This window comes from Amphiura filiformis, chromosome 12, assembly GCF_039555335.1.
Source record: "Amphiura filiformis chromosome 12, Afil_fr2py, whole genome shotgun sequence".
NCBI classification, from domain to species: Eukaryota; Metazoa; Echinodermata; class Ophiuroidea; order Amphilepidida; family Amphiuridae; genus Amphiura; species Amphiura filiformis.
In genome coordinates, this window is record NC_092639.1 from 41,543,324 (window position 1) to 41,668,888 (window position 125,565).

General features: G+C 37.5%; 5 protein-coding genes, 4 long non-coding RNA genes and 1 pseudogene across 9 annotated transcripts in view; 7 read left to right on the plus strand and 3 right to left on the minus strand.

Annotated features, from left to right (window-relative positions):
* Positions 1 to 3,660, minus strand: part of LOC140166205 (putative GTP-binding protein 6) — a 15,780-nt gene extending 12,120 nt beyond the window's left edge. The window contains exon 1 of the mRNA XM_072189611.1: positions 3,601 to 3,660. The gene's annotated coding sequence lies outside the window, so the exon portion shown is untranslated. The remainder of the gene's footprint in view (positions 1 to 3,600) is intronic.
* Positions 3,661 to 21,598: 17,938 nt separating this feature from the next.
* On the minus strand, positions 21,599 to 23,533 carry LOC140165374 (uncharacterized). The gene has a single exon (XM_072188696.1). The coding sequence runs from the start codon at positions 23,441 to 23,443 to the stop codon at positions 21,872 to 21,874; it is 1,572 nt and encodes a 523-aa protein (XP_072044797.1). The 5' UTR covers positions 23,444 to 23,533; the 3' UTR covers positions 21,599 to 21,871.
* Positions 23,534 to 45,853: 22,320 nt separating this feature from the next.
* Positions 45,854 to 71,395, plus strand: LOC140166207 (cytochrome P450 2J4-like; annotated as a pseudogene).
* A 1,900-nt stretch (positions 71,396 to 73,295) lies between these two features.
* Positions 73,296 to 74,878, minus strand: LOC140166816 (uncharacterized). The gene is made up of 2 exons (XM_072190305.1): positions 74,420 to 74,878; positions 73,296 to 74,189 (listed from the first exon to the last, which is right to left on the minus strand). The coding sequence occupies exons 1-2, from the start codon at positions 74,876 to 74,878 to the stop codon at positions 73,296 to 73,298; spliced, it is 1,353 nt and encodes a 450-aa protein (XP_072046406.1).
* A 5,910-nt stretch (positions 74,879 to 80,788) lies between these two features.
* On the plus strand, positions 80,789 to 85,501 carry LOC140166209 (uncharacterized). The gene is made up of 3 exons (XR_011860828.1): positions 80,789 to 80,974; positions 82,773 to 82,908; positions 84,015 to 85,501. It is a non-coding gene; the product is annotated as an uncharacterized lncRNA (long non-coding RNA).
* A 1,880-nt stretch (positions 85,502 to 87,381) lies between these two features.
* On the plus strand, positions 87,382 to 88,449 carry LOC140166817 (adenosine receptor A3-like). The gene has a single exon (XM_072190306.1). The coding sequence runs from the start codon at positions 87,382 to 87,384 to the stop codon at positions 88,447 to 88,449; it is 1,068 nt and encodes a 355-aa protein (XP_072046407.1).
* An 858-nt stretch (positions 88,450 to 89,307) lies between these two features.
* LOC140166210 (uncharacterized) lies at positions 89,308 to 92,692 on the plus strand. The gene is made up of 3 exons (XR_011860829.1): positions 89,308 to 89,419; positions 91,037 to 91,172; positions 92,288 to 92,692. It is a non-coding gene; the product is annotated as an uncharacterized lncRNA (long non-coding RNA).
* Positions 92,693 to 100,977: 8,285 nt separating this feature from the next.
* On the plus strand, positions 100,978 to 104,473 carry LOC140166208 (uncharacterized). The gene is made up of 3 exons (XR_011860827.1): positions 100,978 to 101,127; positions 103,014 to 103,149; positions 104,350 to 104,473. It is a non-coding gene; the product is annotated as an uncharacterized lncRNA (long non-coding RNA).
* A 12-nt stretch (positions 104,474 to 104,485) lies between these two features.
* On the plus strand, positions 104,486 to 106,654 carry LOC140166211 (uncharacterized). The gene is made up of 2 exons (XR_011860830.1): positions 104,486 to 106,385; positions 106,487 to 106,654. It is a non-coding gene; the product is annotated as an uncharacterized lncRNA (long non-coding RNA).
* A 1,838-nt stretch (positions 106,655 to 108,492) lies between these two features.
* LOC140166818 (beta-2 adrenergic receptor-like) lies at positions 108,493 to 109,560 on the plus strand. Its single transcript, XM_072190307.1, has one exon. It carries the CDS (start codon positions 108,493 to 108,495, stop codon positions 109,558 to 109,560), a length of 1,068 nt encoding a protein of 355 aa, XP_072046408.1.
* The last annotated feature ends 16,005 nt before the right edge of the window (positions 109,561 to 125,565 follow it).

Below are 125,565 nucleotides of genomic sequence, written 5' to 3' on the forward strand. Positions count from 1 at the left end.
TACTTAATATTATATTTCATCACTTTAAGAACTCTTATGTCTTGAAAATTTCTTTTCCTTTGGTGTCTTTTAACTTACCGAATTTTATGGTAAATTCCGGTATTTTAAACCAAAAATTACCAGAGGTTTATTTACTTACCGATTTAGAACACTGGACCATGGCAATACAAATACCGGGCTATATATCATAGACCTTGGATAATATATCCAGAGAACTGCTAAACCCAGTGACCCCCCCCCCCCCCAAAAAAAAGGTGGAGCAGTCTCTGGGATTTAGTGGTTCTCGGGGTATACTGTGTTTAAAAGGCCATATAGCAGGGCTGAGAAATGTAATGTGTGCCAAAATTGTTTGCCCCAACCAAAAATTGCTTGCCCCATCCTTTTGGCTTGCCAATTAATTCTTGCCAACTCAATTTTACCTTCTCTGGCACAGGGCTCATAATTATTGCACAGTTCCTTATCATTTTAAATACCTCTTGATCATTTCCAAAACACAATTTGCTGTTCTGCTCAGCACAGTAAATGGCTGCTTTAAGTGATGTGTAATATTTAAAGCGATACCAGCATTACAAATTCCTTATGCAGCTGAACAGACTTAGGACCTGTAGTACCGTAGTGTATTTTGTGCTTCCTATAAAGGCTAGGGCCGGCATCGGCAGTTTTCGGCACCATTTTTTGATGTCAACATAATTTTGTATCTCAATGTCGACACATTTGTATTCCAAAGCTTACCAGGACTCTTTTTCCATGATTTAGGAATATTGTAAAAAAATTCCTAAATATCTATATAGAAACACCATCAGCAAAATTCAAGATGGCCGTCTTCATAGCGATCGCATAGCGATCAAGTGTACACCTACACCAGAAAACAAGACAAAATACTGCAAAAAGCATGACCCCTGAAGGGAAATAGATAAGTTGGCAAAATATTAGGTAAAAAGATAAGATTTGGCACTGCATTTTGTTGAAAATACATTGGAAATCACCTATTTTGAGTGCAGATGAGCTTGCCTGACAAGTTTTAATGGGCTATTTCCTGAGCAGTGAGCACTGAACTTTTATGTCGCCATGGTAGAAGTTCTGTCGACATATTGACATAATTCACTTTGTCGACAGGATCCCGACAAAAAAGATGTGTCAACGCTGGCCTTAGTGCTTCAAAAAATATTGTTTTACATGTACCGTACTATAAAATTCAAAAAACAAATATATTCAAAATATCTCATGAAGAATATCTTTCATGATCATGAATATTCCAAAAAGTTAATCACTGAAATCTTTACAAGATACATTACATGGGCACCGGTTGGTCATCGATGAATAGGGGATCCCTTGCCTAGGCACTTCTACACGACTACTAATCTAACAGCATTCGATTCATCTGGTGTAGCAGAGCAAAGCAGTTTTTGACCATGCAAATTTTTTATATTATAAATATATCATCACCTAAAATGTTTTCACTAAAAATTGCTAGATTAAATTCTTATATCGGACCGGACCCTGACCGCGCGCCACGTCCATGCATACCCAGACCAAGGAAGTCCGGGAAGTAAGTATTACAAAATTGACATGAACTAGCTCAGTTCCTGTCTGTAGCCCTTTACTGAACGATAGCCCCAATAATGAGTTATCAGTCCGAGCATCCTCGGACTAGATTATATGTACACTCATGGTAGCCTTATTATAGAAGGAGGTTCCACAGAAAAATCCTAATCCACTCAATGGGGTTAAGCCGATTACGCTATTCAACGCGAGTCATCACTTGAATGGATTTAATCAGTGCAGTCTCTCAAACACGGCCTTTGATGTTTATGATCGTTATGCGACAATATCGATCATCTATTTTAAAATTTAATTTAAACAGACCCCCCCAGGTGACCCTTACCGGAAATGGATGGTATTAGTGCCCTTTTGCATTGGTCACATGATCTTTGATTGCGTCATTGTGTTTCCGAGTTCAAGTTGATTTACTAGCGAAAACCTGATTGAATTCCCTCATTTCCTTCCAAAGTTACGGTGAATTTATGTATTTTTTCTGATCATGATTAGTAATACTGGCGGGTGACTGCGGGACTTTTAAACCAGTAGAAATGATTTGGAAAGGTTTTCCAAGACTGGCAATGTTGTTTCTATGATCCGCCAAGCTTGGCCATAAGAAATATTGGCGTTATAAAATTACCGGAAGTAAATTGTTTTCCTTTGTTTATGGTCACGACCACAATGTAGGTATGCTAGAGGTGAATTCAAATTTGCCATCAAACTGCATCATTTTACATATCAAATTAAAGCCCTTGAGTAAAGAAAGCCAAAACTGAAAACATTTTTGTCATAGCACTTTCCGTAACAAAGTTACATCTTGTCAAAGATTGACTTTCATCAAAAAGATTCTGCTAGCAAAATTCCCCAAAAGCGGCATTTAGGGGTGTTTCTAGATCTTAGTCTCATGGCGATAGCAGCTTTTTTAATGGAACTGCTATCAAAATCCCTCTAAAATTCATGTGCGACTTGATTATCACCATAAAAAATCATATATTTGGGTCAAGTGAAGTATAGAAAACATATTTATGTAGGTTTCCTTTACCGACCTGTTCTCGAAAAAAATTCAAATTTCTATGTAAATATGCATTGTGTTTGGGCCCCGGTCTCGGCGAATTTCGCTGACTAGCAAATGTGTTAACTAAGGTTTGCCTGGGATACCTACACAATGCTTTGTGGGTAAAAATGACGTCATTCTGCTTAGAAGTCGCGATAACGGTGGTTCATAACCGCCAAGCTCAATAGATAAGAAGCTTAGCAAATCGATAGTGCACCATTCATACCTGATTGCTCAGTATCGACTCATAACGATCATAGTACAAAGGGAACTGGGTTCGTGAATTATCCTTCTATAATACCTACCATGGTACACTGTACATGATGTAGGTATGCTAGGTGAATTCAAATTTGCCATCAAATTGCATCGTTTTATATACCAAATTAAAGCCCTTGAGTAAACTAAGCCAAAACTGAAAACCTTTTTTCATAGCACTTTCCGTAGCAAAGTTACATCTTGTCAAAGATTGACTTTCATCAAAAGATTCAGCTAGCAAAATTCCCCAAAGCGGCATATCGGGGTGTTTCTAGATCTTAGTCTCATGGCGATAGCAGCTTTTTTAATGGAACTGCTATCAAAATCCTCTAAAATTCCATGTGCGACTTGATTATCACCATAAAAATCATATATTTGGGTCAAGTGAAGTATAGAAAACATATTTATGTAGGTTTCCTTCACCCACCTATTCTCGAAAAAAATTCAAATTTCTACGTAAATATGCATTGTGTTGGGGCCCCGGCCCCGGAATTCGCTGACTAGTAAATGTGTTAACTAAGGTTTGCCTAGGTTACCTACATGATGAAGTCAAGCAAGTCAATGAAGTAAGCTTAAAATTTGTAACCTAGGCTGATGCGCAAACTACACACATTTCTAGCCTTGTTCGACTAATTTGACAATTTTAAAAGTCACATCTTACAAATACTTTCTACTTGTTTAATATTTTTTACCGCCTACAATGTTTAATTAGATGCTAAAATCATGAAAACTAGGACGGTTTGTCAACTTACCTGGTTGTTGTTTTTTGGACTTTGGTTTTGTGACTAAACACAGCTTGTCTCCTAAAAGTACGCCACCACCGTGACCAGGACCGCGACACTCCGGAGGACAGCAGAGGACAGAAAAATGTGACTCTCCTGCTAGTCTCCTACACAACCAGTTAATTATGTTTTTGTTCATACCGCATACAGTCTGGCCCGCGCCCGAGACTAGCAGGAGAGTCACATTTTCTGTCCTCACATCGGTATAGGCCGTCTGCACGTTAATTGTACGGAGTGTCGCTTCTCTACCTTTATTTTCTCTGCCGTGACAGGTACCAAAAAGCAAAATCCTGTAACAAAAGTTACGCAGTTTTGGGCCTGTTTGGGCTGTGTTTGGGAAGATTTTTTCAAAAATGAGAGGGATAATGGAGAAATTGAGTGAGAGTAAATTCATATACAAAACTTCACAGGCACGATTGAGTCTCAACTTCGAACATTTTATTTAAAAAAATTTCACCGTGCCATTGCATTCCAGTTTCTTTATAAGCTTTTATAGGAAGGAAATATTCTTGATTTTGACCTGTATGGGATCATACACTGATACTTTCTTAAAGTTTCTTTGTATTTCAAATTCTTTGATTTGCCACACATGTAGGCTTATACATCATTATAAGGATGTTTATCTGTCTTGTAAGAAATCACCCTTTTTTAAAAATTAATTTGGGTTGATGGGGGTGCACTGTGCACGTGTGGGTGTGTGTTTGTCCCCCGGGGGGGGGGGGGCACTCAACTTTGGCAGTGACGGTATGTGCCTGTCAATAGGCCCCCTCTTTTGAAGTCGACTATACCCAATGACCCCCTTTTTTTTAAAAGTCATACCCGATGACCCCCCTTTTTTTTAGTTGCGGCTACCCAATGACCCCCCTTTTTTCGGTTGCGGCTACCCAATGACTCAATGCTTTTATTTTGTTTTGTTTTTTCAACAATAGAACAATTAAGAAGAATCACAAAAAATCATTAAAAATCACAAAGAATTACAAACGCAGCATTAATAACAAAGTGTTAGTACATTTTAAACTTAAACAAGTTACAAGAGTATTACTCAAAGAATCATGTTATCTGAAAACCAGTCTTTAAAGATCAAATAAGATACAGTACATGCATGTACATGTACATATGGTACCAAAAGAAAAATTAAAAATCAAACCTCCACTTTTTGAAATGGGCAGAGAGTTTTCCCCTTTTTTTGGCAATAAAATACTCGGTATCTCTGTTGTTTTTAATAAAAGCCTTACAACTCAAAAAATTAAGCTTCTTTTTTTGAAATTTGCAAACATAAATATAGTATTTTATACATAAAATTAAGTATGTAATGAAATTATCTTTACTAATCCCAAAGATAATATCAAAATTTGATATGGAAAAATCAATATCGTGTTTATCTTGAATAACTTGAACAAAGTTATCCCAAATAGGTTTAACATGTTCACATTCACAAAAGATGTGAATGATTGATTCAGGAAATTTATCACAAAAATTACAAAGTGGGGAATCTTTCCGCTTTTGAATAAGAAATCATTAAAAGCAATTGCCTTATGGAAAACTTTGAAATCTCATTTCTTAGCCAAAAACACCGTGTTTTAGACACAAATAGGGTAAAATTGCAAAGTGTTGCGCGCTTCGGGTGCACTGCCACAAAACATACCTTGATTAATGGGGCTATTAAAATAATTTGAAATTGAAATTTTGATAAATGTCCCAGACCAGTAAATCGACAAAATATGCTCTGATAGCACTATGGATTATATAGAACTACCCCTGATAGCACTGTGGAACTACCACCGTAGATGAAGTAGAACTACCTCTGATAGCACTGTGGATGACGTTGAACTACCTCTAATAGCACTGTGGATGAAATAGAACTACCTCTGATAGCACTGTGGGTGAAGTAGAACTACCTTTGATAGCACTGTGGATGAGATAGAAGTACCTGAAGTAGAACTACCTCTGATAGCACTGTGGATGAAGTTGCACTACCCTGATTGCATGAATTAAGTAGAACACCAATGATAGCAATGAATGTCATGAATGTGGATGAACTAGAACTACCCCTGATGACACTGTGAATGAAGTAGAACTACATCGGATAGCACTGCGGATGAAGTATAACTACGTCTGATAGCACTGTTGATGAAGTAGAACTACCTCTGATAGCACTGTGGATGAAGAAATACTATCTTTGATAGCACTGTGGGTGAAGTAGCACTACCCCTGATTACATGAATTAAATAGAACACCTCTGATCAATGAATGTGGATGAACTTTACTCCTGATTACACTGTAAATGAGGTAGAACTACCTCTGATAGCACTGTAAATGAAATATAACTAAATCAGGTAGAACTACCTCTGATAGCACTGTGGATGAAGTAGAACTACCTCTGATAGCACTGTGAATGATATAGAACTACCTCTGATAGCACTGCGAATGAAGTAAAACTACCGCTGATAGCACTGTAGGTGAAGTTGAACTACCACTGACAGCACTGTGAGTGAAATATAACTACTCCTGATAGCACTGTGGATGAATTATGCCTATCTCTGACATGGATGAAGTAGAACTACCTCTGTGAATGAAATAGCACTACCCCTGATTACATGAATTAAGTAGAACACCTCTGATAGCAATGAATGTGGATGCCTTTGATAGCACTGTAAATGAAATATAACTACTCCTGATAGCACTGTGGATGAATTATGCCTATCTCTAATATTGGTGAAGTAGAACTACCTCTGATAGCACTGTGGATGAAGTAGAACTACCTTTGATATCACTGTGGATGAAGTAGAACTACCCCTGATTACATGAATTAAATAGAACACCTCTGATAGCAATGAATGTGGATGAACTTTACCACTGATTACACTGTAAATGAGGTAGAACTACCTCTGATAGCACTGTGGATGAGGTAGAACTACTTTTGATAGCACTGTAAATGAAATATAACTACTCCTGATAGCACTGTGGATGAATTATGCCTATATCTGATATGGGTGAAGTAGAACTACCTCTGATAGCACTGTGGATGAAGTAGAACAATCTTTGATATCCCTGTGGATGAAGTAGAACTACCTCTGATAGCGCTGTGCATGAAGTAGAACTACCTCTGATAGCACTGTGGGTGAAGTTGAACTACCTCTGATAGCACTGTGGGTGAAGTAGAACTACCTCTGATAGCTCAGTGGATGAAGTTGAACTACCTCTGATAGCACTGTGAGTGAAATTTAACTACTCCTGATAGCACTGTGGATGAATTATGCCTATCTCTGACATGGATGAAGTAGAACTACCTCTGTGAATGAAATAGCACTACCCTTGATTGCATGAATTAAGTAGAACACCTCTGATAGCAATAAATGTGGATGAACTTAACTACCTCTAATTACACGGTAAATGAGGTAGAACTACCTATGATAACACTGTGGATGAAGTAGAACTACCTCTGGTAGCTCTGTGGATGAAGTAGAACTATCCAATGATAGCACTGTGGATGAAGTAGAACTCATGATGCAGTCATGTCTACAGTAGAATTCAATTCGACCTTTGCAGGACTTAAACCCCATTAAAAGCTATTAACCAAGATAACACTCATTGAAAGCAGCTCAACTGATTAAATCATATCTTCTCTGGTTAAATACACACATCATATGTTTCTGCTTTTACACGTACAATGGAGCAATGGCTGGGATTATAGTTTCAGTTGGGTGAACGATTATAAAGCGAGCGCTAGAGAACAATTATGTGTGGGCTTTTGTTTACGAAATGAGACAAAACTCTGCTTATTGTTAACCAGCGTTCTTGAAAATGAGAAACATGGTGGTTTGCAGACTTAACACGGTTTGGAAATAATTTCTTCATATTTTTTGGTGTTATCTGTCGTTTACATATCATTCCTAAAACACCAAAGTACGAATATTTCCAAACATCTAAATTAGCTAAAAATTTAGGACATGTTACAAAACTATATTGTCTAGAATTTTAGAAGAGTACTTTTAATATTGGCCGGTTATTTTTCACACAGCGACGTTAACTAGGCAATGTACTATTACCTATAACATTAACTAAAACACCAAAGTACGAATATTTCCAAACATCTAAATTAGCTAAAAATTTAGGACATGTTACAAAACTATATTTTCTAGAACTTTAGAAGAGTACTTTTAATATTGGCCGGTTATTTTTCACACAGCGACGTTAGCTAGGCATATCCCCATTCTTTTAACGTAGGCTATTTGTAGAGGTCACGCGTCAATGGGAAAGAGCACTGTGTATTATGTATAGGAAAACGGACAGTAACTGCAGTATGTACCTCTGATAGCGCTTTGGATGAAGTAGAACTACATCTGATAGCATTGTTGATGAAGTTGAACTATCCCTAATAGCACTGTGGATGAAGTAGAATTACCTCTGATAGCTCAGTAGATGAAGTTGAACTACTTCTGATAGCACTGTGGATGATGAAGAACTACCGCTGATAGCGCATAGCACTGCGGATGAAGTAGCACTACCCCTGACGACACTGTGAATAAGGTAGAATTACATCTGATTGCACTGCGAATGAAGTAGAACTACCTCTGATAACACTGTGGGTGAAGAACTATATACCTATGATAGCACTGTTGATGAAGTAGCACTACCTCTTATTGCATGAATTAAGTAGAACAACTCTGATAGCAATGAATGTGGATGAACTTAACTACCCTGACTACACTGTAAATGACGTAAAACTACCTCTGATAGCACTCTGGATGAAGTCGAACTACTTGTGATAGCACTGTTGATGAAGTAGCACTACCCCTTTAATATTGCATGAATTAAGTAGAACACCTCTGATAGCAATGAATGTGGATGAACTTAACTACCCCTGATTACACTGTAAATGAGGTAGAACTACCTCTGATAGCACTCTGGGTGAAGTCGAACTACTTGTGATAGCACTGTTGATGAAGTAGCACTACCCCTTATTGCATGAATTAAGTAGAACACCTCTGATAGCAATGAATGTGGATGAACTTAACTACCCCTGACTACACTGTAAATGAGGTAGAACTACCTCTGATAGCACTCTGGATGAAGTAGAACTACCTCTGATAGCACTGTGGATGAAGTATACTACTTGTGATAACATTGTGGATGAAATAGAACTATCTGTGATATCATTATGGATGAAGTAGAACTACCTCTGATAGCACTCTGAATAAAATATAATTACTCCTGATAGCACTGTGGATGAAATATACCTATCTCTGATATGGATAAAGTAGAACTACCTCTGATAGCATTGTGGATGAAGACAAACTACCTCTGATAGCGATGTGGATGAAGTAGAACTACCTCTGATAGCACTGTGGATGAAGTTGAACTACCTCTGATAGCACTGTGGGTGAAGAAATAGTATCTTTGATAGCACTGTGGATGACGTTGAACTACCTCTGATAGCACTGTGGGTGAAGAAATACTATCTTTGATAGCACTGTGGATGAAGTTCAACTACCTCTGATAGCACTGTGAATGAAATATAATGTACTCCTGATAGCACTGTGGATGAAATAAAATTTTCTCTGATATGAAGTATAACCATCTCTGATTGCACTGTGGATGTGTAACTCCGGGGTTTGAAAAAAATATACAGTACCAAACATTATAGTTTGTTCATGATTTACTGAAAAAATTAAAATTATTGTTCATTTCAACACAAAATTCGATCGTTTGTATTGCCTCATTAAATGACTGAGTGAGCCTCGTATAACAATAGCCATCGATTCACTAGCGTTCTGAGTGAATAAATCAAGAAAGTTTTCAAAGTATATGATTTGTAAGGCTGAACTTCTACAAAACATCAAGGTGCTATTTTTCCACAATAGGCCTACAAAATTATATATTTTATTTAGGAAATGAAAATCGATCTTTTTGGCTGTCTCGAACAACAATTATTCAACCCTTAATCCTGTATCTGCCTTTGAATATGCATGGAGTCTTGGTGGATGTATCAACTCAAGACTCAAGAACAAACTTTGGTAACTCACTATTTGTGATGCGATCAAGCAAAATCAGTCGGAACTAGGAAATATTGATTTTGAGATATAGCCAAACAAAGGCAATATTTCCTTTTGTTTCCTCTTGTTTTGGAATTATTTGTTCATATCTTTGGAACTGGTTGTTCAATTTCAATGGGGTTTTCTGCAAAAGGCAGCCTTTCAAATGCTTTTTACTATTCTATAAGAAACTGAAAATTTAATATTTCCGAGTTCCGACTGATTTTGCTTGATCGCATCACATTTTTGAATTCAGTTGGGGGGGCGGCGCTGTGAATTCAAAGATTCCTCTGAATTCACAGACCGTTTGTGAATTCAAATAGGCTACTCTTGCCAACTTCTTATTCCATTTTTAGCTAGTTTTATGTCAAGGTGCTTACAAGCTGTTGTTTATATTTGTGTACATTTCTTATGTGCTACAATAACATAACATCTTTAAAAAACGTAAAAAAACAGCAGACAACGTTCTGCTGCAAGTGTTTTGGATGTTTCTGCTTTATTCCCGGCTTTATTGCACAGATCGAATTTAATTTGCACAGATGAATTTAAAGCAAGAAACTCATTAACTATCCAATGTACCAAACAGACTGCCTACGTGCTTTATTTGCTGCCAAAATTGAAATAAGTGTAAAGTATGTGAAATGACAGACCCGGTATGAGTTCACAGACCGGGTCTCTGAATTCAGAAGAGTCTGCGAATTCACAGCGCCCGAACTGTTATTAACAACATTTTTTAAACAAATTTACAATTTTTTCTTTTAATACAGCATCAGTTGTCAGGTTTTCCCGCGTGTATTCATATAGCCTATATATTATTATACCATAACATCAGACACGTCTAACACCAGACTCGCCTCGTCTATAGCATCAGCTCGTCTAACATCGGGACATCAGTCTTGTCTATAAATACCAGCCTCGTCTATATAGCACCAGCCTCGTCTTACATCAGCCTCGTCTAATGTGACACGTTGAACATCAGCCTCGTCTAACACCAGGCACGTCTAACATCAGCCTCGCCTAACATCAGGCTCGTCACACTCGTTTTAAGCAGAATGCAAGATCTCCAAAAAATAACGGCACTGAACATTATTACAGTCGGCCACGTGACTGATGATGAGAACGAAGTGGCTACGACTTCATCTGAAGAAAAGGTCAGTTATCGAGTATTTGTCCCCCCCCCCTCCACGAAACTATAGTTTCGTATTAGCCTATATATGTGACGTCATCGCCCTCTTGGAGTGTTCCCTGACAGGCCTGGATCTGCATCTACCCGGGGTGTGCATAGGTGTGACGTGGGGCTTACCCCAACCCCCAAAAAATCGGCAAAAGATTTCACTTTTCAAGGGGAATGTTAAATGTAGGGCCTACACAAGACGGCCAAATTTGAAATAAATTAACAGAAGGACCACTGTTTCATGAATATTTCACTGTACAGTTCAAAATAGCCGCCCCCTCCAAAAAAAAACGGATTTAAGGGGTTAAAGCTAGGCCTATATATATTTTATACGATCTTATAATATGAATTTTTGGCATAATTTGTAATGTCATTTCCCAACTTTCATTTAAATGGAATCAACCAAATTCACAGTCACATACCCGGATTTACAATGGCCCCAGGGCACGGCAAAACAACGATTGGCCCCTGGCAATTTGGATCATTGTATCCTAGGTGTTTTTTTGTTGAAGAATTCTTGTTTTGCTCGCTATCGCTTTATCGGGACAAATACGCGCGAAGCGCCCTAAAATTACCATTTTAATGCTAAAAGTGGGCAAAATTAGGACAATTTTTGTGGCCTAAAACTGGGCAAAGGAAGATATGTCTTATTCCAACTTCCTCTTCCCTTTTTTACATGTATTAAAAAAATGTAATTATTATTTTTCCTCTCAAAATGTGATATGTCTTTAAGACAGTCCCCGTGATACAATTCCCCATTAAACGCCCAACTAGTGAGATTTCTTTCACTTTACTTTGTTATTTTGGCTTAAAATGGAAACCTATTAATATTATTCAGCGTTTTGAGTAAAGAATATCAAAATTAAAATTTGATGGAAATCGTACATTATGGCTTTTTGTAGGCATATGTATTAAGCAAATTAATTTTGGAAACACGTCCACATTTTAAAAAAAAAAAAAAATAAATAAATAACGTGACAAATAAATAAATAACTAGGTAAATAAATAAAGAAAGAAAAAAAAAAAATAAAAAATAAAATAAAATATACAAATATGCATCTTTAGTATAACTTTCAATAATTAAAACTGATTCTGTTTTACACACACAGGAGAATTAAATTAGGAGAACTAAGATGTTTCCAACACCGTGCTGTGTCGATCATGTGGGCCGTGATACTGCGGTACTGACGACTATGGCGCGTTTCAGCAATTAATTAACCACTTCTACATACTTATAAGGACTGTGCAATAATTATAATAAGGGGGGGGTAAAGATTTTTGGCAGGCCGGGCGGGGGGGGGGCAATATTTGGCAGGCCGGGGGGGCAAGCAATTTTGGTACACATTTACGGGGCACCTTTAAAAAATGCTCTAAAAGGGTAAACAACAAGCAATTTTTGACACGCCATTTGAATCCCCCGGCTCATAATTGTTCCACAGCCCCTTAAATGTGTTCGAAAACAGTCTTACACAGAATGGTATTTTATTTCTTTCAACAATATAATATGCCTTATCATGGGCGTCAAATCCATTTCATCTTGTTGCTCTGTGTGTTCTTTGAGAAAAGTTTACAAGCATCAATGGTAAAGGGTCGGATTCCAAAAGTCGCACTAGCCCTATAAGGGAGTGGTCATTATTTACGCCGGGGGGACGGAGGATTTCAATAAATGATTCCCCCATGATTTTACCAACAAATTAAGGTTCCCCATGTTTATCAAATAAAATGTTTACACTCCCCCTTCTTAATTATTTATTGAAATATTGCAGAAAATCAAAATTATGCATATATGTGCACTTGAAGGTGATGATGGGTCTGTTGTTTTATGGTTCTGCATACTGTCTTGATTGACCATGATTGAAATAAGGCAAAAAGAAGGAGTTACAAACAATCAAATAGCCTATAATACAAATGGTCACACGAAACTTGAAACTTCAAAGCAAGTATGCTAGACATTTAGGTTTTCAATATGAGCTGTGTATGAGGATATCATCACTTTCTCAATTAAAAACCTTAAAAAAATAAAAATAAAATCATGTTGCATAACTTTTAAACGTGTCATAAAAAAGTAACAATAAATTATACTCTTGTACTCTTTTTACTTCAGCCTTAATACAATGTAATATGTAACTAAAACACATGGGTTTTCAAACGGTGTGCACTTTATCTTTAACACTATAGTCACTGTATCTTGGTGTAGATTATTCATCAAGTAGTTCAAAACATTATTTTGTAAATTAAATCAAATACTGGAACTAAAATGGGCAACTCACTTACGTTGCGTCCGAAAGCATCTGACTTCGTCAGGCATCTGATTGAACGTCTGACGTCACAACATCTGACGTCATCACAACATCTTCAATCAGATGCCTGACGAAGTCCGATGATTTCGGACGCATTGTAGCAAAGTGAGTTGCAAATTTTAGTTCCAGTATTTGATTTAATTTACAAAATAATAATACTATAGTCACTGGTAGTGGTAGTTAACAATGAGCATCAATATCTGTACTGATAATATTCATGTTTTTAAAACAGTTCATGTTTGAAATATTGATGCAGAGTAAATGAGTTTACTGTTAAATAACATGACCATGTACAATGTGTACCATGACTGCAAAAACAAGTGTTAATAGATTAACACTATTTGAGTAACACCTTTTAAACATCCACACGGAGCGACCGTTTAAACAAACAAACAAACCGTTACATGATGCAGTCATGTCTACGGTAGAATTCACCACGACCTTTGCAGGACTTAAACCCCATTAAAAGCTATTAAACCAAGATAACACTAATTGAAAACAGCTCAACTGATTAAATCAGATCTTCTCTGGTTAAATCCACACTACACCTATTTCTGTTTTACCTGTGCAATGAGCAATGAGCTGGTATTATAGTTTCAGTTGGGTGAACGATTATAAAGCGAACGCAAGGTAACAATACTGTGTGAGCTTTTGTTTACGAAATGAGACAATAGTCTGCTTATTGTTAACCAGCGTTCTTGAAAATGAGAAGCATAATGGTTGCAGACTTAACACGGTTTGGAAATAATTTCTTCATATTTTTTGTGTTATCTGTCGTTTACATATCCTTCCTAAAACACAAAAGTGCGAATATTTCCAAACACCTTAATTAGCTAAAAATTTAGGACATGTTACAAAACTATATTTTCTAGAATTTCAGAGAATACTTTAAATATTGGCCGGTTATTTTTCACACAGTGACGTTATAGGCAATGTCCTATTACCTATAACATACACTAAAACACCAAAGTGCGAATATTTCCAAACACCTAAATTAGCTAAAAATTTTGGACATGTTATTTTCTAGAATTTCAGAGAATACTTTAAATATTGGCCGGTTATTTTTCACACAGTGACGTTAACTAGGCAATTGCCTATACTTCTAACATACACTACTTGTAGAGGTCACGCGTCAATTGTGAGAGCTCTGTGTATTGTGTATAGGAAAACGGACATTAACTGCAGTATGAATGCATTTTGTCGTAATATTAACAATTGTGTGTTAAAATATAAACACAAATGTTAACGGTTAACGTGTTTAAAAAGTGTTACTCAAATAGTCATAATGAGCTGGTATTATAGTTTCAGTTGGGTGAACGATTATGATTCGAACGCAAGGTAAAAATACTGTGTGGAGAGTGTTGTTAACGTGTTAAAGCGTTTAAACGTGTTAAAGCGTTTAAACGTGTTAAAGCGTTTAAACGTGTTAAAGCGTTTAAACGTGTTAAAGCATTTAAACGTGATAAAGCGTTTAAAAATTAACATCCTCATTTAATTAATATCCTCATTTAATCATAGCGTTAATGTGCTAATAAAAGTGTGAAAGTGTTAATATTTTAACACACAATAATATTCTTTGAATAAGTTCATCAGGACTGATATAATTAAATTAAATATCAGATTATGTTGTTCAAGTCAAAGATTTACTCACGTTTCGAGACGTAAACAAACGCGGTGGATCGGAGAGATTTGGATCAGATAAGCGGGGGACAACGTCATCAATCGCGATCTGGAACTCCTACTCTCATCCCCAGGGTCATGTATTGATTTACTGCAAACAACTGATCACACCCTGGGGATGAGAGTAGGAGGACCAGAGGCGATTGATGCGGTTGTATCGGCGCATTTCTGATGAAATCTCTCTGCACGGAAGATTTGTTAAAACGTGAGTAAATCTTTGGACTTGAACAACATAATCTGATATTTAACACAATAATATTGTTAATATTTTAACACAAATGTTAATATTTTAACACTAAACAGTTTAACGTTTTTGCAGTATGCTAGCTTTATTTCTGCAGTGCTTGCGGTGATACATGAACATGTATGTTTCATATTTTGGATTTTACCAGAAATTATGCGTATGTTTTGTTTTTTTGTCCATTATTTATAGTAAATAAAAGTAATATTTGATATTGTGTTTTCTCAATAAGATTTTCCTCTCTTACAAGTAACTCATATACATGTACAATTATAATATAATTGTAAATGTTAACATTCATGATAGGCCCACAGTAAATATGAACATAGAAGTTTATCATGTCATGATGTATCATGTAAAAAAAAAAATGTGCATACAATGTATGACTTTTTTCATGATGGAACCCAATGCATTTTTCATAGGGAAAATATGAAGTTTGTGTAATCGTTTTGTGAAAATATACTGGTAGTATACGAGTGGATATTTATACGTAGTGGTAATAAAATGGATATTGAAAATATTAAAGGGATTTGTAGCAATTGGAGTTTGCAGTTTTGTTAATTTACCTAATTTTGAGAGATTTTACCTTTTTTGTATATTCCTTCAATATAGTGCCGTACCATTCTATAATAGAATATCTTATACATAAATTAAGAGTGTAGGCCTATCTCAAAATAACGTGTAGGCCTACATGTATTGTGTATGGCATAATTATGCCCTGCTGAGTGGGCCGTCGCTAGACCATTCTCAGGGGGCTGTCGAGAAATAAATTTTGCTGCATGGTATATGGCCGGATTTACCTTTTGCTGGCCCCTGGGCACGGCAACATATGATTGCTATCCTGGCTCTTCGGACAGAAGACACCTCACCCCACAACTGTAACGCAAGTTTTTTACAAGCTGTCACCAGAATTCCTTTACCCGGAAAAGCGAACGAAAATTTGCCATTTCAATTTCATAATTCAAAGGGGGATGTAGGCCTACCGGAGTCACCTAGTCAGGGGACAAAATGGCCAAATCGTCCCACTAATCTGTTACTAAAAGAACATTCGAGACAATTGCGCGCAAAGCGCGTGAAAAACAATCAATTTAAATGCTAAAATGAACAAAATTGTGGTCTTTTACAACTGCGTAGTCCTACTGCGATGGCTGTGTGCATGCAAAGTTAAGATAATTATACAGGCTGTATCAAAATGATTGGTACCCATCAGTTTCCAGTGGTATGGATATGACTGTCACATCAAAATCCAAGATAGGATCGACATAATTTGTTGATTTATGTGATTAACAGTCATATAACTATCCATTATTATGGTCATTTCAAGAAGATCCTACGTTGCATTTGGAAGAAGCAGGCTTTTCAATTACCATTAAAACTAATGGGTACCAATCATTTTGATACAGCCTGTACAGCGTCCACGTCAAACACCCACTCTGTTAATTTTCAACTGCGCAGACGGCGCCGACAAATAACCAAGACCTATACTTTATCTCCAGAGCAGCACAATCACAATACATATCATACACAAATTATTAAAACAAAATACCCCTCTCACCCACAAAACACCAATTCCCATGCATATAAACATGCGACAATTTATACAACTATATATACCCCTGAGAGGGGTATTCTATAGTTACTCCCAACATGGGATGGGATGGATGGGGTGGATCTGTGTGAAATAGTAAAACCAAACAGACAGAAACATTAAATTGGTCTCTTACAGCTTCTTACATGTTGATAGAATATTCAGTAAGCAAAAGAATCAAAGGCCCATTCAGTGATTTGCTCATGCGGACGATCGTAAATATCATCAAAATTCAGATTTTGGTACCGTTGTCATTGTCATAGATGTGCGAACATAGCCTGCTAGTGGTTCAGCCGAAAGCCATGTATTTAAAGCCATATTATAACATTTGCTATTGAGGACGCCCTCACTGATTTTTTAAAATTCATTTTTTTACACGATTATATTGTACTTTATTAAACCAATATACCCTGCAAAAATCAAGACTCTAGGTGCTGTAGTTTTGTGAAAATCCGAGATTTTGAATAAAGCGCCGGAACCGGCGTCTTATTATTACGATGGAATTATTAGTCGAACGCATACACGATGTTCATAACACACAGTCATGACAGTACGTTACATGGCATGCGGGACGGTGATCTACACAACAAAGGGTCGTACCACAACATGACCGAAGGAGTGGTATACGTATTGGCGACATACGCGCTGGTAGTAAATTCCAATTTTCTTTGCTTTGCCGTAGTTGTTCGGCTCAAAAATAAAAGGGATATATCTGACAGTAAAACTAACATTTTATGTCAAAGAAATGCTAATCTATTTTGTATGATAATGTTATAATATTGCTTTAAGACAAAATAAGGCATTTACATGAATCTGTAATTTATATACTGACAGTATATAAATTAGTCACGTGTATTTGAATGGGGCTTCAACTTTGTCAATATTGCTGTTTTCTAAGGGTTTTTTTGACCGAATTATTCATTTAAAAAATACCAAATGACAATTTGAATGACTAATCCTTCACTTTTAAGCAATTTATAAACAATTAAAAAATTTTACACTCTCGATAGGATCACGGAATGGGACTTTAAGGTACCAGTTATGTTCACCACTCTGACCACTGTATATGATAAACAAACACAAACAAGTCAAATTAAAACAAGCAGTCAATACCAGTACTCTATCTCTGATTTAAGAATTTAAATGTTGAAATTGGTTGAGAATTTTTGAGACCCCCTTTTAAAGCATTCGATAAAAAACAGGCCCCTATACTAAGCAATGCCAGTAGGCAGATAGGCTTACTGTTACGTTAAAGTTGAATGACCCCAGGCATGGACTCGGACTTGGCTCAGACTCGACATCCCTCGGGACTAGAGTTCGGACTCGGAAACAAAAGGACTCGGACTTGGCTCGGGCTCGGACTCTGATACAAATGGACTCGGCTCGACTCTGGTAGGACTCGACTCGGGTACAAGTCTAGCGTGTTTAAAAGGCTCTATAGAAGAGCTGCTAGATAAATGCTATTCATCCATCTGTTTATTGGTTGATTACCATTCACTATTTTTGCTGTCAAAACAAAAAAAAAGGTTGTCTCAGGAGAAAAAAGGCACAATGTGTGTTTTTTTTGTTTTGTTAATCGTTTTTATGTTTTCAGAAAAAATTGCTATTATTATTATTATTATTATTATTATTATTATTATTATTATTATTATTATTATAAAACATTTATATGGCGCTCCACAAAGCACAGAGCGCCTTACAAGAAAACATATACAATATCAATTCAAGCAAATTATACAAAGCAATTACAACAATTGAATATAATATACAAAAACAAGCAGCAATACTAATCTGGATAAAGATGAGTTTTGAGCATGCGCTTGAACCCAGACACCGCTGACTCCGCCTCTCTGATCTCAGTAGGGAGCTCGATATTTTGGGCGCACCTATGGCAAATGAAGCATCCCCAGCCTTTCTAAAAGAGCGAGGAACCCAAAGGCGGGTGAGATCAGATGAGGAACGAAGTCGAGATCTGAGACCAAGCGCAACACTACTATTCAAGAGATTATATGCGGTACGAGATACCCACCCCACCTCTTGGACGGCCGCGCGGCCTGGCACACGTACTTACAGTATGTCCAGCACGCGTAATTTTTTTCTGTAACTATAACGGGACGCAATACGATAACACATAGGCCTACATACATGCAAGTATAAGGCTAGATATAACACGAGTTTATTACCATTATTATTGGTATTTCCTCTTACTTACTAAAATAAAAAGAAATTTACTAGAATTAAAATTTTAAAACGGTTTAGCTGGAGTTAGAACCCACACTCTATGGATTCATAGTCCACTGCCTACACCACTGTGCTATGAGTCGTTTTGCCAGAAAGGTGTTTGTTTATCATACTTATTGATTACGGAATAAAGTACATACACACTATATACTATTACTAATATATTATACTAATAAATACGTATATAATCTCTTACCCCCAACCTAACCTCCACCCTTACCCTTACTCTTACCCTAACCCCCACCCTTACCCTTACCCTAACCTCCACCCTTACCCTAACCTCCACCCTTACCCTTACTCTTACCCTAACCTCCACCCTTACCCTAACCTCTACCCTTACCCTTACCTTTACTCTTACCCTAACCTCCACCCTTACCCTTGCCCTTACCTCCACCCTTACTCTTACCCTAACCTCCACCCTTACTCTTACCCTAACCTCCACCCTTACCCTTACCCTAACCTCCACCCTTAACCTTACTCTTACCCAAACCTCCACCCTTATCCTTACTCTTACCCTAACGTCCACCCTTACTCTTACCCTAACCTCCACCCTTGCCCTTACTCTTACCCTAACCTCCACCCTTACCCTTATACCGGATATACTCTTACCCTAACCCCCACCCTTACCCTTACCCCACCCTTACCTTAACCCCACCCTTACCCTAACCCCCACCTTTTCCCTTACTCGTACCCTAACCCCTACCATTACCCTAACTCCCACCCTTACCCTAACCACCACCCTTACCCTTACCCTAACCCCCACTCTTACCCTTACCCTAACCCCCACCCTTACCCTTACTCTAACCCCCACCCTTACCATAACAACTATATACTATTACTAATATACTAATAAATACGTATATAATCTCCTACCCCCCAACCTAACCTCCACCCTTACCCTTACTCTTACCCTAACCTCCACCCTTACCCTTACTCTTACCCTAACCTCCACCCTTACCCTTACTCTAACCTCCACTCTTACCCTTACTCTTACCCTAACCTCCACCCTTACCCTAACCTCCACCCTTACCCTTACTCTTACCCTAACCTCCACCTTTACCCTTATACCGGATATACTCTTACCCTAACCCCCACCCTTACCCTTACCCCCACCTTTACCCTTACTCTTACCCTAACCCCACCCCACCCTTACCCTAACCCCCACCTTTACCCTAACCCCCACCTTTACCCTTACTCTTACCCTAACCCCACCCCACCCTTACCCTAACCCCCACCCTTACCATTACCCTAACCCCCACCCTTACCCTTACCCCCACCCTTACTCTAACCCCCCACCCCACCCTTACCATAACACCCACCCTTACCCTAACCCACACCCTTACTCTTACCCTAAACTCCACCCTTACCCTTACCTCCACCCTTACCCTTATTCTTACCCAAACCTCCACCCTTACCCTTACTCTTACCCTAACGTCCACCCTTACTCTTACCCTAACCTCCACCCTTGCCCTTGCTCTTACCCTAACCTCCACCCTTACCCTTACCCTTACTCTTACCCTAACCCCCACCTTTACCCTTACTCTTACCCTAACCTCCACCCTTACCCTGACCCCACCCTTACCCTAACCCCCACCCTTACCCTAACCCCACCCTTACCCTAACCCCCACCCTTACCCTTACTCTAACCCCACCCTTACCCTAACCCCCACCCTTACTCTTACCCTAACCCCCATCCTTACCCTAACCCCACCCTTACTCTTACCCTAACCCCCACCTCTACCCACCCCTACCCCCGTAGGGGGTAGGTGGGGTAGGGGTGGGGATAACTTCCGGTTTTTGAGAGCAGTTTTGGGACACTTTGACCTCTGACATATCGGGAAATTGACATAATTATTATTAATTTACTTATTATTGTCATGATGTTATCATTAAAAATACTTAAATAATTTATAAAATAATATTTTTTGTATAAAGTTTGTTTTAATTATTGTAAAACATTTTAGCTTATATTTTGTACGTACAAAAACCCAATATTTTTTAATTTTCCCAATAGGTCAAAGGACAAAGTGTCCCAAAACTGCCAAAACTGTCCCACAATGCATTGCAAACTTCCAATGCCGATTTGGCTTATTAGGGCCTACATGTAAGATTGGGACATGGCCTTTGTGAATACAGCACAAATATGCCAAAATAATCTGGTTTAAAATAATCAACCAAATTCATTATTATTAAATCTCACGACAAGACTGTTTAAAGTGCAACGGTAAATTCACTTCAAAGTTGTAACTAAGATAATGCTAATTAAAGCCATAATGTGTGATTTGCTCCACAGCAACGCCCTCAATTTTTTTCTTCGAATTTCTACTTTTTGAACCATTGTGATGGCCATTGGTGTACAACTGTACATGTACATAAATGCCACGTGAAAGACTTAGCCTGAAGTGCTTTAATTACAGTAAAATTTAACATTTATAATAAAACCGGGTATCCCGGTATTCTGAGCTCACCGATCGAGTGCGAAATGAATACATCGCCTGCTTGTGTATATAGAGGCCGTCAGCCTTTCGCCATCTTGTGGGTACAAATGATCTGCGTGTTCATGCATCAGATGCTACGCGCAGGGCGCAGCTTGCCACGCAACTGTTATCACGCGTTGATTTTGTTGTTCACGCATGCAGATCGAACGACCATCGCCGCGTGTACCCACAAGATGGCGGCATATTACGTCACGCTGACGGCCTCTATTGAATCAGTGACGTACCGTATAAACTGTATGCATATCGCTATTCGTCTTATACGTCTTGTTTGAATCCCATCAGATGCGTGAAGCTCCCGATAATCATGATGATAATAATCGCCGAGCTAAATACACGCATCGTAGGCGCTGGAATAAAATACCAGTTTTCTTCGTTTTACCTCATTTGTTTGGCTCGAAATTAAAAGGGGACAATTAGTGAAACCTAACATTTAAATAGGAATCTATTTTTATGCAAATCACACATTATTGCTTTACAATAAATTTTACATACAAGTTTCAAGCGTGGCAAATACGGTTAATATAGACATAAAGAAAGTAGAAATAAACAGAGTTGACGCTGTGGATCCTGGGTAGGTTGGTGCTGGGCATTTTCCATCTAAACACTGCAACAACTTTTCCGCCTCTCTTTCACCACTCAGCTGAGCACCCAAAATATAACCATTATAAATTTCATCGGTGTGTTCCCCACCGAAAAACAGGCGACCGACATTTGCTTGCATTTTCTCGAAGTCTTCTAAAGACACTTCGACAGGCCAGTTGGAGTATGCACCGCGGTGAAGAGGGTTGCGGTTCCATCCTGAGATCAAGATATCTTCAGCCTCAGGAACTGCTTGTGTACCGTACATACTGCGTAAAACCTGCTCGATCTCCGCCTTGGTTTCTGCGTCTGACTGATCCTCAATACGGCGAGCCTCGTCACCGGAAACAAAAGCGGCTAAAATGTTTGTCCCATTTGGAAAAAGTCCTTCTGCTTCCATGTTCAAGAAAACAGGGTAATAACCACGACGTTCATTCACGTGGACGATCCATTCTTCGTCATCCCAAAATTTAGAAGGCCATTTCACGAAGATTTTTGTGAATGATGTCATGAGAAATTGGGAAAACTCCTCAATTTTCCAATTAGGAAGAGGTGGGTTGAATTCCACCAGCCTTTCTTGCATGACACCGAGTCCGAAAGTTACTAACGCGTAATCGCCGGTGTACACAGTCCCATCCTGGCAGGTTACTGTTACTCCATCGTCGTCAGAATGATCAATAGACATGACAGTTTGGTTAAGACGAATATGATTTAAGTATGGATCTTCTTGCATGAATCCAACTATATTGTTGAAGATGTATAAAAAGCCGCGTTGGTCTGTTACAAACAAAACGTCCTCCGAGTCATCAAGCAATGCTGTTGACTGTAGTGAGGTTACATCAGGTATATCAGCCCATTCAAAGTCGTAATCAAACCATTCCACGGCACGATCTATGGGCGTTTTTGGTACCCAACCGCCAAGTCTTAAGGCAGCTCTTTGAGACATATCAGGCTTGTCATTATCTACTATGTCTTGAGCAATCTCTGCAGCCTTTTCTATCGCAGCTTCTAGTCTTTCCCAGCTGGGATCAGATTCATCAGTGACATCATTACCAGTATCATTGATCATGACCATTGATTCCCAATCAGACAAATGTGTTTCCAAGTCGAGATCTTTTACCTGTTGTACAACAGTAGTGCCCCCAGGTTGGGCCCAGTTCGCACCTAACTCTACTTTGACGCCTGCAAATGGAACATTATGGACACGACCCCCGATGTAATCAGCACCCTCAATAACAATGAAATCATCCATTTCTTTATCATGCAAGTATTTAGCAGCTTGAAGTCCGGCAGCACCGGCGCCTAATATCAGTACCTTGGCATGGTTGTCATCATAGTTTCTTTTTACTAGATTCGATTCTTTCATCTTAAGTTCGGTAGCATTAGTAACATGAAAAAGGCATTGCAGGAACGCCATTAGAAGAAAAGGCACGACCACCATTGGTCTCTTCGCCGCAGAATCTCTAGAACTGGCCATTTCGAATCACCGGGACGCCGTACCAGAGAAGATGATTATTAAAGATCAACTTTCCTGGCAGTATACGTCCAAAACCACGGAATCAATTCTTGAATATATATAGACACAAGGGCGTAACTTTATTCATGCATATCGATATTACAGTACGACGGCAACTTCGTGACCTCTTTTGTTCGATAGAAATTTTTTACGGGTTGGTGAACACGGGTTACGTAACTAAATGTTGAAAATTTGGCCGGCAAACATGTTTTAGCGAAATAGCTCCAGAAATGGGAGACACGGGTCGTTTTTGCTTAAATTGTGTACCATGATCACGGATAAGATACCAAACATTTGTGCAAAGAACAAAAAACGAGTAAAAGTTGAATAATATTGAAAATAAAGAACCTTGAACATGTCCAAAGTGGCCGGGAAAATGAGAAAAATTGCATGTCACGATCACCAAAATGGTTATATCTACAACTATGAGCAAACGCCGGTCTTATGCTTTTCTGTAATGATAGATATTAACTAACTTGAGCTTGTATTAAATTTTCAGCGAAAATGATTGGTGGAACAATCGAGTCGTAGGTTGTAAAGTTATACTCTCAAAACGGCCCGTGTCTCAATCGTGCGTGTCCCGTTAGTGACAAGTGTCACTAGCAAAATAGCAGCCGGCCTTGTCATTATATCGAATAATAATCGTCAGAATCGTCCAGTTGACTCCAGTGATATTTCTTTATTCAAGTAAAATACTGCATTGACTTACAAAATATTGAAGTCAATATAAAAAGTAATATCACCTCATTTGACTGAACTTAAAGCAGTTTTAAAAATATTATTGTTGATCGAGTCCCTGAATGAGAAATAAGGTTGCAAAAGATACGAGTATGTTACAGCAGGTTGTGATGGTCTAGTGGTTGACGCCGTGGTTTGAAGTGCGAGAGGTTGAAGGTTCGAATCCTACAGCATTTCGATTTTTTTTTCTCTCTTGTTCTGTTAGGCCTATGTGCATGGTGTAGGCCCGTCAGTATTATGATCAATTAAAAATATTTCTATGCAACACGTTTGCAATGTTTTTCTTTATGCGTAGGCCTACATATTAAAAAATAAGATAGCGTCAGCCATTATTTACGAATTTCAAACCTGATATTTTGGCATAATATTATTTGTAATTTTTATACCGTTCTTACACCATACCCAGACATACACATAATTGGAATCAGCGTTTCGTTGTCTAGAGTAACTTTAATTTATAGAACACCACAAGCGGTCAAGATAAAAAAAATGCTTTCTTTCATTTTACCTCATTATTTCTGCTTCAAATGATCAGAAACCCTTCCTGAAAATTGTTTACTAATATCATAAATATTTTCAAAAAAAAAAAAAACTCGCTATGGTAGGGTTCGAACTTCCAACCTCACGCACTTCAGGCACGGACTTAGCCACTAGACCATCACAACCTGCTAACTTATTCTCGTACCTTTTGCAATGTTATTTCTAATTCAGTGTCTCGTTCAACAATAATCTTTTATAAACTGTTTGTAAGTTCAGTCAAATGGCTTGAAATTACGTTTTATATTGACTTCGATATTTTGTATGACAGGGCAGTATTTTGTATGAATAAATAAATATCACTGTAGTCAACTGGACGATCCTGACAATTATTAATCGATTATATGGACAAGGCCGGCTGTTAATTTTCCTGCTGACACTGGTCACTTATGGTCACGCACGATTGCGAGGGGAAGCCGTTTTGAAAGCAACTTTCCAACCTACGACTCGATTGTTCCACCAATCATTTTCGCTGAAAATTTAATACAAGCTCAAGTTAGCGAATGTCTATCTAATACAGACAAGCATACGACCGGCGTTGGCGCATAGTTGCAGATATAACCATTTTGGTGATCGTGACATGCATTTTTTCTCATTTTTTAGGTTACTTCGCGCACAATAAACATTCATTTTCTCCACAATAATTGGACTTTTACACGTTACTGTTTGCCTTATACTCATGTTTCATATCTTATCTATGGGCTCAATATGGAAATGAAGGGAGAAACCACTCATGTATTCCATTTTTTTGATGTTTTCTGAAAAACTGTATTTGCCACCTGATTTACAACATTACGTTACGTAACAGCAAAGGTCACGCCGGTAAAAATTACCGGAAGTGAGCTAAGTTGCTGTCGTACTGATTATTTGCTGCTTACTTACTTTCACCTTGTTGAGTGTTGACAAGTCTAACACTATAGCCAAGACGCGGCAAACACCATCTTTCAATGTATAGCAATCTGGAAGTGGAATCTTCCTTCCTCTCTCTTCCTCTCTTCCTTTCTTTCTTCCTTTCTTCCTTTCTTCTTTCTTTCTTCCTTTCTTTCTTTTTCTTTCTTTCTTTCTTTCTTTCTTTCTTTCTTTCTTTCTTTCTTTCTTTCTTTCTTTCTTTCTTTCTTTCTTTCTTTCTTTCTTTCTTTCTTTCTTTCTTTCTTTCTTTCTTTCTTTCTTTCTTTCTTTCTTTCTTTCTTTCTTTCTTTCTTTCTTTCTTTCTTTCTTTCTTTCTTTCTTTCTTTCTTTCTTTCTTTCTTTCTTTCTTTCTTTCTTTCTTTCTTTCTTTCTTTCTTTCTTTCTTTCTTTCTTTCTTTCTTTCTTTCTTTCTTTCTTTCTTTCTTTCTTTCTTTCTTTCTTTCTTTCTTTCTTTCTTTCTTAATGCATGATGAGATACATAAAGTAGCCGAATTGTGTTGATAAAAACTGTAGCGTGGCAACTCTCTGATCTGTTCTGCGTGATCAATCAGGAAAAGAGAAAGGACAATAGCTGACATCCATTACGTAACAGTTACCTTGGCATGTTATATATCCCCGGGGTTATATCGGGTTTATATATCTATCTCTGTCTATTATAATAACTATATAAAATATTATTCGATATTAACAACACTGTATTGTTCTTTAAAATCCATATGTATTACAATAGTTTATTAAATATCCAATTCATGTTATAATTGAGTGTACCCCCGGCCCCCCAACTCAACACAAAAGTTGATAACCATGAGAGTTACCACATCTTTCAAAGACCCCCTTCATGCCCTTTGCAATGATTTTTCATCAAATTTACCTCCCTTTTTCATGCAAAATCGAGGACAAAATTTGGCCAAAAAACAACCCCTTTTTTGTAGTTTTTAATGACCAGAATTTCAAACACCCCTTTTCAATGATTAGAATTTCAAACACCCCTTATCAATGACACTAAATATTGACATAAAATTTACGGATTTTCTCAAGTACCCCTTTTATCCAAATTTCGCGGACAGTGCAAATTAAATACCCCTATTTTGCTGATTTCACTGTCAAATTTCACGGACAGTGCAAATCAAATACCCCCTATTTTGCCAATTTCGCGGTCCTTACCAATTTGGTAACTCTCATGGTTGTCAAATTTTGTGTTGAGTTGGGGGGCCGGGAGTGTACCTGCATACTTCTAGTGCCCGTTTCTATTCATCGTTATGTATTCTTCTCCCGTGCTTCGCGAACTACCCTTCATAGCCCAAATTATATAAACCTGCACGCTAAACAATGCATTATCTAAAACCCGCACGCTAAACAATAGATTTTAGATAATACGTGCACGCTCAAATACTAGAAATACTACTTTCACATAACTATATAACTTGTCTGTTCGATATATATACCATCAAAAAAGTACGAATATTCATTCTGTGGTGTTAAAATAGTTATAGGTTATGGTATTTTTTCATGCGCACGATGTAAATCATAGGTTACAAACTGTGTTCTATTTTGCAACTATATCATTGCCATAAATTATGATTAATGAACTCAAATAAATCAAACATCAAATGAGAATAATCGAGCTTCTATTAATTAAAAAGGGCTAAAAACAGGTGGATCATAATTATACAAGATGACACCATTACAAAATATTCAGCATTTTACAAATGATATACATGTAGGCCTATATATATATATCTAAAATAACATAAACACGCCCGGGAAACATACACTAGCGCATAATATCATGATCATGCTTTATAATAGGCCTACTGAACAAATTGTAAAATTCTACTGTCGTGTGTTTTAATATAAGTAGATTTTAAAGTTCAAATTATAGAACTATAAACAATTGTAAAATTCTACTGTCGTGTGTTTTAATATAAGTAGATTTTAAAGTTCAAATTATAGAACTATAAAGTCCAGTTGATATTGATATATAACTTTATTCTCTCATCTCCATTCACCATAGTGGGACGTCAAAATCGATTGTTTCCAGGTCACCTGGTTCAGTGCTCTCTGTGTTCGGAACCACGATATTAAATGATCACAACATAAAGTCAATTGGTTACAAACCATGCGTGAATAAGGGCCGGTTCATAGTGAATATTCGAAGGCGAATATTCGGCTTCGAATACCTTTTGGTCGTCAAAATATATGCGGCTTCGAATATAAAACTATGATCCGGAGAAAGATATATTTCTACAATTTACAGTGTTGCCCGTGAAGGCAACGGTTTGCCCTCACAATTGGCTGCGCAAGAATGACCGTCAATATTGTCCACCCGGAAATGTAGACCAAGAGCGTCCAGATGGCTCCATCGATGAAGGCCTTGGGCGTAATGATAACACGCGTGGGGTACGTAAAGTTGGGAGAACAGGGAGCAACAACAAGAAGCAAATACCATCCGGAAGACCTTCATGGAGTACTTCTCATCCCCTGCAGGTTCTGTAAGTTGGCAGATAGATCGTGTTCTTAGAGGTATTATCAATTAGAAAGTTCTTGACATTGATTTTATCTTAACATAGACTTACCATTATACTGGATGCCAAAAAATGGACATAATTCCTGAAACGTGTTGTCACAATGCTATCCGCTAAGGAGTTTTAATGTGAATTTTAATCAGAATGAACATGCTCAATGCAAATGAGTTTCAGATGTTCAGTAACAATTTGGTTATTAAAAGTACATTTATCTATAATGATAAAACTGAAATATTTCTCCTTGTAACAGACGATACTGGCTTCGATGAGATCTTTCAGACCGTATGTGATTTAAGTCTTTTTTGTGCAAACATGATTTTTGAGAACAGGTCCGCCCAAGCAAAAAACGCAGTATGTGCATTCCAGATGACATGCAACCTTCTATCTTTCACCTTACAGATTGCTGAAACAATCAGCAGACGATCAATGCTCTTGAATATAAACTAAAAGCATTATCTACTACACCAGGCACAAAAAGAACTCGTCAGTTATATTCATCCTTGCTGTTCAATAACTTGATAATTTTGGATTATTCTGAAATATACATTTTGTTAATTGGATTTTTTTCTCATTTGACACCCAGTTCGTGAACATTGCGCAGAATTGACCAAGATATGCGCCTCCAAACTCTCAAACCACAAAATGAAAAGTTGCAATTTTTGCAACGATGCGTTCCCATTGAAAATCGTTGAAAATGCAACTTTTGATTTTGGAGTTTGAGGCTTTGGAGGCGCATATCTTGGTCAATTCTTGTTCGTTTTTCACGAACAGGGTGTCAAATGAGAAAGCAAAGTCCAATTAACCAAATGTATATTTTAGAATAATCCAAAATTATCAAGTTATTGAACAGCAAGGATGAATATAACTGACGAGTTTCTTTTTGTGCCTGGTGTATATCAATCATACAGTACTCTGTAAGCATTACCAATTGATGCTGAAGTTGAAGCCGAAGTGTGTGAATCGTTGGAAAATTCGACGTCGAGCATCACCTATTGAATTTTTATTTTTGCCACTGCCCTTTTGTAAGGTGACAAGCGCCTGAGTTGAATGCCAAGAGCATTATTTTCAATTGCCATATTTTTAATGAGTGATTCTTGAGCCTCTTGCGCCTTCTGAATCATGCCAATCATGTGTGTGTCTGCGTCATCAGCGCTTCGTTTGCGTTTCTTTGTTACGGTCGTTGCTGCCGTTTTTGGTGACGACTCTGCTGCTGGTTTGGTAGCCTCTTCTCCTGCTGGTTTGGAAGAGTCGTCTTGGTCAACTTGTGCCGCATGGTCACCGTCTCCATTGTCGTTGTCAATATCGTCGTTCGCAACCTCAATGTTTGACACAGATCTGAAATAGATAGTTTGTTATTAAATATTACTATAAGAACACATTGGAGTATAACAATGGTAGAATAGGTAATAAGGAATTGAAAGTTCAAATACAATTTTGAAAATAGTTTTCACATTAGGCCTATAATATAGTATGATATATAATACCCTGAAATGTATGTTGTGACTGTGATAATGACAAAGATAAGTGAAACATTTGTATTCCAAAAACCAAATGATGTAATACAATTGAAGATAACGGTTTGCTGTCTGTGGTAAATACTATCAACTGTGTGATGATTTGTATAATCTGTGTGTTATCAGGTGATTTTTTTGAGACTATTAGCCAAGATAACTAGTATGATGTTTCAGATTTGCGTTTGGGATTTTCATTGAGACGCCCTGTGTATAATGTCAGTCATAAAGAATCCGGGTCAAGAATTCATACCAAGGGGGTGACGGTTGTTCTATTAGCAACGCAAAACCTATGAAAAATTCCGTTGGTTTACTAGCTAGAAAGTGAGGCCAGTTATCGATCCGTTATGAATAATTCATGTTCGACCCCTTGGATCATGTTAATTGATATTGGCAAATAACAACGTTGTTAGTTTTGCGAACTTTGCCTGTTCAATGAGAGTATAGCGCGCCCCAATACATCTGGGCACAAACCAGGCGAAAACGATCCAGTTTAATGAAATGGCTGACGGGTATTCCCATCAGGCACCAGTGATATGTTTTTTCAAAGAAAGTCTACTAATTTGATATGAAATGACATTTTGCAATAGCAAAGTCAAAATTAGGACTTGCTGTCAATAATATGAAGGAAATATGTGACAGAGGCAAGGTGTGAAATACAAGTAGTATTTGAAGTTACAATAACCTTTGATACCCGACCTGACCTTCCATCATGGCGCCTTATTCGTCTTATGTATTTCTATTATGCTCTCAAGTAAAATAACATACCAATCTGCACAAAGCAGACAGAATGTTACTTGGCTCCCAGCATGAATTATTGATTTTATACGGAGGTAAAGAAATGCACAGTGTATGTGCAAGCCGTGCAACAATACTCCAAATATTTACGGTAAATCTGAATAGTGGTCACATATTGACATATCATGTGTTCAGGAAATCACGTGGCAACATATTAAGATTTCAGGTTTGTTTACTAGTTAATTGCCATTTGTACTCTTTATTATTTATCTTTGTTAATTAACATATATTTTAAATGCTGATAAATCGTGGTTGGCTGCCCATGATATCTGTTAAATTCAATGTTTTATGAATATAATTCTACCACGCAGAGGGGTCACGCAGCAGAATTTCACACCACCTGACTTAGCTAGATTTTGAAGCTCTGTTCTTCAAATTCATGTAAATTTCAAAGTTTATACACTTAATATATTTAATATGATACTAATTTTTTGTTATAACCAACTGGTACACGAAATATAGGCCCTACTAGCTTATTACCTATACAGCTGAGACGAATATCGTCTCAGCTATACAGAAAGGTAATTTATCAGCCTTCACTCAGCAATTTGACATGCCCGGCATATGCAGCCATTCTCCGTCTGGATAACATGACTGTCGCCCTCAATACGTCTGGGCACAGATTTAAATAACAATACGCTATTTACATATCAATGCGGCCTCATGCTAATTAAAGCTGCCGCTTCCAGGAGTTCTTCTATGTTCATACTCTGCTTTTGACGTCACATGAGGGCGCATGAAACACATGTACCCCTCCCATTTCCACTTTTTTTACTGGATGTTGATGCGCCGCTCCCAGACTTGCTTTTGGGGCCATTGACGACTTTCCTGTACCCAGCGCGGAGGTTAGTCCATATTTTCTTGCAGGTTTCAACTGCAAACCAAATCAATCAATCAATCAATCAATCAATTAATCAATCAATCAATCAATCAATCAATCAATCAATCAATCAATCAATCAATCAATCAATCAATCAATCAATCAATCAATAAATAAATAAATAAATAAATAAATAAACAAACGTTCGTGGTTTTGGTTTTGGTTGTTCTGCATAATTTATGAAGACATTCATTTGAACGCTATATATCCATTCCTACATGTTACCATGAAGCAATTCCTGGAGAGGGCAATCCCTCATTTGCATGTGACGCTTTCTTATTTAAATTAGCCATTGTGTTATTGCTTAATATTCATATGTTATGGGGAGCACTTTACACCACCAGGTTGGGCAAGTCATGAATAATTTAGCGTTGTGAAGCCAAATAAACTTATTATTTCCCAGGCTTGAAAAAAAATTACAGGCAGAGGTGGGAATCGATCTCGGTACCTCCCGGTTAAAAAGCACAGTGCAAGACCGCTAAGCCAGCTAAATATCTGTTGTGAGACGTGTAACATTAAATCAGTAATAAAAGACGTAGATTCTTATTTTGGGCTCAAATTGTAGAAAAGGGTAAATATTTGTCTCTGCTCTAAATAAAATAAAAATTGAGATCTTCAAAACAAAAGATTGATATCAAAATAACTTTAAATTCATTTCACGAGGCGGCATTGTCACAGACGAACACTGTATAGGCTAAAAACTAGGTCCTCACCACTAGACGACGTCGTAGCACAGTGGTAGAGCATCAGACTGGTGATGCAAAGGTTGTTGGTTCGAGTCCTCCTGTCAGCAATGTTTGTTTTTGTGAATGCAATGCTACGATACCATTTGTTCAAATTTTTCTTATTTATTTATTTCTTTTTTATTTATTTATTTATTTATTTGTTTATTTATGTAAATAATTATGCTTGTATTTATTTTGTTTAATCACTCACTCACACTCTTTAGAAAAAAGGGCTCTTGGTCGATCAGTTCATTTATTCATTGTTTGATGGTTTGATATGATATGTCTATTGATTGAAATTGAATATCATATAATTTATTCATATTCATTGTTTGTGAATTGATTGATTAATTAACTGATTGATTGATTTGTTGAGCCGGTGCAAGTGAGTGTGTGAAATGTTAGAGGTGAGTTACTTGAACAAGCCTTAATAATTATAATTAATTAATAAATAAATAAATAAATAAATAAATAAATAAATAAATAAATAAATAAATAAATAAATAAATAAATAAATAAATAAATAAATAAATAAATAAATAAATAAAAATCGCTTTCACCCTCTCAGCCTGCAAAAAATATTGTGACCACCCCTGTTGCACATTCAAATTATTGGGATCCCAAATAATGATTAAATACATCAGATTTGTAGATGTAGGCCTACAGTAAAAAAACCTTTTTTTTTTTAAAACTAAACCGATATTTTACTCATTATTGACCATGGTAGGCGAAACCGTCAATAGTGATTAAAGAATTTTGTTCAAAATAAAATGTCCATATCATAAGCGTTTCCGGACCTTTACTATTATCCTCCCCCCTCCCCCCATAGACATGGGTCTCCCTTTTAGATTTTCGGTGCTATGTGTGGAAAACATGCCGGAAAACATGTTGCTTTTACTATTTTCAAGCTCAAATCCTTAGATATGGGTCCTTACTTTCCTGACAATCCTATGGGTAGGGGGCCTACCTATTTTCGGTAAAATCGTGACCATTAGAAATGGTTATGGGTTCGGAAGCTCGGGCCGCACATCTCCGTCGAAAAATAATCCAAGTACCCGCCCCCCTGGTTATCCTAATCCTTTTAAAGCGTTTTAAGGCCAAAATTGCACCCCTCACCCCAATTTTACCCTCCCCAGGACTCATAATTATTCACAGCCCCTGATAATCTCCTAAATTATTCAATTGTTTTTCGATGGACCTAAGCTCCTGTAATATGCATGCACATATTGAATACAGCAAGCTACATTCAAATTATACATGCACGATGCAAGTGCTATTCCAGAAACGCTGCACATCAGTGACATCACTTAATTAATATTACTAGCGGTAGTGAATAGCAAGCTTCGAAGGTTGAAAGTGCGCCCGCTTTACTACCTGAGAGCAATCCGGTAGTGGCGTTTCAATTTATTACGTGTTGGGAAATCCACAAGATCAAATAGAACGGTGAGTGATGATTATTTACTTATTTTTAAAAACAAACTTCTTAGGCCAGTTATAAACTACGTTCACGGCCGACAACTATAGTTTGAATGAATCAGAATGATATTTATTATCACACGAGGAAATAAAAACAAACGAATATGGCGCCTCACGTGCTTCAGGTCAGGTCAGTGGTCAAAGGTTTTTTTATCGCTAAATCGCTGGCTGAATATCGTATCAAATTCAAGTGATACACTACCGTCTATTATTATTGACACCAATTCCTAATTTCGATGTTACTATTGCGAAAGGTTATTCCATTATCAAATTAGTAGACTTTCTGTAAAAACAAATCACTGGTGCCTGATGGGAAATACTAGTGCGCCATCACCGGATTGCTCCCTGCTCTGCTAGCTGGCGCACTTTCAAGCTTGCTACTCGCATTGAACAGGCAGAGTTCGCAAAACTAACGGCGTCGTTATTTGCCAACCCTAAAAGGGATCGAAATTAATTATTCATAACCGATCGATAACTGGCCTCATTTTCTAACTAGCAAACCAGCGGGATTTGTCATAGGTTTGCGTTGATAATAGAACAACCGTGAAGTTAGTGTCACCCCCTTGATGTTACTTAAATATCATATTATTTGAATAAAACATTACTTACCATCACCGCAGCATTGGAAGGCTATTGCTTCCCACGCATTTTCCTTCTTCGTTTCATCTTTGTAGTCCCTCATCTTCATATCAAATATAAATGGGTACACCTGTACCGCGCTAATGATATTTTCTTTCAGTTCATCAGCCATCTTGCAACTATCCAGGCCTATTTGACAACTGTGCAGGTTAATTTTCATTGGGGATTTTTGAAATCATCGTTCGTCGAACAATATTCAGGTGACCTCGAGCCTTTCATATAAATCAATAGTATCTCGCTATCAGTTGCGCGATATTTAATCCGATTCAACTCGGCGTGTCATCATATTTTATTCGTTGCCGTATATATTTTGACGTCACAAAAAGTATTCGCCTTCGAATATTCGCCATCGAATATTCACACTGAACCGCCTTAAATGTCTATAAACATAGAGTAGCAATAGATTACGTAATGCTTTGTTCCTTTGATGCTGATTTGATTTTCCGACAAAAAGTGGTACCATTGTTTCGAACAAAGGGGTTCCGCCATTAAATTGGTCACTGATCCGACAGCATATTAACGCTTTACACAACAGGCGAGTATCAATAAGTGACTACGCAACAGTCATGTGTAAGGGCAGTCATGTGTAAAGTGGTGCCATTGTTCTCACGTATCCCAATGTGTACTTATGGGGGTCTGAAGTCTATAGAGGAGGCTTTATCTGTCGATGTACACTTCTTTATCAACCACCTGACTGCGCTTCGTATAAATAAATTGAATGGCCTTATTGATCGATTGCACATCAGAATGTATTAAGGCTGCCAGGTGCACATGTTCTATAGTACTGTGCCAGGTGCACATGTCTATAGTTCTGTATAATGGTAATCGCTACGTATACATGTAACATGTATAAGTATAGATGATGTGACTTCTGACGTCAATGCCTGACAGTATGCGCACGCATCATCATAATTTCCATTGTTTTTTGCCTGGCAGTATGCGCGCGCATCATATTTTGTTCAGAGCTCGTGTTTTTAAAACTCCCGCCACATCACAATAAGACTATTAAACAGTGCAGTGGTTGCATGGGGTTCATTCAAGCATAAAGATGATACCAGTCCCTTGCCTTTGTTGATAAAGATTGAGGTCACCTCATCTATAGGCATTTCCATTGAATTTTATTCTATATTTTAAGAAGGAGATTAGCACAGAAACAGTGACGCACCCAAGGGAGGAGGAGACAGCTTCCTGCGAGAAATCTTGGAAGGGGATGTGGGAGGAAGAGGGGAGGAGGGGATATGGAGAATGAGAGAGGGCTGGAGGAAGGGAGAAAGAGGAAGAAATGAGAAATAAATAAAGAGAAGTAGATAAATAGAAATATAAGGAAAATGGTGGGAATGAGAGAGGGAGAGTGAGAGGGGACAAGGAGAGCGAGGGAGTGATAAAGTGTAGGCCTAGGATAGAATAAGTACAGAGAAGGGAAAAGAAAGGAATGATGAATACATGTAATATTAATTATTAGGCCTATATACGAGGGGTATCAAAAAGTTTTAGAAATCGTCCAGAAGTGAAAAAGCTATATCAATGAAATTTTGTCAGTGCAATCACTGGTCCTTATGTACATTATGGTCCAAAAATGGTCTCATAGGTATGTTTACTTTTTTTTACAGGTGGCACTAGATGCCAATAACCTGCTGCCACAGTTACTGCGCATAAACTGCAAGATTGAGAAAATTGAGGCAAGCAGCATTATTAAGATCCTGCTTTTGAAGGGTTGCAGTGCCTAGAAAATTGATGATGAAATGAAAGTTATCTTCGGTGGTGATTGTGATATGTCACTGTCGCTTTTTGGAAAAGGAATTTTTATTTCATCACATATTTTCTGGGCACTGTAACCCTTAAAATGGAACTTAATCATGCTGCATGCCTCAATTTTCTCTATTTTGCTGGTTATGCGGTTACATAGGCAGGTAGTGACATCTAGGTCCTGTAAAAAAAAGTAAACACACTTATGAGACCATTTTTGCACCATAGTGTACATAAGGACCAGTTTTGCACTGACAAAATTTCATTGATATAGCTCTTTCTCTGAGCGATTTCTAAAACTTTTTGATACCCCCTCGTAATTATAGAAACTAAACACATAACAGCATTAAGCAGCCATTCGATGATGTCAGTGCCTTTATTCGTTACGTAATTAAAACGCCAGGTCAGATGTATTTCAGATGTAAGTCAGCCAATTTCGAAAACTGGACGTTGAATCAAGGGGGTGACACTAAATTCACGGTTGTTCTATTAGCAACGCAAAATCTATGAAAAATTCAGCTGGTTTACTAGCTAGAAAGTGAGGCCAGTTATCGATCCGTTATATATCTTTATGAATAATTCATGTTCGACCCCTTGGATCATGTTAATTGAGTTTGGCAAATAACAACGTTGTTAGTTTTGCGAACTTTGCCTGTTCAATGAGAGTATAGCGCGCCCCCAATACATCTGGGCACAAACCAGGCGAAAACGATCCAGTTTAATGAAATGGCGGACGGGTATTCCCATCAGGCACCAGTGATATGTTTTTCAAAGAAAGTCTACTAATTTAATATGAAATGACATTTTGCAATAGCAAAGTCAAAATATTAGGACTTGCTGTCAATAATATGAAGGAAATATGTGACAGAGGCAAGATGTGAAATACAAGTAGTATTTAAGTTATAATAACCTTTGATACCCGACCTGACCTTCCATCATGGCGCGCTATTCGTCTTATGTATTTCTATTATGCTCTCAAGTAAAATAAAATACCAATGTGCACTGAGCAGACAGAATGTTACTTGGCTCCCAGCATGAATTATTGATTTTATACGGAGGTGAAGAAATGCACAGTGTATGTGCAAGCCGTACAACAAAGGCAACAATACTCCAAATATTTACGGTAAATCTGAATAGTGGTCACATGATGACATATCATGTGGTCGGGAAATCACGTGGCAACATTTTAAGATTTCAGGATTGTTTACTAGTTAATTGCCATTTGTACTCTTAATTATTTATCTTGGTTAATTAACATATATTTTAAATGCTGATAAATCGTGGTTGGCTGCCCATGATATCTGTTAAATTCAATGTTTTATGAATATAATTCTACCACGCAGAGGGGTCACGCAGCAGAATTTCACATCACCTGACTTAGCTAGATTTCGAAGCTCTGCTGTTCAAATTCATGTAAATTTCAAAGGTTATACATTTAATATATTTAATTTGATACTAATTTTTTGTTATAACCAACTGGTACACGAAATATACTAGCTTATTACCTATACAGAAAGGTGATTATCAGCCTTCACTCAGCAAATTGACATGCCCGGCATGTGCAGCCATTCTCCGTCTGGATAACATGACTATCGCCCTCAATACGTCTGGGCACAAATTTAAATAACAATACGCTATTTACATATCAATGCGGCCTCATGCTAATTAAAGCTGCCCCATCCAGGAGTTCATCTATGGTTGAATGTACACTCTCATGAATATTGATTGACAACATTTTTCAATATGTCAGCGCTCTAATCAGACACAATAGAACAATGAACGTTGCAGCCCGCTGGTTCTACGTGTGTTGTGTGGCCATGGTTTATAGGTCTTTATACCAATGGATATAAATGAACAATTGATAGAAAAATGCAAAGCCTTGTTCACACAGTCGGACTTAAACCACTTAATACCGGACTTAAATTACGTCGGTAATAGTATCGGGTATAAGTGGCAGTGTGAATGAGCGTCGAATATAACTATATCCGACGTAATGTGGTTTAAATCCGACAATTTAAATCCGAAGATGACCAGGGCTAAGAGCTGTTAAGTCCGATCGAAACGTTACGATCGGTAATAGTAATTACGTGTGAACACTGAACAGCGCTTTTGGGCTGTCGGATATAACTGTGACCTTTCACCTTTCTGCGTGATTCAGCGTGAAGAACACTTCCGGGTTAAATTAAATCACTCGCGCAACTGATTTGAAGCAGAGTATAAATAGTGTGACCAGTGAGAGATAAAACAAAATCATCATGGATGCAGGTGCGAATATCAAACGCAATAGAGGAATGAACTGACAAGAGAAGGAGACATTAGCTCTGCTGACCATTTCCGGTTAGTTATGACCGGTAATAGCTCGGATATAAACACGTCGGACATAGAGCTATTGCCGACTCGTCGTGTTCACACAGTCGGACTATTACCGGACTTAAATTACGTCGGTAATAGTATCGGATATAAGTGGCAGTGTGAATGAGCGTCGGATATAAAAAAATTACTATATCCGACGTAATGTGCTTTAAATCCGACAATTTAAGGCTGAAGATGACCAGAGTTAAGAGCTGTTAAGACCGATCGAAACGTTACGTCCGGTAATAGTAATTACGTGTGGACACGCAGCACTATTGGGCTGTCGGATATAATTGTGAGTAGGCCTATATCACTCGCGGAAAATTTTAAGCAGAGTAATTTATGGCTGCAGCTGCAAATATTAATATAAACTAGCGGGATGCAGGCCTTGCCGTTTAGATTTTAAAGGCGAGTGGTTAATCACTCGCTAGCATGATTGTAGGCGAGTGGTCGAATTTTCACAAATATCACTTATTTAGGAAATAATCAAGTAGAGTTTCTGTCTTGACACGGTATTTATGTACATTTATGTTGAAATACGCGCGAAGCGCGCTAACATTTTCACTTTCTACGCTTGGAGGAGTACAGCATCGATTAAATACTGAAATGGCTGATTCAGTGGCTGATTTGGGGAGATTCGCAGCGAGTGATATTTAGTGTCTATGGCGAGTGGAAAATCGCTCACTAAAAATCGAGTTTGGGCGAGCGGCGGCGAGCGAGAGCGATCGCTCGCCTCAAACGGCAAGGCCTGGGGATGCGATTATTTTTTTCGGACATCACCGTTAGATGAGTAAATGGGAGCGTTCACTATAACAGGAAGAATTACTGAACAGGTAGAAAATGAACATTAAAATCTGTTCTTTCTTACATTTCCCTTTTAGCTTCTTTTTTTTATTTGCTGCTTGTGATTTCCCGTTTCCATAGAGGGGTCAATTGGAATGACAAGGAAACATTGGCTATACTCAAAATTTGGAGAGACACGGAAAGTATTTCTGGGATAAAAAAAAAGCTTTGGGAGGAGATAGCCACGCTATTACATGACAAGGGGGGGGACACGATACGGTCGGGGGAGCAGATACCTGTAGTGATAAAGGCACTGAAAACTCTCCATCGCACCCTCCATGATCGGGTGAAAAATTCAGGCGCAGGAGTAATTGACCATCCTTATTGGGATAACCTACACGAGTTTGGGGGGGGGGGTAGTAAATGTTAACCCCAGAGGGTTCAGTGGGGGGGGGCAGTATGGCCCTGGATGTAGATGGAGATAAAATTTATTAAGCCATAAGCATGATAACAGAAAGGCATGCAATTGCATTTTATAAGATGATTAGGGGGGTCCCAAATATATACGGAAAGAAAAATAGGGGGTGTCATAAAATATTTTTGATGACCAAAATGTAGGGAGTCACAACACAGCATGACTACTTTATTCAAAAAGACTGATGCCTGTTTTTTTTTGGGGGGGTGTAAACGGTGGGGGGGGGGGCCTACAAGATTCGCTGCCGAAATGGGGGAGGTCGCAATTTTATTGAAGCCGACTTTTTGTAAATTTGGGACCCCCCATCAAGAAAAAAATAGCATGATGATGAGAGTCAGTGTAATTTTTGTCATTTTTGTCATTTTTTCAAAGATGTCCACCATAGTAGGGCCTACATGTATAAAATGCGATATAGAGCTAAGTCTACTGTAAAATGGGACTACTTTGTCAGACTAAAATAATAATAATAATAATAATGATAATAATAATAAAAATAATAATAATAATAATAATAATAATAGAACCTACATAAATACAAAATTGGTCTTAATTTTGGAACTTTTAAATTTGCATTTTTCTTACATGACATACTTACCGCATTGTCTGTAATTTGTTCTAAAGAGGGGCGTTTATTGAAAGTGAATTTTCAGTGAAAACATTTAAAATCGGGTTAAATTTTCTGATGATGCTCATGTAGAAAGAAGAGATTTATGACCGGTAATAGGCTTTAACGGACATAACACGTCGGGCATACGCTGGCGAAGTTACGTCATTTATCGGATTAATTACCATAGCAATAGGTGAAAACAATTTTGAACATTTCGCGCTGTACTACAAGCAGGTTGCACTCATCACCTGTATGTCTGCAATCATAGATTGAATACAATACCGGTCTTTTCAAAGATACTAATCTTACAGGTGCAACTAATCAGCATGATTCACCTATTGCTATGGTAGTTAATCCGATTATTACGTTACTTCGCCAGTGTATAGCGCTATTGCCGACAAATGTGGACGCACTAAGGGATTAGCGGAAATATTTAATTCGATCGGACATAAGCCTAGATAAAATATTACCGGTAATAAGTGCATGTGTGAACACAGCTTGAGTCTATAGAAAGCCTGAGGATTTGGAGCAAGTCTAGATAAAGGTTTGATAAAGGTAGGATCGAAATATTTAGGGAACTAATAATTCTGGCAACATTTTCCAATATGTCAGCACTCTAATCGGAAACAATAGAACAATAAACCTTGCAGAGCGTTGGTCTATAGATGAGTTGACCTCAATGTTTATCAACAAAGGCAAGGGACTGGTGTATCGATATGCATGATTGGACCCCATGCAACCACTACACTGTTCAATAGCCTTATTGATGTGGCGGGAGTTTTAAAAACACAAGCCCTGAACAAAAGATGATGCGCGAGAATACTGCCAGGCAAAAAACAATGGAAATTGTGATGATGCGTGCGCATACTGCCAGGCATTGACGTCAGAAGTCAACTCATCTATTCAGTATCGAAGTTACGTAATGTTGCTATGTCAACGAGATCACGCGCTTGAGTAATGAACCACGATCGAAACAATCACCGCACAAAGTATGGCACTCGAAGGCATACCAAAATAGCGTGATCCGGTAACCAAGGGAATTACGTAACCACTTCGATGGTGAATAGTGCTCAACTTAAAACACCGTAGTTCAGTCCATAAACAAGGTGTTTATTTTCTACAAGCAATATACAGGGTGAGTCAAAAAAGTGCAATAGTGCAAAGAATCCATCTTTATTTTATAACCAGTTTGAACTTTTAGGATGTAAAACACATGTTATATTCATTAGTGCCTTGTGTGAAAAAACGAAGTAATTAGCACTTACCGTCTGTTGTTATGACACATTTTACAGCGATACTCGATTTTAATGCTTGTCCACGGGACATATATATAAATTTTGAATGTCAGCACACTCTTTGTAAGGTAGATTTGGAACATTTGCCACTTTCTTAACCTCATTGGCACTGGAGTAGAATAGAGCACCCAAAGTTTTATTGTCCGTTAGGGTGGGCCGAAAAACACCTTTTTTCTTGGATCGCCTTGGAACTCTGAATTTGACTAGGGTACATACTACTATACTGTGCTGAAATATCAGTAAGATCGGAGCATGTTTCGCTCAGTCAATCCGAGGAACGTCCCACCCTATTGTCCGTGGTCTTGAGCTGTCTTGTATAAGTAGAGGAAACATTACTTTTATTTGATGTTATTTTCATATTTACCCTTATAGTCGGGGAGTAAACTACCCAGTTTATAAGTCCCGTGGCCTTTTGATGAAGACAATGTGCCACCTATCCTAGCATGTTGTTTGGGTCCCAAGTAACATATTTATACATATTTACAAAAATCCACATGCAGCAGAAGGCGGCCATCTTGTTTTTCAAAATGGCGCCCATTTTGGCAAAAAACTTCCAATATTTGTCAAACTGCCCCTTCCCAATGTGATTTTATTGGTCCAGTAGCGATTGTTTTAGGCATGTTATAGTAGTTTTGTCATGTTGGCATACAGTAGCACCAATATTAATGATTTAAAAATTCAAAATGGCTGCCAAAAATTCAAAATGGCCACCGAAATCAATTTATTTCATTCAAACATACAATAAGCCTACATCAATCTGGTAACATAGGACATTGGACACGTGACATTAATATTAAAATAATAACATACACAAATCCCATACTTAATTACTTAATGCACCCCCCCCGCGACCTATAATAATATGTTTATCACATTGAGATGATGACTTCATTTCGAATAATTATTATAACATTTTAAAGTGCCATAGAAAATGTATCAAAAACATTTTCTTGGCTTATACGGATATCCTTTATACAGGGTGAGTCAAAAAAGGGCGCACACCTCTAAATCACTCCGCTCGCGATGTAATGTTGCTGAGTTCCGGTAAAAATGAAATCTTTTTTGAGGTATTTTGGGCCTTTCTGTGGACTTGTAAGGAAAAAGAGAAGCATGTTATAGCTTAAATAAAAGTTTGAGACCTATACACGAACTTGAATCCCCAAAAAAGTTGTATAACCCAATTTTTGAAAAAAAGTAGGCCATCGGATTGAGAAAATGACCAGAAACGGATTTTCAGGGTAAAAACAGGTCGAAAATGGTCATGGTGCTGTTTAAACGCCCATATCTTGAAATCTAATCGGAATACTCCCCGTACATTGAAACATATATTAAATTTTCATTGATTTGCAATCAATTGGTGGTATATTTATGTTCAATTTGTTGCCGAAAAGGTCTCAAATCGGGCAAAGAAGAGACGTGTTTTCACGTGTATGTCAATGGGACGCGCTATTAGCGGTGTGCGCCCAAAAGTGCAATAGAGTAAAGAATCGATATTTGTACCAAGTCGAACCAAGTCGAACGTTCACTGAGAAATTCTATAAATGTCACACTCAATAGTCACCTTCTGTGAAAACTGATATTAAAGCCATATTATAACATTTGCTGAGGAAGACGCCCTCACTGAATTTTTAAAATTCCTTTTTTACACGATTAAATTGTACTTTATTAAACCAATATACCCTGCAAAAATCAAGCCTCTATGTGCTGTAGTTTTGTCAAAATCCGAGATTTTGAATAAAACGCCGGATTCGGCGCTTTATTATTACGATGGAATTATTAGTCGAACGCATACACGATGTTCATAACACACAGTACGTACACGGCGTGCGGGAAAAAAAAGTTCGCGTGCGGGACGGTGATATACACAACAAAGGGTCGTACCACAACATGACCGAAGGAGTGGTACGTATTGGCGACATGTGCGCTGGTAGTAAATTCCAATTTTCTTTGCTTTGCCGTAGTTGTTGGCTCAAAAATAAAAGGGGATATATCTGACAGTAAACGCTAACATTTTATGGCAAATAAATGCTGATCTATTTTGTTTGAAAATGTTATAATATGGCTTTAAGTGAATCGCAACTACCGTTTCATTTGTATGAGTCCTTTTGCTGCGATACCCAATTTCGTTATTTGTCCACGAGGTACCATGTATTTTGAATGAGAGCACACAATGCGCGGTGAAGGCACCAGCTTTGGAACTGACTTTAACTTAAATAAGGTTGATTTTTGCGTTATTTTAATTTCCTTTTTACTGTTCAAACAAACTTTCTAACATTACTTTAGGTCCTTCATACCTCACTCGACTCCAACTCCAGTTTTTGAATCCCAATAATTATGTCCAACTTTATTTTGTAATTCACTTCACTGTGAATTTGCGCGCATTTCATGTTGACATTTGAAAAACCCGCCTACAAATTTGTATGATTTGATAGAGAATAAACATCTTTAAAGTAAAGGGTGTTACGAGCCGTACTTGACTCAAGGCCAAAATCACCTTTTACCCGAACTCACACGAATGCACAACACAAATACACTGTTCGTTTAAGCTAACAAAATCTAAGTCTTTAATTGAAAGCAAGTTTCGTTTGGTACAATATAATGACTACAAATGCACATATACATTAATCAAATATAATCACTCTTTATCTATTTTGTACTTAGCCAGCATTCTTCTTCTTGGTGATCATAAAGTTCTTGTAATGTTCTGGACGACTGATGTAATATATCCCTATTCACTTGTCCTGCGACAATCAGCGAAGTCCTTTGTACACTTGCATTGATAACTCCTTGCGTATAAAATCCTTACACGAAAATGGTGTTCTCCAAACACGTTTACAACTCCTTGCGCAATTATCCTATGCTAAACTCCTTGCGCCATCCTCCTATGCTAAACTCCTTGCGCCGTTCTCCTATGCTAAACTCCTTGCGCAGTTCTCCAAATTTAACTCCTTGCGCTGCTTTCTCCAAATTTGGTGCTATTTCCTCCTTTCACACAATATCTTCAGGAAGCAGGACTGCGATGCAGCTGTCCCCACTTATTTTGACAGTTGCGTTGAATCAAAATACCAGACTTCAGCAAGTCGACAGAAGAATATATTTCCTTTCTTGGAAGAATAACGTTCTTTGACGTATTCTAGATCTTCTCCGACAACACTGGTAAATAGTAGTACTTTGACTACATAAAATATTTCTGGTTTGTAATTTCCTTTCTTTCAAGGAATTGGACTGTAAGCATAGCCCAGATCAACACTATCAACTGTGAATCATTGTTTACATTTTCTTATTATATACCAAGCTTGGGAAAAACCCCATTCTATTCTGGGCCATTTACTGCCTTCACATTATGCTCAATCTGGGCAATTCCAAAGTCTTAATTATAACATTAACCTTTCACATGACATCACTTCCTGAGGGAAATCCCATTACATCACTTCCTGAGGGGAAATCCCATTACATCATTTTCAGGGGTTTCCAAATATTCCAAATTAGATCTGATTCAGCTTGTTTTGCTCAATTTGAGAGGGGAATACCCCAAAATGTCATCACTCATGTAACTTTGTAAACAAAGATAAATCATCAAATTAAATTACTCAGGGCACATCACAAGGGGAAATGAAAATAACAACAAATGTTTCTTCTCCTCCTTAAACAATGACTCAGAATCCAGGATGTGTGTGTCCCAGGAGATATTACTGTTAACAAACAGTATTAAACTCATTATGAAAACTTGTTTCATTTGCTCATGTAAAACTTTGCACGCATGGTATAACACGCAGTTTGCACCCACAAGGCCACAATTGATCCCAGTTTTCACTTCAACTTGCTCTCCTATTTAATAATAAATTGAAAAAAGAATTTCAGGTGAACGGATTCTCACACTAAATATTTTCAGGTTTGCAAATGTATCTAAATTTTTCTTGCTACATCTATGTCACCAAATGCCCAACAAGTGCTTTATGAGTGCAATTTCTATAGCCATCGGTGATTGAAAGGCAACTATCTGATCATGTGCAAAATGTTCACATGTTCTCAGGGCGCCCTCCAATAATTCATATATACTATTATGACGTTAAACGCCAAAAGAGGAAACCGAGATCTAACACAAAATAACTAGCTGAAACCAATAATTTAATTTCTTTGCAATATATTTAATTCTTATTTCAAGTTACTACAAATCAAATTGATTCTGAATAAAATGTACTCACTAAATAAAGACGTGATGTCGACCAGCCAGCAATTTCTATAGCCATCGGTGATTGAAAGGCAACTATCTGATCATGTGCAAAATGTTCACATGTTCTCAGGGCGCCCTCCAATAATTCATATATACCATTGCACAATTGCTCCTACTGTTTAGATCATTTTTGTTCTGAAATTTACCAAGTTCGTCGTCAACCATGACATTCATCGCCAGTATTAATATTCCAACGGCCCTACTATGTGTTATGATATTTCTGTTTCTAGCATGGTGGGTTCGTAGGCCTAAACAAAATCTTCCACCAGGACCATGGGGTTGGCCATTTCTTGGATATCTACCCAATTTTGCCATGTCGATTTATCGTAAAGGACTACCACCGGCTGAACTATTCAACTCGCTAGCCCAAAAGTATGGATCTGTGTTCAGCGTGTACCTTGGTGGGCAGCTGGTTATTGTCTTAAATGATTTCAAACATGTAAAAGAAGGTTTCAATAGTCCAAGTATAAGTGATAAACCAATATCTCAACTCACCGAAGACGACGATGGTGAAGGTAAGCGATAAAGTAATTGCGGTACGTCCACGTATTTGAAAGTATAATATTGTTGTAAATTGTTGTAAAATAAATTTTTCCACAAGCCTACGGTAGTAAATTTGATTCCACATTTGAATGATTCAGCCATTTTATTTTGAGTTAAATACCGAAGAATTCCATCTACAGGAATGCGTCGAAGTTTTTGTTATTGTTGTTGTTTTTTGGGTTTTACGAATGAGACGAAAGACAGACAACTTTGAATACAGGGCGTAGCAAGAGCCGCGGGGCCCATGGACAAGGAGCAGTACGGGGCCCTTTTAATATCTTCTTTATCCGCCTTGTTTCATTTTCGCTTAAGCTCGGGCCCCTGAACCCTGCCCCCCGGACTTCGTTCACCCTGTCCATCCACTTGCTACGCTCCTGGCAGCTCTCCTAAACATGCTGCAAGGATACATACAATTTATTTGCGACATAGACCTAATAGTACAGAGGAGTCCAGATTATGGACAAAAGCACTGCTTAATCATGATAATTACAATGTAGGAAAAAAACTGAAATTTATTTTATTTGCTATATGCATGTGAAATCAGCCGTTTATTTGGCCAAAAGTGGACTGAGTTTGACGAAAATTGTTGCATGTATCAGTAAAATCAGCTATAGTGGGCAAAAAGGACATTTATTTTGACTGAAAAAAAACACGTGCAAAAATAGGGGAAAATTGCAGTGATGTTATTACCTACTCTAGAAAGGGTGTTATGGATGGCAATCACAGGCAGGGGCGTAGCCTCTGAGGCCCATTGACAAGGAGCAGTGTGGGCCCTTTTGGCATCTCCTTCATCAGCCCTATTATATTGCCCCCTAGTTTAATTTTCGTTTTTTGCTCGGGGCCCATGGACTTCGTCCACCCTGTCCACCCGCTTGCTACGCACCTGTTTGAGCAACTATATTCCTGATACAGACGGCTGCAGTGGCTATTTTAACGTGCCTCCTGGCACGTTCGTGCAGTGAGAATAGAAATCCGTGCAGTGAGAATTCAAAATCCGTGCTTAAAATATTTTTATACTAGTTTCAGAAGTTAAAGTAAGACTGATCTAGTCAGGAAATCCTATATCCTATATTGTATAGTTTGTGGTGATCAGTCAAGCATTCAATTGACAGGGGAAATCAAGGAAATATTGCTTCACAACGCCCTGTAAGCCCTTTCCTCCCAACGCAATTTGTCGGTCATTCGTGGGGGAAAGCCTCTGGACGAGAAAATCCGCAACAGGCGTGGGGGCAGCTCCATCTACCTGGCAGAAATTGTCCAGAATTGCCCTGTGCATCTTCGTTTTAGACCATTAAACACCTTAATTTGGGGCATAAATAGTGTAATGTTGCAAATTACTTCAGTATATCACCTTTGTGCTAAAATAGTGTAAAATGGTTTTATGCGCTTCGTGCGCATTATTGTCCCAGTAAAACAGGCCAAAACTTATGACCATGACTATCGTGAACATTTTCATAGCCGCTCACCGCTGATATGCCACCGGGGACACCAATAAAAAAGCAAGTGCGCAGCTGTATGGCATGCAGACCTGGTAACGGGGCAGCTTGATAATCCCTCTGGCTCAATATCGGGACTTTTTTTATAATCAAAATTTACAATACTTTATGGCCAAATTAGTGTGAAAAAGCCTAAAGGTGCGGCTTTCCTCAACATGCTCAAGGACCATATAATTTATTTATTTACGATATATTAGTAGAGAGGAGTCCAGATCAGTGAAAAAGCACTGCTTAACCGTTATGATAATTATTAAAAGAATTGATTTGCTAAATGCATGTGATATCAGCCGGTTTAAACTCTTCTAGGGGCTTTCAAGGTAAAGGTGTAGAGGTAAAGTCTAAATTGAACACTTTCAACGCTAAACTAAACACATAGACACTTTATGATGAGCAATTCATTATCATTTGGGTATTAAACGTATACAGGAAGAGTAAAAAGGTGCAATACGTCAACGAATCAATATTCACGTAAGACGTTGATCCACAAGCCTCAGCACACTTTACAGGTTGGCACTGACCACTACGGCCCACATCATTCCATAAACCATTAAACAACAATTCAGGGACTTTGCTGCTTCAAGAGCGCACACCCTAGACATTCCACAAATAACCTTCGCAACCAGGATCAGCTCCACGAGTTTCGTACGGGTTACAACGAGACAAATTAGCAGTAAGTTCCTTGTCCAGGGGAATTTCAAGCTAATTCAATGTTTTCCACGAGAGCGTACTAGGCACCACCAGTCTTCGAACCCGCAACCTCTCGCACCATAGTCGAACGCCTTATCGATTGAGCTAACTTGACTGCTAACTTGAACCAAGTTGTTCCAAATCTAACTTACAATGAGTGTGCTGACATTCAATATTTATATGGACAACCATCATAACCATTAAAATTGGGTATCGCTGTAAAATGTGTCATAACAACAGAACGGTAAATGCTAATTACTTCGTTTTTTTCACACAAGGCCACTAATGAATATATCATGTGAAAAATCTTTGCCCCCCCTATAATTCACCACCCCGGGGGTACACATAATTATTGCACCACCCCTTATGATTTGGGGCTAATTTGAGAAGAGTTATGTCTCAAGTTTCAAAATACACCGAGTGACGTTTTTGATCAAAAACCTCGACAATTCAAGACTCTGTAAAAACAAATCAAGAATTATCTGGGATAATTGCAACTAAGTATATGAACGTTATGATCTAAGCTACCAGATGCATCATTAATTTCATGACTATGATATTTAGTTGTTGAAAAGTATTACTTTAATATTTTGGCGGTTAAGAGATGGTAGGGACACGTGTGCATTTCACTCAACTTTTAATAAAGAGGTTCTGTGTACTTTTATGGAGTTATCAAAAATGATAATTCAATTAAATGGAATGAAATTTTAAATGAAACCTGCCCTTCTAAGTAAATCAAAAGGATTTTTTAAAAATTATTATCATATTTTACAGATATTAATTTCGTGCAATTGTAGGCACCTGTGTGCATTTTATGCATTTTTGCAGAGTTTGCATTAGTTTTTGCATATCAATACCATCAATACCATAAACTTAATGACAGTGTGTACTTTCATGGAGCTGTAGGTAATTAAAAATAATGACAAGTCAATAAAATGAATTAGTGAAATACATTAGCGAAATACATTAATGACAGTGTGTACTTTCATGGAGCTGTAGGTAATTAAAAATAATGACAAGTCAATAAAATGAATTAGTGAAATACATTAGTGAACCAGACATGTATCAATTAAGGCATTTGACAGTGTTTTTGACAGAAGGCATTTGACAGTGTTGACCATAAAATCTTGTGTAACAAACTGTCTGCCATGGGTGTTACCGTAAGTCCACAGCCTGGTTTGAATCTTATCTTTGTGATCGTAAACAAATTGTTCAAATTGATGGGGTTGAGTCTGATCCTCTTGTCATAACATGCGGAGTTCCCCAAGGCAGTATTTTAGGTCCTCTTTATTCCTATGCTATGTTAATGACATGTCCACTTCTATTAATTGTATTATGTTGCAGTATGCTGATGATAGTGCTTTGATATATTCCGACAAAGATCCAGAGAGAATCAGTCATGTTCTTCGTGATAACTTGGCTTGGAGAGCTGCAATAAATAGCTTATAGAAAATAATCTCTCTCTGCACATAGGCAAAACTGAACTGATTCTCTTTGGATCGAAGCGTAAGGTCAATAATGTTTCTGATTTTTCTATCATTTTTAACAATGGTAAAATAATTAAGTCTAAGCATACTGTTGTTTATCTTGGTCTAGAACTTAATCAGTTTCTTGATGGTGAGGAAATTGTAACCAAAATTGTGAAACAAGTTAATTCTCGTTTGAAATTCCTCTACAAACAAGCAAATTTTTTTAATCAAAAAGTGAAGAAAATGGTCTGCCCAGGTCTTGTTTTGTGCCTGTTTGATTATTCTATTTCCTCCTGGTATTGTGCCATTTCTAAATATCATTCGATCAGATTGCAGCGAGCTCAGAACAAAGTTATCAGATTTATTCTGGGCAAAGATCACATGTATCATATTAACAAAGCGGACTTTCAAGATTTAGGCATTTCAAATATCAGGAGCAGCTCCGTTTGAACCATGTTTTTAATATTTTTCATGATGTTTGCCCAAGCTATATGAAAGAAAACTTTGTCAAATTATCTCATCTTCATCGTTATAACACTAGGGGTAGCAATTTTAACTTCCAAGTTCCAAAAATCAAAACAGCAGATTTTGCTTCCTTTTTTTACAATGCAATCCATGATTGGAACAAACTTCCCGAAAATGTAAAATTGTGCAATATAAAATCAAGGTTTAAAAAAGATGCTAAAATTATCCTCTTAGACCACATGGTTATATAGTTTTTCATATTGTAATTTAGGTGTTTCATGTTTTAAATAGTTGTAATATATATATATATTTTCATTGTTATTTATAAGGACCCCTTTGGAAATAAGTCGCTGACTTTAAGGGATATCCTTGGCATATTATCGTGTCAATTTTTAATTTTAATTTGTATTTTATAATAATTATGTATGTTCTGTGCAATATGTTATTTGACTCTTACGATGATATGCTTAATAAACTCAAATCAAATCAATTTTCTACTTTAAATGCATATCATTAGATTGATAAACTTTACTTCGAGGACTGTTAAATGTCAAAAATATCACTTTTTAATAATTTGTCATAAAATTTGTATTATATCGCAGATTTCAAAATCAGTTAAGGCTGTGAGGGAGTTAAGGGAGTGATGTGCTCTCAGCTCTCAGCCCTTAACGTCAAAAATGAGTCAGTAAAATGCGTGATTTTAACACGTGATTTGTAAAAGTACAGAACTCGAGGGGAGACAATCCCTCTGCCAGCAACCCCTTCCCCTCAAGCTTGTCTGCGCTAGCTGATCTTTTAGATTTTACGTTTCCTAACGTGCAGTGAATTGTTCTGCCGAAAGCAGTATGTATTGGAATTGGAACCTAAAACACGACTATTGGGCGGAATAATAGCTGGATTGCGATGACAAATCATTCTGTCAAGTACTCTAATATTAATAACGCTCAGGTTTGGGCTACGTTTTCCATGTTGCCACGAAATTCTTACGGTACAAAATGCTGAATGTGTCTGCATGTCGGGCTAATGAATTATGCATTAGAAAAGAAAATGGCAGGGACGGTCATAAATTCTTTATACGGGGTTGTTGTAAAATGGTTGCCTTGAAGAGTGATTATAAAATATGTTTGACTTGATTCTGGACTTTGAAAAGAATATAAAGCTTTGAATGTGTAAAGTTTTTATTGTTTTAAAGAAGTTAATCTGAAATAAGGTATCTGTGAAGGATTTTAGGGATATTAAGAGGGCCTGCACCCCCCGTCTTACAAAAATGTCGATTTTTTGTGTGAACGGCACCTAAATAGTTCAGCCTGAAACGAATATTTAGGGGAGACCTGGGCAAAGTGGAACACGGGGCAAAGCGGAATACCCCCATTAACTTTTGTATATGCGGCCCTCAATCGCCAAGCTCATGTAATAAGAACATCACACTCATGCAGTTAACCCTCTATCTTTTTAGCCAAATATACCACAGAGTCGTGCGATATGTCAAACTTTGCCTCTGGTCATAAGGAACAAAAAAGTCAGTGGTCGCATATCTGTAGGATCATTGGTTGATGAGATATAGTCACTTTTTTTCTACTTTGTGCATTTAACCCTCTATCTTGTTAACCAAATATACCACAGAGTCGTGCGATATGTCATACTTTTCCTCTGGTCATAAGGAACAAAAAAGTCAGTGGTCGCATATCTGTAGGATCATTGGTTAATGAGATATAGTCACTTTTTCTACTTTGTGCATTTAACCCTTTATCTTGTTAACCAAATATACCACAGAGTTGTGCGATATGTCAAACTTTTCCTCTGGTCATAAGGAACAAAAAAGTCAGTGGTCGCATATCTGTAGGATCATTGGTTAATGAGATATAGTCACTTTTTCTACTTTGTGCATTTAACCCTCTATCTTGTTAACCAAATATACCACAGAGTCGTGCGATATGTCAAACTTTTCCTCTGGTCATAAGGAACAAAAACGTCAGTGGTCGCATATCTGTAGGAGGGGTAGGATCATTGTTAATGAGATAAAGTTACTTTTTTGTACTTAGTGCACTTAACCCTCTATCTTTTTAACCAATTATCCCAGAGTCGTGCGATATGTCAAACTTTACTTCTGGTACGTGAAGACGGCCCGATTGGCGTGAGGTTCATATTGGTGCCTTCCTTCGTAATCCTGATTGGGCTGGATAAAAAAAAATTGTTCCACTTTGCCCCGGTCTCCCCTAGGTATATTCGTCTCAGAAGCATCGAGCTATTAATACAGCTCGATGGGTTAAGCTTACTGATTTTCTTTATTTTATTACTAGTATATTGTGAAAACCCAAGTAGCTGTGGTGTTAGCTCAATATGCTAGGAATATATTATAACCGATGATCCCATGTTCACTTTGGCTAAATCAGCTGTATTTTTGCTGATACGGGTACGTAAAATAGTATCGGCGACTTCCATGTTTGAATAGTAGCACAACGTTCGCCGTACACACTACGAAATGATTGTGTTGCAAATTTACACATTTGACCACAAAATATGATGTGAAAATACAGGTAAGCAATGAGAACAAGTCCTCAATCATTTGAAATTTGTAGCTTCTTACCATGCTTACTACAACCTCAGACTAGTCTCAGCTGAATTCCTACTGAAGACATAAATCATATACACATGTCAGATGTATAGTGTATTGGCAAATATCCACAAAAGCGTTCATTATAAATTTATTTTGATAAATTGTCATATATTATGCCATGTATTATATCCTTAAAACTAACCGGTGGATTTGCGAACAATTTGTCGACATAAATGACGTTATTTTTGGTAATATGCAGACGAATGGCCAAATTAATAGAAAAATACCTGTGATAAATTTATCTGTACAAATTGTCGCACTCCGAGTGACATGTGGCCACGCGTTTTGAACTCGCCACCCAAAAATGGTGGTTTTGTTACGCTTTTCCAAATCGAGACTCGTTCAAATTGTTATATCTCTGCATAAACAAAAGGTATAGTAGTGTGTTTGGTGAATTATTTATCAGCTAAGATAGTGGAGTTACAGTTGTTTGAGTGCAGAATGGCCGAGGTGGTTGTTGAGGCGGTGGCGGTTGAGGCGGTGGCGGTATGTGCAAAGTCTACAGTGGACTTCGGTTGTATATATAAATGCGCATATATAAATGCGCACGTGACCAGATGGCCAGTGCCATGTTCGTGTTACCTCACTGTCAATCACTGAAATTGCGACCACAGTTCCAGGTGGTGGCCGCATTGCATTCTCTAAATTCAGTAATTTTGAAATTTTAAAACGCTTGAAATATCACAAACAAATAGGCCTATGTTGATAAATAATATAAATACAAGCTAAAACCGTTGGGGTTCGAATGAACCCCACAAAATAACCGACTATATTGGAAAATGCCATACGGCCGGGCGGTTTCACAAGTTGCCGGCTCGATCATGTCATCCGCCGCCTGCACAGTTCTGACCTTAAAGCCAATCATGTCCCCTTTCATACTTTCATGCCGTTGCGACAAGAGGCATGACTTATCAGCCATTCACAAGTCTTGATTGTGTCTGTTTGTCTACAATGCGCGTGTGTCACGCCGCTCGGCGGCAAGCAGCATGATAGTATGAAACCAGCACTACGTCATAGATATGGCCAATTGGCACGCCCATTTAGCACGGAAATTATGAAATATAAGTTTGTAAATCAGCTATATCTAGCTTTTCCGTAGTTAATTTTTTTTTCCGTGATGGAAAACGTTAATAAAGAGTTTATCTTTCGGGTCAAGTTATTTTACCCTTTGCAATCAATGCCACTATTTTGCAAAAGCAATTTTCCTTGCGACCTGTCATTTTCCCTATACTTTTGCACGGGGAGTTTATGTACATCCGGGTACCTTATATCGTTTAATACGGTATGGCGACTTGTAGATGTCACGTGCGCATTTATATATGCGCATTTATATATACAACCGAAGTCCACTGGTCTATGGGGAATAAAGATTTTGTGTGTGCGTGTTGAATCAACTGATCATATCTTTGCATCCATATGGGCTACAGACATGGTTAAGAGCTCTTTTGAAAGATTATTAATTCTGCTAATTGTTTTTAATCATTTTGAGCTCTTTATGATTGGTTTAGTCTACAAAATGCAAACTTTTATGTACAAAACTACCTGTTTTCATGTAGTAAGCAATGCGGATGTCTTCAAAATCAAAAAGTTGCTGTAAATTTTTAATTACTAATCCTATCATCCTATTCCACCCTGTATAACTTCAAGGTCACCCTGTACAATGAGTTGAAATGTGTATATTTAAATTGCCTTTGCCTTCAGCTCAGGGATGCAAATTGTGCGGGAGCGGGAAGCACCGCTCCTAGGAAATGACAGTCAAAATTGAGGAAATAATGCCTTGGGAAGAAAAAAAAGAGAGGAAAAAGAGGGAGGGAGAAGAAAAGAAAAGAGGAGGGGAAAGAGGAAAGAAAAAGAAGAGTGAGGTATAAGATGACGTATAGAGGGAAACAGATCTCAGCAAAAGATAACAAGTTAATAGGGGAGGGCTATGAGGTAATGAAGCTACTAAATGGAAGAGAGAAAATCTTTAAAAGATACTGGTTGTGCAAATTAGAGGAATTCACATGATTGTTCAAGAAATAAGAGCAAAAAGAGGAAGGTGTCGGCTGTCGCTGTTAGAATAATTATGGAAATGGGTTACAATGTGTATGAGAAAATTTACAATGCATCACCAGAGAAGTATTCAATGTAATTTAACAGGGAAAAAAGTTGGGTGAAGGCAGGTGGAAACAGGGCACATATCTGAGGAAATTTATAGAGAGGCGGCAATCATATCTCAATGAGGAACAAAAGTCATGAAGGAATTCAGTGTATCAATACTAATGCATGCCATGCAGTGAGAAGAGGACGAACTGGAAAATATTGAGGAAATTTGAACCATAAAGCACTGAACAAGTTGTGCTCCCTCTGACAAAAAATGAAAGAGGAAATGGGGGAGGGCAAAGGAAAAGAAAGGGGAAAGAAGCCTCTGTCCCACCAAAATTAACCCAAACTTGTGTAAAATACGCAATTTTTGCGAGCTACGGGCGCACATTGTCCTCAAGAAGCCTTTTTGGAAGCTCGAAGACTTAACATATAGAATCGCGCTTAAAATACAAGTTATGTTAACATTCTCATATCTTTCTAAGTGCAAAATAAAGCTATTTTATGTCTGGTATGATTGAGGAAATCTTGAGCCTAAACACCTTGCTCCTGAGGAAGATATCACAATTTGCACCCCTGCTTCAGCTTTCCAAAAATGTATACTTTTGCTGGTTTAGGGTTGATAGTTGTGTAGATATTCTAATTTGAAACTTGATTGGTGTAAAATTCATAGTATTTGTGATTTATCGCTAAGGGTGGCGAGTTCAAAACACACGGCCATATGGTATATTTGCAACCCTGTTGTGGATTTGCGAACAATTTGCGGAACAATTTGTCGACATAAATGATGCTTACGGAGAAATTATTAGAAAAAAAAGGGTTTTTTTGCCTAGGCCTGTCCTCCATGCTATAGACGAATCCAACGAGCCAAGTCATGGTCAGGATTTGGTCGGCCATCTTTGGTTTCCCGCTAGCACCAACCTGGGGTTTTGAGCACCCGATTGTGCAAATAAAAGCCGCCTAACACCTAAAGAAGATGCAAAGACGAGGAGGGTTAATAGAATAATAATATACAATATAGGTAATCCTGTCGCATCTATTCATACATAGTCCTTTTGTTCATCCATTTGTACATCTATGAATAGATGCGACGGGATTACCTGCGGAATTATCTCTTTTGTATTATTCTATTAACCCTCCTTGACCTTCTCTAGGTGTAAGGCGGCTTTTATTTGCACAACTGTTGGAACTGTATTGTGTTGTAAACTTCTTTTGCCTACCTGTGTTTTCGCGGAAGGTGTAAAACGGGCGATGGAATGCAGTTTAAAATTTCCGCCAAGGCCGAATCATTTCACATTTTGCATGCATTGTAGCCGACGGGGACCCAACTAAAGGCTGCTAGTCAGGTGTAGGAATGCGTGTATTTGGATTCGTCTATAGGTATGATCATCAAATTTCCAAGTAGCCTTTTTAGTACTTTTTTTTGTCCTGGTGACAACCCTGCAAGTAGGATATTTCACATTGAAATTGTTTTGTTTAGAAAGGTGATTATTTAACTTAAAAAATGAGGGGTCAACCATGTCTGTAGGGAAAAAAATTAGCAAAGTTATGGGCAAATGTATTTTTCAAAATTCTGTGACCATCATTGACGGTACCTTAAAATGAATTACTGTACAAAAAAGCAAGTACCCATTATGCAACATTTTTCAGCACAGCAATCAATTTTACAGAAAAGAGATTTTATTTGAAAAAATCTTACTATCACTGTATGATAACTTCTGTATAAAGGTGTACCAATTGACACTTTTTGACTTTCAACCTGAAGTTTCTGGTGTCCAAATTTCAATTTTTTTGTATTTCCTACACAGTTATTAAGCTATTTCTGTGGTCACAAGTTGGGAGTTGAAGGAGGCCCTCAATTATCTATACGCATCCGGGGCACATGATACGTGATTATAGCCTAGTTTCCTTGTGTGTAGCCTTCTTCACTCAGTACGAAGGCTACAGCGTCAATGTATGGAAAAATGCAGGGTCCATCGATCATGTCAGTAAATGAATATTTTGTTTTGGGACTGATTATTCGGACTACCACCCGGCATGCAGGTATTCCTGCATTAAATACATCAGAATTATAACCATTGCAAGATGGCTTAAAGCTAGCATTTCAAGTATCTCTTATAAGCTAATAAAAAATGGTGAATGCTGGAATCTCTTGAGGCATTGTCTTTTTTAAAGACATTTCTTGTTTCTTCTAAAATGGCCCCTGGGCGGCTGTACAAACATAAAACCCAATCTATATTGTAAAGTTTTTATGCAAGGTATTTATTTCTTGTCTCTTTCGTCACACAAAAAAGGCATATACATGGTGTCCCAGAGTGATTTATACCGTGTTTGAAAAATATATTAAACATAATTATTAATTATATAGTCAACAGCGTATCTAATTTTAATAAGTGCAATACAATGACACACATGAGTAGTATACAGAGTGTCCCAGAACAAATTACCGAGTGAATAAAATTGAACGTAAGTCGAGAATTAGACATCAAATTCAAAAAATTTAAAATGTGGCGCATAGCCTATTTTATTGTGCACCACATACGGAAATTTATTTGATTCGGTTGACTGGTTGCGAAGATATTAACAATTACATAATGCATGCATAAATGCAGTTCATTCCAAGTTTGATCAACAGGCGTTTTTTTCATACTCTCTAACCGCTTCCTAAAGTTTGTGTATCTCATTAAATTTAGTCCACATTATCTATTTTATAATCCGACGGTGTTATGTTATTCATGCTTTCACGAATAAGAGTTTGTCCGAGAAAATTTAGCCTTGTTCAAGGTCCTCTAAGTTTCCTCCCTCACGACCAGCACTTGAATCTTATCACTACTTTTGGGCTCGCCAAGTCCATGGGCCACAGACTGCGTAAGTTGAACGATCGAACTCGGGTTGAACCTGCGAGCCCGTAGGGCGAGACGAGGGCCTTGTATAAATTATCATAATCCAGTCACTAATTTATGCAAGTGACGTCAACATTGACTGAAATCAGTGATCGCATTGGCTACCGGGTACTTGTGCGCCCGCCTGCTTGTCACGTCAATCAATCTATATAAGGAAAGTAAAATGGATATTTATTACGTTTACTGGCTCTAAGACCATTATTTAAATATTATACATACTGCAGTTACTGTCCGTTTTCCTATACACAATACACAGTGCTCTTTCCCATTGACGCGTGACCTTTACAAATAGCCCTACGTTAACAGTATGGGGATATGACTAGTTAACGTCGCTGTGTGAAAAATAACCGGCCAATATTAAAAGTACTCTTCTAAAGTTCTAGAAAATATAGTTTTTAACATGTCCTAAATTTTAGCTAATTTAGATGTTTGGAAATATTCGTACTTTGGTGTTTTAGTTAATGTTATAGGTAATAGTACATTGCCTAGTTAACGTCGCTGTGTGAAAAATAACCGGCCAATATTAAAAGTACTCTTCTAAAATTCTAGACAATATAGTTTTGTAACATGTCCTAAATTTTTAGCTAATTTAGGTGTTTGGAGAGGGTCGTACTTTTGTGTTTTAGGAAGGACATGTAAACGACAGATAACACCAAAAATATGAAGAAATTATTTCCAAACCGTGTTAAGTCAAAAATCATTATGTTGCTCATTTTCAAGAATGCTGGTTTACAAAAAGCACGCCATTGTCTGATTTCGTGAACAAAGCCACACATAACATTGTTTCCTTTCGTTTCCTTTATAATCGGTTACCCAACTGAAGCTATGAATACCAGCTTTATTGCGATATCGCACATGAAAACAGTCACTTGTGCACAACCAGAGAAGATCCGATTTAATCAGTTGAGCTGTTTCAATGAGTGTTATTTTGGTTTAATAGCTTTTAATGGGGTTAAGTCCTGCAAAGGTCGAGACGAATTCTACTGTAGACATGACTGCATCATGAATAAACAAATGCACACCGGTAGGCGAGTTTTGTGATTGTTACTGTGATGATTTCACTGCAATTCGTCTCGGGTTTTTGTTGTTGAAAATGGTGTTATTTAGATCATAATTATATGATCCAAATTCAGACTTCCTTCTTACGACATGGAAGGTGTGCAGAGCAGAAGCCGACTTCGAAGTTGGCAGTCGGATCAAGAAGCTTACTTACTACAATCTACACCTATCGAAACTACAGTCGACTGTCATCGGTGACTGTAGGAACCCATGGATTCCATTCACATGATTTATGTAACCACAATCAAGAAACCGACCTGGAAATGGTGCATGCAACAAAGTTTTGGCCACTGTATTCATTTCGGATGGATTAACTCTCTTCACGCGGGTGTCGACTGCAGACGACATGTTTAAAAAAAAAAAATGTTTAATTCAAAAATTTCAGAAATGTGAATTTTCATGACCATATTTGGAATCAGCTTGAAAAATGCATTAAAATGAGTACAATTAAGCCTAGTATTGGTTCAGTAGTTCTTAAGATAGCTCTTGATATTTTGAGTAAAAATTTCAAAACTTGAATTTTTTCTGTTGAAGCACATGGCTAGCACGCAGAGCATTAAAGAACTCCTCTGAATTGATTCGACTTGATCGTGTCCTTAGTCACAATAGTTAAAGAAGTGCCACCAAACTCGTACATGATGTGTGCATTTTGTATGCGAAGAGTAATGAAGTTTGAAGATGGCCTTGCAGCATCAAAAAATGTATAGGGCTGTTAAAGGCCTTCCTTTTCAGCATTGCTGTCACCCAGAGACCCATATAGGGAGGGCGAGTTGGCGCAGCGGTTATTCCTTCGCCTTGCACCACTGAGGTCCCGGGTTCAAGCCCCGGCGCGGCCCAAGGACTCATGGTTTATCCCGATTCCATGCTCGCTCTCGCAGGTTTCCTCCGGGATCTCCGGTTTCCTCCTGCTTTCAAAAAATCGGTGATTAGTTGTTTGGCTATCAAAAACTTCCTTCACCCAATGGAATTTGGGGAGCTGCATAGATAATTGGTGGATGTTACAATCTAAGTGCGGATAGGTTTGCGCCAAGTCCGGTTGCAACCAGCCTAGTTGATGCGACTCTGATTGTGATGATCCACCATGGCAGCGAAATTACAGCGCTTTGATCCCTCTAAGATCCGAAAAAGGCGCTATATAAAACACCGACATTTATTTATTTATTTATATAGTTGTCGAACATATATGCACTGTCACCCCAAGACCCATTTTTTCATAGTTTCCATATATTTTGTTCTGTCACCCAAAGGCCCCCTTATTTTTCAATTTTAACAGTAACTTTCATTTTAGACAGATTTTGTTATTTATTTTAATATAAATCCATTTGGACCTAGAAATTCAATGTTCAAGGTTTCTATGGAATTGTTTTGGCTCTCATCCAAAGATCCTATTTTATAAATACGACTATGTTTTCACCCAATGCCCCCTACTGCATAGATTGAGTTTTAAGGCACGCGAGTGTGATCGCACACCTTATCACTTGTCTGAGTGCGATTTATAGCACAATTCCTAAACTTCTTACCAAGTGCAATTTAATAGTACACCTGATAGCATGTCTTAACATTTCCAGAAGTGCGATTCGTAGCACACAGCAGTGATGTATCGTTCGAGTCCGGACTCGGACTCGAGTCCACTTTTTGTTGGAATTGGCTCGGACTCGGACACAAAAAGACTCGGCTCGGCTTGGACTCGGACACAAAAAGACTCGGACTCGAAGCCGAGTCCAGTCCAATTAAATCCATGTAAACTGTGAAATTATTATCTAAAAATGTCAAAATAGATCTCAAATTTGTTGACTTTACTTATTTAGCCGTCTTCCAAATTAATTGGGGCTGTCAAATCTGTGATCTGTCATATATCCTACATAACCACCAAATTATTTAGATTTATCTGTAACTTATCAGAATTATATTATTGTTATCATTAATGAAAATTGATAATTAATGAAATGCACAATTTTGTTAAATATATGGACTATAAAAAATATCTAAGAGTTCTTTCATGGTACTTTCCAATTAATCTCTTGAAAGAGAGAAACGTGCACACTGAATGTAAATTTTCAAATTAGAAACAAAATATATAATTTTGCTCCATTTTTTGGAAATAATGACCCATTTTTTCAAAATGATATACCAAATGACCCCTTTCTTTCAATTTTTTTTCCCAATTACCCTTTTTCGTTTTGTTATACCCAATGACTCATTTTTATACAAATTCCTAAGCAATGCCAGTAGGCAGATACATGTCACATTAAAATTGAATGACCCCCCTCCCCACCTCCCCAACTCCGGGTATGGACTCTGACCGAGCCCAGACTCGAGTCCGGACTCGGGTCTTATTTTTGTTGGACTCGGACTCGGCACTCCCGGACTTAGACTGAAGTCCGGACTCGGACACAAAAGGACTCGGACTTAGCTCGGACTCGGATACAAATGGACTCGACTCGGCTCGGACTCGGACAAGCTGGACTCGGGTACAAGTCTGGCACACAGGTCTGTTTATTAGGTCCAAATGGTCTGTCTCTCATATGTGAACTCAATGACAATTTACATTTTTGCAAAATTTGTAATTGTCAATTTTCCAAATAAGTAGAGCCTTTCATGCACATCCACACATCCCTGGCACACATATCCACCAGATTATTCATTAGTTTAATATAATAATTATTATCAGTGTACATCTGAATAATGATATCCAAGTTTTATTATATACTTTGCCTATATGAGTTCCTATAATCATAAATTTCTTAGTGATGCATAGTACGGTAAAGGAATTAGGATTCAATCATGTTTCACCGTTGTTCATCACCGATTAACAACTCGCGTCCGGCGCGTCTGCGTGGTTTACTTCGCTCGGGCAGCTTCCCTTTCAACAACGAAACAAGCTAAAGATGTCTAATTCACATGATTATTTCATTCGGAATGTCCGTTTGTCATTACCACTCAACCTTACAAGAAGATCGCGGCATTTCTCTGTTGATATTAGACTATGCCATAGTCGAATTTTATTAAAAATATGTTATTATTAGTCATGATGAATCCATTTCGTTGAACTCAAATTATACTGATGTTTATTAAAATTAAAGTATTCAATAGTAAAATGGTCATAAAGAGTTAAAAATATCAGATGATTAGTGACAATAAAAGTAATTGAATGCAACATTATCTTGCATAATTATAATGGCTCACTGTAATACTGAACAATTCTGATTTTGGAATCTACCAGTTTATTGATAGCGAACCAAAAAAAAAAAAAATAAAAAACCAAAAGCTCCTTCAAAAACAATTAAGTATCGCTCAATGAAAAAATTTAATGATAATGATTTTGTTAACTCTATTAAGGGTAAAAATTGGGATAAGGTTTTAAATTGTAATAATGTTAATGATGCATTAAGTGTTTGGAAAGAACTATTCAATGATGTTTGTGATGATCATGCACCTATAAAAGAAAAGCTTGTGAAAGGATCACCACTTCCTGAATGGATTACTAGGGACTTCATTCAATTAACTAAAGATAGAGATTACCACTTCAAGAAAGCACACAAAACCAACAATCCTGAAGATTGGAAGACTGCTAAAGTGTTAAGAAATAAGGTTAATAATATGAATAAGTCTTTGAAAAAGACTTACTGTTGTAATGCTATTAATGAAAATGTAAATAATTCTAAAAAGTTGTGGTCTACTATTAAAAAGTTGATTCCTGACAATAAGTCTTCCGTTCATGCTGTCAAATCTAATGAGGGAATCACAGCTAATGATAAAGAAACTGCAGACAAATTCAATGAGTTTTTTGCATCAATTGGAAACAGTCTCGCCACTAAATTTAACAGTAATGATTATGATGACAAAGAATGTGCTCTGGGTAATTGTGTTAATGCTCAATTTTGTTTTGATTATATTACACCTGAATTTGTCTTTGATGAAATTTGTAAGATGAACAACAGCAAATCACCTGGTATTAGTAATTTCGATGTAAGGCTTTTAAAATTGGCTGCTCCAGTTATTTGTAAATCTCTGGCTTATATTTGTAATCTTTCGCTTTATACATCTTGTTTTCCAAATGACTGGAAGCAAGCCAAAATTACTCCTATTCATAAGGATGGTGATAAGTATGATGTAAATAATTATAGACCAATTTCTGTGCTTCCTGTCCTTTCTAAGATTATTGAGCGAGCTGTTCATGATCAACTTTACAATTTCTTCACTGAAAATAGCATTTTAAACCCTTGTCAGTCTGGCTTCAGACGTAATCACTCTACTGCCACTACTCTTATTGATGTTTCCGATTACATTTTAAATAACATGAATCAGGGTGTTGTCACAGGAGCATTGTTCCTGGACCTCAAAAAAGCTTTTGATACTGTAAATCACAAAATTCTTCTTCAAAAGCTTCATAGCTATGGTGTCACTGGTAATACTTTAAATTGGTTTAGGTCGTACTTAAGTGGTAGAATACAATCAGTCAATGTTAACTCTACACTCTCTGATTTTAAGAATGTAAACATCGGCATTCCACAGGGTTCGATCTTAGGCCCACTGTTGTTTATAATTTATGTTAATTCTCTTCCTGAATGTATTGATTGTAAATGTGTTATGTATGCTGATGATACAACTTTGCTTTTCAAATTGTCAGACCCATATGCTCTTCAGTCTCAGATGAATGATAGTTTGTTAAAAATTGCTCGGTGGTTTGAAATCAACAAGCTTACTCTTAACATTAAGAAAACTAAGTACATGCTTTTTGGAACAAATCATACTTTGAAAAATTTTGATGACATTTCACTTATCTATGGTAATGAGTCTATCGAAAAGGTTGATAAATTTAAGTATTTGGGGTCATATTTGATCCAATCTTAACTTGGAATGAACATATCAATTATATTTCTTCTGTTATTTCTAAACGTATTGGTGTCATTCGCAGAGTTAAGTTCTATCTTCCTCCAGCCACATTAAATTTACTTGCCAATGCATTGGTCTTCCCACACAGTCCTGTTTGGTCAAATTGCATTTCTGAACATTGTAATTCTCTCCAAATTCTTCAAAACAAACTTGCTCGTGTTCTTTTGTCTGCCGACATTAGAACACCCATTTCTGATATGATGAACACTCTTTCCTGGGACAGATTAAATGAAAGATGGGATAAACAGCTTCTTGTAACTGTTTTTAAATGTCTTCATCATGATGCTCCTTCTTACCTCTCATGGCAATTTATTTTTACTTCTTCAACTCATTCAAAATGTACCAGAAGTCAATCTTGTAATACACTTGTCTTGCCATCTTGGAATAATAATTCAGGGAAACGAACTTTTTCTTACAGAGGTGCCTCAGTGTGGAACAAACTGTCTTCTGATGTTCGCATTAATCTTACATCAATGAATGTGAACATGTTAAAATCAAAGATAAGCATATAATTCACACCTTTCCACCTCTGTTAGTACTAAATTTCACTTCCTGTTTGTTAAAATTCATGTTTTATAAAATACATTTTATCATCTTGATTTGTAAATATTACCTACATGTACATATATGTACTCATTTTTCAATTTTGCTTTTCAATTCTTTTGTATTTAAATGTAATTTATCTCTTGATATGTAAATTGTTAAAATCTTATATTATGTAATTATTATCAGGGTCTCATGGGAGACCAGTTTTTGTAAACTGAATGAAATACCCTGAATAAAGATTGTTATCTATCTATCTATCTATCTAACCCCGAAAATCCGACCATGGACTTTGAATTTTAAGCAGAACTTTACCCCGGGACTTTGCTGCATTGAAATTAGTAAAATTGACCAATATAGGGGACTACGGAAGTGAAAGATAAATGCTCATGCCTCATAGTCTATATATATAGGAAGAGTTGTTGAACTCTCTATTCATGTGACTCATGTGGCGGAAAGTGCTCCACCAGCAGTCAGTCACATTTATATCATGTAGTTCTTCATGTGTGCCCTTGTGCATGTAGGGGAGTGTATTCGGATGGGGAATATGTTAATATTTTAAAAAAATGAAAAAAAAAAGCTATAATAATGAAATTAAACATGATAACTTGAAATTAACCACAAAAGACAATTTTTTAAGGCTTTTCCAGTTTGCTTGTTTTTTTTTCTGTATCACATCAGTCACAGTCTTTGACCATTTTAGCTTTTTGCATAAATTAGTTCCAATTTTAACAATATTTGACCATTCAAGCTTCCATATGGCCAATTTTTTTGCGTGTTTCACACACATTTGTACTATCATAATAGCCACGGATCCAAATTATGCTGATGTGCCTATGAACCTCCAAATAAATCCTCTATTTCATTTATCCCTGTAAAATCAGATAAACACCCTGATTTGGGACAAGTCTAAATTAAGTATAAAATTAAAATTTCCTTGTGCTTGTATTTCATGCGGAATTGTCCCACCGGGAATGTTTCAAACATTTGCCTCCCTCAATGCCATGTGACCCAGATACCACACCACTGGATAAAACACTATTAAATATGTTTGTTGTACGACAATGGGGGGGTCAAAAGTTTTGTTTGTCAAAAGAGGGGTCAAAAAGTTTAGCTGTCCATCGAGGGGGGGTCAAAAAGTTTTCGAGCGAATAATTTGAGGAAGACCAACCCCCCTACCAAAGTATTAATGAACACTCCCTAAGTGAGGTCCCACTTCGCTTCAATCTTCGATTACATGTATTATGAAAATTGTATTCTGTTAATCGTCTTGAATCGTTCAATCACTGTTCTCATCGTCCGTAATTTTACAGGTTTTCAAAATAAGTTGTTTTTGTCAAAACTTGGAATTCACCATTTTCACACAATATCCTGTAACTTATATTAGAAACGTCTAATTTCTAAAATCTAAAATTCCCAAGAAAGCTAAATATATGCAGATCCTATAACTTAAAACAATACTACCAATAGTAATGCTCTTTACACCTGGCCAGAACACATGGAACGCGTTCATTAATGTAACGGTTTTTTAACACATGACACGTGTTCAATTTATTTAGAGAACACTAGCGTGAACACCTGAGACGTGTTCATAAGATACAGTTGAACACATGACACATGTAATAAGTGTTCTAAAATATTTCAGAACATCAGTGTTCAAACTACAAGAACACCAGTGTTCAAATGAAACAAAGTTTTGAAAATGTTGTCTTATTTTTCAAAATCAAATATTAATGTAACAATGTTTCCTTTTTGTGATAGTGTTAGGTAAGGAGACACTATTTTAGGCAAATTTTATTATGGATATGCAGACATCTTACTAATCTTGGAAATAGAGACAGAACACTAGTGTCAAGTGTTCTATGACTTTTACAGTGATGTAGACGGAATTCTACGGTATGCAATTTGATTGTGTGTGCCTCGATACAAGTTTACCTGTAAAACATTCCCGGACATTCAATGGCTGGATACAAACTACATGAACATTTTAGGGTTTTAATACTGAAGTTGCATTACAAATATTTGATTAACATAACTTATACTGCGTTCTCTATTCTTTTTCTTCGAAGGCTTTGCGGAAGCATCTGGAGAACCGTGGAAAGAGCAGAGACGCTTTGCATTGACAACTTTACGCAGTTTTGGGATAGGCAAACGAAGATTTGAGGAAAACATCTCTGAAGAAGTTGATGCTTTAGCGAAAGAAATCAACCGTTTAAACGGCAAACCGTTTGACCCCCGGCATTGGTTTAGCAATGCAGCCGCCAATGTGATTAGTTCAGTCGTTTTCGGAAAACGCTTCGACTATTCTGATCCTAGCTTCAAGCCTATGGTGAAGTTGTTACAGAAGAGCCTTCTACTCGGTACTGGTCTGGTTCGTTTCCTTCCTGCCTCGAAGTACCTGATATCTTCTATGAGGGAAGTAACACGAATCCGAAACAACATAAGAAATTTTGTAGTTAATATTGTCAATGAACACAAACAAGATCACGTCTTCAACGATCCCCGTAACTACATGGATGTGTACCTTGATGAGATACAACAGAGGCAGAAATTGAATCGTAATTCTGCGATCAATTACAAGAATATCCCAAGGATGGCAGGATTTCTTTTGTGGCTGGTACAGAAGCGCCTTCTACTACCTTACGTTGGGCAGTATTGTATATGATGGCCAATCCAGAGATTCAAGATCGCATTCATCAAGAGCTCGATTCGGTGGTTGGTAGAAATCGCCTACCAAAGCTAGCAGATAAACCTGAATTACCCTTTACGTGCGCAACACTGTGTGAAATTCAACGAATCGCGACCATTGCTCCTCTAGGAGCCCCACACTCATGCGGGGAAGATACAACCCTTGGGTCATACACCATTCCCAAAGGAAGCATAGTCGTGCCCAATTTATGGGCCATCCATCATGATCCGGAGTTGTGGCCAAATCCTGATGAATTCAACCCGGAACGATTTTTAGATGAAAACGGAACTTTGCAACAAAAAAAAGAACTTATTCCTTTTGCAATAGGTTAGTATTTTATAGCCATGATAGTTTTTCATAATGTTTTGCCGTTTGTTTTCATGTATCCTTATGTCAGACATAATTATGCTTTTATTGTTCATTTTCCAAATAATCAGGGGCTGTGCAATAATTATGAGCCCTGGTGGGAGGGTAAAATAGGGGGGCAAGAAATTTTGACGAGCCGAAAGGGGTGGGCAAGCAAGTTTGGAAATTGGGATCCCAAAATGTGGCATGTGCAGGGGGAAAAGTTTTTAGGCAGCCAGAGAAGGGGTAGGGGAAATGATTTTTAGCAGGCCGATGGGGGGGGGGAGCAAGCAATTTTGGCCACCTCATTTGTGAGTGGACACTACGAATGAGCAAATTGTATTCTGAGATACAGTGCAAAATGTACGTGAAGATCGTATTCATAGGTGTCTCAATTAGGCGCGACATGTTTCTCATTTGATAGCGTTTAAACCAATCAATAATCCTATTGCTGAAGAGAATAGTCTTCTACATTATAGAATCATTAAATAGATCTAGTCTTTGTTTGCTTTGGCTAAATCCTGTTCAAGTGGTGGGTTACAATTGCATTGTATTTTGTCTAGGTATGTATAACCAACAATGAAAATGAGAGGACATTCCTGAACCTCGTTGACTTGGGGATGATTTGAAATGACCGCCAATTATGACTTTATTACAAGCAATGTGGAAAAAGAGACACGTGTAGAACCGGGAAAAAGGTACCATTTTGTTGAAGGAGCAGAGTTCAACAAACCATAGCCCCGCTTCGGGATATCGTTTGAAGTCAAATGATATGCTATTTTAAAGCTTATGATATATATTTTATAAACACGAAATAAAACAAAATTGACCCGGGCCGACTTTACGGCTGAATCGTAGTGTCCAGTCACATTTGGAAATATTACCCCAAATAAACTCAACCCAGAAAGTATCGAAACGATTATAGATGCTCAGATATATCGGGAACTGAAATATATGGCAAAACGTATTTAATGTATAAAGCGCAGCTTTTTCCTGCGCATTTTGATACCTCTTTTGTTGCTCTACGATATCATTTGGTCGAGGTATGGGCGCTTAAGTGGTTTCAAGTCGGATTTTGAAAGTTGCACTTAGTTCAAGCCAAATGCGTTCGTCGTGTACACACACACACACACACACCCCACCCCACCCAATACACCCCCCCCACCCAAGACAAAGGACACCGATTTGCTCTGTTTACTTAACCATGAACTTTACTTTATTTTACTCCATCGACTTCCAACTTCAATACTTGCTACCCTTTACTTATCTCTGACTTATCTCATGAACTCTCTCTGCTGACATCTCAATACTTGGTGTGCCCACCATCATTTGAATTTGGCGGACAAAAGCAATGGTCATTTATTGGTTACAGTACAACGCATTTGACTTGAATAGGAGTTAAGTGCAACTTTCAAAATCCGACTTGCAGCAAAGCCACTCAAGCGCAAATAACTCGACCAAATGATATCGTAGAGCAACAAAAGAGGTATCAAAATGCGTAGGAGAAAGCTGCGCTTTATATACATTAAATAAGTTTTTGCCATATATTTCAGTTTCCGATATATCTGACCATTTATAATCGTTTCGATACTTTCTGGGTTGAGTTTATTACCCCAATAAATAAATTTTCAGTTTGTTCCACCACGTTTGAATTTCATAAATTTTTGAATCTAGTAGCATTTACATGTGTCAGATAAAGCGTTTATTACACAGCCGTGACGTTAGTCTTTTTTCTACAGGTTCTTTACACAGCCGTGTTTCTTTTTTCTTACAGGATCTTCTTTACACAGCCGTGACGTTAGTCACGGCTCACCGATTTGGACCTAGCTTAGTCACAACCATCAGTGACCATGCCCCTACATGTCATATGAAACTCGTGGGGTCAAAGGTCACGCATGGGTCATAGGGGTCAAAAACGTGATTTTCAACTCAAAATGCTTCTTTCTCACAGATTACGTAGGACGGTGACACCACGTGCACACATGCATTGTTATTATCCAGTGTCTATGGGGTCCTCACAGATTTGGGGTCAAAGGTCATTAAGGGGTCACTTCCGGTATCAAACGAAAAACCTTCAAAAATTTTATTTTCTAAGAAAAACATAGGACAGTAACGGTGTGTTCACACATGAATTGTAGTTACCCAATTCATAGTGGTATTTTTTTTATTTGGGGTCAAATGTCATTAAGGGGTCACTTCCGGTCTGAGACGAAAAACCTTCAAAATGCCCCTTCTAGCTCCTTCTGCCACAAGTAACATAGCAAAGTGGTGCCACGTGCACCCATGCATTGGCAGTAGCCAATGTCTATGGGCGTTTTCATATATTTTGGGGTCAAAGGTCATTAGGGGTCACAACACGGCTGTGTTCGTGGGTTAGACCACAGCTAAGTCTAGTTTCATTTATTTTTGTGATTTTTCTTTGTTTTTATTACACAGGTCGTCGCGTATGTCTCGGAGAACATATTGCCAAGATGGAACTTTATATCTTCTTCACGCATCTGCTCCATCAGTTCACCTTCAAGAAACCAATCGATTCGCCATCTGGATCGTTTTCACTGACAGGTGTTTTTTGTTTGTCTCATTCTCCAAAATCTTTCTTGGTGGAATTTGTTGCACGCGACTAACATGACTATTAAAATACCCTGATAACATTGATACCATACTTATTAGTCATAAAATAATTACAGACTTGACATAATTATTATCATGATAATTATACATTCGATTCAAAAGTTTGATTTGAAACATGATTATATAACTGATTCTATACTGAAATATTATAGTCTTTTTAAATGCTCGATTGTTTCAGCATCAAAAACAGTCTGAAAATACGGGGGTGTGACTCATTTAAACAAAAATTAATTAATTTTTACTTGAATATCTACAATCCGCGAAATTAATAGTTGGCACACTTGCACTAAACAATTGAAATGCGTGCCCTACCAAAATTGGAGAGGCGAGTGAAACATACATGCAGTATATGTGAAGTACAGACTACCCCCTATATCTCACCCTTCCCCACTCCCCATCTTTCAATGTTGGAGGGTCTTACGGGCCTGTTGACAACATGGCTTGGTCCAACATTGAATTGGGGGAGCGGGGGCAGAGATATACCAAAAGACAGGCAAAGTGTGCCAACCTTTTTTTCGTGGATTGTAGAGCTACCTGGTAAGACGGGAAACGGTATTTAATTTCACAAATTCAAAATGCACTGGTAGTCTTTTCTGGGCGGATGACGTATTACTTCTTGCGAACGATGAAAACGAATTAAATAGAATGCTCGACATTGCAGCCCAATTTGCTGAAAGGTATAAATTAAAGGAATATTTCGTGATCCTAGCATCTTCTTTTTATGACATATTTCAGTAGATATCCACGAAAAGAGCTTATTCCCAAAATTTCAGTTGCTTCCGATCGTGCGTTTGCGAGTTATGCATGATTATGTATATTGCACTGCTCCATAGACAATGTGTTGTAAATTCGTTCTGGTGCACCAGAACGAAATTCAAATTTCACGATATCTTTGCTAAAAGAATTAATCTGCAAGAAATATTTTGTACATAAACATTATGTAGCAAGAGGTTTCCAGTGATATAAAAATCTCAACTTCTTTTGAGAAAAGTGGGGGGATGATGCTGTGGATCACGAAATGCCCTTTAAGTTTCAATTATGATAAATAAAATGTGCTTATTGTAGGTCAACGTATTGATAAAAGTAAAAAGTGGAAGATTGGGGATCATTTCATTTCTGAGGTGGATGTTTATAAATACTATAAATACCTTTGTGTTTAAATATCTCGTAACCTGAGTGACCATAACCAAGTTGATGACTTACTTCACTGACTTGACTTGACGTATCTGTACAGGACGCACACCGACATCGCCTGGCTAATAATAATTAATTGGTCCAGCAGAGATACTAAAATCAATACCCGGGATTGATACACGTGAATGTACTATGCACGAGTTTGATATGAGACGAAAATCTTTGGATACCGGGGTAGAAAATGATGAATATCTCCCGTAAGTGATTTCGTATAAAGAAACCAGATATGGTTCCTTGCACTTGAATATATATTTTGAACAGATATGATAGTCGTTAGCTTGCGTCTTGAGAAAGAAGCTTGCGTCTTGAGTCAAAAACTGACAATAATTCTGATTTATATGTGCCGAATTATATAGCGCAGTGTATAGGCCAATCGTGGAGGTAGTCTAAAAGCATATGACATATGGCGTACCATGCTCGACTCAAACACAGCGAGGTCAGACCCCGGCCAATCGTCAGTAGCCTTAGTCAGATGTCCTTCGGCCCACTATGCAACTCAAAACTATTAAACAGGTCGATACAAAATGGCCATGCGTGGCGGTGGATTCAACCTACCATGGCGATTTCTGCCATGAAGATATCGGGGCGATGACACTGTGGGACGTTGTGTCCCTTTGCCCCTGCCGAGTAAGCCTCCTCCATTCAATTCTTCTTCTTCTTCTTTGTTGATACTGTCCAACACCCTTTTTATTTCAAAAGAGTCAACCGGACAGGACTGTGCGCATGTGGTTTACTTGTTACTTTCTTGCTGTTGTTGATTTGTAGTATTCTTTCACCGCCTCTGAGAAGTTTTCCTTGTCCGGGATTGTAGTTAAGTTGCTGGGTAAAGAGTTCCAGTCAACCAAAGTTTTGGGAATAAAACTGTACTTAAAACAGTCTTTATTGGTGGCGATAGGAATAAAATTGTTTGCTGTTGTTGATGTGTGCCTTAAATTCCGTTTGACCGGACGCAGGGCATTTTGCACTGGAATTGCGAGGTGACCCGCGATTGCCTGGTGAAAAATTGTCAATCTTGTGGCTTTCCTTCTATCGTTGAGGTTCTCCCACTCTAGTTCTTTCTTCATTGCTGTAACGCTTGACCTCCTCTTGTAGTTACCAGTGACGAATCGTGCTGCACGGTTTTGAATTGCTTCAATTTGCTTAATTTGAGTTTGTGTATGGGGATCCCACACAGGGGAACAATACTCTACCATGGGACGGACAAGTATTTTGTAACACATGTCCTTAATGTGCCTGGGGCACGAATATAGGTTCCGTCTTAAAAACCCAAGAGATCTGTTTGCTTTAGCTGAAATTCTATCTATGTGTGAGTTCCAAGTTAATTTGTCGCTGAGGTCTACCCCTAAAGAAGTATGTGTTGATGTTTCTTGAAGAACTGTGTTGTTTAGTGTGTAAGAAAATATATGAGGTGATCTGGCATGTGTGAAACGCATGATGAAACATTTTTGGGCATTGAAGTCCATTTGCCATGTATTCTGCCAGGTTGTTAATGTGTCCAAATCCCTCTGTAATCTGCTAGCGTCCTCTGGCCCAGCAATCTTGGTGTACAAAATACAATCGTCGGCAAATAGACGAACATGGCTTTCAATGGTAGGTCATTAATGAAGAGTAAAAAATCTAGTGGTCCAGTGACCGTGCCTTGTGGCACACTAGATTCTACTTCAACCCATTCAGAACACTCTCCATCTATCACAACACGTTGTTTTCTTTGCGTGAGAAACGATTCAATCCACTTATGGATTTTGCCTCTAATTCCATACCTCCAAAGCTTTAAAAGCATTCTCCTGTGTGGCACCTTATCAAATGCTTTTGGTAGTCCATCACTATCAGGTCGACTTGATTTTTGTTATCGAGCTCCATAGCTATGTCATGTATGGCCGAGATCAGTTGTGTCTCACATGAATGTCCTTTACGGAATCCATGTTGTTGCTTGCAAAGTATACTGTGTGTGTCCAGATGATTCATTATATTTGTATGGAGTATGTGTTCAAAACTTTGCTACACACTGATGTCAGATTGACTGACCGATAATTTGAGGGTTTAGATTTATCCCCTTTTTTAAATATCGGTGTTATGTTTGCACAAAGCCAATCTTGGGGCACTACCCCTGTATCCAAAGACAGCTGGAACATTTTGGTGTGAAACGGACTAATCTCATGATCAGTTGTTTTTAGAACCCACGGCGTCATCTCATCTGGTCCTGCTGCTTTGAATGGACTAAGTCCAGTCAGTAGTTTAACAACTCCATCCTCCCTGATTATTATATCAGGCATGTCAGGGATATTACTTTCTGACTCAACTTTGATGTCATTTAGTCTCTCCTGTGTGAATTGCTTTTGATACTGTATGTTCAATAACTCTACTTTGGTTTTGCTGTCTACTACCAGATCACCTGTGTTTGAGTCTAATAATGCTGGAATACCTGTAGACTCTTTTTTCAGAGTCTTCATAAAACTCCACAGCTGTTTGTTTGAGTCAAGACACTTGTTGTTTATGTAGTTTTTGTATGCTTTTCTTGATGCTTTTTTAATTTGTTTTCTTAGTTGCCGGAATTTTTCCCAATCTTCTTGGGTACCTGTCTTTTTTGCTCTATTGTATGCTCTCTGTTTGCGTTTATGTAAACGCTTTAGGTTATGGCTTATCCATGGTGTACTCTGTCTTTTACGCACCATTTTGGCGGGTACATGTTTGTCAACCGCTGAGCTCAAATTTACTTTAAACTCGTTCCACAGACCATTGACATCAACTTCAAGACCATCACAATCAATACGGTCTATGAGTTCATTACTGATCACTTGAGCTTCATTTTTAAGCTCTGTGGTATTGGCTTTGTTAAACAAGTACACCTTTCTTGGTTTCTGATTGGTAGTAGAAGGTTTGGAGTTTATGAGGAGCAACGGGATCCCGTCATGATCACTTATGCCGGGTAATATGGTGGATTTAATCACCAGAGACGGGTTTTGATAAAAAACAGATCTAACGTGTTGTCTCCCCTCGTGGGACCCACCACGACTTGCTCGAGACCAAAGTCGTTGGACATGTCTATAAGATCTTAACACAGCGTAACCTTGTTTGAACCTGCACGTACCGTCTGGTTCTCCCACAGCACATCCCCCAGATTGAAGTCTCCAGCAAGCCATATGTTGCTAAACTGACTCATGTTAATTTTGGCTAACGAATCTCTGAAATTACTTAGATAATCTCTGTTTGAACTAGGTGGTCTGTAATATGATCCCACTAGTACAGGCTTTGTGCCTGTTATACTTATTTCAATCCACACAATTTCACAGTTTGTATCAAGGTCAAGACGCTGTGAGCAGGTAAAGGTGCTTTTAACAGCAATCATTACGCCCCCGCGCATGTATCCTGGTTTAGTTGTTATTCTATCCTTCCTGAACACTGTGTAGGAGTTTGGGAAAATCTCACTACTACTGACAGTATCGTCAATCCAAGTTTCACAACCTATCAAAACATCTGGGTTGTCAACCTCCAAAGACACATTCAGTTCGGCCGTCTTACCTCTAATGCTTTGGAAGTTGATTACCATTGCTTTCATAGGTTTATAAGAATTGTTTTTTGGTTTTTGGTATTTTTTGTAATTTGCAACTTTAATTTCCCCTTGTTTATAACATTATTCACGTTCACAGCACATTTTAAAGACTTTTTCGGATATAAAATGTATCTATTTATGACCAGATTGGTGGCGCTATTTAGATATTGGAAATTACTCTTTCAGGCTTTTAATACAAATAATTCCTTTTATTTTTTGATGAAATATGTTTATAAAATTTCTTTGTTGCTTGTTTCACCTATTCCACTTGTTTAATGGCAGTATTGATTCCTACCCATTGCAAATTAAGAAATATGATTTATGATAAATAGCGCCACCTATAGTTTGCATTTACTTAATAATGAAGCCAATTCTACATACATCAAACAACAGTGTTGTGGGTTCATTCCCAGGTCCCTCTGAATTTGGTCCTTCCATCTGGTTGGTGGACGACCTGTTGGTCTTTTCTTGCTGAAGTCATTAATGTAGGCTTGGTGGGGAAGCCGATGTTGAGGCATCCTGAAGATATACCCAGTCCATTTCAAACGTCTCCGGCAAATAACATCGATGATTGAGCTAGTGATATTGAGACTCTGTCTGATGGAATTGTTGCGGATTCTGTCAAGTCGGGAAACTCCAAGCATTGCCCTAAGGCATCGCATTTCAAAAACATCCAGTCTGTGTCGATCGGATTTACGTAGCGTCCAGGATTCTGACCCATGCATGCCATAGGTGGCAATAGGGAGGATGAGCGACTGGTAGATCCTTACTTTCAGCGATCTGGTGATGTCATGGTTAGACCAGATGGTATTTTTCAGTCTTCAAAATGCCCATGAGGTGATTAAGAAATGTAATAGACTTATTGCGTATGTTAAGTCCATTAGTTAGGTCAAAAACCTCAATTTGGTGACCACTCTCTGGCTAGTAAGGTTTGAAGATTGGTTCGACTTCTATGAACCATTTTGGAAAAAAATAGCCCCATGTCCCTCGCGAAAAAATCCCGGCATTTTTCGCTAGAGGCCAAAATCCAAAATGGCCGCCGCCACCATTTTGAAAATTTAAATTTTGAACCAGAGCACCTATAATCATGCACAAAGACACTTTTTCGGATATGTCGAGTACAAGGATTCCGATTCTGACATTAGTTTGACATTACGGCATCATTTTCACCCAGAAATCCAAGATGGTGGCCGGCACCATCTTGAAAAATTTAGTTTTGAACTAGAGGACCTAACATCGTGTACAAAGACACTTTTTGGATAAGTCGACCACAAGGATTTCAAATTTGACATTACTTTGACATTACGACCTCATTTTTACCCAGAAAGGGCGGGGTAAGGATAAGGGTGGGGGTAAGGATAAGGGTGGGGGTAAGGACAAGGGTGGGGGTAAGGATAAGGCTGGGGTAAGGATAAGGGTGGGGGTAAGGATAAGGGTGGGGGTACGGATAAGGGTGGTGGTAAGGATAAGGGTGGGGGTAAGAATAAGGGTGAGTGTAAGGATAAGGGTGGGGTAAGGATAAGGGTGGGGTAAGAATAAGGGTGGGGTAAGGATAAGGGTGGGTTAAGGATAAGGGTGGGGGTGGGGGTAAGGATAAGGGTGGGGGTAAGGATAAGGGTGGGGTTAAGTATACGGGTGGGTGAGGGTAAGGGTGGGGTGAGTGTAAGGGTGGGGTGAGTGTAAGGGTGGGGTGAGAGTAAGGGTAGGGTGAGAGTAAGGGTAGGGTGAGAGTAAGGGTGAGGTGAGGGTAAGGTGGGGGTGAGGGTAGGGTGGGGGTGTGGGTAAGGGTGGGGTGAGGGGTGGGGATGAGGGTAAGGGTGAGGGTGTGGGTGAGGGTAAGGGTGTGGGTGAGGGTAAGGGTGTGGTGAGGGTAAGGGTGAGGGTAAGGGTGGGGTAAGGGTGGGGTGAGGGCAAGGGTAAGGGTGGGGTGAGGATAAGGTTGGGGCGAGGGTAAGGGTGGGGTGAGGGTAAGGGTGGGGTGAGGGTAAGGGTGGGATGAGAGTAAGGGTGGGATGAGAGTAAGGGTGGGGGTAAGGGTAAGGGTGGGGGTAATGGTAAGTGTGGGGTAAGAGTAAGGGTGGGTAAGGGTAAGGGTGGGGTAAGAGTAAGGGTGGGTAAGGGTAAGGGTGGGGGTAAGGGTAAGGGTATGGTTGGGGCTTGGGGTTAAGAGATTATAAACGTATTTATTAGTACTAATATACTAGTAATAGTATATAGTGTACTTTATTCCGAAGTATGATAAACAAACACAACGACTTATAGCAAAGTGGTGTAGGCAGTGGACTATGAATCCATAGATTGCGGGTTCTAACCCCAGCTACACCGTTGTAGAATTTTAATTCTAGTAAATTACTTTTTATTTCATTAAGGTTGGTCTGAACCCTGGAATTATGAAAACTTTCGGGCCTCATAACTGCTAGATTATTAGTCTAAAGAATATAAAAGTATACATTTTTGGAGAAAATAAAAAACGGTCCCTAGATATTTTTATCTAGTTTTTAAAAATTTAAAACAAATTTTGGCCAAACAATTTTTTTGTTACGTTGCACGAAAAAATTTGGGCCAAAAAAACCGTTTTTGGGGGGATTGATTTTCTCCAAAAATGAGCATTTTGGCCCAAATTGGACCTCACAGATGAATTCAGCAAGTCATTTCCAGTCTAAAAATGTATACTTTTATATTCTTTAGACCAACAATTTAGCAGTTATGAAGCCCGAAAGTTTCCATAATTCCAGGGTTATGACCACCCTTAAGTAAGAGGAAATACTAATAATAATGGTAATAAACTGGTGTTATATCTAGCCTCATACTTGCATGTATGTACGCCTACTATGTGTTATCATATTGCGTCCCGTTATAGTTGCAGGAAAAAAGACATTGACAAGCGTGAAAGAGAAGTTTCTGATCAAATTCAGCAATTGGCTCACTCCCAATCATCGCTCCATTCAACTTGAAGAGCGTATCAAAGAGCTGGAAAGGAATGAAAGTATTAAATCAAAACCTAGACTTCTAAACTCTACTACTCCTGTTGATGTTGCTCCATGTCAGCCCAGTCTACAGAATAGTAACACCCTGGAGATGACGGGCATTATCCAGAGAATTTTTGGAAATGGAAAACATAAAACAAAGACTTAATAATCTTGAGAAAGACAAATGCAGGATCAATCTGCTTGCAAAACAGGCTTACAACTGCAGTTGTTTACCCCTGGAATTGTATTATCAAAACCATAATTCGCCAACTATGACAAAGAACTTGTATGAAAATGGAAATTTATGTGAATGTCAACATCAAGACTGAATGTTCCATCAACTCTGTTCATAGATTGGGTGCCCCGATCAAACACAATATTGCCACAGCAATGAAGCCCATGACCACTATGCGCAATATTCTGGTACATCCCAAGGACAAAAGAGAAAAGGATAAAATCACAAATTGTGTGTATGAAATTCCATGCCAAGGTTGTGAAGCTACATATGTTGGAGAAACGGGCAGAGCGTTTGGTACCAGAAAACAGGAACATGTCAAATCAGTGGAAAAAACTTCCAAAAACAGATTTACCAGGTCAAACAGGAAAGCATCGGAATCAGAATTTCTCACTTCTGCATTAGCTGAGCACGTAGCTCAAAATAACCATGTTATAGGCTGGGAGGATAGCGCAATTCTTACAACTGAAAATGACAAGTATACAAGATGGGTCAAGGAATCCATTTGGATCCGGAGGCAGGGCACCCAATCTATGAACAGAGTTGATGGCACATTCAAATTAAGCCACCTTTATGATGTATTGATTTCTGGTGATGACAGTGCTACTTCAATCAATACCAACAAGAAGTCAACTGGCAACCCAAGCAGATCAGTGCATCATCTGGCTGATGAAAAGAGCAGACCTTAGCTCTTGAAACGTCCCATACAGTAAGTGTTTCAATTGGACTTGCAAAGAAGAAATCTTTAATTAATTATACATGGAACGTTTTGAGCGGTTGCCCTACAGTCCTATAACGGCACACCACCAACGCATTGGTTTCGTTATGTGCACATCAAAGCTGTTGACGAGAACATCAGTTTCACGCAGGAAGGTTTACATGACAACAAACTTCCATTCCTGGTTGTTTGGTCACAATTGAGAACAATGGCTCGCTAAATATCACAGTGTACAGGAAATCCACACTTACGGACCAATAGAGGTTATCCGTGCTCTATAAGCTGCATATCCTATTAACGACTGCTATACCTTGTTTACAACTTTCAAAAAAAGTACCTGCATGTGCAACCATGACTGTTTCAAAATAGCCCGCCAAGAGTCATGCAGGTAACTCCGAGGTCATGAATTGATTTGTTTTGAATAAGGAATACTACGGGAATCGGCGCCTTTTGTTAGAAGTCACACATGAGTGAAGTGGATAACCTCTATACCTGTTGTTCGATTCGCACATACTGTAGTTACTGTCCGTTTTCCTATACACAATACACAGTGCTCTCACCATTGACGCGTGACCTCTACAAATGATGTATGTTGGAAGAATGGGCACTTGCCTAGTTAACATCACTGTGTGAAAAATAACCAGCCAATATTTAACTTATTCTCCAAACTTCTAGCAAATATATTTCTCTAACATGACCTAAAATTACAGCTAGGTTAGATGTTCAGAAATAGTCGCACTTTTGTAAAATATGAGTGAGGGCAAGGCATAGCTAGCCAACTCCCCGTGTTAATTGAATGGAGATTTGACCGAAAATATTGGTATCGGACCGCTCACTTCTGAAGGATGCCACAAAAAACGGTACAAGCTACATTTAAACTATTCTCTGGCAATCATCATGATGAGTTTCTATCCTAGTATGCCGAAATTGGGTACTGTAGGTGATTGACAAAGGGTCGCACTTTTGTGTTTTAGGAAGGATATGTAAACGACAGATAACACCAAAAATATGAAGAAATTATTTCCAAACCGTGTTAAGTCAACAATCATTATGTTGCTCATTTTCAAGAATGCTGGTTAACAAAAAGCAGGCCATTGTCTCATTTCGTGAACAAAGGCCACTACCATTGTTTCCTTGCGTTTCCTTTATAATCGGTTACCGAACTGAAGCTGTATTATAGCAGCTCATTGCTATATCGCACATATAAAACAGACACATGTGTACAGCCAGAGAAGATCCGATTTAATCAGTTGAGCTGTTTCAATGAGTGTTATCTTGGTTTAATAGCTTTTAATGGGGTTTAAGTCCTGCAAAGGTCGAGGTGAATTCTACTGTAGACATGACTGCATCATGACCATCCGCTCATTCACAAACTCGGGGTAAGTAAAACCCTATTTCATCGTGCGGATAAAATCCCATCTACCGAGGAGGCTAAGTTGGAAGAACGCAATCATCTCAAATCTGCGCTAGGTACTTGTGGGTACCAGAACTGGACATTTGAGAAAGCTCTCAAACCTCGCGAGAAATCAAAACCCATCTCGTCTGATTCCTCTGCGACAAGGAGCACTCGTCCAAGGAACATTACCATCCCATATATTGCTGGGGTTTCGGAGAAGCTTAAGCGAATATTCGGGAAACACAACATCCCTGTCTCCTTGAAACCTGACAATACGTTGAGACAGAAACTGGTGCATCCCAAGGACACCCCCCCGTAATAAACAAAGTAATATTGTTTACGCCATCCAGTGCAAAGACTCTGACTGTGAGGACTCATTTATAGGGGAGACGAAACAACCCTTGCATAAACGCATGTATCAGCACCGTAGACCCAGTTCTACAGGTTTGAACGATTCTGCAGTTTACACGCACCTCAAATTTGCCAATCATTAATGTTAGTTGGTTTGAGGTTGAGACCCCGGTAAGGTTATTTCTGATAATGGTCTGTTTCTCACCCTTTATCTAATACATATAGGTCACGTGTCTTTCAATATTAAATGGTCCATTGCATTGCGTACGTATTATATGCACCCTGCATCTGCGTTCCATACATTCAATCGAAGTGACGTATTAGCCGACAGGTAAAGCTTAATGGTCTGACTTTAGAAAGGCAACACCAAACCAAAGTGTGATCTTGAATAATTAATAAGGCATCTCTGTAGAAGAAAACACAGGTATGTTGTATTTAAAATTTGTACACCCAATTTCAACTTAATAAATGAAAGTGATGTTTTTTTTTCATGCACGTAAGTTCTTTTTGCAGTCTGTCACAATGGTGACGCGACGGCTTATTTTTTGTTCGGATGATGTTGCCTATTGCAATATATCATTGGCCAAGGTGTTCAGATCCGTAGCCAGCGTTACAAAAGACGACCCAACCTACCCATATTCTGCGCTTTGAGGATTTTTTACCCTTATTAGATTAAATAGGTAGGCCCATTTTGCACACAAACATAATGTAGCTAGAGGTTTCCGTATATAAAAAATCTCATTTTTTGTTGCAAAGTGTGGGATGAGGCTATGGATCATGAAATGGCCCTTATAGTTAGTATGAGAAAAAGAGATTTCTTTTGATGCCAAATTGTCCATTTTTATGGTAATAAAGTATAGACGTATACTTGAATTATTTTGGACTGGGATGTGCCGCTCGAGCTAAGGGTCATTTTGTTACTCAAAAACGGCTTAATTTGTGCTATTTCAAGGCTTGAAACATGGACCCATGTCTAAAGAATAACCATAATATTGGATTATAGGATTGTTTGTAGCCGTTTGTGAAAGTATACACCCATTATTATTTATAAATGGCATGCATGTATCTGACCTGAAAATATATATGACAATTGCACGCCTACTCTTGACTTTTCTATTCTTTGTCCTTAGACCCTGAGGCTCTATGCTTTGTCAAAATATCTTGTCCTGTGTATAGCAATTCTTCAATAGCTTTCAATATTCAGATATTCTTCTATACCGTATACGTTTAGTTAATCATTGACCCTTATCAGCCTCTGACGTCTAGTCAATAACAAGTATTAAGTTAATTTCATTCAACCCTAAATATTTATCGGTCTGTATTCTCGAATAGTTGGCAATATACATAATAAGAGGTTAAAAGCGCAGCCTCAAAATTGGTAAAAATAATGCCAAAAAACAATGTGTTAACCAAATAACTCAAAATATCCTCACTTTTTTTTTCGAACGGAAAGTACAATGAAATTGCAAGGGGTCCGTGCAGTCGATCCATCATGTAATCCTAATCATAACCCTAACTCTAAGCCTAATCATAACCCTAATCCTAACTCTACTAACCCTAACCCTAATTTCGTGTAAAATTGCAAGGAATAACCAGGCTTTGTCTCAGTAGGCCTATAGATCATCCAATACTCTAAACAAGTTCACATGATTGTTTACAAAGTGATAGCAACCATGTGTTTAGCTCCCTTAGCTATCAGGTCGAGCTATCTGGACTGATGTAAAGCCTCAAATGGGGCTCAGGGGCTTCCATCTATCGGTCTATACAGATTTGGCACATTTTGGGCCTGATTTCATTCCGTGCCTGGTTGTCAGCTACATTTCCTTTTACATTTTTATTCTTAATCGTGTGCTGAACAGTTTGCACTCCATTTCTCTGGTTCCCTCGGGTTTTTTTTTTATTCCATCATCCTTTACTAAATTTCCCCTGGCACAAGAGGTGAAGCGAGAGTTTCTGGCACCGGAGCAATTTTTTTTATTTTTGACCAGATTTGAACAACTTTTGAGCTCTTTTCAGCCAAAAGTTATATTTTGATAAGATAGTGGGAGATGAGGCTGTCAATCACACACTTTTACGAAACATTTATATACCAAAATCTATGCATCTATATAGATCATTCAAAAAGTTGTGCACCAACCCTCATATTTTCTGGTAGAAAATGATAGCTCTTTGGTATTCTCCCCTAATTTTAACTTGCACGTTTACTTTTACTTTTCATATAGATTATTATACCAAGGCAATCGAGTTTCAAGCAGAATGACCAAAAAACTAACAGAACTAAACATTATTACAATCGGTGATGTGACTGATGGTGAGAATGAATTGGCTACGACTAGTCCGACTTCATCTGTAGAAAAGGTAAGGTGAATCATGTTCCCCGCATGTAAATAATACGTGTATGTCGTCAGTGAAAAATCATATATCATGTCTCAAGTAAAATAATTATATTCAGATCAAGGCCCTAAATCGGATTTTCCTCTTGAAACTCCCCCGTGGCGTAAATTGGTTCTTTAAGCTTTTACAAACAAGCAGCGAAAAAAGTCCCAATTCTTGAAGTCTCATGCAGGCCTAATAATCAAAATGTGCCCAATATTGCGCAAATTTAAGGTCAAAGGGTCATCCCATGGTCGTCACCTTTTGGTAAAATGGCCCAATTTTTTTGTTCACCAATATTCGCAAGAGCTACATTGTGGGGTACCCCCATAGGGTTCGTGTTATGTTTTTTGGTACAACATGACATTGTGGGGGTATAATTTAAAATATATATATATAAATAGGTATGAACATACATTATGGGGGTATGAACGGTGTGTTGATACTCCCATAGTGGCTGATGGTGGCATGTACAGTGTGTCACTCTGGTGGTATATTTAAGACCTACCCCGATCCCCTCTAGAGGCCCTAAAATGCCATTTGCAGATGGCTTCATTGTGGGGATACCCCTACAATGTCGAAATACGCCCACAATTTTGACCCATACTTAAAAATACCCCACAATATCCCTCCTGCACACACTTTTCACCCCCTCTTTATCAACATGATCAATTCAGGCCGATACCCCCCTCCACCCTCCCCCCCCCCCCCCGCAACACACATAATTCAGGCTGCATTGGCACTAATGCTCCAACCATATTCATTTGCATACTGTTATTAGGCTCGTTCTATGAATATTAAATTGAAACTATGAACTATTTTACGCTCGTGTTTATTAAAATAAAAATAAAAATACGCAAGGTATATGTTTTTATCTATAACATTAGAAAAACAAGAAATTATTTTTACATATTTTATAAATCGTAGTAAATCATAGTTGATCACGTGTCAATGAAGTCATTCCCTTCTGCGGATCATCTATAACTAAATACAAAACGGAATAAAAATATGAATTCAATGCTTGAAAAACTATAGACTATACTTAAAAATAAAACTAACGGTATTACAAATGATTTGTTCTTTACATACAGGAGTCTCAGAATATTAAAGGGGAACTATGAAGCTTGGAAGGCCGACCGTGTGGTGGCGGCATTTATCTGCTTGAGTTCTGATGATTACCATGGTGGTGTGCTTCAGCCTTCAGCAAGACACATACTGACATTCTATAATGTTCTCAAACATTTAAGATTATACAAAATAATTTAACCTCTTCTCTCCTAGATAATGTAAACTTTGGAATTCATATACTAAAATCAGTTGTAAGATGTAGCCGCCGCCGCTTCTTCTCTGTAGACATAATATACTTGGTGGTGGTATAGACGTGGACAATTTTACATTTGGGATCTAATGATATCTGATGTCACAAAGATGACATTAATCATGTCTCTTAAGGAATCGGATAGTAACGTTTGCACAGCCTATTTTTGTTTGACCTGAGAGCACACCAGACACGCCAAATTGCATTCTGAATATGAGAAATGCCCTGATGATATCAGATAATAAATTAAATATGTTTAAATTCGCGATATAATAGAAATTTTATGGCAAATTATTAAAAATTGATATTTTTGATATTTAACAGTCCTCGAAGTAAAGTTTATAAATCTAATGATATGTACTAAAAGTGTAGGCCTATGTAGCCGTGAGGAAAAGCCATCCATCATTTGAAAATGTTGACCTTTTGTAAATTAGATATACATTTTCCCCAAAAGACCTAAAATTTTAGTGCAAACATTGCTATCCAATCCCTTAATTCGGACTACTTCATGTAGGTATTTGCAGAGGAATCTTTTGCTATTGTCCCTGGTTTTGAAATGGACTACCCAGTTGAAATCCATACACCCCCTATGGAAGACATGACCTTAATCTCCCACACAGGGAGTGTGAATTTCAAATGGGGTTACCTGAATTGGTGACTGCATTTGAAATCTACACCCCTGTTTAGGAGATAAAAGTCATGTCTTCCATAGGGGTGTATCATGGATATCAACTGAAATAGCCCAATAATGGAGCCGCTGAATAGAGCAAATGTGTCGGTCTGTAAAATACCATAAACAGTTCTTTGGTAAACAAGTTTTGACATTTTGAGCATAACCCACAATTATACTCTTTAATATATGTAGAAATACACTTTTACGTGTAAATAAAACAAAATAATCAAAAGGGGGTGATTCTCAATCTTTTTCTCAATTTTTATTGAATTTCCACTTTTTGCATGATTGTAATGCCCAACGGTGTAAGAAATACCATGTTAAAGATTTAAGTTTTATAATAAAACCATTAACCGGCATTTAAGCGGCTAAGTTCATTTTACCTCATTATTTTGGTTTAAAATGATCAGAAAAGCTCCTTGACAATTGTTATTAACATTATGTAATATATGTATTTTTTGGCAAAGGAAAACAAAATATTAATTTGACTGAAATCATACATTATGAAATCGCTAAAAAAAGATCCATTTCGATCTATTTTGCCCTCCCGGAAATTTCGGCCGGTTCGCCACTGCTCACTGGTGATGTATTACATACCTTTCAGAACTCTATTTCAATTAAATTTCGATATCTAAGAATCTGTCTTTCCGGGTGAGCATACAAGTATTGTCATTTTTATGAAAATTTCAATATAAACTGAGCTCAACAAGAAACTTATAATTTTTCACAAGGTCATATCTTAAAATCCTGTCCATCAAAATCAACCAAAATTACACACATGCTTACTTCAATACTCTACTCTAACCACATGTCAGTAACCAAGCAGTTATCCAACTGACACAACAGCAAAATGCACTGACATGGAGCAGCTTCCTGGACCACATTCACAGCCCAATAATTGGCACCCAGCAAAAGAAATCTGTGAGAATGCGTACAAAATCCTTCCACATGTGATAATTCCCAAATAGTAAGTGGAATAGTGTGGAACAAGACCTGTTTCTTGAAGAAAGTGTGTGAAAAGAGAAAAGCAGCACCGTTTCATCATATGTGCCATGATCTTGTATGCATTCTCACAGATTTCTTGTGCACGTGCTGGGTGCCAAATATTGGGCTGTGAAAGTGGTCCAGGAAGCTGTTCCGTGTCAGTGCTTTTTGCTGTTGTGTCAGATGGACAACTGCTTGGTTACTGACATGTGTTTTGAGAAGAGTATTGAAGTAATCCTGGTGTAATTTTGGTTCATTTTGATTGACAGGATTTTACGATATGACCTTGTGATTCACAAGTTGTGAAAAATTATAAGTTTCTTTTTGAGCTCAGTGTATATTCTTTATTGTTAAAAACGTCACTGCTTTTCAATTGCTTTGAAATTAATTTTCGCGGTCAAATAAAAAATAATTGGTGTTTTTTTTTCAGTAATGTCAGGTAAAACTATAGTGCTTGAATATACCTTTAAAGATCCTGGTGTGAAATTGTGGCTTTGACCTGAACTTGGCTCGTGCAAGTTGGGAAAAATCTTTCATAAGCGAACTATATTATTACTTTGAAAAGCTAAAAAGTTGACCGCCCAAAATGCTCAAGGGCCAAGTTCAGGCCTGCCAAAATCAAAAATCTTACACTAAACGCCTAAATTCACGCCTACATTCAACACTGGGATTTTTAAACAAAATATTACCAAGCATTATGGTTTTCGTCTCATATTTACTGAAAATGAAAATCAATGCTTTTCATTTGGCCGCGAAAATTAATTTTAAAGTGAAAAGGTGTAGCTCACAATTTTGCTTATTTCAACTCCGAATTTGATTGGTTCCAGTACCTAATTAAATGATTGAGTGAGCCTTGTACAACAATGGTCATCGAGAGATACACGTTGGCCGAGTAAAATGGTTTGTTGCGTTGGTATACACAGAATTGGCATAAATTTTATTGAATTTTGTACGCTGGCAGCATTAATTGCGTTTTCTCTTTTTGAAGTCAGGAAACCGTATATTCCCTGATTGATTGGGCTATGCCAGTTGAAATCCATACACCCCCTACAGACGACATGATCTTGAGTTTAAAACGGTGTTACATGAATGGAAGATTAAGATCGTATCGTCAACAGGGAGTGTATGAATTTCAACGGGAATAGTCCATTTTTAAACTTGACATTACCTGAAGTAAAATGAAGAATTCTGGTTGCGAAACAAACACATTAAATCCGTCTTAACTATTTTTTACTCTCAATATTGAACACTAACGGATAAACTAAGCCTACTATATAAACATTTCGGGTTTTTTACCATGATTTAGCTGAAAGTATGGTTCTGTGAATTTGATGCATGCCAACATTTTCTATTCAGGGTGAAAATTTAATATTGCCGTTTCCTTGAACATTTAAGTCTTGTCTCAGTTAATTTAATTTTGGACTAGCGGACTTAGAGGTGGATCTGAAATCGCTTTTACTAACCACAATTTCCAAATCACAACATGGGTTTCAGCAGTAATCATCAGCAACCTAATATCTCTTTATCTACACCAGAACCAACTACATCTGGACATGACGAAGAAGATATCCTTTCTGTTGGTGTCATCGGATCATTGATATTCACTCTCATTCTTGCGGTCATCATATTCTTCGGCAATGGTTTAGTCATCCTTCTTGTAGTAAGATTTGAGAGATTACGAACAGTAACCAACTACCTGATGATGAGTCTCGCAGCAGCCGATGCTATTGTGTCCGTATCAATGGTCTTCGGAGTGGTGTTTATTCTGACGCCAAAGAGTTTTGAGAATAAATACACCTGTCTTGGGATGTGGACTACTTTCATGTTTGCTGGCTTTACTAGCTGCTTATCGTTGCTGCTTGTAACATTTGAACGATATTTGAAGATTTCTCGACCTTACTCGTATCAACATATTGCTACAACCCGTGTTACGTTTATCGCCATTGCTGTGATTTGGATATATACGATATTGCTAACTATAGTGTTGCCATTTGCAGGAATTCACACAATACAAAACGGATCCGAGTTCGATTGTTTGAATTTTAATCAAGTTTTTCACAGCGCATATTTGCAATTTCTACTCTACGCTAACGCAATTTTACCATTTACTATAATGTGTTTTATATACTGTAAACTATTTCTCCTCGTTTTGGAGAAGCTTCGCTCATCAAATAGTACATCTAAAGCTGATGGATCGTCAAAATATTGGCTGAAAATAGAATTCAAATCTATCAAAACTTTACTTATTTTATTAGGCTTCACTGGTCTTGCATGGTTGCCTATAAGTTTCATGGTTCTTACAGACATTTACTTAGGTGACTCATGGACTCCAAGTGTGGAGCTAAGATCGCTGTTCTGCATGTTATTGTATATAAACAGCACTGCAAACCCAATCATATATTCGCTGAGAAGTGAGCAGTTTCGAACAGCCTCTATCAAGTTATTTTGTGGTGACCATCGATATCGGCGTTGGAAACCACCCGTGATACCATTATCTACCATTGGTGGAGGTACTCCCAAATCTCCCATTACAGCAACGTCGACTGTGTGAAATGTGACAAAACCAGTGGCGGAACCAGCATTTGTTTTTGAGGGGCACGGCTGATGATGCAATGAAAATGCCCAAATATTAGGCATTTAGTGCCCAAATGATGCACTTTCGAAAAGATTTGTAAAAAAAACATATTTCGACTGAAATGACAGCCCGGTAAAAAAAAAAAAATACAGATTAATGTTTTATGTTAACATCATAACACCATAAAAGCTTTTTAAAAAACAATTGATTTCTATAATATTTTGAACTACAATCTAGGCAACTGGACTTACGTTTTTGAGTGGGAACTTTTCACGTTCTATCCTGAACGCATCATCAGCCCGACTGATCTTCTGGCGGTTTCTACTTAAAAATCGGTACTAACAAAATTGTATGAATATTTTGAATAGAGAAACTCCTTTGAATATGGTCTCCCGGCTAATGGCACCTCGGATGAGGTACTCTGACTGCATTTTGGATAAAGTAATACTACCCCTGATAGCACTGTGGATGAAGTAGAACTACCGCTGATGGCACTGTGGATCAGCCATGTAGTCATGGACATCTTTTATTTTTACACTTAGTAAACAATCATGTAATTTTTTCTAAGTAAGTTTAATTGATACAAAGTTTTACTTTACGATGTTATGACGAAATTGTCAGAGGGGGGCTTATTTCTTGTGATGTGTGTATGTTTTTGTAAAGACTGTTCATGTTGGTTTTTCTCTCTTTAGTCCTATTAGTTTTTTTAATATATATTTTACACGTACCTATATTAGTAGATATAAGGTCACGTGTCTTTCAATATTAAATGGTCCATTGCATTGCGTACGTATTATATGCACCCTGCATCTGCGTTCCATACATTCAATCGAAGTGACGTATTAGCCGACAGATAAAGCTTAATGGTCTGACTTTAGAAAGGCAACACTAAACCAAAGTGTGATCTTGAATAATTAATAAGGCATCTCTGTAGAAGAAAACACAGGTACCCATATTCTGCGCTGTGAGGAATTTTTACCCTTATTAGATTAAATAGGTAGGTCCATTTTGCACACAAACATAATGTAGCTAGAGGTTTCCGTATATAAAAAATCTCATTTTTTGTTGCAAAGTGTGGGATGAGGCTATGGATCATGAAATGGCCCTTATAGTTAGTATGAGAAAAAGAGATTTCTTTTGATGCCAAATTGTCCATTTTTATGGTAATAAAGTATGGACGTATACTTGAATTATTTTGGACTGGGATGTGCCGCTCGAGCTAAGGGTCATTTTGTTACTCAAAAACGGCTTAATTTGTGCTATTTCAAGGCTTGAAACATGGACCCATGTCTAAAGAATAACCAATTTTTTGGTCATTTTTGTCAAAACCAGGCCCCATATATTGGATTATAGGATTGTTTGTAGCCGTTTGTGAAAGTATACACCCATTATTATTTATAAATGGCATGCATGTATCTGACCTGAAAATATATATGACAATTGCACGCATACTCTTGACTTTTCTATTCTTTGTCCTTAGACCCTGAGGCTCTATGCTTTGTCAAAATATCTTGTCCTGTGTATAGCAATTCTTCAATAGCTTTCAATATTCAGATATTCTTCTATACCGTATACGTTTAGTTAATCATTGACCCTTATCAGCCTCTGACGTCTAGTCAATAACAAGTATTAAGTTAATTTCATTCAACCCTAAATATTTATCGGTCTGTATTCTCGAATAGTTGGCAATATACATAATAAGAGGTTAAAAGCGCAGCCTCAAAATGGGTAAAAATAATGCCAAAAAACAATCTGTTAACCAAATAACTCAAAATATCCTCACTTTTTTTTTCGAACGGAAAGTACAATGAAATTGCAAGGGGTCCGTGCAGTCGATCCATCATGTAATCCTAATCATAACCCTAACTCTAAGCCTAATCATAACCCTAATCCTAACTCTACTAACCCTAACCCTAATTTCGTGTAAAATTCCATGAAGGAATAACCAGGCTTTGTCTCAGTAGGCCTATAGATCATCCAATACTCTAAACAAGTTCACATGATTGTTTACAAAGTGATAGCAACCATATGTTTAGCTATCAGGTCGAGCTATCTGGACTGATGTAAAGCCTCAAATGGGGCTCAGGGGCTTCCATCTATCGGTCTATACAGATTTGGCACATTTTGGGCCTGATTTCATTCCGTGCCTGGTTGTCAGCTACATTTCCTTTTACATTTTTATTCTTAATCGTGTGCTGAACAGTTTGCACTCCATTTCTCTGGTTCCCTCGGTTTTTTTTTATTCCATCATCCTTTACTAAATTTCCCCTGGCACAAGAGGTGAAGCGAGAGTTTCTGGCACCGGAGCAATTTTTTTAATTTTTGACCAGATTTGAACAACTTTTGAGCTCTTTTCAGCCAAAAGTTATATTTTGATAAGATAGTGGGAGATGAGGCTGTCAATCACACACTTTTACGAAACATTTATATACCAAAATCTATGCATCTATATAGATCATTCAAAAGTTGTGCACCAACCCTCATATTTTCTGGTAGAAAATGATAGCTCTTTGGTATTCTCCCCTAATTTTAACTTGCACGTTTACTTTTACTTTTCATATAGATTATTATACCAAGGCAATCGAGTTTCAAGCAGAATGACCAAAAAACTAACAGAACTAAACATTATTACAATCGGTGATGTGACTGATGGTGAGAATGAATTGGCTACGACTAGTCCGACTTCATCTGTAGAAAAGGTAAGGTGAATCATGTTCCCCGCATGCAAATAATACGTGTATGTCGTCAGTAAAAAATCATATATCATGTCTCAAGTAAAATAATTATATTCAGATCAAGGCCCCAAATCGGATTTTCCTCTTGAAACTCCCCCCTCGCGTAAATAGTTTTTTTAACCTTTTACAAAAAAGCAGCGTAAAAAGTCCCAATTCTTGAAGTCTCATGCAGGCCTAATAATCAAAACGTGCCCAATATTGCGCAAATTTAAGGTCAAAGGGTCATCCCATGGTCGTCACCTTTTGGTAAAATGGCCCATTTTTTGTTCACCAATATTCGCAAGAGCTACATTGTGGGGTACCCCCATAGGGTTCGTGTTATGTTTTTTGGTACAACATGACATTGTGGGGGTATAATTTAAAATATATATATATAAATAGGTATGAACATACATTATGGGGGTATGAACGGTGTGTTGATACTCCCATAGTGGCTGATGGTGGCATGTACAGTGTGTCACTCTGGTGGTATATTTAAGACCTACCCCGATCCCCCTCTAGAGGCCCTAAAATGCCATTTGCAGATGGCTTCATTGTGGGGATACCCCTACAATGTCGAAATACGCCCACAATTTTGACCCATACTTAAAAATACCCCCACAATATACCTCCTGCACACACTTTTCACCCCCTCTTTATCAACATGATCAATTCAGGCCGATACCCCCACCCCCTCCACATACACACCCCCACAAACACACATAATTCAGGCTGCATTGGCACTGATGCTCCACTCATATTCATTTGCATACTGTTATTAGGCTCGTTCTATGAATATTAAATTGAAACTTTATGAATTATGAACTATTTTGCGATCGTGTTTATTAAAATAAAATTAAAAATACGCAAGGTATATGTTTTTATCTATAACATTAGAAAAACAAGAAATTATTATTATATATTTTATAAATCGTAGTAAATCATAGTTGATCACGTGTCAATGAAGTCATTCCCTTCTGCGGATCATCTATACTAAAATACAAAACGGAATAAAAATATGAATTCAATGCTTGAAAACTATAGACTATACTTAAAAATAAAACTAACGGTATTACAAATGATTTGTTCTTTACATACAGGAGTCTCAGAATATTAAAGGGGAACTATGAAGCTTGGAAGGCCGACCGTGTGGTGGCGGCATTTATCTGCTTGAGTTCTGATGATTACCATGGTGGTGTGCGCCAGCCTTCAGCAAGACACATACTATAATGTTCTCAAACATTCAAGATTATACAAAATAATTTTTATGTCTTCCGACATTTAATAGGCTCTATAACTTATCCTCTTCTCCCCTAGATAATGTAAACTTTGGAATTCATATGCTAAAATCAGTTGTAGGATGTAGCCGCCGCCGCTTCTTCTCTGTAGACATATTTAGACATTTTTGCAATTTCATATACATAACTCTTCCTTTCAATCATGTTGAAATTAAATAATAGTTATGCAAAAACAGGAATAAAAGAAATTAAGTTTAGCATCCAACCAATTTGTGTACCAGTAATTAATTGAATTGTGGAATTGTGTGTGTTCTTCGCCATCATAACAGTGCGTCTAGTCACGTTTCATGTTGGCTAAACCAGATTGGCTAAACTAATTCTCTGCACTCTCTTTGTTTGTTTATTTCTTCTTTATACTGGGTCCATATCAGGGAAAAATTTAAGTATTCCCCGTTCTTCCATATGGCCCAGTTATTACATGCAAATACAAGTAAATAATTACAAAACTATCACTTCCAATATTATCATGCGTATTTGTGCTGGAGCTAGGAAGTGGATTGATACATTTTGAAATCATCACAATTCTGAAATATATATAAACCATCTTGCTTTGAAATTAATTTTCGCGGTCAAATAAAAAATAATTGGTGTTTTTTTTCAGTAATGTCAGGTAAAACTATAGTGCTTGAATATACCTTTAAAAAATCCTGGTGTTAAAATTACGCATGAAATTGTGACTTTGACCTGAACTTGGCCCGTGCAAGTTGGGAAAAATCTTTCATAAGCGAACTATATTATTACTTTGAAAAGCTAAAAAGTTGACCGCCCAAAATGCTCAAGGGCCAAGTTCTGGCCTGCCAAAATCGAAAATCTTACACTAAACGCCTAAATTCACGCCTACATTTAACACTGGGATTTTTAAACAAAATATTACCAAGCATTATGGGTTTCTTCTCATATTTACTGAAAATGACAATCAATGCTGTTCATTTAGCCGCGAAAATTAATTTTAAAGTGAAAAGGTGTAGCTCACAATTTTGCTCATTTCAACTCCGAATTTGATCGGTTCCAGTACCTAATTAAATGATTTGAGTGAGCCTGTACAACAATTGGTCATCGAGAGAGATATGTTGGCTGAGTAAGATGTTTTGTTGTGTTGGTATACACAGAATTGGCGTAAATTTTATTGAATTTTGTACGCTGGCATGGCCGGCAGCATTAATTGCGTTTTCTCTTTTTGAAGTCAGGAAACCGTGTATTCCCTGATTGATTGGGTTATGCCAGTTGAAATCCATACACCCCCTACAGAAGACATGACCTTGAGTTTAAAACGGTGTTACCTGAATGGGTGATTCCATATGATATCTACTGTGTGAGAGATTAAGGTCGTGTTTTCAACAGGGAGTGTATGAATTTCAACTGGAATAGTCCATTTTAAAACCGGACATTACCTGAAGTAAAATGAAGAATTCTGGTTGCGAAACAAACACATTAAATCCGTCTATTAACTATTTTTTACTCTCAATATTGAAAACTAACGGATAAACTAAGCCTACCATATAAACATTTCGGGTTTTTTTTACCATGATTTAGCTGAAAGTATGGTTCTGTGAATTTGATGCAAGCCAAAATTTTCTATTCGAAGTGAAAATTTAATATTGCCGTTTCCTTGAACATTTAAGTCTTGTCTCAGTTAATTAAATTTTGGACTAGCGGACTTAAACGTGGATCTGAAATCACTTTTATTTCCAGGATCTGTGCTTTTACTAACCAAAATTTCCAAATTACAACATGGGTTTCAGCAGCAATCATCAGCAACCCAAAATCTCTTTATCTACACCAGAACCAACTACATCTGGACATGACGAAGAAGATATCCTTTCTGTTGGTGTTATCGGATCATTGATATTCACTCTCATTCTTGCAGTCATCATATTCTTCGGCAATGGTTTAGTCATCCTTCTTGTGGTACGATTTGAGAGATTACGAACAGTAACCAACTACCTGATGCAGGGGCTATTTTAGGGGGGAAAAGACAGTGCACGTTGGCAAATGGAATGTTCTGGTTACATGTACTTTTGCCTCAACGCACAAGCAGGCTACATGTTGGCACTTGGGCGGTGTGTTGGGGGGCTCGAGGGATGTGTTCCTCTCCAGTTTATGAGATTTTTTTAAATTACTTAATTTAATGATATTTTTTTTAAATCTAAACCAGTGGCGTAAAATATTTCTCTTTGACATGGGGACTGGCGGTCGCCCCGGGAACATTCTACAATCTATCAACCAACTGGTGGGGGAGGCTAGTACCGTATTTATTAATGCGCCCTTAAGCCCTCCCCTGGCAAATTTTCCTTTCTCTATTTACGCTTATTCACATATTCAGTTTCCTCTTGTATCATGAAATTGATCCCCAATGCGTTTGTTTGTTGTGGTTTACCATGACACAACAGTATATCCTACTTTAAACATGTAAAATTATTTGCTACAGTGCTAGTGGTGATTAAGCATCATTTCTTGATCTTCTTTTCCAGTGTTGCCTGTTGGGCAATACGTTGTGCATAATATTGTATACCCTAATGTCTTAGCTGCGCGGAAGGTCGCGTGTTCGATTCCTATGTCGGTGCATTCTCCGATATTTTATCTGGAGTTAACACTGACATTTGTTAACTTGTTTGTCTTAAGTTTTAATTGTAACACTTTTGGGTGGGTTAAGGTGGTACTACACCCTAAAATTCGTGACTATTAATTGCATTTTTCTCAAAAATAATAACACACTGGTAACAAAAGTTATGTATATTATAGGGGCAAGGAATCCAGTTACTACACTGGAATTTCAGTGACTCAAGACAAGTGGTACAATAATAAGAAAAGAGGTACCGTTAGAATGTATCTCATTTCTTAACATATATAATGAACCACTTGTCTTGAATCACTGAAATTTCAGTGAAGTAATTGGATTCGTTGCCCCTATAATATACATAACCTTTGTTACCAGACGTAGTTATTTTTTGAGAAAAATGCAAAATTAGTCACACAATTTATCAGGGGGTGTAGTACCACCTTTAATCGTCCCTTTACTCTTGTTATGTTTACATTCATTTATGATCCCAATGTGTTTGTTTGTTCCAGTACACAATGCGTAACTCTATTTTTTGCTTTTAAAATACCTTACTAATGATAGTGGTATTGTTAAATGTATTATCATTTATATTATACTAAAACAGGGTCCAAGAATTTAACCTTGGTTAAGGTGGAATCCCCCAGGTTTGGGTGATCTGGAATCTAAAGGTTGTATAGGTAAACTTAGTGAATGAAACTTCCCATAACTAGGTGGCATGTATACCTTAAACAATTTTTATTCAAATCCAATACTCAGATTGTTGGTCATATCACACGTTGCCATGGTAACGGCCGCCATATTGGATTTGGTAAATTTCAAAGGTAGAGACCTTTGGAACATGATATCTCAAAAAGTGTTTTATCAATAGAAATGAAATTTTGGGAATGTGTTTTTCATAGACAGGACTTGAATCTGAACTAGAATAACATAGTTCCCAAGCTTGGAATTAAAAACTTCTAGTTCAATTTATAACCCTGCATATCAGCCACACTCGGTTTAAATTTGAAGTCCATACCTCATATACTTTTTGAGATATTGTGTTCCGTGTGGACATGCGTTCATGAAAAAAAGTTTTCGAGATATCAGCAATTTAGTGAATTTTAGTCTAGAAACACTGTTTTTAGGATTTTGTTATATTTTAGAAACACTGTTTTACTTTAATTTTGATTTGGAAAAGACAAACTTGAATTATCACAAATAATAGTGAAGATTAGAGGTCAAATGCTTGATTGTTTTTTGAGATTTGAAATTTTAAAGGGAAAAACGTTAAATATCGCAGCTTGAGAAAACAATAAAATACATAAGAATTAATTTAAAAAAATTTGCCTCGCGAAGTTACATTTTTGAATATAACTTTTGAATGAAAGCTCCGATTGTTGTCAAACAAAAAGAAAGGTTTTTTTTCCTTAATTCCATTTTGTAAAGTTATTTTTTGCCCTCAACCGGGGGATTCCACTTTAAACTATAGTTTTGAAACTTTAACTTTAAACATTTAATATCATTATTTATATTATCTGCAATTCTCATTTACATGTTTGAGTATCAGGACGTGTTGTAGTTTCTAAGACTATTTTACATGATTGGTAGGTAATACGATTAAGAATATTGCAAATAATAAGCATGTTAACCAAACGGTTCGTTAGTCCACCATTCTCATTATTTTGTGATATGACGTTTTTTCTACCAAAACTAAATATCTACGAAACATAAACTTTCAAAGTGCATTTGACTCGATTTAAAAAAAATTAACCTAGCTACAGCTCGATGAACGTACACCTGGTTCACTAATACCAAGTTAATGCTATTATGTTTTACAAAATGTTAATAAAAAATATATTCTGGGAGTTATTTAATTAGGTAGGTTTTCATTCAAAATGTAAATCCATTTAATTGACTTGTCATTATTTTCACTTAGCTACAGCTTGATGAAATACACACCTGGCTCACTAATGTCAAGTTAACGATATTATGTTTAACAAATGTTTAAAAACGGTATTAATTTTTATGTTAATCAGAAAAGAAATTGGTTGGATGTGTTATTTAGAAGGGTAGGTTTTCATTTATAGATTTAAATTCATTTAAATGAATTGTAATTTTTACCTAGCTGCAAAACGCATACCGTAAAATGGGGTAACTTTGGGCACTTTTCAGAGCTTTTAAACCACTGCTTCCAAACAAAACCAAGTATATTTCTAATTATCTCTTTTTATGACATTAGGATTCCTTCTACACCTTGAAGTTGAAAAAGATTTTTTAATAATTTTGTAAGGGTACCCTAGGGGTTACAAATAGCTTGACCAAAGTTACCCCGCATTTGGGGCAACTTTGGTCAGAGTATTACATTCTATGAAGAAAAAAAAAGAAAAAAAATTGGACTTCGCTGTATATGGGCAAGTTGTTGTTTTTTGTTGCATTTGACCCCTTACAAAATTAATCAAGCACACATCCTTCCTCACAAATATCAATTTTTATTTTTTCTGAAAAAAATGTAAAAAAATGATCATTTTTGGTCAAAAATCCTGATTTTTTCGTAAATTTCGAGGAAATTGGACATGAGTGACTATTAATTCTTCCAAATATATTTCTTAACAAATTGACACCAAATATGACTAAAAACAATATTGGTGTACGAAAATATGATCATTTAAAAACATATATTTCACCGACCAAAGTTACCCCGCTGACCGAAGTTACCCCATTTTACGGTACACATGCTACAAAGGTGTACAAAGATTCCTACAATTTCTTAAAATATCACACAACAAATTTTCAAAATGTGATAAGATTGCTGTAAATTTCGCAACTTTAGTGACACGCAAAAGTGCATGTAAGATATCTGCAAATTGTACAAAATTTGTCAAAGTTGCATACAAGTATTATTACAAAAACATAAACGCACTGTCTATGAAACACTAAGATGTTGATCAGTTCATAAACATGGTGTTAAATTGTCTACAAGCAATACACATAAAGGTTAAATACCCAAATGATTTGATGAGTTTATGTTCAGGAGCGTCTACAGGATCACGCAATAGAAATAGGCTATGTGGATTGGGGACTTAGCTTAAAATATCGGCAGTAAAACCTAAAACGTTCGTGAAGATTCCAAAACCATAAACTGTCTTCTTTACAATGTTGCAAAATTCATCAAAATCACTGATCTGCTCGTCCCGAGGCTTTTCCTCACGAGTGACCAACAAATCATGGAGTAATGGGCATCGCCAGAGGCGTTGTATACGGCAATAATATTGCTTGAATTTTTCGCAAAATGAATGTTTGACTGACTACCACAAACTTTACCCATTTGCAGAGGATTTTCAACTTGATCAGTCGTGCTTTGTAAATGAACTTCTTTAATATCCTGGTCATTTGTCGGGTTGAAACTTGAATTGTATATAAATATTTTAAGCACGGATTTTTAATTCTCATTGCACGGATTTTCATCCTCACTGCACGAACGTGCCAGGAGGCACGTTAAAATAGCCCATGACCTGATGATGAGTCTCGCAGCAGCCGATGCTGTTGTGTCTGTATCAATGGTCTTCGGAGTGATGTTTATTCTGACGCCAAAGAGTTTTGAGAATAAATACACCTGTCTTGGGATGTGGACTACTTTCATGTTTGCTGGCTTTACTAGTTGCTTATCGTTGCTGCTTGTAACATTTGAACGATATTTGAAGATTTCACGACCTTACTCGTATCAACATATTGCTACCACCCGTGTTACGCTTATCGCCATTGCTGTGATTTGGATATATACGATATTGCTAACTATAGTGTTACCATTTGCAGGAAATAACACAGTACAAAGCGGATCCGAGTTCGATTGTTTGGATTTTAATCAAGTTTTTCACAGCGCATATTTGCAATTTCTACTCTACGCTAACGCAATTTTACCATTTACTATAATGTGTTTTATATACTGTAAACTATTTCTCCTCGTTTTGGAGAAGCTTCGCTCATCAACAGCTACAGCTGATGGATCGTCAAAACATTGGCTGAAAATAGAATTCAAATCTGTCAAAACTTTACTTATTTTATTAGGCTTCACTGGTCTTGCATGGTTGCCTATAAGTTTCATGGTTCTTACAGACATTTACTTAGGTGACTCATGGACTCCAAGTGTTGAGCTGAGGTCGCTGTTCTGCATGTTATTGCATATAAACAGCACTGCAAACCCAATCATATATTCGCTGAGAAGTGAGCAGTTTCGAACAGCCTCTATCAAGTTATTTTGTGGTGGTCATCGGTATCGGCGTTGGAAACCACCCGTGATACCATTATCTACCATTGGTGGAGGTACTCCCAAATCTCCCATTACAGCAATGTCTACTGTGTGAAATGAGACAAAACCAGTGGCGGAAACAGCATTTGTTTTTGAGGGGCATGGCTGATGATGCAATGAAACTGCCCAAATATTAGGCAATTAGTGCCCAAATGATGCACTTTCGAAAAGAATTGTAAAAAAATAAATATTGCGACTGAAATGACAGCCCGGTAAATTTTTTTTAAAAACAATTGATTTCTATTATATTTTGAATTACAATCTAGGCAACTGGACTTACGTTTTTGAGTGGGAAATTTTCACGTTCTATCCTGAACGCATCATCAGCCCGACTGATCTTCTGGCGGTTTCTACTTAAGAATCGGTACTAACAAAATTGTATGAATATTTTGAATAGAGAACTCCCGGTCTCCCAGCTAATGGCACCTCGGATGAGGTAAAACCAGAGGATGATTTAAGGAAGCCCCATCATGCACTGCAAACGTGTTATCACCAGAGTTTCAACTGCCACTTTACTTTTCAAATCCCGTTGAATTCTGTGCAAAAGATGTTGTTTAAGAATTGTGCGTGTGTCATTATTACTTGGTCGATTTCAGATCTAAAGTGATGTATGCATGAAGGATAATTCACACCTTCTGTAGGTAACATAAAATGTGAAATCGACTAGCATTGTGAATGCGTTTTTATTGTAAATATATCAGTCCAAATTCAAAGTTAACCATGTCCGTCAATGCAATGTGCGCGCAGTGGTGTCATGTTCACTCACACAGCTGTGCTAACCGCAAGTCAACACAGTGGCGTGGTGGGAAGTGCTTAAATCATCCTCTGAGGTAAAACTAATGATAGTACTGTGGACGAAGTAGATTTACCTCTGACAGCATTTTGGATAAAGTAGAACTAGCCCTGATAGCACTGTGGATGAAGTAGAACTACCGCTGATGGCACTGTTGATGACGTAGAACTACCTCTGATAGCACTGTGGATCAGCCATGTAGTCATGGACATCTTTTATTTTGACAAAACACTTAGTAAACAATCATGTAATTTTTATAAGTAAGTTTTATTGGTACAAAGTTTTTTTCTTGTGATGTGTTTATGTTTTTGTAAAGACTGTTCATGTTGGTTTTTCTCTCTTTTGGCCTATTAGTTTTTTTAAAAAATATATATTTTACACGTACCTATATTAGTATATCTTTAAAAAAAGAGTTAGTCTTACCATGAAGGATGTTCTGATGGGCATATTAGATGTTGATTATTGTCATTATAATTTTGTTGTTCTTCAGGGGAAAAAGTTTATTTATAATGCAAGATGTAATAAAAATAAGCTGGACATACAAGGTTTTAATTGTATGCTTAATAATGTCGCCGAGACTGAAAAACACATTGCAAACAATAAAGGTAAAATGTATGAATGGAATAAAAGATGGAACTCTCTAAATATGTAATAACAGTTACTGTCATCAATGTAATATTATTGTAATTGTTTTGTATAATTGTGGCTTATATAACTATGTATAACTGAGATCATGTTTGATAAATAAATACACAGGGCACCTTGTGTGCTCTGTGGAAAGATACAAAAAAAAATTAGTAGATATAAGGTCACGTGTCTTTCAATATTAAATGGTCCAATGCATTGCGTACGTATTATATGCACCCTGCATCTGCGTTCCATACGTTCAATCGAAGTGACGTATCAGCCGACAGGTAAAGCTTAATGGTCTGACTTTAGAAAGGAACAATACCAAACCAAAGTGTGATCTTGAATAAGGCATATCTCTGTAGAAGAAAACACAGGTATGTTGTATTTAAAATTTGTACACCCAATTTCAACTTAAAAATGAAAGTGATGTTTGTTTTCATGCACCTAAGTTCTTTTTGCAGTCTGTCACAATTGTGACGGCTTATTATTTGCTCGCCCATTATGATGCGGGGTTTTTTGTGGTTCGGATAATGTTGCCTATTGCAATTGTCATTGGCCAAGGTGTTCAGACCCGTAGCCAGCTTTACAAAAGACGACCCAACCTACCCATATTCTGCGCTGTGAGGAATTTTTACCCTTATTAGATTAAATAGGTAGGTCCAATTTGGACACAAACATAATGTAGCTAGAGGTTTCCGTATATAAAAAATCTCATTTTTTTTTGCAAATTGTGGGATGAGGCTATGGATCATGAAATGGCCCTTATAGTTAGTATGAGAAAAAGAGATTTCTTTTGATGCCAAATTGTCCATTTTATGGTAATAAAGTATGGACGTATACTTGAATTATTTTGGACTGGGATGTGCCGCTCGAGCTAAGGGTCATTTTGTTACTCAAAAACGGCTTAATTTGTGCTATTTCAAGGCTTGAAACATGGACCCATGTCTAAAGAATAACCCATTTTTTGTCATTTTTGTCAAAACCAGGGCCCATATATTGGATTATAGGATTGTTTGTAGCCGTTTGTGAAAGTATACACCCATTATTATTTATAAATGGCATGATCCTCGTCCATTATCCTTACATGTTTCTGACCTGGAAATGAAATATATATGACAATTGCACGCCTACTCTTGACTTTTCTATTCTTTGTCCTTAGACCCTGAGGCTCTATGCTTTGTCAAAATATCTTGTCCTGTAGCAATTCTTCAATAGCTTTCAATATTCAGATATTCTTCTATATCGTATACGTTTAGTTAATCATTGGCCCTTATCAGCCTCTCTGACGTCTAGTCAATAACAAGTATTAAGTTAATTTCATTCAACCCTAAATATTTGTCGGTCTGTATTCTCGAATAATTGGCAATATACATAATAAAGGTTAAAAGCGCAGCCTCGAAATTGGTAAAAATAATGCCAAAAAACAATGTGTTAACCAAATAACTCAAAATATCCTCATTTTTTTTTTCGAACGGAAAGTACAATGAAATTGCAAGGGGTCCGTACAGTCGATCCATCATGTAATTATTTCGTGTAAGCTAATCCTAATCATAACCCTAACTCTAAGCCTAATCCTAACCCTAATCCTAACCCTAACCCTAACTCTAAACTAACCCTAACCCTAATTTCGTGTAAAATTGCATGAAGGAATAACCAGGCTTTGTCTCAGTATAGATCATCCAATACTCTAAACAGGTTCACATGATTGTTTACAAAGTGATTGCAACCATGTGTTTAAAAAAGTGTTCAATCGCTAAACACTTTTTTGCAGTGAGCGCCAGGTCGAGGTATCTGGACTGATGAAAAGCCTCAAATGGGGCTTAGGGGCTTCCATGTATACGTCTGCACAATTTCCTTTTACATTTTTATTCTTAATCGTGTGCTGAACAGTTTGCACTCCATTTCTCTGGGTTCCTCGTGTTTTTTTAATTTTTTTTTATTCCATCATCCTTTACTAAAATTTTCCCTGGCACAAGAGGTGAAGCGAGAGTTTCTGGCACCCCGAAGCAATTTTTTATTTTTGACCAGATTTGAACAACTTTTGAGCTCTTTTCAGCCAAAAGTTATATTTTGATAAGATAACGTGGGAGATGAGGCTGTCAATCACGCACTTTTACGAAACATTTATATACCAAAATCTCTGCATCTCAGATCATTCAAAAAGTTGTGCATCAACCCTCATATTTTCTGGTAGAAAATGATAGCTCTTTGGTATTCTCCCTAATTTTAACTTGCACGTTTACTTTTACTTTTCATATAGATTATTGTACCAAGGCAACCGAGTTTCAAGCAGAATGACCAAAAAACGAACAGAACTAAACATTATTACAATCGGTCATGTGACTGATGGTGAGAATGAATTGGCTACGACTAGTCCGACTTCATCTGTAGAAAAGGTAAGGTGAATCGTGTTCCCGCATGCAAATAATACGTGTATGTCTTTTCCTCTTGAAACTCCCCCCTCGCGTAAATATTGAATGGTCTTTTGTAAAATAGTTTTTTAACCTTTTACAAAAAAGCAGCGTAAAAAGTCCTAATCCTTGAAGTTTCATGTAATAATCAAAACGTGCCCAATATTGCGCAAATTTAAGGTCAAAGGGTCAGCCCATGGTCGTCAATCGGGGGGGGGGAACCTTTTGGCAAAATGGCCCATTTTTTGTTCACCAATACCCGCAAGAGCTACATTGTGGAGTACCCCCATAGGGTTCGTGTATGTTGTATGTTTTTGGTACAACATGACATTGTCATACAAATATAAATATATATATATATATATAAAGTATGAACATACATTATGGGGGTATTAAACGGTGTGTTGATACTCCTATAGTGGCTGATGGTGGCATGTGACAGTGTGTCACTCTGGTGGTATATTTAAGACCTACACCTACCCCCTCTAGAGGCCCTAAAATGCCATTTGCAGATGTCTTCATACCCCCGCAATGTCGAAATACGCCCACAATTTTGACCCATACTTAAAAGTACCCCACAATGTACCTCCTACACACTCTCCTCATCCCCTCTTTATCAACATGATCAATTCAGGCCGATGCCCCCACCCCCTCCACATACACACCCCCACACAGTGGCGTAGCAAGGATTTTGGAATCGAGGGGGCACAACTTGTAAATGTACCGACGGAAATATATTTTGCCGACGGAAGTTGTGCCCCCTCCCCCACTGGCTACGCCACTGCACACACACCACCACAAACACACCCCATTGGCACTAATCACTGCTCATGCTCCACCCATATTCATTTGCATACTGTTATTAGGCTCGTTCTATGAATATTAAATTGAAACTTTATGAATTATGAACTATTTTACGCTCGTGTTTATTAAAATAAAAATAAAAATACGCAAGGTATATGTTTTTATCTATAACATTAGAAAAACAAGAAATTATTATTATATATTTTATAAATCGTAGTAAATCATAGTTGATCACGTGTCAATGAAGTCATTCCCTTCTGCGGATCATCTATACTAAAATACAAAACGGAATAAAAATATGAATTCAATGCTTGAAAAACTATAGACTATACTTAAAAATAAAACTAACGGTATTACAAATGATTTGTTCTTTACATACAGGAGTCTCAGAATATTAAAGGGGAACTATGAAGCTTGGAAGGCCGACCGTGTGGTGGCGGCATTTATCTGCTTGAGTTCTGATGATTACCATGGTGGTGTGCTTCAGCCTTCAGCAAGACACATAGGCCTACTGACATTCTATAATGTTCTCAAACATTCAAGATTATACAAAATAATTTAACCTCTTCTCTCCTAGATAATGTAAACTTTGAAATTCATATACTAAAATCAGTTGTAAGATGTAGCCGCCGCCGCTTCTTCTCTGTAGACATAATATACTTGGTGGTGGTATAGACGTGGACAATTTTACATTTGGGATCTAATGATATCTGATGTCACAAAGATGACATTAATCATGTCTCTTAAGGAATCGGATAGTAACGTTTGCACAGCCTATTTTTGTTTGACCTGAGAGCACACCAGACACGCCAAATTGCATTCTGAATATGAGAAATGCCCTGATGATATCAGATAATAAATTAAATTTGTTTGAATTCGCGATATAATAGAAATTTTATGGCAAATTATTAAAATTTGATATTTTTGATATTTAACAGTCCTCGAAGTAAAGTTTATAAATCTCATGATATGTACTGAAAGTGTAGGCCTACGTAGCTGTGAGGAAAAGCCATCCATCATTTGAAAATGTTGACCTTTTGTAAATTAGATATACATTTTCCCCCAAAAGACCTAAAATTTTAGCGCAAACATTGCTATCCAATCCCTTAATTCTGACTACTTCATGTAGGTATTTGCAGAGGAATCTTTTGCTATTGTCCCTGGTTTTGAAATGGACTACCCAGTTGAAATCCATACACCCCCTATGGAAGGCATGACCTTAATCTCCCACACAGGGAGTGGGAATTTCAAATGGGGTTACATGAATTGGTGACTGCATTTGAAATCTACACCCCTGTTTAGGAGATAAAAGTCATGTCTTCCATAGGGGTGTATCATGGATATCAACTGAAATAGCCCAATAATGGAGCCGCTGAACAGAGCAAACGTGTCGGTCTGTAAAATACCGTAAACAGTTCTGTGGTAAACAAGTTTTGACATTTTGAGCATAACCAACAATTATACTCTTTAATTATGTAGAAATACACTTTTACGTTTAAATAAAACAAAATAATCAAAAGGGGTGATTCTCAATCTTTTTCTCAATTTTTACTGAATTTCCACTTTTTGCATGATTGTAATGCCCAACGGTGTAAGAAATACCATGTGAAAGATTTAGGTTTTATAATAAAACCATTAACCGGCATTTAAGGGTAGACGAGGTATTGTTGGTCGAAGCAACCTAAAAATCAATTTTCATTATCTAGATCAATATATTAGGCCTATTGAAAAATAACACCTTGATGTTTTGCAAAAGTTCATTCTACAAATCGTATACTTTGCAAACTTGCTTAATTTATTGTTGTCAATGAGTTATGTACGTTTTACAAAAGTGTTGTTGTTTCAGCCCTCTTTACAACGAACTCAAGAACCGCAGCACCTATAAAAGTATATCTGTGATATTTTAATTCTTCTACACACTCGCTATGAATTGAGCAATGCAGTTTTTGCCAAAGCTCACTACCATTCGTAAGATGCTGTGAACTACCAAATCACAACAGTTAAAAATAATTAATAACCTTAAGCGGCTAAGTTCATTTTACCTCTTTATTTTGGTTTAATGATCAGAAAAGCTCCTTGACAATTGTTATTAACATTATGTAATATATATATTTTTCTTTTGGCAAAGGAAAACAATATATTAATTTGACTGAAATCATACATTATTGCTTTAACTGGATGATGAAATCGCTACAAAAAGATCCATTTCGACCTTTATTGCCCTCCCGGAAATTTCGGCCGGTTCGCTTTTAACAACATACCGTTCAGAACTCTATTTCAATTAAATTTCGATATCTAAGAATGTGTCTTTCCGGGAGAGCATACAAGTATTGTCATTTATATGAAAATTTAAATATATATTTTTTATTGTTAAAAACGTCACTGGTAAAAACTTAACGCATGTATACCACAAAAAGGTCATATGGGCCATATGGAAGAACAGGGGAATACTTAAATTTTCCCCTGAATATGGACCCAGTATAAAGAAGAAATAAATAAACAAACAAACAAACAAAAGGGCAATTTTATTTGATACTTTTAATGAATGTACATCCAAGCGTATTTTTCATTTCGCTAAATTGATACATTTTTGCAATTTCATACATTACTCTTCCTTTCGATCATGTTAAAATTAAATAATAGTTATGCAAAAACAGGAATAAATGAAATTAAGTTTAGCATCCAACCAATTTGTGTACCTGTAATTAATTGAATTGTGTAATTGTGTGTGTTCTTCGTCATAACAGTGCGTCTATAGTCACGTTTCATGTTGGCTAAACCAGATTGGCTAAACTAATTCTCTGCACTCTCTCACTGCAAAAATTGTGTCTAGCATGGAGACATGTCTTCAGAAGACATGTCTTAATTTAGCGTCTTTGTGCAAGTCACATATCATAACCACATATCTTGTAGTTAGTCATGACTCGTAAGACATGTCCCGTTCTGATCCTATAATTAAGACATAACTCAAGGCTAGCTACATACTTTGTTGATGTCTTGTAGCTATTCATGTCTTGGATAAGGATATAGCTCAAAGTCCTGTCTTTCCACAAGCCATGTCTCCATGCAAGACATGACTTGCATAAGGACATGGCTAAAAAGTGGCTTCAAAGTCGCGTCTTAAAATAGTGTCCTCAGGTAAGACACAATTTTTGAAGGATATTGCTTTGCGTAGTAGGGCCTAGTAGTCGTGCTCGAGCCTGGAAGTGGATTGATACATTTTGAAATCATCACAATTCTGAAATATATATACACCTTCTTGCTTTGAAATTAATTTTCGCAGTCAAATAAAAACTGTATTTTTTCAGTAATTTCATGTAAAACCATAGTGCTTGAATATACCTTTAAAAATTCTGGTGTTAAAATTGCGCATGAAATTGTGGCTTTGACCTGAACTTGGCCTGTGCAAGTTGGAAAAAATCTATCATAAGCGAACTATATTATTATTTTGAAAAGCTAAAAAGTTGACCGCCCAAAATGCTCAAGGGCCAAGTTCAGGCCTGCCAAAATCGAAAATCTTACACTAAACGCCTAAATTCACGCCTACATTTAACACTGGGATTTTTAAACAAAATATTATCAAGCATTATGGTTTTCGTCTCATATTTACTGAAAATGAAAATCAATGCTGTTCATCTGGACGCGAAAATTAATTTTAAAATGAAAAGGTGTAGCTCACAATTTTGCTCATTTCAACTCCGAATTTGATCGATTCCAGTACCTAATTAAATGATTGAGTGAGCCTTGTACAACAATGGTCATCGAGAGAGATACGTTGGCTGAGTAAAATGGTTTGTTGCGTTGGTATACACAGAATTGGCGTAAATTTTATTGAATTTTGCACGCTGGCAGCATTAATTGCGTTTTCTCTTTTTGAAGTCAGGAAACCGTGTATTCCCTGATTGATTGGGCTATGCCAGTTGAAATCCATACACCCCCTACAGAAGACATGACCTTGAGTTTCAAACGGTGTTACCTGAATGGGTGATTCCATATGATATCTACATTCTCTGTGTGAGAGATCAAGGTCGTGTCTTCAACAGGGAGTGTATGAATTTCAACTCGAATAGTCCATTTTTGAACTTGACATTACCTGAAGTAAAATGAAGAATTCTGGTTGCGAAACAAACACATTAAATCCGTCTATTAACTATTTTTTACTCTCAATATTGAACACTAATGGATAAACTAAGCCTACCATACAAACATTTCGGTTTTTTTTCCGTAAATCCGTCTATTAACTATTTTTTACTCTCAATATTGAACACTAATGGATAAACTAAGCCTACCATACAAACATTTCGGGTTTTTTTTACCATGATTTAGCTGAAAGTATGGTTCTGTGAATTTGATGCAAGCCAACATTTTCTATTCAAAGTGAAAATTTAATATTGCCGTATCCTTGAACATTTAAGTCTTGTCTCAGTTAATTTCATTTTGGACTAGCGGAATTAAAGGTGGACCTGAAATCCCTTTTATTTCCAGGATCTGTGCTTTTACTAACCAAAATTTCCAAATCACAACATGGGTTTCAATTTCAGCAGTAATCATCAGCAACCCAACATCTCTGTATCTACACCAGAACCAACTACATCTGGACATGACGAAGAAGATATCCTTTCTGTTGGTGTCATCGGATCATTGATATTCACTCTCATTCTTGCAGTCATCATATTCTTCGGCAATGGTTTAGTCATCCTTCTTGTGGTACGATTTGAGAGATTACGAACAGTAACCAACTACCTGATGATGAGTCTCGCAGCAGCCGATGCTATTGTGTCTGTATCAATGGTCTTCGGAGTGGTGTTCATTCTGACGCCAAAGAGTTTTGAGAATAAATACACCTGTCTTGGGATGTGGAATACTTTTATGTTTGCTGGCTTTACTAGCTGCTTATCGTTGCTGCTTGTAACATTTGAACGATATTTGAAGATTTCTCGACCTTTTTCGTATCAACATATTGCTACAACCCGTGTTACGTTTATCGCCATTGCTGTGATTTGGATATATACGATATTGCTAACTATAGTGTTACCATTGGCAGGAAATAACATAGTACAAAGCGGATCCGAGTTCGATTGTTTGGATTTTAATCAAGTTTTTCACAGCGCATATTTGCAATTTCTACTCTACGCTAACGCAATTTTACCATTTACTATAATGTGTTTTATATACTGTAAACTATTTCTCCTCGTTTTGGAGAAGCTTCGCTCATCAACAGCTACAGCTGATGTATCGTCAAAACATTGGCTGAAAATAGAATTCAAATCTGTCAAAACTTTACTTATCTTATTAGGCTTCACTGGTCTTGCATGGTTGCCTATAAGTTTCATGGTTCTTACAGACATTTACTTAGGTGACTCATGGACTCCAAGTGTTGAGCTGAGGTCGCTGTTCTGCATGTTATTGTATATAAACAGCACTGCAAACCCTATCATATATTCGCTGAGAAGTGAGCAGTTTCGAACAGCCTCTATCAAGTTATTTTGTGGTGACCATCGATATCGGCGTTGGCAACCACCCGTGATACCATTATCTACCATTGGTGGAGGTACTTCCAAATCTCCCATTACAGCAATGTCTACTGTGTGAAATGTGACAAAACCTGTGGCGGAACCAGCATTTGTTTTTGAGGGGCACGGCTGATGATGCAATGAAAATGCCCAAATATTAGGCATTTAGTGCCCAAATGATGCACTTTCGAAAAGATTTGTAAAAAAAACATATTTCGACTGAAATGACAGCCCGGTAAAATAAAAAAAATACATGTTTTGATTAATGTTTTATGTTAACATCATAACACCATAAAAGCTTTTTAAAAAACAATTGATTTCTATAATATTTTGAACTACAATCTGGACTTACGTTTTTGAGTGGGAACTTTTCACGTTCTATCCTGAACGCATCACCAGCCCGACTGATCTTCTGGCATCGGTACTAACAAAAAAGTAGAGTTACCTCTGACAGCATTTTGGATAAAGTAGAACTACCCCTGATAGCACTGTGGATGAAGTAGAACTACCGCTGATGGCACTGTGGATGAAGTAGAACTACCTCTGATAGCACTGCGGATGAAGTTAAACTACCTCTGATAGCACTGCGGATGAAGTAGAACTACCTCTGATAGCCCTGTGGATGAAGTTGAACTACCCCTGATAGCACTGTGGATGAAGTAGAACTACCTCTGATAGCACTGCGGATGAAGTAGAACTACCACTGATAGCACTGTGGATGAAGTAGAACTACCTCTGATAGCACTGCGGATGAAGTAGAACTACCTCTGATAGCACTGGGGATGAAGTAGAACTACCTCTGATAGCACTTTGGATGAAGTAGAACTACCCCTGATTTCACTGTGGATGAAGTAGAACTACCGCTGATGGCACTGTATAAAGTAGAACTACCTTCCTTTGAGAGCACTGCGGATGAAGTTGAACTACCTCTGATAGCACTGTGCATGAAGTAGAGCTTCCTCAGATAGCATCGTGGATGAATTAGAGCTACCTCTGATAGCACGGCGGATGAAGTAGAACTACCTCTGATAGCACTGCGGATGAAGTAGAACTACCTCTGATAACACTGTGGATGAAGTAGAACTACCTCTGATAGCAATGTGGATGAAATAGAACTACCACTGATTGCACTGTGGATGAAGTAGATCTACCTCTGATAGTACTGTGGATGCTACCCCTGATGTGGATGAAGTAAAACTATACTTATAGCAGTGTTGATGAAGTAGAACTACCTCTGATAGCACTGCGGATGAAGTAGAACTACCTCTGATAGCACTTTGGATGAAGTAGAACTACCCCTGATTTCACTGTGGATGAAGTAGAACTACCGCTGATGGCACTGTATAAAGTAGAACTACCTTCCTTTGAGAGCACTGCGGATGAAGTTGAACTACCTCTGATAGCACTGTGCATGAAGTAGAGCTTCCTCAGATAGCATCGTGGATGAATTAGAGCTACCTCTGATAGCACGGCGGATGAAGTAGAACTACCTCTGATAGCACTGCGGATGAAGTAGAACTACCTCTGATAACACTGTGGATGAAGTAGAACTACCTCTGATAGCAATGTGGATGAAATAGAACTACCACTGATTGCACTGTGGATGAAGTAGATCTACCTCTGATAGTACTGTGGATGCTACCCCTGATGTGGATGAAGTAAACCTATACTTATAGCAGTGTTGATGAAGTAGAACTACCTCTGATAGCACATAGGATGAAGTAGAACTACCCCTGATTTCACTGTGGATGAAGTAGAACTACCGCTGATGGCACTGTATAAAGTAGAACTACCTTCCTTTGAGAGCACTGCGGATGAAGTTGAACTACCTCTGATAGCACTGTGCAAGTAGAGCTTCCTCAGATAGCATCGTGGATGAATTAGAGCTACCTCTGATAGCACTGCGGATGATAAAAATGTAGCACTGTGGATGAAGTAGACTCACGGCTGTTTGATGTGATCATTAATTTATTAGTTTTTCAAACAAAACATCATGTACAACCCAATTTTAGGCTTAATCATGCTAATATATGCAGATGCCTTTGAGTCATTTTCAACTTTAAATTTCCCCTTTTACAAAATTATTCACTTTTACAGCATTTTTTTTTAAAGCTTTTCGGATAAAATGTATCTATTTATAACAAAATTGGTGGCGCTATTTAGTTACTGATAATTACTCTTTCAAGCTTTTAATACAACCAATTTCTTTTATTTTTTGATGAAATATGTTTATAAAATTTCTTTGCTGCTTGTTTCACCTATTCCATCTGTTTTAAGGCAGTATTGATCACCTAACCTTGCAAATTAATATAATATGATTTAGGATAAATAGCGCCATCTATAGTTTGCATTTAGTTAATAATGAAGCCAATTCTATATACATCAAACAACCGTGGACTGTGGATGACATATAGACTATAGCCCTGATAGCACTGTGGAACTACCTCTGATAGCACAGTGGTTGAAGCAGAACTACCCCTGATAGGACCATTGATGAAGTAGAACTACCTCAGACAGCAATGTGAAGAACTATAAAATAAAGTATAACTATAGTATACCTCTGATAGCACTGTGAAATAAGTACCCCTGATAGCACTGTGGATGAAGTAGAACTACGTCAGATAGCACTCTGGATGGAGTAGAACTACTGATAACACTGTGGGTGAAGTGGAACTATCTCTGACATGTTTGTCTGATAGCACTGTGGATGAAGTAGAACTACCTCTGATAACACTTTTTTTCTTCTGCTATTGTATGTAAGTTTGCCTGGATTATCAATAAATCAAAATCAATCAAATCAAATCACTGTGGATGAAGTAAAACTACTTCTGATAGCACTGTGAATGAAGTAGAACTACCTGTGATAGCACTGTGGATGAAGTAGAACTCCCTCTGAAATCACTGTGGATGAAGTAGAACTACACCTGATAGCACTGTGGATGAAGTAGAGCTCCCCTGATAGCACTGTTTATGAAACTACCTCAGACGGCAATGTGGATAACTATAAAATAAAGTATAACTATAATAATCAGGGGTGCAAATTGTGATTTCTTCCTCAGGAGCAAGGTTTTAGGCTCAAGATTTCCTCTATCATACCAGACATAAAATAGCTTTATCCACTTCAAAAGATGAGAATGGTAACATAGCGTGTATTTTCAGAGCGACTCTATATGTTAAGTCTTCAAACTTCCAAAACAGGCTAAAGTTATGAGGACAATGTGCGCGAAGCGCGCAAAAATTTGGTATTTTACAATAGTTTGGGGTCAATTTTGGTGGGACAGAGACTCCTTTCCCCCTTTCCTTTCCTTTTCCTCCCATTTCCTCTTTCATTTTTTGTCAGTGGGAGCACAACTTGTTCAGTGCTTTATGGATCTTCATTTCCTCAATATTTTCCATGCAGTTCTCTCCTCACTTGCATTAGTATTGATACACTGAATTCCTTCATGACTGTTGATCCCATAAAGTCCTCATTGCCGCCTCTCTTTGAATGTCCTCAGATATGATTGCCGCCTCTTTATAAATTTCCTCAGATATGTGCCCTGTTTCCACCTACCTTCACCCAACTTCTTTTTTCCTGTTAAATTACATTGAATACCTCTTCTGGTGATGAATTGTAAATTTCCTCATATGCATTATAACCCATTTCTAACACCAACATCTTTCTTTTTTTGCTCTTATTTCTTGAACAATTATGTTAATTCCTTTAGATTTTGCACAACCAGTGTCTTTTAAAGATTTTCTCTCTTCCATTCAGTAGCTTCACTGCCTCACAGCCCCCAAGTAACTTGTTATCTTTTGCTAAGATCTGCTTCCCACTTCGTCATCTTGTACCTCACTCCTCATCTTTTTCTTTCCTCTTTTTCCTCTTCCTCTCCTCTTTTCTTTTCTTCTCTTCCCCCTCCCTCTTTTTCCTCTCTTTCTTTTTTCTTCCCAAGGCATTATTTCCTCAATTTTGACTGTCATTTCCTAGGAGCGGTGCTCCCCGCTCCCGCACAATTTGCATCCCTGATAATAATAATAATTATTATACCTCTGATAGCACTGTGGATGAAGTAGAACTACCCCTGATAACACTGTGGATTATAAAGTAGAACTACCTCTGATAGCACTGTGAATAAAGTAAAACTACCTCTGATAGCACTGTGAATAAAGTTAGCACTGTGGATGAAGTAAAAATACCTCTGATAACACTGTGGATGAAGTAGAACTACCCCTGATAGCAATGTGGATGAAGTAGAACTACCTCTGAGCACTCTGGATGAAGCAGAACTACCTCTGATAGCACTGTGGATGAAGTAAAACTACCTCTGATAGCACTGTGAATGACGTTAGCACTGTGGATGAACATGATGAAGTAGAAATACCTCTGATAGCACTCTGGATGAAGTAGAACTACCCCTGATAGCACTCTGGATGAAGCAAAACTACCTCTGATAGCACTGTGGATGAAGTAAAACTACCTCAACTAGCATTGTGAATGAAGTTACACTGTGTATGAAGTAGAACTACTTCTCTGATAGCACTGTGAATGAAGTAGAACTACCTCTGATAGCACTGTGGATGAAGCAAAACTACCTCTGATGAAGTAAAACTACCTCTGATAGCACTGTGAATTAAGTTAGCACTGTGGATGAAGTAGAACTACCTCTGATAGCACTGTGAATGAAGTAGAACTACCTCTGATAGCACTGTGGATGAAGTAGAACTACCCCTGATAGCACGACTGTGGATGAAGTAGAACTACTGCTGATAGCACTGTTTATGAAGTAGAACTATCTCAGACGGCAATGTGGATTACTATAAAATAGCACTGTGGATGAAGCAGAACTACCCCTGATAGAACTGTGGATGAAGTAGAACTACCTCTTATAGCACTGTAGATGAAGTAGGACTACCTCTGATAGAACTGTGGATGAAGCAAAACTACCTCTGATCGCACTGTGGATGAAGTAGAGTAGAACTACCTCTGATAGCACTGTGGATGAAATAGGAAATATAACTATACTGTACAAAATACCCTAATTTAAAAACCATGTTTGGGTTAATTTATAATTTTAATTGATTACAAGCATTTGATAAGAGGAAGGTCCAGTTTTAAAAGCGACAAACTTAGGATTTTTTCCACATGGTTTTGGCGAAGTGTACCTATGATAGCACTGTGAATGAAGGAGAACATCCTCTGATAGTACTATGGACCTACTCCTGATCATGCATGTATTTTCTATACAGAGGTGAAGTATACATGAGTAAGCGTTTATCGATATCGTAATTGTTTTCGATTAACAAAGGCGTTTCAGAGTTTGTTCAATCAGGCATGTCAGATGATTCGGAAAGAATCTAGGCGTTGTCACTTTATGTCTTTTCAGTTCAGTTCAGTTTATTTTCACCATACAATATTATACAATCCAAATAATGAAGGAAAACATTGGTGGGGAGACCAAAAAGAGCAAGGCTCGAAATGTATGGTCACCCTAGAAGTTGCAAATGATGATAATTATAGATTACTACCTTAAATAACTACTAAAACATGACAACTACAAACACGGAACAGGACTGGGTAAGTGCAGAACAGGACCGGACAGGACATGTGCAACTAAACACTAAGGTGAAGGCAGTGATGATGGCATATAGCAAACTTATAAAATAAAAGTTATAAAATAAAACAAACCAATTAAGTTACTGGTAATATGACAACAGATATGACTTATATTTTCTTTTAAATACATACAGTGATTTGGCATTCTTTAACTCTTGCAAAATTGTATTCCAAATCAGAGGACCTTGTCTTCTAATTGTATTTCTTGCTAAATCAGTATTGAAATTATACGGACGATAAAATGAGGATATGCGGGTGGGGTAGCTGTGAAAGGACCTATTTTGAATGAAATAATCGGCAAAATTAACAGGAAGGTTATTGGAAGCATAATTGTGCATAAATGAACAAAGGGTCAATTTGTGGATGTCATAAATAGTCAGAGTATTAAAATTCTTAAATAAAGGTGGAGTATGCTCGAGCCAGTGAGAATTCGAGCAGATCCTCATAATTCTTTTTTGTTTTAGATGGATTGAGTGGAGATTGGTGTTATTTGAATCTGCCCAAATTAAATTGCAATAAGATAGGTGGGGAAGCACAAGAGTATTGTATAATGAAAACAATGTTTTGGAAGGGAGAACTTCTTTAAGGCGATACAAGATACCACAATACTTAGATAAAATATTAACAACATTTGAAGTATGTTTTGACCAAGTTAAAGACTCGTCTAAGAGAACTCCAAGGAACTTTGTTTGGGAAACTCTGGAGATTTTGACTCCGTCAATGAAAATATTTAAATCATTATACACACGATTGCTATACCTGTTTTTAAACATAATGTAATTTGTTTTGTCTACATTTAACGACAACTTATTTGATTTAAACCATACAGAAAGCTTATCTAATTCCTGGGTAACAATAGTTATTAAATCAGGGAGGTTAGCATGCGAAACAATAACATTTGTGTCATCTGCATAGGTTACAAAAGCAAGTTTATCAGAAGAAAAAGCAATGTCATTTAGGAAAATGATGAAAAGTAAAGGGCCTAAGACTGAACCCTGGGGCACACCACATGTTATATTACGATATGATGAGTTACATTCATCTAAACAAACATACTGAGTTCTATTGGTAAGGTAACTCTTGAACCACTCGAAGGCACTTCCTCTGATACCATAATGATGTAGTTTATCAAGAAGAATGTGATGATCAATCGTGTCGAAGGCCTTCGAGAGGTCCAAGAAGATGCCCATTGTATGTAATCTTTTATCAAGGTCTGTAGCAATCTTATCATAGGCGGTAATGAGTGCCATATAAGAGGAGAGCTTTTTTCTTAAATTTTTTTTACAATTATGAAGCAAATTATGACATTCAAGAAATTTATACAATCTTTTATGAATAATACTTTCAAAAATTTTGGAAAACACAGGTAAAACAGATATAGGACGATAATTGTTACATAAAGTAGCATCTCCAGATTTGTGAATGGGAACGACACGTGCAATTTTAAGTTCATCTGGTACAATACCTGAGCTGATAGACAAATTAAAAACATGACATAAGGGTATTTTAATTAAATCAATAACAATCTTGACAATGTCTGGTTTAACGTCATCAAAACCACTGCTAGTACCAGCTTTAAATGAAGAACAAATATCAACGACTTCCTCAACATCAGTTGGAGATAAGAAAAGAGAATGCATAGGTGATGGAACTGAATTGAGAAAATCATTGAATTTTGTTTGAGTTGAAGGAATATTACTAGCTAAATTGGGACCAACATTAACAAAGTAATCATTTAAACCATCAGCAATTTGCTGTGAATCGGAAACAATAGAACCATTAATGACAAAAGAATCAGACAAAGGCTTCTTCCTTCTATTACCTAAAAGATCATTCAAGACACCCCAAGTCTTTTTAAGATCACGTTTGTGGACATCAAGTAAGTTACAGTAATACTGCTTTTTAGATGCACGAATAACAGAGGTCAGTTTGTTCTTATAATCTGACAAGGCACGCTTGTTAGAAGCAGTTGGTGATGATCTATACTTTCGGTAGAGTTTGTCCTTTCTGCTGATAGACCTAAGAATTGCCTTGGTGATCCATGGTTTATGAGGAATGCCTTTAGCCCGAGAGATACGTTTGCGCTTAACAGGAAAAGAGCGATTGTACAAATCATTGAATTTTGTAACAAAATTGGAATAGGCTTTCGTAGGTGATAAATCATTCATAATATTATCCCAATCTGTGAGCTGAAGATGATTCTTAAAGCAATTAATATTATCTTGATTAAATGTACGACAATTGATAAATTTAGGACTATGTTTATGTAAATCAATAGCACCAGTAACTTGAAATACGGGATAGTGATCGGTAATGTTATTAACAAAAATACCCGACTTAATCTGCTTACTAAGAACATTTGTGAATATGTTGTCAAGAATACTCGCTGAGTTATTAACGATACGTGTAGGACGGTCTATAAGTGGAAACATATCATGAGAATAAAAATTATTGACAAATTCATTAACCTTGTTGTCGGTGTCATAATGAAGAATATCAAGATTGAAGTCACCAGAGATGTAACACAATTTATTTTCAAGTGAAATACGATCGAGACAGTTAGACAAATCAGAATTAAAAGAATCAACATTAGTACGATGGGCACGGTAAACATTACCAACAATGATGTTTTTGGATTGTGGAGAAATGATTTCAACAAAAATGGATTCAGAATGATCAATATCATTACGATCGGCTTGAATCAAATTTAAATCGGGTCTGGCTTTAAAAGATAATGTATTATGAACATAAAGAGCAGCCCGCCACTCTCCTACCTTGACGAGGGATACTTATCAAATTATAATTGGAAATGTCAATCAGGTTTGAATGATCCTCCTTGAACCAGGTCTCGGACAGGGCAATAATCGAAAAGGTGAAATTCAAATTTGAAATAAATGCATTGATAAAATCCTGGTTCTTGTTAAAACTACGTACATTTAAATGCAAAATAGAAAACCCAGCTTTAAACGACAAGTTAAAGTCAGATGAAGGATCAAACACATAGTTGCAAGAATTTAAAATGCCAAGGTTTTGAAGGTAATCATGCGATTTGTCATTAATACCAACTTCAAATAAGAAAGGATTGAATTTTAAATCTAACAACTTATTATAATCATAAGAATTATTGAAATAACGAATAGTAAACAGAAATTCACCATCATCAGGAATGTGATTAAATGGGAAAATATCACCAGAGCATTTGTAACAGAACCAATTGTCGTCTTCAAGATTACCATAAACACATCTTTTATGATACATAGCTTTACAGAACTTACATTGAATAGAATTGCAATTCACCTTATAAATACACTTATTACATTGATTACACTCAGCCATCACACTACCAACATATAACAAAGAAACACAAGAAACAAAGAAAAAAAATAATACACGAAGAAAATCGAAAAATCTAAACAAGAATATGAAATAATAAGAGAATAAATATATGCAAAAAATAAAACTGGGTTGGCGGGTCAGGGACACGGCCAGCACAAAAAAAAGTGATTATTTCATAGGGACATAAGAACATAAAAGAGATGAATAAAACATGTTAGTGGGAAATGGAAAAGAAACTCAACAAATGGTGATGAAAAATGACTAAACATACTAAAGGCATTAATTAATGATCATGAAAACATATGTCTCAAGCAAACAATGTGTGAAAAGAGATTTGTTGAAGTAAACCTTGTATAATCCAGGTTGAAGTACAGAATCATATTAACATAAGAAGATACTTGGTTTAATTTACAACTGCTACGGAACTACTTTGAAAAACAGTGATTATATCGGTGACGAAAATATTGTAGGCACCAGAGGGTTAGACCTCTAACGTTTCTGAAACAGCAAGTTAATTTATCATCAAAAAAATTAATAGTAATATTAATAGCACTGATATTTAAATATATCGAATTAGAGTCAGATATCCTTTGCAAAAATTTGATGATGATTCAAGTCATTTATGAAAGTCATATTGAGCTATTTAGAATGGCACAATAGAGACAAAAGCTCAGTGCAGCATTAATCAGAAACATAGAGATTATTGTCAATAAATAGCTTAACTTCAGTTCCTACTGTCTTGATAACAGCCTTCTTGCCATCCGCAATTGCTTGTCTCTTGATCGGCAAAAGCTGCTGTCTTCGCATCTGCAATTCCCTGGGTAGATGAGGAGATATTCCAAATCTGCCTGCGGATTTCTTCAAACGAGGGGCCAATCGGAGCACATGGTCCCGATCTTTCATCTGAATAAATTTGGCGATGATTGGGTCTGGCTTAGATTGGTCACTGCGCTTAGGGGGAGACGGTGGCAGTTAGCAAAGAGAGTTGTTTCTGAGTTCTCGTACTTTAACTCATCCTTCAGAAAAAAACGCAAGACTGCCTCACAGTCTTCATCGGCTGACCTCTTCTCAATACCGTAAAAGAGGAGATTCGCTTTTTTACTGTACATATCTGCTTCCAGACGTTGCTTTCTCAATTCCGTAATTTCTTTCATTAGCAAGTTGCGAACCCCAGGTACTGTTTCGTCTTTAATTACACGCACTTCGTTGTCAACAAAATCCAGACTCAATTTCAGGTCAGTTACATCAGATTTAATTTCGGCAATCTCGGATTTAATATTCTGAATTTGTTTGGAAATGGAAGCAAAGTTCTGCTTATTCTCCAGTCTCATAGTGTCTAAAAGGGCTTTCAATTCGGGATCCATCACGAATTATAGTTCGTAATCAGCCGAAGAGCAATTGAGTGACCAGCTGGTAAAATGTGCGGTGGAGCGTGGTAAGCACACGTACACTCAAATAAGAACAGTTTATAATCCGCCGAACAGCATGCACGTACACAAATACAATGTAATGGTGAGCACACGGTGAATACGGAAATTGAATGAAGCGGGTAAACACACAGTCTGTGGCCGATGAATATGAGACAAAATCAGTCAAATTTAGCAACGGAAGGCTTTAAAAAGACATACCAAGCAGATGTGAATGGTCAGGAGAGTTCCAATAATCAGATGTAGTAAAAATGTAGCATAAAGAATCCCGTTATCTGTCACATAGCTGGGCCATACACGACGACACAAAATTAAACGTGTGTACTAGTGTCCGCCATCAATCAATTTTAAAACTACCTCAACTAGCATTGTGAATGAAGTTACACTGTGTATGAAGTAGAACTACTTCTCTGATAGCACTGTGAATGAAGTAGAACTACCTCTGATAGCACTGTGGATGAAGCAAAACTACCTCTGATGAAGTAAAACTACCTCTGATAGCACTGTGAATTAAGTTAGCACTGTGGATGAAGTAGAACTACCTCTGATAGCACTGTGAATGAAGTAGAACTACCTCTGATAGCACTGTGGATGAAGTAGAACTACCCCTGATAGCACGACTGTGGATGAAGTAGAACTACTGCTGATAGCACTGTTTATGAAGTAGAACTATCTCAGACGGCAATGTGGATTACTATAAAATAGCACTGTGGATGAAGCAGAACTACCCCTGATAGAACTGTGGATGAAGTAGAACTACCTCTTATAGCACTGTAGATGAAGTAGGACTACCTCTGATAGAACTGTGGATGAAGCAAAACTACCTCTGATCGCACTGTGGATGAAGTAGAGTAGAACTACCTCTGATAGCACTGTGGATGAAATAGGAAATATAACTATACTGTACAAAATACCTAATTTAAAAACCATGTTTGGGTTAATTTATAATTTTAATTGATTACAAGCATTTGATAAGAGGAAGGTCCAGTTTTAAAAGCGACAAACTTAGGATTTTTTCCACATGGTTTAATGAAGTGTACCTATGATAGCACTGTGAATGAAGGAGAACATCCTCTGATAGTACTATGGACCTACTCCTGATCATGCATGTATTTTCTATACAGAGGTGAAGTATACATGAGTAAGCGTTTATCGATATCGTAATTGTTTTCGATTAACAAAGGCGTTTCAGAGTTTGTTCAATCAGGCATGTCAGATGATTCGGAAAGAATCTAGGCGTTGTCACTTTATGTCTTTTGCTCATAACAGCTAGACCGGTAAATTTTCCAGAAGGTAAAAACTTTTTTCCTGCCTGCAAAGTGGCTAAGTTTTCAGATTTGATTTGATTTGATTTGATTTGATTCTGTAATAAAGAGGCCTGCAATAAAGTCAGGCCTAGTACTTTTTATAGACTCTGGCCCTTTATGAAGGGGAGCTGGCCTTTAGCTGCTGCGATAAGACGACTCCCAGTACAAGGATTTCAATGTTTGTGTATACATGTATAACTTGTGGCGCAAGCGCATTAGAAAATGTTTTATTCGCGTTTAAGCAGTGCATATTTAGCGAATAATTACCTCTGATAGCACCATGCATGAAGTAGAACTACTCCTATTAAGCACTGTTAATGATGCGAACTACCTCTGGTAGCACTGATGATGAAGTAGAACTACCTCTACCTCATCCTCAGTACTATCAGAGGTAGCTACTTCATCCTATTCTATATAAATTTACTTCATCCACACAGTGCTATCAGAGTCAGTTCATTCTTAGTGCTATCAGGAGTAGCACTGATTCACCCCCAGTGCTATCAGAGGTAGTTCTACTTCATCCATGGTGATATCAGAGGTAGTTCTACTTCATCCATGGTGCTATCAAAGGTAGTTCTACTTCATCCATGGTGCTATCAAAGGTAATTCTACTTCATCCACAGTGCTATCAGAGGTAATTCTACTTCATCCACAGTGCTATCAGAGGTAGTTCGTCTTCATCCACAGTGATATCAAAGGTAGTTCTACTTCATCTGCAGTACTATCAGAGGTAGTTCTACTTCATTTATAGATCTACTTCATCCTTATAGTGCTATCAGAGGTAGTTCTACTTCATCCACTGAGCTATCAAAGGTAATTCTACTTCATCCCCAGTGCTAGCAGAGGTATATAGTTCTACTTCATTCATAGTTCTACTTCATCCTTATAGTGCTATCCGAGGTAGTTCTACTTCATCCACAGTGCTATCAGAGGTAGTTCTACTGCATCCACTGAGCTATCAGAGGTAGTTCTACTTCATCCACGGTGCTATCAGAAGTAATTCCACTTCATCCCCAGTGCTACCAGAGGTAGTTCTACTTCATTTATAGATCTACTTCATCCTTATAGTGCTATCAGAGGTAGTTCTACTTCATCCACTGAGCTATCAAAGGTAATTCTACTTCATCCCCAGTGCTAGCAGAGGTATATAGTTCTACTTCATTCATAGTTCTACTTCATCCTTATAGTGCTATCCGAGGTAGTTCTACTTCATCCACAGTGCTATCAGAGGTAGTTCTACTTCATCCACAGTGCTATCAGAGGTAGTTCTACTTCATCCACAGTGATATCAGAGGTAGTTCTACTTCATCCACGGTGCTATTAAAGGTAATTCTACTTCATCCCCAGTGCTAGCAGAGGTATATAGTTCTACTTCATTTATAGATCTACTTCATCCTTATAGTGCTATCAGAGGTAGTTCTACTTCAACCACAGTGATATCAGAGGTAGTTCTACTTCATCCACGGTGCTATTAAAGGTAATTCTACTTCATCCACAGTGATATCAGAGGTAGTTCTACTTCATCCACAGTGATATCAAAGGTAATTCTACTTCATCCCCAGTGCTAGCAGAGGTATATAGTTCTACTTCATTCATAGTTCTACTTCATCCTTATAGTGCTATCCGAGGTAGTTCTACTTCATCCACAGTGCTATCAGAGGTAGTTCTACTGCATCCACTGAGCTATCAGAGGTAGTTCTACTTCATCCACGGTGCTATCAGAGGTAATTCCACTTCATCCACAGTGCTATCAGAGGTAGTTCTACTTCATCCACAGTGCTATCAGAGGTAGTTCTACTTCATCCACAGTGATATCAGAGGTAGTTCTACTTCATCCATAGTGCTATCAGAGGTAGTTCTACTTCATCCACAGTGCTATCAGAGGTAGTTCTACTTCATCCACAGTGCTATCAGAGGTAGTTCTACTTCATCCACAGTGCTATCAGAGGTAGGTCTACTTCATCCACAGTGCTATCAGAGGTAGTTCTACTTCATCCACTGAGCTATCAGAGGTAGTTCTACTTCATCCACAGTGCTATCAGAGGTAGTTCTACTTCATCCACAGTGCTATCAGAGGTAGTTCTACTTCATCCACAGTGCTATCAGAGGTAGTTCTACTTCATCCACAGTGCTATCAGAGGTAGTTCTACTTCATCCACAGTGCTATCAGAGGTAGTTCTACTTCATCCACAGTGCTATCAGAGGTAGTTCTACTTCATACCTCATCCACGGTGCTATCAGAGGTAGTTCTACCTCATCCACGGTGCTATCAGAGGTAGTTCTACTTCATCCACAGTGCTATCAGAGGTAGTTCTACTTAATCCACAGTGCTATCAGAGGTAGTTCTACTTCATCCACAGTGCTATCAGAGGTAGTTCTACTCCATCCACAGTGCTATCAGAGGTAGTTCTACTTCATCCACAGTGCTACCAGAGGTAGTTCTACTTCATCCACAGTGCTATCAGAGGTAGTTCTACTTCATCCACTGAGCTATCAGAAGTAGTTCTACTTCATCCACAGTGCTATCAGAGGTAGTTCTACTTCATCCACAGTACTATCAGAGGTAGTTCTACTTCATCCACAGTGCTATCAGAGGTAGTTCTACTTCATCCACAGTGCTATCAGAGGTAGTTCTACTTCATCCACAGTGCTATCAGAGGTAGTTCTACTTCATCCACTGAGCTATCAGAGGTAGTTCTACCTCATCCACAGTGCTATCAGAGGTAGTTCTACTTCATCCACAGTGCTATCAGAGGTAGTTCTACTTCATCCACAGTGCTATCAGAGGTAGTTCTACTTCATCCACAGTGCTATCAGAGGTAGTTCTACTTCATCCACTGAGCTATCAGAGGTAGTTCTACCATCCACAGTGCTATCAGAGGTAGTTCTACTTCATCCACAGTGCTATCAGAGGTAGTTCTACTTCATCCACAGTGCTATCAGAGGTAGTTCTACTTCATCCACAGTGCTATCAGAGGTAGTTCTACTTCATCCACAGTGCTATATCAGAGGTAGTTCTACTTCATCCACTGAGCTATCAGAGGTAGTTCTACCTCATCCACAGTGCTATCAGAGGTAGTTCTACTTCATCCACAGTGCTATCAGAGGTAGTTCTACTTCATCCACAGTGCTATCAGAGGTAGTTCTATTTCAACCACAGTGATATCAGAGGTAGTTCTACTTCATCCACGGTGCTATTAAAGGTAACATTACATGTATAACAATTTTTTTTACCCAAGTAGTGCACTTTTTGTCAAAGGTGGAGGGTATACATCAGACTTCAAAATAAATACAAGTTTCATACTAATTGCATCTCTTATCAGTTTATATGCTATACACTCTCACACTTTAATTTAACATTATACACTATAATGTACATAACATCAAAAGGTGCCTTAAAGCCATAGGCTAATATTATAATTTCAGTCAAAATTGTGTTATTCTTTGCCAAAAATTATGAAGTAAAGTAATATAAGTAACAACTGTCAAGCATGTTTTTTTTTTTTTTTTTTTTAAAACAATAAATGGATTTTAACTGGAATAGCCCAATAAAGCTTGGTTACTGTAATGTATAAACAAACAACTATATATATACATAAAACAAGATAAACATGTAATATTTCGTGATCCTAGCATCCTCTTTTTACGAAGCGTAAAAAGCTTATTCCCCAAATTTCAGTTGATTTTGCATTTGCCAGTTATGCATGATTATGTGTATTACACTGCTCCGAAGACAATGTACTGTAATTTTGTACTGGTGTACCAGAATTTACATGATATATTTGCTGAATGAATTAATCTGCAAAATTTTTTTGTACATAAACATTATGTAGCCAGTTTCCAGTGGTATAAAAATCTATTTTTAAGAAAAGTGGGGAAGGGGGGGGGGAATGATGCTGTTTATCCAAACTTTCTGGATGGTTGCATCCCTCAAAGTGCTCCACGGGTCGATATGCTGCAAAGCCCATAAGGGCAGTGCAAGTTCACCTCAATGCTGAGTGTGACAGACAACAGGCCCAGGCTTATCCACTGCTCTTTGCAAAAAGGCCTGAAACTTTTATATGTCCAGATATTGCTCGTCTGGTACGAATCTCCTAACCACGACACGCCATGCAGCCACTGTGGTGTCAGAGCCACAATGAGTGGGATAGAGGAGAAATGAGAAAGCTCATGATCTTTCTGATTGTTAGCCTAGTGCAACAAACAACATGACCACCCTACAAAGTATATTCCTGCAACTTTCTTTTTGACATGCGGGTGGGGTTGTAAAAATATTCTTGAAGTATAATGAATCCAGCGCCTTTGGGCAACAGAATAATTTCATGGTAGAATTGTGTGCAAAGCGTGCGAAACATTGCGAGGCATCAACATTGGGGGATGATTCTATGGACCATCCCCCGGGAAAATTTTTTTTTTTA

Coding starts and splice junctions, on each gene's coding strand:
- LOC140165374 (XM_072188696.1), bottom strand. CDS start 23,443: ATGGCCAGTTCTAGAGATTCTGCGGCGAAGAGACCAATGGTGGTCGTG.
- LOC140166816 (XM_072190305.1), bottom strand. CDS start 74,878: ATGGTAATCAACTTCCAAAGCATTAGAGGTAAGACGGCCGAACTGAAT. Junction 74,190..74,419: donor TGCTGTGGGAGAACCAGACG/GTACGTGCAGGT, acceptor ACTACCAATCAG/AAACCAAGAAAGGTGTACTT.
- LOC140166817 (XM_072190306.1), top strand. CDS start 87,382: ATGGGTTTCAGCAGTAATCATCAGCAACCTAATATCTCTTTATCTACA.
- LOC140166818 (XM_072190307.1), top strand. CDS start 108,493: ATGGGTTTCAATTTCAGCAGTAATCATCAGCAACCCAACATCTCTGTA.